This window comes from Rhineura floridana, chromosome 5 (assembly GCF_030035675.1).
Source record: "Rhineura floridana isolate rRhiFlo1 chromosome 5, rRhiFlo1.hap2, whole genome shotgun sequence".
Lineage (NCBI taxonomy): Eukaryota > Metazoa > Chordata > Lepidosauria > Squamata > Rhineuridae > Rhineura > Rhineura floridana.
This window is the reverse complement of record NC_084484.1, coordinates 181,120,944-181,265,122: the sequence shown is the minus strand read 5'-3', so window position 1 is coordinate 181,265,122 and position 144,179 is coordinate 181,120,944. Positions and strand designations below refer to the sequence as shown.

The following is a 144,179-nucleotide window of genomic DNA, read 5'->3' as shown; positions in this document are numbered from 1 at the left end:
GATTTCATGGCCAAGAAGTTGTCCGTTGATATCAAACCAGCTTCTGGAAACAGGCGATGAACCACAATTATGCACTGTTGTGAGGACACTGCAGCTATGATCACTCTCCTTCCCATTCATGAGATTGTTGTTTTATTTCATTTCAGGGGATTTTAAACCTGCAACAGCAACAAACATCAAATGCAAGAACAAATAAAATATACACAATAATCCCCTCCCCCTCAACATAAACTAGCATCCTAGAAACGCAAACAAACTAGCATCTTGGAAATATTAAAAGTAGTCACATTTTAACCTGCTGCTGGAATATCAACAATGGTGGCACAACCAGTGGATGGCATTCCACAATCGGGGCACCATCACCAAAAAGATCCTGTCACTTGTTACCAGCCTATATACTTGCCCTGGTGACTGGACAATGAAAAGGGCCTCCCCTCAGTTCTAAGGTCCTGGCAGACTGATACAGGAAGGGGCACTTCTCCAAAATATTGAGCCCTGTGTTAATACCTGCATAGCATCATACATCTCTGTAGGCCAACACACACAGCCAAGTTGCTTTGCAAATACTGATTTGGTGAACCTGGGCAGAGCATGTGACAATCTAGTTTCATGGATGCCTATATATGTCTATATGATATTAGATGAGGGCGCAGACCTGGCATGTATTACGGAAACCTGGCTGGATGCAGCTTCTGCTCCTACTCTGGCTGCCATGTGCCCAGCTGGGTTTTCGTATGCACAGCAGCCGAGGGTCGGGAGTCGGGGAGGGGGAGTGGCGGTTATCTATCGAAGGTCCTTGGTTCTCACCAGACCCCCACTCTATGAGACCAAGGTGGCAGATTGCATGAACTGGAGGTTGGGACTAAAGGGCAGTCTAGGGATTCTGCTCGTGTACCGCCCACCCCGCTGCACCACGGAATCCCTGGCCGAGGTGCTGGGGTGGTCTCGGATGTACGAGTGCAGTCCCCAAACCTTCTGGTATTGGGGGACTTCAACGTGCATTCAGAGGCCAGTCTCACTGAAGCACCTCGGGACTTCTTGGAAACCATGGCTTCCTGGGAGCTGCACCTTATTACAATGGGTCCCACCCATGTAGCTGGTCATGCACTCGACCTTGTGTTTGTCTCGGGAGAGGAGGGGAGTGGTCTGAAAATTGGGGATACATCCATCACCCCTTTGTCATGGTCAGATCACTACCTGGTGAGGATGGACCTTTCACTGCCGCAAACCCTCTGTGGGGTTGGAGGACCCATTAAGATGGTCTGCCCCAGGCGGTTGATGGAACCTGATGGATTCCTGAATGCACTTGGGGATACTTTGGAGCAAGCACACGGCCACTCGGCTGAAGTCCTGGTGGAGGGCTGGAATGCCGCGATCACAGGGGCATTAAACCGAGTGGCTCCAAAACGCCATCTCCCCCTGAATAGAACTCAGACGGTGCCGTGGTTTACCCCACGGTTACGTATTCTGAGGCAGGAGGTGAGACGGCTAGAGCGCCGATGGCGGAAGTCTCGCTCTGAGGACGATTGAACACTGGTTAGAGCTGCTGCTGCAGCCTATCACGTGGCAATAAGGGCAACAAAAAAGGATTTTTATGCTGCCTCTATTGCATCTGCAGAATGCTGTCCCAGGAGACTATTCCAAGTGGTCCGGAGCCTGGTCGGTCCAGTTGCTCTGGAACCGATGGAACATGATAAGGTCTCCTGTGACGAGTTTGCTAAACACTTCGCGGATAAAATCGATCGTATTAAAAGTGAGATTCCGTACACTGTGGATACAACGAGTGAGCCAGAGGTGAACAGTGTTGCTTCAGTGGCGTGGGATCGGTTCCAGCTTCTTCCTTCTGATGAAGTGGACAAGGTGCTTTCAACTCTAAGGCCAACCACCTGCTTACTTGATTCTTGCCCTTCGTGGCTCATTATGAGCTGCAAAGATAGACTGGGAGAGAGGATCAAGCTGATGATAAATGCATCGCTTGAAGAGGGAATAAAGCCATCAGTGCTCAAGGAAGCGATAATAAAACCAATTTTAAAAAAGCCCTCCTTGAACCCTCAAGATCTGAACAACTTTCGCCCAGTCTCAAATGTGCCATTCCTAGGCAAGGCAGTTGAGCGGGTGGTGGCTAAACAGTTGCAAGCACACTTGGAAGAAGCGGATTATCTGGATCCATTTCAGTCAGGCTTCAGACCGGGACATGGGACTGAAACAGCCTTGGTTGCCTTGGTAGATGATATGAGAAGGGCGTGGGATAGAGGCAAAGGCACCTTCCTTGTCCTCCTCGATCTCTCAGTGGCTTTTGATACCGTCGACCACGCTATCCTCTTGGACCGCCTGCAGAGGTTAGGTATTGGGGGCACTGTATTGCAGTGGTTCCATTCCTTCCTGTCTGGGAGATACCAAAGAGTAGCATTGGAGGAGGAGGTTTCAGATCCCTGGCCCCTCACTTGTGGGGTGCCACAGGGTTCTATCCTTTCTCCAATGCTCTTTAACATCTATATAAAGCCGCTGGGAGCAATCATCAGGAGATCTGGGCTGCAATGTCATCAGTATGCGGATGACACGCAGCTCTATCTCTCATTTAAATCTTCACCAAGGTTGGCTGTGGAAACCCTGTCCAAGTGTCTGGAGTCGGTGAGTGGCTGGATGGGAAGGAATAAGTTGAAGCTGAATCCTGACAAAACCGAGGTGCTGTTTGTGGGAGACAAGGGAAGGCTGGGAGATATAGACCTGGTGCTTAACGGGGTTCGTTTGCCCTTGACAGACCAGGTTCATAGCCTGGGGGTCATTCTTGACTCCCAGCTGTCTATGGAGGCTCAAGTTTCAGCTGTGAGCCGGGCAGCTCTGTATCAACTCCATCTGATATGGAGGCTACGCCCCTACCTTCCTAATCATCTGCTCCCACCAGTGGTACATGCCCTGATCACCACTTGCCTAGACTACTGCAATGCGCTCTACGTGGGGTTACCCTTGAAAATGGTTCGGAAGTTACAGCTGGTACAGAATGCAGCGGCACGTCTGATTGCAGGCAGCCGCTGTAGAGATCACATCACTGCTGTGTTGAAGGAGTTGCATTGGTTACCGGTTGTATAACGAACCCAATTCAAGGTGTTGGTTTTAACCTTTAAAACCCTATACGGTTGTGGCCCAGCCTATCTGAAGGAGTGCCTCCAGCATCGACAGGGATGCCGCTCAACAAGATCGACCTCAGAGGGCCTTCTCTGGATCCCACCAGTCAAAATAGCTAGGCTGGTGAGGACTCGAGAGAGGGCCTTCTCAATAGTGGCCCCCACCCTCTGGAACTCTCTCCCAGGTGATCTACACCATGCCCCATCTATAATGAGCTTCCGCAGGACCCTGAAGACTTGGCTTTTTAGGCGGGCGTTTGAGATGGGCTAGTTTTTTACTGTTTTTAAATTTTAATTGTTTTATATACTGTTTTATCTTGTACGTCGCCCAGAGTGGCTGGACAACCAGCCAGATGGGCGACTAACAAATTTAATAATAAAATAAAATAAATAAAATATATATGACACATTTGGTAATGTGGCCCTTGAGTAGAGATGGACGGATCTGTCATTGTCAGTTCTCTCCTTTCTCCTTTTCCCAGTCTTAAATCTGGTTCCCCACATCTCTGCAGCCATTTCTGATTTACTTTATTTCAAACAATGCTCTCCTGAAAATTCTTCAGCATTGTACTGTGAATTACTCTTTAAAAACACATTTTTGTATGCAGCTTTGACAACTCTACACATTTTTGCAACTAATTTATCCTAATATAATGCATGTTATGCTCAGTAATATATTGTTTTATGTGCACACTTTCCCCTAACATGTGCATTTTTGTAAACATTGCTTGGTCGAGAGCTGCATCACTAAATATGGAAATATGCGAAATATAAAAGGTGTCTGGGTTTCAGTTCTCACGAGTGCAAATTTGATCAATGCAGCTTGAAATACTGAATTGAATTTCTCCCCCACCCCTGCCCTTAAGTCCATGCACAAAATAGTGTCATCATCATTACACACAAAAAAAGTACCTATCAGCAAAATCCAGTATACCAGCAGCAGCAGGAGCGAAACCCAACTGGGGCACTTCTAGGAGAGGATGATTTAGCAGCATCCGATCCATGCTGTTCTTCTTTAAGATGAAAATAAATGAAACAGCAACTCTGCATCCAGACTTCTAATTATTTATTTATTTAATTTATTAGTCACCCATCTGGCTGGTTGTCCAGCCACTCTATAGTCCAGCGGGCAGTGCCCCTTTCTTCATTCCCAAATGTTGAAGGGGTGCATATTTTCATGGGAACCATTTAAGAGGGGAAAGGGTTAAAAACTCCCCCCTGCTGTAAATTCAGGATGGGGCAGAAAATAATAATAATAATAATAATAATAATAATAATAATAATAATAATAATAATAATAATAATAATAATAATAATAATAATAATAATAATAATATTTAATTTGTGTGTCGCCTATCTGGCAGATAGCCACTCTAGGCGACGTATAGCCACTCTAGAAATGGATAATAAAGTAATGCTGTTTTGAATGGGAAGTGTAAGAGTGAAAGAGTTGATTCCTAGCGAGGAGAGACAGACCACCGAGAAGGAAATTTATTTATTTATTTATTATTTGATTTATATCCCACCTTTCCTCCCAGCAGGAGCCCAAGGCGGCAATATTTATTTATTATTTGAAACAGTCATAAATGGGTGAAACAGTCTAAGCCTGCAGCCTTTCCCAACCAGTGTGCCACCAGATGTTGTTGGACCACAACTCCCATCAGCCTCAGCCAGCATTGCCAATGGTCAGGAAAGATGGGAATTGTGGTCCAACAACATCTGGAGGCACACTGGTTGGGAAAGGGTGGTCTAAGGAATGGCTAGGGAAATCTGTGCAGGCCATAACCGGCCAGAATAGCCCTATGATAGACCAGGCAGATCTGGGAAAACTGCGGACCTATTCCACAGATTTTTAAGAAGCTGGATTTTTCTGAACTTTGAAAAAGAAATGGAAATGGTACAGGGAAAACATGAAAGAGGGATACAGGCTTTAACGTTCACAATGGGACCGGAGAGTATACTTTAAGTGAAAATCTACTTTAAGTGAAGCAATTATCTTCACTTGTACTGCACACAATTACCACTAGATGGCAGCAGCGTCATGCCAATAAAATGTACATTATTGCGAAGCGTGCAAACGTTAAGTGGGGTATGGTGACGTATGGAGCATGTACATTATAGCGAGGCAACGTTAAGTGAAGCAACGTTAAGTGGGGTATGTCTGTATTTTTTTCAGTGTCATGCAGATACCCCATAAAAATTTCTTTATTTATTTTATTGAATTTATATCTCACGCTTCCTCCTGAAGGAGCAATGTCAATTAAAGACATTCTGAAACACAGCTAAAAACATTCTGTCACCATGATCTTCAGGTCACCAGGAACAGTCCTCTTCAGCCATCAAATGCCTGGGTAAACAGGAACATTTTCAAATTCCTCCTGAAAATTAATAGTGATGGAGACAGACACAGCTCACTGGGGAGGGCATTCCACAAACGAGGAGCCCCCACTGAAAAGGTCCTGTCAGGGGTTAGGCCCAATCCAACAGCGCCTGGCGGTGGCACCACCTCCAAGGCCTTGCCTGCTGATCATAGGGTCTGATACAGGTGATATACTGGGGAAGGCGCTCTTTTAGATAGTTGGGTTCCAAGCTATTAAAAAGAGAAAGAACACATAGCCCACAACTGCATCAGCAGACCAAAAGCAAGAATCCCTTTCTATCCATGTTAAAAGTGTGCTGCAAGGCAGAAATAGATACTCGGAGCAAACCTTTGAGAAGAACCTGTCACATATACACTCACCATATCTTAAAGGAACATAATAAGCTGTCTTATATAGAATCAGACGATCCATCTAGTTTATTTATTTATTTAAGCTATTTCTATACCGCTTTATAAATAAAAGAACAGCAAATATTATACAAATATACAATAAAACCACAATACAACACATACATAATACAAATTAACAAATAAGTATTAAGATAATTGCCTTGCACTTCTCCACTCAATATCTCTCTGTACTGCCTACACTGACTGGCAGCAGCTGTCCAAGGTTTCAGGCAGGAGCCTCTCCCAGACCTACCTGGAGATGCTGGGGATTGAACCAGGGACCTTCTGCATGCAAGGCAAAAGCTTTATCACCAAGTCCTCACCCAACACTGGGACATAGAAAGGACCTTTAAAAATCTAAGCACGGGCCGGTTCACATGGCGATTTAATGTGAGATGAGTTCTATTTGCATGCCCGTTTAATTCGCAGCAATCACATGACATAGGAGGCAAAGGGAAGGCATCCTGGTGCTTCCAGCTTTTAATCCGCAGCAAATAAATCCAAGTTTAATCCAAAAAGGGTAGGAAAAACCATCTGTACTTCGCATCTCTAGGGGCTTGTAGACGCTTGGCTCCGATGCTTTTGTGAGTCCCCGCCCACTCCCTCCTCCTCCCTTTGTTATATCATTTCCTGCTGGCTCCCGTTCTGCAAGCCTGCTGCAAACAGTGCTTTTTCTTTTTTTCTCCCCTAACTTGTACAATAAAGCATAACATTGTTCAAACAAATATTTGTATTTCTGCTGGATTCTGAAAATACAAATAATCAAACTGCTCGGTTGCCAACGTAACCAGAGGAAGTGATAGTTTGACCTTAAGAGGGCGTTGGTCATTAGGAAGGTGCGTGATTGACTCTTTCCCTGCAGTATGAACGGAAAACAGCGATTGGAAGGTAGGAAGTGTGATCTTTAAACTCCCATCGTGATGGAAAAAGCTTCGTCTTTAAAATGGAGTTCAACTCCTGTGTGAATGAGCCCATGGTGTCTGGATTCCTAGGACAGGAGGCAATTCTTAAGATATTCCTTTCGGCACCTGCTAACAAGTTTTCTGTTTCGGCAAGCCTTTGCAGAAACATAAACATCGATCTGTTGTAACCTTTTTAGTTAGTTGCTGTTTTAATGGTTTTAAAGGTGTTGTTAATGTATGCTTTTTGTAAACCGCTTAGAGGTCTTCACATTCAAGCGGGATATACATTTGGTTAAAGAAAAAATAAATAAATAAATAACGGTACCCAGACCCCAAACTATTTTGGTGGATCCTTCCTGCTTATGAGGAACATCCAAGAAAAAAAGAAGAGTTTTGACGAGACTTCCATTTCCCTTTTTTAGAGAGAGGCTTTGCACATCCCCAGTTTAAATTACAGCTCACTCTGCTGTTTTAGCAGATAAATGGCTCTTTCACCTCCCGTTATTGACTTGTATATGTTACACATCATCCCTCTGGCCTGGTAACCTCGCAGAATGCAATCCCTTACATGCTACATGGCACGTCCAGCAACAGACACCTCCTTCCCATGCCTTTTGCTGTTCTGTCTTTGTCATAAGCAACCCTACATCTTTTTTTAATATTACTCCACAGAGACCTTTGTTCCTGGAGCCAGCCCATAATATTACAATCGTTTGTCTCCAGCTCTTGCCAGGTATATCTTTATTAGTTTTGCTATATGCATGGGATCAAGGTTTGGATTATTACACAATCAATTCCTGGACAATAAGACATTTCCATCTACTAGTGAGCCTTTCCATATTTCCGCCCACATCACACAATCACTGCAAATTCCTGAGTCCAATAACAAAAAATAAAGTAGAATATTAACCCACTATAGCTCTTTAGCTTGCAAACGTCACCTCCCTGGCGGAAGAATGCCCTCAGCATCTGGTATCCGATCGCCCAAGCCAAAATTCAATATCTTGTTGGTTACCTTTGACAATATTTTATTGCCGTTTCCTTCAACACCCGCCAATACTTGCATAATAACGATAGCCAGGCCCGGCTCCCAGGCTTCGCCTCTTGGAATCAAGCCCTGGAGCTAACGAGAAAGCCACAGCAACAAGAGCAAACAATTCCTTTCATTCGTGCAAGGATTTCCCTTCTGGTAGCTTGGCTGGGTTGCGTCTTCCTTGACCGCCCAGGCCTTTCATTAAAACTCCCTCTCCTTTTTTACAGAAGGTCAAGGCTGTGCTGAAAGCAAGTGAAAAGCCAGCCATGTGTACTTGGAGACAGGACGAGAAGCAGTGGAACAAGAGAAAGAAGGCCCATATTGCAATAGGGCTGAGAAATCAGCTGAGACTCTAGCCCTAGTGTTGGGAGTAAAGCACCAATGCATGTTACAAGTGACCTGAACTAGTGGGGGGAATGATAGACACAAAGGCTATCTATTTGTCCCTCTGCTGATTCCTCCTCTAAGAGTTTGTTGTTTTTGCAGGCTTTCCTCCTCCTCTTCCTCCTTACTCCTCCTGTTTTTGTTCTTAGTTAGGAATGGCTCCCTGACTACAGGCCGCATGGCTGCTTTGGCATGGGTGACTTTAGCTCTTCACTGTAATAAACCTTAAGTGTCTTTATTCTTTCAACTGCCCGTCTTAACAGATATGATCATTTCTGTACTCTGTTGCAATATATATATATCTACCAAAAACTCTAACACCCAGAACAGTGGAGCTTAAGGGGTGATGGTTCATAGTTCAGGAGTGCAGCTGGAGAAGAAGAGGTGTGGCCTAGTGGAGAGGCATCTGGCTGGCCACTGCTGTTCTGACCACTGCCAGTCAGAGTAGACAATATTGAGCTAGATTAGGGGTGAGGAACCTCAGGACTGGGAACCAAATGTGGCCCTTCATATCCCTCTGTCTGGCCCTCAAGACTCTCACTAGGCCACGCCCCTCTTTAGTCGCACACTCCTTGCCGGCCCTGCTGCTCTGTGCCGTCCTTGAGTGCTTGGCTGGCGTACATCCTTGATCATGTCTCATGCTTGCCTGGATGGGTGGAGAAATGGGGGGGAGGTTTGTAACAAAACACTGACTTTTGCATGGCTGAAATTAGAGCTGTGCTCCGGATTCGGCTGAGTCCCGAGCCAAATTGGGCCCATCCTGACATATTTGGGCCTTGGCTTCTGACAGCCACAGATTGCAATGGGTTAGATTTGAGCATCAGAATCAGCTGTTCAGCAGAGGAGATCAGTTCTACAGGGTGTTGCAATGCCTCCCCCCAATCAATGCCTCAGCTGAGGCATTGATGGGGGGCGGGAGAAGGGATCACAGCATCCCGAAGAATCAACTCCCATCTTGATTGTGGGGGAACTCTCCTGTCTCTATGTTTAATTAGGGTTTTTAAACCCTAATTAAACATTAGTCCTGCCTCCAAACGTATTCAGGACCAGATCTGGGACAGGGGGGTGGTCCCCAGGACAACCCAGGGCGGGTTTGTCTGATGCCCCCTCGGATCAGAGCCATAGGTCAGGGAGAGGAGGCTAGCTGAAATGCAGGCTGCTACACAAAGGTAAGGATCACATCTGTTCCTCTACTTACTTTTGCCTCTGGCCTCCCACCCACCACTGGCATGCGGTCCCTGGAAGATTCCCCATAAAGGATTTTGGCCCTTTGGTAGATAAAGGGTCCGGACCTCTGAGGTCCATGGACCAATAGCTTGACTCAATTTAAGGCAGTTTCATATAGCGGTATGATTCTGGAAAGCAGTTTTTTCTGTCCTTGGGATCAGGGGAAAGCGTGGCTGTGCCTGGAAGCTCAGGGCGGGGCCTGGTAGACATAGGGGCGGAGTTAATAGCAAAGGCTCTCCCACTAAGCAACCTACCAGTGGCAAGTGGTGGCTCCATGTCAGTGGGGCAGTGGAATTTGCTATGGGTTTTAATCCACGCTGAACCTGGACAGCTCCTTGAAACTTCAGACTAAAACCCGGAGCAGATTCTACTGCCCCACTGACATGGAGCCACCCACCGCCGCCGCTTCTTACCCCAATATTTTACTCCTCTGTCTCCTAGAAGGCCCTGAGAAAGATCATGAAACACAGAAACAGACCCCAACACCTGATTACCCGATGCTTAGCTGGTGGTGGCTGGTGGGAATTGGGACGAGTAGGGTGGAAGGCAGGCAGCCCAAACAGTAGGTGGAGCCAGACTGGGAAGCAAAGATGGAGGCAATGTGATGACCGCCACACCACCCACAGTTATTTGGCATTTTCATTGCTCCTCCCTCCCTTCACACTCCAGGTTTCCCTTGGCATTAGAAATTAGAGTTGTACAATTTGTTGGTATTGAAGAGACAGAGTTAACCAACACAGCTCTTTGGGTGTTATGGAGGCTAATAGCTCCTTACAGCTGGTACAGCACAGTGGGGAGGAGAGCCTGGCTGGGAGTCCAGAGTCTGTGAGTTCAAATCCCCGCTCGTGTCTCCCGGGTGTCAGGGGCCAGCTAAAGATCCCCCCACAGGGAGTGGCTCAGGGGTGACGTGCCCTGCCACCTGTGCAGCCGTGGGCAAGCTGCAGAGTCCCAAGGAGCCCAATTGCCCCCCAGCTGGCAGTTGCGGACAAGGAAGAGGCTGGCTTGTGCAGCTGTGGCAAGCTGAGCAGGCCGTAGCCAGCTGGGGAGGACTAGCCTCAGAGGGAGGCAATGGGAAACCCCCTCTGAATACCACTTACCATGAAAACCCTATTCATAGGGTAGCCATAAGTCAGGATCGACTTGAAGGCAGTTCATTTTAATAGCTCCTTTCCAGCCTCCAAGGGCCTCTTGGATCATGGGGGCTGGGGCTCTATAGGGCTGGTGAGGTGGAATGCAGGGAGGCCAACAGCAGGTGGTGCCAGAGGAAATGAGAGGCAGAACCAACTCATGTAATTTTTGCCCCCATTCTCCTCCCTGCTGATTTCTGCCAAGGCAACGCTGGCACTAAGGAGGAAGAAACTCACAGCTGGTGCCATCCCCGGGCTGGCTGCAAGTAGGAAAGGTAGGCAGGTGCCGGGAGGTTGAGGGCAGATGGAGGTTGGTGGGGCAGCGTCCCACTCGCCCTCAAGGATCACCCTCTGCTGAGCTTAGGCCAAGCACCAACTTTCAGGAAGTCACATTCCAGAGGGGATTCCATCAGCGATGGGAGATTTGGATCTCTGCTGGGTTTGACCATTTTTCAGGGAGCGAACTGGGCCAAGACATCTAAGCCAGGGGTGAGGCAAGATCATGAGTAGCAAAGCCCAAGTTAGCTCACAAGAGGTGGTCCGGACAGGCAGCGCAGGTGCAGCGAGGGAAAAGGAAGTCAGTGGTGCTGTTGTGAGGGGGGGGGCTGAGGAAGTAGGGGATGGATTGTGGGGTCTGAAATAGGAGGGGGACAAACGTGGAGCAGACAGTGAGGTGCAGGCAGGAGAATCTCGGTTGCATTCCTGTCTAGTTACAAATCTGGCTGGAGCAACAACGGGACAGCTATTCTGGCCTGTGGGCCTTGGAGGCTAATTTCACACCCATCAGGCCAACTTGGAAACAAAGACCTACTGGGGATCTACCCTTGTTTGACTCTGTAACTGGTATTTGGAAGCAGGGGTGTAGTCTTCCAGGGTCACGGGGGGTCTTAGACACTATAGCATCCAGCATCCTGTCATCAGTATGAGTGTGTTAGTCACTAAGAAGAATCTTCTAACATGATTCCTTGTCCTTTCCTGCTGTTCGGAGCCAGAGTGAAAAGAGCCAAGTCGGCCACTGAGAAGACTCTTCTTAATAGCGAACACTCTCCCCTTTGATGCTTATTGGCTGCAAGGGATGCCTCTGGATGCGGGAGAAGGCATTAACAAGGATCTCATTTGCAACCCAGCAGCAAAAAAGGGGTAATGATGACTGTGACTATCATGAAGGGACCCTGCCCTTGTGAACTTGCCACTACACTACTGGGGCCCAGAACATAACATCTCTTTTGAGCCCTGCAGGCAGTTGTTAAAATGCCCGATGAGACTGACTGTCACATCTGGAGATGATGTCAGCGGCATCTTAATGACCGTAAAACAGATGGTGTCCTAAGGTGCACAGCAATTAAATTAAACGGCAAGTGGCAAATCCTTCTGGACCTGCCAAACTAGGGGTGAAATCTGTAGTTTGCCTGTTGCACAGTGTTTCAGGATTGTGGCATGGGGGACGGAGGCTTTAAGTTAACCGTTTGCCTCTGCCACGGTCCTGATTGAAACTGCCCTCCCCCGTGCAATGGGAGGAAGCTGGAATGACCTCCCCCTTTAAAGCCTGACTGTAGACTCTGAAAGGCTGCAGCTGATTTTTACAATCCTGCCAAAATAAGGTCTTTGCCAGGTGCCCAAAAAATAATAGGGTGGGCACTAGATGGATCTCTCTAGGGAGAGCATTTCCATAACTGGCGAAAAGGCTCTTCCGCTGGTAATCACCTGCTGCACATCAGCCGGTATATTGTGGAGTTGTATATTGTAGAGCTAGAAAAGGTTCAGAAAAGGGCAGCCAGAATGATCACAGAGGTGGACTCCCCTGTGAGGAAGGGTTGCAGCATTTCGGGCTTCTTATTTTAGAGAAAAGGCGGGTCAGAGGAGACATGATAGAAGTGTATAAAATTATGCATGGCCTTGAGAAAGTGGACAGAGAAAAGTTTTCTCCCTCTCTCATAACACTAGAACATGTGGACCTGCCACGAAGCTGAACGTTGGAAGATTGAAGGCAGACAGAATAAAGTCCTTCTTCACATAGCACTTGGTCCAACTATGGAATTCTCTCCCACAAGAGGCAGAGATGGCCACCAACTTGGATGGCTTTAAAAAAAGGATTGGACAAATGGCTATGTTCTCCCTCCCTCCATAGTCAGAGGCAGTATGCTTCGGAAAACCAGTTGCCGGAAGCCACAGGAAGGAAGAGTGCTCTTGCACTCAGGTTCTGATTGTGGGTTTCCCATGGGCATCTGATTGGCCACTGTGAGAACAGGTTGCTGGACTAGATGGGCCACTGACCTCATCCAGCAGGCTCTTCTTATGTTCTGATGCTCATACCTGAATGAGGACCTTTGAAGGACCATAGCTCAGTTGAAGTGCATCCGCCTTGCATGCAGAAGGTGCCAGGTTCAATCCCTGGTGTCTCCAGGTATGGCTGGGAAAGTCTGCCTGCCTGAAACCCTGGAGAGCTACTGCCAATCAGAGTAGACAACACTGAGCTAGATGGACCAATATGGTCTGACTTGGTATAAGGCATCTTCCTCTGTTTCTATGATCTCAAGGCCCAGGTCGGTATCTGGGATCCTTCAGGTACTCTGATTGAAGGAAGCCATGGAGGTACTTGAAAGCCATGCATGGTCTTAGAGGTCTTTGTCTTGAGTTCGGAGATGGCCTGGAAGCCAGCAGAGGCAAGTGCAAAATAGTGGCTCAGCCAGGCAGACATACACTAAAAAAAGGCCAGAGTGCCTCTGAGCACATGCTGACTCCAGGAACTTGTGTTCAGAACCGGAAGCACAAGCCCTTCCACACAAAAACCCACTCCTAGTTTTCCTCCAAGCAACCTAAGTTAGGGAAGAGAAAGGTTTTAGCGTTATTTCTGGGAATAAGAAACCTTTGCCCATCTATTGCTAATCACCCAGAGATCAACCAGTAGATCCCAATCGACCTTCTGCCCACCTCTAGTGTGGATGATGGCATAACAGTTTTGTATCACTCAGTCCCTGTTCCTAGGCTTAGAAGAGACATAGATGTCCCGTCATCCAGTCCTGGTGGCCTCCATCTGCCGAGAGATGCCAGAGTCACTCCAGCAATATGGAGCACCCCCTTTTTGATCCCCCACAAAAGGTGGGTGGATATGGCACTGGTGGGTTCCCTGCCAGTGACAGTCAGTGGAAAGCCTCCAAGTTGGGGTGTGCTGGGGCTGAGCCAGCCCAGTATCCATTGGGTACCACTGGCCATTATGTGACACCTTTGGGCCTGATTTGGGCTCCAGCTATGGACTAGGGCAGCGATCTTCCTTCCCCGCCCCTCTGGGCTGAAGCCGGAGATAGGGCAGCACTCCGATTGACGTTTATGGGCCATTTGTAAAGGCAGCCCCATGTGCAATGCTTTGCATGAATCACTAGTAACCCTGACACAGTCCAAGGAGAAGAGAAGATTGCTCAACCAAGTGTCCCTTCCAAGCCTGACAAGATATCACGTTCCAACGCAACATTACGCTAAGCAGATGCAGCCTATCAAGGACCTGAATCTGTACTTCCTCCTGTCAGGGCAGATCCTAGATGAAAAGTTTGGCCCTGAAAGAAATAGCGGTGAGAATATGTTTGCTCTTCAGTTCTATTACACTAATCTATTCTCCTGTCAGTCCCAGAGACACAGAGATGATAAACAGGGGATCTCTTCAAGCGCCAACTGGGGGCCGGTTTCTGATCATGGCCTGAAGAGGGGGTGACTTGTTCTCTCATCACGAAAGCCACCTGCTTCCACATGTCATCGCAGCTGAGCTGCACGATCAGCAGGATCTTGGGGTGAGGATCTTGCTGGCACTCTTTCATATTCCAAAGGGAGCACTCAGCAGCCAGCCACCTGCAACAGGGAGAGAACGGAGAAGAATTAGAGGCGGGCTGCACAGTCAACAGAAATCACATCCTACAGCAAGGGTGGGAGAACCTCAGGCCTTGGGGAGAAATGCAACCCTCCAAACCTCTCTCTTCGGCCCCCTGGACTTTTCCTAGGCCATGTCTCCTCCCCACGCTATGCCCCGTGGCTCGGCGGAAGAGCACTTGCTTTGCACACAGAAGGTTTCAGGTTCAATCCCCAGCAGCATCTCCAGTGGGAAAGGCCACTGCCTGAAACCCTAGAGAGCTGCTGCCAGTCCGTGTAGGCAATACTGAACTGGATGGACCAATACTCTGATCTGGGATTCCTGTTTTGCACATGCTGAAGCTGTGTTCTCTCTGTAAGGGGACATAGTGAGAGGCCTAAGGAGATATAAGGACCGCCTCTCCCGACACGAACCCACCCATACACCATGCTCAACATCCAAGGTCCTCCTCCGGGTGCCTACTCCGAGGGAAGCTGGGAGGCTGGCAACAAGGGAGAGGGCATTCTCAGTGGTGGCCCCCAAATTTTGGAATGATGTGTCTGACGAGGTGCGCCTGGCGCCAACACTGTTATCTTCTCGGTGCCAGGTCAAGAGTTTCCTCTTCTCCCGGGCATTTTAGCATGTGTTTTTAAATTGTTTTTAATTGTTTTTAAATTGTTTTTTGTGTTTTAAAATTTGTATATTTGTTTTTATTGTTTTTAATTGCTGTAAACCACCCAGAGAGCTTCGGCTATGGGGGGGTATATAAATGTAATAAATAAATAAATAAGAAGAGCCTGCGGGATCAGTGGCCCATCCGGTCCAGCAGCCTCTTCACACAGCGGCCAACCCTTTGCCCATGGGAAGTCCGCAAGCAGGGTGTTGAGGGCCGCAGCACAACACAATCAAATGGAATTCAGGAGCATTCAGCCTTCTGGGACAGAGCCAGGGCTGGGGCAGGCATGAGTGGACCTTTGGCATGCTGTTGCAATACCCCCAGGCTACACCCCCACCATGCAGCTGGCACAGGTTTAAATAGGCCGGACCGCCCCACCTCTTGTGCTTCTGCCTCAGCATGCCGCGCTGCAGTCACACACCTGCCATCACCTAAGATATTGGGTGTACAATGTTGGAATGTAACATATGGGGTGTTACCCCAGCCTGCAAATCACGCCCCATGACCCGATGCTGCCATGGATCGTGGAATGGGAGTTCCATCCTCCCAGCCCCCACCAATACATTTAGGAGGAGCCCTTCTGAGCTGCAGGGCCCCCCGGGCCCAGACCCGACCTGGCTGCCCACTGGCACCGAGCCTGCTGCCTTTGACTGTGGAGGCAGAGCCTAGCCATTGTGGCTAGCCGCCACTGCTAGCCTTATTATCTGTCTCTTTTTATGTAGCATGTGTACATATGTACATGTATTTTTATGTATATTCATGTACATGTATGATGAAAACTGAGTTTTCCAGCTCTTTTCCTTTCTTTTCCTTTACAGCTTGTAGAAGCGGACATTAGGGGGTTTTTTGTAAGCAAAGTTTGTAAGTTAATAAAAGTAACCAGTGTTATAGTAGTCAAGGCTCCAAGGACCATGCTTTTTGTTAAGATGAGCTTGGCTGTTGCAATAACCAAAGCGCTTTTTACTGGCTGGGATATGTCCTTTCACTGTGGCAGTGTCCTTTGCTTGCCAGGATGGAGGAGGGCAACTTTACCCTCTAAGCACCTTGCAAACAATTCACAGTGGGCCTCTGATGGGTCTAAAACTCCATTTCCTGGAGCTGAAGTCAACAGACCCCTGACAATATGGAAAAACTCCACTGGACAGCTTGTTGAGAATCCATTGGTGGCAGAGAAGTGGGTCTTCTTTGCTCCCCTCACCGCCGCACAGTAGGCATGGTTATGATGCTTTACTCGTGCCCGATCAGCCTCACAGCACATCTTTCGCCACTTGTGCTCTAGCCGTCGTCCAGCCTGTTTCATTGCCCTTAGTTCACTGGTGTACCAAGTGCAAAGCAGACTAGCATTGAATATGAGTGAAATTAATATGCATGGTTGGACATTGTCTTGGAATTGTAGGCTGTGAACACAAGATTCGTGTAAAGCGCATTTCAGTCACATGGTTATTTATTTTATTTTATTTATTTTATTCAGCTTATATCCCGCCCGACTAGCAAACAGCTCTCTGGGCGGCAAACATAGAAACATATACAATAATAAAATTACAGGATCAATATAACAAATATAAAAGTACACCATCTAAAATAAAAATTACAACATTTACATAAATAACTTAGATTAAAATGCCTCAGAGAAGAGAAAGCTTTTAACCTGGCGCCGAAAAGATAATAGTGTCGGCACCAGGCGTACCTCCTCGGGGACACTATTCCACAATTTGGGGGCCACCACGGAGAAGGCCCTAGATCTTGTTACTACCCTCCGGGCTCCTCTATGGGTCGGGACCCGGAGGAGGGCCTTCGTAGTAGACCATAGTGTACGAGCCGGTTCGTAACGGGAGAGGCGTTCCTGCAGGTATCGTGGTCCCGCACCGTATAAGGCTTTATAGGTTAGTACCAACACTTTGAATCTGGCCCGGTAGCATATTGGAAGCCAGTGCAAGCGAGCCAGAACAGGTGTTATATGCTCAGACCGCTTAGTTCTTGTTAGCAGTCTGGCCGCCATATTTTGCACTAGCTGTAGCTTCCGAACCGTCTTCAGAGGTAGCCCTATGTAGAGCGCGTTGCAGTAGTCCAAACGTGAGGTTACCAGAGCATGAACCACTGATGTAAGGTCCTCCTTACTCAGATAGGGACGTAGCTGGGCTACCAACCGAAGTTGGTAGAACGCATTCCGTGCCACCGAGGCTACATGGGCCTCAAGTGATAGGGAAGAGTCTAAAACGACTCCCAAACTACGAACCTGATCCTTTAGGGGGAGTGTAACCCCGTCCAGGACAGGGTATGTATCCACCATCTGACCAGAGAAACCATCCACCAGCAGCTTCTCAGTCTTATCAGGACTGAGTCTCAGTTTGTTAGTTCTCATCCAGTCCATTGTCGTGTCCAGACAACAGTTCAGCACATCGACCACCTCACCTGAAGAAGATGAGAAGGAGAAGTAGAGCTGCGTGTCATCAGCGTACTGATGACAACGCACTCCAAATCTCTGGATGACCGCACCCAACGGCTTCATATAGATGTTAAAAAGCATGGGAGACAAGACCGAACCCTGCGGGACCCCATATTGGAGAACCCACGGGGTCGAGCAATGTTCCCCAAGTATTATCTTCTGGAGACGGCCCGCCAAGTAGGAGCAGAACCACTGCCAAGCAGCGCCTCCAACACCCAACTCCGCAAGCCTCTCCAGAAGGATCCCATGGTCGATGGTATCAAAAGCCGCTGAGAGATCAAGGAGAATCAACAGAGTTACACTCCCTCTGTCTCTCTCCCGACATAGGTCATCACACAGGGCAACCAAGGCCATCTCAGTGCCAAAACCGGGTCTGAAACCCGACTGAAATGGATCTAGATAATCGGTTTCATCCAATAGCGCCTGGAGCTGGTCAGCAACCACTCGTTCCAAGACCTTGCCCAAGAATGGAACATTTGCCACTGGTCTATAGTTGTTAAAGTCCTCTGGGTCCAAGGAAGGTTTTTTCAGGAGTGGTCTCACCGCCGCTTCTTTCAAACAGCCAGAGACCACTCCCTCTCGTAAAGAGGCATTTATCACTTCCTTGGCCCAGCCAGCTGTTCCATCCTTGCTAGTTTTTATAAGCCAAGAGGGGCAAGGATCAAGTACCGAAGTGGTCGCACGTACCTGTCCAAGCACTTTGTCCACGTCCTCGAACTGAACCAACTGAAACTCATCCAACAAAACATGACTAGACTGTGCTCCAGACACCTCATTAGGACTAACTGTCATAATATGGGAATCTAGGTCCCGACGAATGCATAAGATCTTATGCTGGAAGTGCTCAGCAAACTCATTACAGCGGGCTACAGATGTATCTGCCATGTCCTGTGGGCCAGGATGGAGTAGCCCTCGGACAACTCTAAAAAGCTCCGCTGGGCGGGAGAGAGAGGACTTAATAGTGGCGGCGAAATGTTGTTTCTTCGCCGCCCTCACCGCTCCTACATACCGCTTGGTAGAAGCACAAACCAGCGTATAATTGCATTCGTCGGGAGTTCGTCTCCAACTCCGCTCAAGCCGTCTCCTATCTTGCTTCATCGCTCTTAGCTCCAGAGTATACCAAGGAGCTGTATGAGCTCTACAAAGGAGAGGGCGCGCAGGAGCGATCGTGTCCACTGCCCGGGTCATCTCTGCATTCCACAGATTAGCCAGGGCTTCGACAGGAGCACCAGTCCTATCAGCCGGAAAATCCCCCAGAGCCCTTTGAAAACCATCAGGATTCATTAGTCTCCGGGGGCGGACCATTTTAATAGGTCCCCCACCCTTGCAGAGGGAAAAGGCCACTGAAAGTCTAAACTTCAGCAAGCAGTGATCTGACCATGACAAAGGGAGAGATGTAAGACTCCCCACATCCAGATTACTATCCCCATGTCCAGTAGTAAAAACAAGGTCGAGAGTATGCCCCGATGTATGTGTTGGGCCACTAACACGTTGAGACAGCCCCATGATAGTCATGGCGTCCATGAAGTCCTGAGCTGCCCCAGACAAAGAAGCCTCGGCATGGATGTTGACATCCCCCAGTACTAATAGTCTGGGGGATCTCAACAATACCTCCGAGACCACTTCCGTCAGCTCAGTTAGGGAAGCCATTGGGCAGCAAGGTGGGCGGTACACCAAAAGAATTCCCAGTCTGTCCCTCTGGCCCAACACAAGGTGCAAACACTCCAGACCCGTAACTGCATGGACATGGTGCTTGGTGAGTGAGATGGAACTCTTATAGACCACAGCAACCCCACCTCCCCGACCCTCAGATCTACCATGGTGCTGAACTAAATACCCCGGTGGGCAGAGCTGGGAGAGACTAACTCCTCCCTGCTCGCCCACCCAGGTCTCGGTTATACATGCCAGATCGGCTGCCTCATCCATAATCAAATCATGGACGAGGGAGGTTTTATTTTGTACCGATCTGGCATTAAGAAGCAGCAACTGGAGATCTGAGGGTTGGCTGAGAGGACAACCAACAACCCTGCGGATATGAGAGGGACCGGAACAAGGCACAGCCAAAGAATCCTGGAAACTGTATTTCCCTTCACAGAACTACAATTCCCAGAATTCTTTGGGGAGAATCATGTTCTTTAAATACATGGTGTGATTGCATCCTTACATTCTGGTAATTCATAGATTACATTTTTCAATAAATATGTTTGGTGCACATCCTTCCATTTCTTCCTATATAAAGATTTGTAAGCATCACACTTACACAAGGGGGAATTTGGGTGACCTGTAGGGGCAGGCGGAGCAGTGGAGACCTGTGGGGAGGGTGGGAGGAGCTTTGGCAACCCCTGTTTGGAGAGGGGGAGTTCTCAAGACCCCTGTGGGGGGAGGTCTTTGGTGACCCATAGGGGAGGTGGGTAGCTTTGGCAATTTGTGGGGAGAGCTTTGGTGACCGGGGGGTCGGGGGAGCTTTGGCGACTGTAGGCAGAGTTGGCGAGCCAAGCTAGCAGGGGTGGCAGCCCCTAGTTTTTTAACAATATGTAAGTTTTGTCAACATAACAACAGTGTTTTTTGTACCATTGCAAGATGTCAGATGGCTTATCTGATCTCCAGTTCCTTGCTATGACTAGTCTGGCTCAACCTCTCCGCACCCCCTCTCATCACATTGTGGCTGACTGCTGAAAGTACTTCCTTAGGTTGCAGATGGTGGCCTCAAAGGTCATCTCGTCTCACATAATGCCAATGCAGTACATCTACTATTACAGCATCCCTGATAGGTAGTCATCACGCCTGCTTGAAAGGGTCTATCACAATCTCTCTGTTCCACTGCTGAATAGCTTGTACCACCCAGAAGTTCCTAATTAGTCAAAATCTCTTATCGTGCCTCTTTTCGTGCCACTATGTTTTTACCTATGTGTAGTTTTTATTTGTAAGCCGCCCTGAGTTCCAGTTTTGGAAAAAGGGTGGGGTAGAAATAAAGATTGATTGATTGATTGATTGACTTGAGCCCATTGGGTTATATGCAATGCTAGTCCTACCCAGAATAGACCCATTGAAATGAATGAACCTAAGTTAGTCATGTCCTTTAACTTCAATAGGTCTATTCTGAGTTGGATGAGCATTAGATACAATTCTTTGGTTCAGGTCCTCTGGAGCACCAGTAAACACAATTGCTCCGTCCATCTGCCAGCCCTTTAAATATATGAAGATGGCTTTCATGTTGCTTCTGAATCATCTCTTCTCAAGGCTAAACTGACCCAACTCCTTCAGCCTCTTTGGAGAATGTAGTCTCCAGATCCTTCACCACTTCTGTTGCTCTCCTCTAGACACCCTCCACCTTTGTCAATATCCTTAAAACTACAGTCCTCAGAACTGGGCTCCAGGTGAGGTCTGACCAAAGCAGAATAGAGCAGCACAATGGCTTGTGATCTGGATACTTTCATTAATGCAGCCTCATATTGCATTAGCCTTTTTAGATGCTGCATCACACTGCTGACTCATGTTTATTATGTTGTCTACTAAACCCCCTTAGATCCTTTGCATGTGTACTGCTGTCAAGCCAGGTGTCAACTATCTTGTGTTTGTGTATCTGACGTTTTCTACCTTAATGCCGAACTTGATACATATCTCTGCTGAAATTCATTTTCTTCTTCTTCTATGGCCCAGGTCTCCATCCTGTCAAGATCAGCTTAGAACTTGTTTCTGTCTCTGATGGTATTAATGACCCCTCCAAATTTTGCATCGTCTGCAAATCTGATGTGAACCTTCTCTATCCCTTTGTCCAAGTCATTTATAAAGATGTTATAAATGACCCTGCACCCCACGAAGCACTTGTCTCCAGGCTGACAAGGCAAAGGCGTCCGTGAGCTCTCTTTTAGGTCTGCTCCGTTCACCACTATCCATCCACCTATGAGTACTGTCCTCTGGCCTATGTTTTTCCAGCTTGCCAAAAAGACTATCATGGGGGAACCTTGTCAAAAGCCTTGCTGGATCCAAGATATACTGTCTCCGCATATAGCCAAGGCTCACTGCAGAGATGAAAGAGAGGCAACAATAAACCTTAAAAACAGAGGATTCCAGATGCAAACTGGTGAGAGGTCTGCTTCTGACCATGCAATAACACTGCTGCCAGAAGACTCTGCAAGAGCCATTTCCGAGGATCAGAGATGTGTGTTTTACCTCTCTGAAAAAGATATAAAGCATTCATTCTTTGGCAAGGTGGACTCGGAGCAAAATGCCCTGATGGAGACCTATTCAGGCGTTGAGCATCCATGGGTACCAGATATGTGAAGGAGGAGTGACAAATAATGCACAGGCTAGCAAGAGACTTATAAATTGGTAGCAAGAGACTTTTATTATTATCATACGGAAAGCAGGATTGGACCAAGAAGAAGGAGGTGTGAAAATTGGAGGGAGAAATATCAATAATTTAAGATATGCAGACAATACCATACTCTTAGCAGAAACCAGTAATGATTTGAAATGAATGCTGATGAAAGTTAAAGAGGAAAGCACAAAAGCAGGACTACAGCTGAACGTCAAAAAGACAAGTAATGACAACAGAAGATTTATGTAACTTTACAGTTGACAATGAGGACATTGAACTTGTCAAGGATTATCAATACCTTGGCACAGTCATTAACCAAAATGGAGACAATAGTCAAGAAATCAGAAGAAGGCTAGGACTGGAGAGGGCAGCTGTGAGAGAACTAGAAAAGGTCCTCAAATGCAAAGATGTATCACTGAACACTAAAGTCAGGATCATTCAGACCATGGTATTCCCGATCTCTATGTATGGATGTGAAAGTTGGACAGCGAAAAAAGCAGATAAGAGAAAAATCAACTCATTTGAAATGTGGTGTTGGAGGAGAGCTTTGCGCATACCATGGACTGTGAAAAAGACAAATAATTGGGTGTTAGAACAAATTAAACCAGAACTATCACTAGAAGCTAAAATGATGAAACTGAGGTTATCATACTTTGGACATATAATGAGAAGACCTGATTCACTAGAAGAGACAATAATGCTGGGAAAAACAGAATAGAAAAAGAGGAAGACCAAACAAGAGATGGATTGATTCCATAAAGGAAGCCACAGACCTGAATCTACAAGATCTGAATAGGGTGGTTTATAACAGATGCTCTTGGAGGTCACTGATTCATAGGGTCTCCATAAGTCGTAATCGACTTGAAGGCACATAACATTATTTATTTATTTATTTATTTATTTATTTATTTATTTATCTATTTATTATTATTATTATTATTATTATTATTATTATTATTATTATTATTATTATTATTATTATTATAGGCAGGACTGGTCTAAGACATTTTGCTACCTGAGGCAAAGGACAAGATGTCCCTCCCCCTCTCCATTCCACATACAGGATCCAGTTGCACTGGTAGTTGAAACTTAGGCTGTGTCACACACTGTGTGTTAATGTGCATTCAGTGCAGGATGCCAGTGCATTTTTGGGATGCTGTACACACGTCGTGTTGACCCCTGTGGGGGGAGGGGGAGCTTTGCCATCCCAATGTTGTCCCTGTCTCACACTATTCACTGATCTAAAGTGCTTTTTTGCTGGAATGGCTATAATCTGTGTTATTTATTAATTAATTAAAGTATTTAGAAGCCACGCTTTTCATAAAGGTACATCAAGGTGGCTTACAGCATACAGCTGTAATACTGTAATTACAGCTGTAATACATTATAAAATTAAAAACCAATGAAAATGTGGTTAAAAATGAAATCAAAAGCATCAACAAATACTGCATTGGTTGCAAGAGAATGTTCCAAGAATGCCCTTCTCAAGCGCTTGCTACCTGAATGGTTCCTCAGGTGACCTCCTATTGGGCCAGACCTTTCAAAGTTGCAGGGCTGTGCCATTCCTCCTCCTCCCTGTGCCCATTCGCCTGGGGACCTCCGTGCAGTTCAAAGGCTACTTGTGTACACACCCTTACTTGCACACTCACTTTGCCTAATCTCGGTGTACAACAACTCTGAAACGTACACTGGGAATTTCATGGAGGGAGGGCTCCTCTTGCTTTCCTGGCACATCATAATCCTCCCCTCCAAGCAGGAAGCACTGAGACATCATTCATGTCATCTGGGTATCAGCTCTGCAAGATAAAAATGTTGCTCCGGGCTTACAATTCAAACATTCACGCTGGCAGCTATAAATGCCCATGTATTCCCCACCCCTGCCAGTCGTCCATCTTCTCCAAAGGCTCTCGGCGTTCCCTATTTTTGCAAGGAAATGCAAGTGGCTACAGCATGCTCTAGAGTGTGCAAAGCAACCCAAGGAGGATGGGTGACCTGAGAGAGATGCCAAAAGGGGTGCATCAAGAGATAAAGGGATGAGCAGGAGATTAAAACGTTTCTGTTTATTTTTGCTGGCTGACAGACAGGAAACTGAAGCTCTGTCAGCCTTGTCAGAGATGCTCCCACGGAAAACAGCTGGAGACTCCATCGCTTGAGTATTTTGTAGACAGCCCGCGTTGGCTCAAGCATTGAGGGGAAATCGCACTGGGAGGTGGGATGGAGTGGGGTGAGGAGGGGAACTCTCATAACTGTTTGCACACATTTTGAGGCCCCTCCAAATTGTCATTTTCCACCCAGCTGAGGGATGGGATGACTATGCTAGGAAGACATGTTATCAGTTATGGTGCAACGTTCAAATCTACTGCATGCACATCAGTGTTGTGTGAGCCACATTAATATCAATAAAACTGGCACCATGTTCAGATGTTTGATCTGGGGGTGAGTGTCAAGGGTTGGCAGGGTTTGGGCACTTGCTAAGGACCCCACCCCGATAGGGGGCCCCCTAACAAGTCTTCTGGACTGGTTCCTACTCTTCACCACTGCAACCTGCTTAATCATGAGCATGCAAACATCAGTGGTGGCGAGGAGGAGGAGAAGGAGCCGCCACAGCTTGCGCATAGACTCCCTCTGGCAAGCAAGCTGGTGATAGCAATCATGAGGCAGAGGTGCAGCAGCAGCAGCTGCAGTAGGCTATGGTCTGAAGGCACATGAAGGCTAAGCAGGGTCAGGTCTGGTCAGTGCCTGGATGGGAGACCACCTGGGAACCTTATGGAAGCTGCCTTGGGTTTCTATGATGAAAAGAAAGGGGGTATAAATGTAATTATTATTATTAATAATAATACTAATAATAATGGCAATGAGGGTTGGGGTTGACTCACTAAGGGAAGGGGGGCTATTGAAGGTGCCTTACCCAAAGGTCTCCTGATCTCTGGAGCTAGCACTGGTGTGCTCTAACATGTCATGAAGGGGTTGGGGGTCATGTTCGTCTACCCTGTCCTCTCTGGCTTACTGCATGTTAGGTATCATGTTGCATATTAAAGAGACGTGTGGTGTAGTGGTTAGAGTGTTGGACTGGGACCTAGAAGGCCAGGGTTCAAATCCCCACTCGTCTATGAAGCTCACTGAGTGGGCCCGTCGCTGCCTCTCAGCCTAACCTACCTCACAGGGTTGTTGTGAGGATAAAATCAGGAAGGGGAGAACCATGTTTGTACGCCACCCTGAGCTCCTTGGAGAAAAGGTGGGATAGAAATAAAATAAATAAATGAAATAAATAAACCATGTTTGCATGTAGGAATATAAAAAGAGCCCTGCTGGGTCAGGCCAGTGGCCCATCTAGCCCAGTACTCTGTTCTTGCGACGGCCAACCAGGTGCCTCTTCTGGGAAGCCCGCAAGCAGGACTCGAGTGCAACAGCAACTCTCCCCTCCTGCCGTTTCCAGCAAATGGTATTCAGGATCATAGCGCCTCCAACAGTGGAGGTAGAACATAGACCTTGTGGCTAGTAGCCAGTGATAGCCTTTTCCTCCTCCGTGAATTGATCTGATTGTCTTTTAAAGAAATGATTCTTAACCTTTTTTGGGTCACAGACAGCTCTGAAAATCTGATGGATGGATGGATGGACTGCCTTCAAGTTGATCCTGACTTATGGCTACCCTATGAATAGGGTGTTCATGGTAAGAGGTATTCCAAGGGGGTTTCCCATTGCCTCCCTCTGAGGCTAGTCCTCCCCAGCTGGCTAGGGCCTGCTCAGCTTGCCACAGCTGCACAAGCCAGCCCCTTCTTTGTCTGCAACTGCCAGATGGGGGGCAACTGGGCTCCTTGGGACTGTGCAGCTTGCCCCCGGCTGCACAGGTGGCAGGGCACGTCACCCCTGAGCTGCTCCCTGTGGGGGTGATCTTTAGCTGGCCCTTAACACCCGGGAGACACAAGTGGGGACTGGAACTCGCAGACTCTGGACTCCCAGCCAGGCTCTCCTCCCCAGTGTGCTATAATAAATAAATAAATGCAACTCATTTTATTGCATTGGAAATTGAGTTTTTGTATGTTTTTTTGCACCCGGTTCACAGACCTCCTGAAAACCATCCATGGCCCCTGTAAGGGCCCATGGACCATAAGTTAAAAAATCTCTGTTTTAAAGCCATCCAGGTTGGTGGCCATCACTGGCAAATTCCATAGATTAACTATGCTCTGTGTGAAAAGAAGTCTTTCCTTTTGACTTAGGAACGTAACAACAGACAAAGGGGCCATTGTGTTGAGCATTCTGCTTCCCACAGTAGCCATCCAGATGCCTCTGGGAAGCCACTGATAGCCTTATCCTCTATGAATTTGTCTAATCCCCTTTTAAAAACATCTACACTAGTTACCATCCCCGCATCTTATGGGAGAGAATCCCATGCACTGTGCGACACACATTTCCTTATTGCCCCCCAGCTCCAACCTCTGTCCCTTGATGAGGGGATGGAGGGGGTGCTGACTAACAACTCAGTGGGAGACCTGAAGGATCATTGGGCAAGGGCAGGGAGAAGGGAGACATTCAATTCAGTTCACATTTCAAGGCCAAACTAATTCACACTTTCCAAAACAATTTGTGAACTGAAACACAGCCTTCCTTCGAAGTTCGCACCGCTCTGCATTTCACAGCGCAGTTCTCCAGTCAACTGGTGTGTACAAAAATGCATATACTAATGTAAAATGTACATAAATATGCATATATTCATGAAAAATAACATACGTATGCATTGTATCAGGGGAATAGAAGTATTAGGGAAAATACGCTTTGCACAAGTGTGTGTTCCATATTAAAATGTGTATACTTGGAGAAAGTCACATTAAAACGCTGATAGTTTTCATGAGTGTTTTTTTTTTAAACTGCGAACTGAGGTGGAAATGTGGAGAGCTGAACTTAAGACTGGAAAAATGAGCACCGAGATGGACTGATTTTGCCCATCCTTAATCCACTGAGCCCTGAGTTGAAAGGCTGAGCATGTTTTCACTAGGGTTGCCAAGCCCAGCCTCCAAGAGGTCTTCTGTATCTTTAAAAGTTGTGCAGGGGGAAGGGAGAATTCCACCTTGTGGTTTTTCCCATTACAATGTTGCAAGAACAACTGCACTTGGCTGGATTTTCTCTCCTCTTCTCTTTAACATAGAATCATTCTCAGGCCCTGAGCCTGGCAACCCTAGTGGACCTATTTCATTGTGGATTTTAACTATGTATGGATTTTATAACAGAATTTATATGTGTAAACTGCTTAAAGCCATTTTGGCATGTAAGCGGTATATAAATTAGATGATGATGTGGGGAGAGGTTTATTGTACTCAGGTTCTGCCTGTAGGCATCCCAAAAGAGGCATCTGATTGGCCACTGTGAGAAGAGGATGTTGGGTTAGATAGGTCTTTGGTCTGCTCCAGCAGCAGGGCTCTTCTTATATTCTTATGGAGCCTCCAGATCCAGAGGCAGTCTACCTAGATGCCTAGGTTCTCAGGGACATTTGGCCACAGTGAGAGCAGGATGTTGGGCTAGATGGGCCTTTGACCTGATCCAGCAGCAGGGCTCTTCTCTTAGGTTCTGATGTTCCTTTGCACTCTGTCGCTTTCAGTGTAGGGAGGGGGTTGAAGAGATTTTTGTTCCCCTTCTAAATAGCAACAGTTGCAGTAAAAATGGAACCTCGGGAAAGTTAGCACTAGCACCTGCAACGGGCAAAGAAGTCCTTTCTCGTGCCATTCGGAACTTTTTGAGAAGCTGCCGTCTGCCTCCTCCAAACGTCCTTGCCTTTTCTGCACAGAAGGCTGGGGAGACCATGCCCCAGGCAGCCGTGCATCCAGGCCTGCAAGCTGGTTTCTCCCATTCTGCAGACTAACCACACTGTTGCTTGAACAGCAAGACACTTTGAGTGGTTCTGTCTGCAGCGATCTGTTTTCTAACAGGAAACAAGACTGATCCCTCTGGGACCCATTTATCACTTTCCCGACAAAGCCATTGTTAATTGCATGCAGATTGCACTTTTCCTCTCCAGAAGCCTCATCTCTCTTCCCCAAATGTGTAGCTTCATGTAGAACACCATCCTTTGTCTGTTGCAGGGCAATTAGGCACTGACCTCTTTTGCCAGTGCATCCGCACCCCCCACCCCGACACACAAAGGAGGCAGCTGGGGGTTTCCTCAAAGGGACATCATTCCTGCAGATGAGCCATGGGACCCAACAGAGATGAGAATAGGACTGGAAAGAGACCAAAACACATGGCAGGGGACCTTTTTACCCCAAGGGCACCTCCCATCTGCATCGGGAGAGGCAGCTGAGATGCTGAACCAGTGCTTGGAGGCAGTGATGGACCTGATGTGGGCCAATAAATTGAGGCTGAATCCTGAAAAGACAGAAGTGTTATGTGTCTGGAGTTCTCATGTTCAGGAGGTGGGAAGACAGCCTGTTCTGGATGGGGTTGCTTTTTCCTTGAAGGAGCAGGTCCATAGCCTGGGGGTACTCCTTGATCCAACACTGTCACTGGAGGTTCAGGTGGCCTCTGTGGCTAGCAGTGCCTTTTTCCAGCTCTGGCCCCTTTTTGACAGAGAAGACTTGGCCACAGTGCTCCATGCTCTGGTAACTTCCAGACTACATTATTGCAACGCGCTCTATGTGGGGCTGCCCTTGGAGACAACTGGGAAACTTCAGTTGGTCCAATATGCAGTAGCCATATAACTGGTTGGGGTTCCTTTTAGAACTCATGAAACCACTGATTTAAAACAGCTGCATTGGTTGCCGGTTCACTTCCAGGCCTAGTTCAAGGTGCTCACAGTAGTCTTTAAAGCCCTGAACAACTTAGGTCCCAAATATCTGAAAGGCCGCTTCCTTCCCTACTGACCTTCTCAAGTGTTGAGATCAGCAGAGGGGCCCATTTGGTAATTCCACCACCCTTGGAGGTTCAGAGGGTGGTGGCCCAGCACAGGGCATTCTCTGTGGTGGCCCCTAAGCTGTGGAACTCCCTCCCCACCGAGGTGCTTCTGGCAACTTCATTGTACAACTTTCAGCGAATGCTGAAGACGCACCTCTCTACCCTGGCCTTCAACACCTGAGATGTATATTTTTAGGACCCATCCTGTTTTCTGTGATGTTGTTTAGGTTGTTTTAACTGCTTTAATTATGCATTTTAAAATGGTTTTAACCCGCCTTGGGGCCTCTGGGTAGAGGGCAGGTAATAAATTCTAGTTCTAATCCTAATCCTGATCCAAATCCCAATTCTAATCCAATCCCAATCCTAATCCCGATCCAATCCCAAAATAATAATAATAATAATAACAACAATAATAATTGCTTATAGCTTCTAGGCAACCTCCTGCAGTCCACATCCAGTGGCAGGTGGGTCCAGAAGCAAAAGTGGGTAGAGCAACAAAACTTAATGGCCTGACACACCCCTCCCTATCCTCCATTGAGACAAGCAACAAGCATTTTCAGAGCTCAAGCAGTAAGGGTCAGGGGGCAGCTGGCATTGCTCACCTGCCTTCCAAACGCCAAGTAACACTGCTGGTTCTTGAGAGGGAGAGAGAGGGAGGAATGGGGAGCCTGGTGTCATGTGGACACGGTGGCAACAGAACAAGAGACTTCTAAAAGTAGAGCATGGACACTTGTGAGGCGGTATTTGACCAACCTGAGTTAGCGCAACAGGGCTTCCCACTCCCCTCCCTCCGTGCATGCCCTGCGCCATCCCCAAATCTGCTCAGGAGGGCTGGGGAAATAACAGACCTAGAGGGTGTGTGGGAGGAGAAGAGATTTGGACTCATCATGCAAGGAGAGATCCCCGCACTGACAGAACCTTAGTGCCGCATTGAATGCCACTCTTGGGCCCCATCGGCACTACACAGTCGTGGCTTCCCTCAGAGGGCCCTAGCTCAGTGGAGAAGGTGACTCAGTGGCAGAGCATCCACTTTGCATACAGAAGGTCCCTGGTTCAATCCCTGGCATCTCCAGGTAGAGGTGTGGGAGATCCCTGAACGAAACCCCAGTGAGCCGCTGCCAGTCAGTGTAGACAGTACTAAGCTAGATGGACCAATGATCCGACTGGTATGAGGCAGCCTCTTATACGCCTACATCCTTCATGTACAGCGCCAGCTTCAGGAACCCACAGCATCTGCCAGAGGGTGCCGTTCCTGAATACACGAGCCTGTTCATGTACAAGGGCATTTATTTATTTATATTATTTATTTAGGATCCAGCTGGCCGTGCCTGCCCAACCCAAGCGGAGCTTCAATTTAATAATCATTCTCAAGACTCTTGTTTTGGACCTCTGTGTAATTCCAGCCTTTATTTCATACCATTGTTAAGCTTGCTTATAATATATATATATATATATATATATACATATATAATATATATATTTTATATATAAAGTAGAATGCAGGGAGGGGAGACCTTCAGATATATTTTTATAAATATTTCTGTATGTTCCGCATACAAAACAAAATATGTACATCCACAACAGATAGTGGTTCTGAGCTGGTATTGATCCTGGCAGGACCGTGCATCTTGCCCCCAGTGTTTCGAGGAGGCCTGCCGAAAACGGACAACTCTCTGTAGCATCTGGGATTTATACAGATCCCTCCGAGGGGTCTTGACTCTCAAGCCTGTAGCAAGCACACACACATATGCACACTCTTCTGGGACTGACTAGAGTTAGACTCAGGATATCAGCAGATAAGAATTAACACCCAAGAACATGGCAGACATTCATGAGCCAGCTTTCGATTTCATAGCTGTTCTCTGACTGCACACTCAACTTTGCAGGTCTGTCTCAAGGATAGGAAAGTTGTGGCCTTCCAGATGTTGTGGAACTCCCATCATCCCTGGCCATTGGCCGTACTGGCTAGGACAGTGGCAGCTAGTGGCTCCACCTCAGTAGGGCAGTGCAATCCGCTCTGGGTTTTAGTCTGAATTTTCAAGGAGCTGAACTTTCATAGATTCGTAGAATTGGAAGGGGCCTATAAGGCCATCAAGTCCAACCCCCTTGCTCAATGCAGGGATCCTTTCAGGAAATTGGAGTCCAAAACATCCTGAAAGCCACAGTTTTCCCATCCCTGACCTATGTAGGCCCTGCACCAGAGCGCATTCAATCCAAAATTCCCTCATCCTGATCATCATGTGGTTCTCTTCCACATAGCACTTGCTGTAGATCCCAACATCTGGTTATTTTCATGTCTGCAGTAGTCTATGTCCTAACAGTCCCCCCAAGGCTGAGGGAAAAGTTCCCAGAGAGGTTCGTGCAATCAGCAGTCGCGGTTGACAAGGCAGGCACTGCTTATCTGACTCCAGGTAAACTGCCATCGCTGGGGCACAAAGCATCATGCATGATGGGGTGGAGAACCTGACAGCACCCAGAGGTTACCAGATTACAAATCCCATCACGCCTGACTAGGGATGCCAGAGAATTTTGACAAAAATGGAAGCAGAGATTGCTGATGTTCGTTTATGCTTCCATATCTGGAATCAATTCGGCGGGGATGCAATGGGCATTCACTGTTGTTGTTGCTCTCAGTACACAAACATCATGCAATCTATTACATTTTCCCTCATTTGCATTGCTTTTCCTTTGTGTTGAAACAAATGGGGTAGAAAAATGTAAGGACAATGTAATTTACGTAAATAACATAGTTTTGGGTGGAAGATGAACTGCAGTGGAACGGAAACAGTGCTGCATGCAACAGGGCAGGACAGAAAACGAGGCCTTCTTACATCCCTGTGCCTGACCAAAGGTCCTGCTATCTGGAGCTAATGGGAGCTGGCATCCCACAACATCTCAAGGGCCACAGGTTCCTCACCTCTGATGTATGTACGGCACCTGTGTGGCTGTTTTATCCCCTCTTTTAATTCAATTTGCTCGCCTCTTCGGGGGTGGACAAAAGAATCCCATTATTGTCCCATTATTATTTTTTAATTCATGCATGTGAGAATTTATTTATTTATTATTTTATTTATTAAATTTATATACCGCCCGACTAGCGATAGCTCTCTGGGCGGTGAATACTCGAAACACATTTACCTTCATCTAGGGAAGTTTGAACAATAATGCTTGAGAGCTCCTGGTTGAGGGTCAGGGATGAGCAATTCCTTGAACGTCTGGTGTGGACATTTACCATCATTCTCGACTGACTGGGGTTGCCCACTGTGATATTCAGTGAACTCCTCTCCACCCCCTGCTCTGACGTGGGTTGCTTGTGACAAACAAATGCCATGTTGCAGACCAGTGGGAAGTGGTGGCTCCAATGTCAGTGGGGGGGGGGGTGAATCTTCTCCAGGTTTTCATCTGAACTTTCAAGGAAACTTTGCAGACTTTGCAGACTTTGCAGGCAGAATTACTGGGGGCAGGTGGGCTGCAGACATGGAATCTGTTTTAGACCCATGGATGGAAAAGGCTGCATGGAAGAACCACCAGGCTCAGGGTCACTGCCCTTAACAAAGATGGCGGCCGTGGTTTCCCTAAGGGGATGATGTCTCTGCCGCCATCTTTGTTGATGGCACGCGTGCGTGCTATGCGCACACGTCTCTGCCATCAACTAAGATGGCGGCAGGGGCTTCAGTACCTTAGGGAAACCGCAGCCGCCATCTTCGTTAAGGGCAATGGTAAAAGACAGCAGACAGGTAGGTGGGGGTGTGGGGGGGGGCTGCAGATCACGGAAGGGGAGCGGAAGGATGGCTGAGGGCCCCCCTGTAGCTCCAGGGGCTGTCGGGCCAGTGCCCCACCTGGCCGCCCTTTAAAACCGGCCTGCTCAGGGTCATAACAACAGAGCCCTAAGCACCAGCCCAAGATTGTACCAACCTAAGTACCAACCCAGAATTCCCTCCCTGCACATTCCATTTCGAGAAATACTACTCCTGAATCCGGAGGCTGCATTTGCGTATCATGGCTAATAACTGGTCCCTTGAGGGGTGAAGCCAGGCCTGGTGCCAGCATCCAGCATGATCAGGCAACTGTTTTGCCTTTCGTTCTCTTTCTTTCTGACATTTCACTAGGACAGTGCATGTGCTGCAAATGCCAAGGTTGCAGCAACCTGCCATCTTTAGGGCTCAGAGGCATTCTAGTGAAAAGAAGATGGCATGTGGCTGCACCCTCCACTGTTGCTTTGCTTTGCAATGTGCCTGCTGCCCTAGCAAAAGTATGGAAAGGAAAGAGCCTTCCAGGCTGGCAAGGGGAGCCCCCAGAGGGTGCCATGGGCAGGGCTCCTGGAAACCTGGGTGAAGGCTGTCCTTTCAAAAACCAAGCCCAAAATGCAAAGCAGGGGAGGGGAGGGGAGGCAACAGTGGGACTACCTGCTTATTAAGCATGCTTCCTGATTTGTTTGCAAGGAAGTTCCATGAGAAGCAAGTGTTATCCCAGACTCAGAGTGCATTTCCCTGTCACTTTCCTTTTCACAAAAAGTCAGACCGTTCGGGGAAATGTGCTTGTTGCACCAGACCACTACGTCAGCGGCAATTGCGCAACTTGAATTTGCTGGGCCGGGATTGAATCCCACCTGCGAAACAAGCAACAGTCTGGAAGTGCCCCAAGTCTCTCCAGTGAGGTTTTTGCCCTCCCGCCTCCCACCAATTAAGCCACAAGGTTTGGTGCCTCCTGCTGGACATGCGGTGCAACTGCAGGAGTCTCTGAGGAGGAACACAGCGGCGTGCAAGAGGACGCAAGAAACAAACGCGCAAGCAGTCATCCTGAAAATAGTGACAGCCTAGAAGTGCCCTCAGTGGGAGCTTATGTTGGGGAACAGGGCTCGGCCCTTGCCTACCACCACTTCCTGCTGCTTCATCAACTTCTCAGAGAAAAAATGCAAATGGACTGCCTTCAAGTCGATCCCCACTTATGGCGACCCCGTGAAGAGGGTTTTCATGGTAAGCGGTAGTCAGAGGGGGTTTCCCATTGCCTCCCTCTGAGGCTGAGAGGCAGTGACTGGCCCAAGGTCACCCAGTGAGCTTCGTGGCTGTGTGGGGATTCGAACCCTGGTCTCCCAGGTCGTAGTCCAGCACCTTAACCACTATGCCACGCTGGCTCTTTCTTAGAGTAACCATCTGTCAAAAGTAACCGCTTGCCCCAGGCCATTACAGTCAACCCTAGAAAGATGCAATGATATGGGGCAAAATACTGTGAGAACCTTTGTCAAAGAAGAAGTTAAATGTGATGGGGGTCGAAAGAAAGAAAGAAAGAAAGAAAGAAAGAAAGAAAGAAAGAAAGAAAGAAAGAAAGAAAGAAAGGAAGAAAGGAAGGAAGGAAGGAAGGAAGCATTTCCTTTGTCAGAGATCAAATGTCGTTTTCTCTGGGATGGCCGTCTCCTTTTCCTTACAACAGAGAAACAAAGGCTTTCCTGTGTTGACTTCCATCATTCTTACCCCACTCCTGGCAACACCAGTTCCCCACTTCCTATTCCCACCCATAGCACACACAGAAGGCATCAATGTAGCCAGGTATTGCAAAAAAAACAAAAAACAAATGGCGGCTGGCCACTGTAAGAATGGAGTTTGGCCTTCTGGGTTATTTTGGCAAGTGAGATCTCATCCATCAACCAACGCCGTCTGTTTGTTTAAGTCATGCCTTCTTGACCATTTCGGGGAGAGCCTTCCACTTGTTACCCAAAGGTGACAATGTTTAAAGGTCTGATCCTTCAGATGCTGCGATGGCTTTCTGATAACTGTTTATTTTTTAAAAAGCAAGGCAAACGTTGTCTAGGGCAGGGAAGATTTTTCCCCTGTCCGAAAAGTGTTTGGGGAAAAGTGGCGTGGGCTTCTCAGTCCGTCGGCCCGGCGAGGGGCAGAGCTGCGCAGAAAGGCCCTTCATTTGCACACGTATCTCTCGACAGTCCTCTCACACTTTTTGCAGGTGACGTAACAGCACCAGTGGTACTTGCAGTGGCACCTCTCCACCACCTTGTCCATGTAAGGGTTGTAGCCACGGCCGCAGCACATGAGATCACAGCTGTCGCTGCCATTGGAAGTTTTGTTGCATTGCCTGGAAGAAAGAAAATGGCGTGAGTTGGGATACCAAGGGCAAGTGAAGGTTGCCTGAAGAAGCCAGTCACAAAGCCCGTCAGGCACCTTGTGAGATCAGGAGCTGGAAGGGAACCAAAAGGTCACCCAGTTAAAAATAGGGCTCAGCCAAAACTACCTCCCCCTGGAAGGACTTTCCCTATTGGGCCATAGCTCAGTAGTAGAGCATCTGTTTTGCATGCAGAAGGCCCCAGGTTCAATCCCTGGCATCTCTAGGTACAGCTGGGGATGTCCTCTGCTTGAAACTGTGGAGAGCAGCTGCCATTACTGAATGGCCCAAACGCCTGACTCAGTAGAAGGAGGCTTCCAGAGCGTGGAAAAGTTACTTTTTTGAACTACAAGTCCCATCAGCCCAATCCAGTCGCCATGCTTGCTGGGGCTCCCATATGTTAATTGTCAAACCAAATGTGTGACATCCCCATGACCTGCAGACAGAGAATACATGATGCCTATAGAGGTGCCTCTGCTGAAGTTGCATCACTGATACAGGTCACAGAATCCTGCTTTCCCAGGCACAGGACGTGGACGCAGAAATTGGAGTTGGGCACCTTGTTGCAGATGCTCAAACCTCCAAACTGGATTAGAGTGATGGAGTCATCAGATCAAGGGTGCATTTAGAAAGGAAGGGGCAGGCAATTACTCCCCCCCCCACACACACACACTCACTGGCTCAATGTACTGAATGTCTATTGCTATAAACATGTTCCAATGTTTCAAAAATATTTCAGGGTCCATATGAAGAGGTGTGGAAATTTTTGCCTCCTTTCAAATGACATGTTTAAGGAAGCCATCCTTCAAGGTGATCCTTGCACCTTGGCAGCAGAAATTGTTTCTCTTTTCAGCCAGAAAAGTGCAATTCTGGGGGAGGGGATCACCCTTCAAAATGTTACATTTGCAGTGATTGTAGGAATATAAGGAGGTGTTTTATACTAGATCAGACCATTTGTCTATTGAGCTCAACATTGTTCATCTTAGGGGGAGCCAATGAGATGCCATCAAGTTGTTGTGGGTTACAACTCGCATCAGACCGAGCATGGTCAGGGGTCAGGGAGGATGGGAGTTGTACTCAGGGATGGGCAAATTCTGTCAATTTTGGATTCTCTCAGTTTCTCATTTTTCTGGCCTTAATTTCAGTTCTCCACATTTCCACAAAAATTTGCAATTTGTTTTTAAAAAAACACCCTAGGGGCTGCTACCCTGCTGGCTCTGCTCTGCTTCACAAAATCACCACCCATTCCCTTAGAGCTCACCAAAAGCCTTTTACAAGCCTCCCTCCACTTCCACCACTGCCCAAGCAATGAGGATGAGGAGCTGGTCCAGCAGTGCGGTAAAGCAGAATGAGGCCAGAAGTGGTGGCTGGCCTGAGGATCGGCGGCACCTGCAAGAGCAGATTACCAGGCCAGCCGGTCACTGCTTCTGGCCACCTTCCTGCACTGCTTCTCCTGCGGGACTGTCTTCATTATAATTGCCCAGGCAATGGCAGAAGCAGTGGATCCCCAAGCCAGCCAAAGAGGAGGAAAGTGTCCAGTGGCAGCACCTGCTCGTCTGGGGATCTGTATCCTGGAGGCAAGGCCTCCAAGGCTGGCAGGCCAAAGAGCCAGCGGAGCTGGGGGGGCTACTGTGGCTTCTCCTGGCTGTCACCCTCTGCAGCTCACCTGGGCCGCCCAACCACCACTTCTTGTCACACTGTAGTTCACAGTGCCACCTGCCTGGGCCCAAGCGAACTGCAGCTTGGCGACATTTTTACATGTTTAGGTATTATGGGCGAAAAATACTCATGCAAGTTCATCAGCATTTTTTGTGCAAATTTGCCCTGATATGGACATTTTTTTATGCCATTTTCCCTGCCCCGGGATGGTGGGAGTGGTAGTTCAGCAACATCAGGAGGGCTAAAGTTTCCCCATACGTGGGGTATTGTTTCAGAAAGTGCAAATTAGGCGCACACACGCTAACTTAATCAAATTTCTCCTTCATCCCTAGCTGTAGGCTAAATCAACTGGAGGGCACCATATTAGCTACCCTGGTCTGTGCTGAATGATCTCAGGGGGAGAAGAGCCCCTCCTACCTGATCCTTTTAGCTGGAGATGCCAGGGCTCAAATCTGGGACCTTTGGCAAAAAACTGGTGCTCTGCCACTGGGCTATTGCCCCACTTGTAAAACTTTGGCAAAGCCCTTAAACTCACCCCTGCACCGGCTCACCCAATTCCACATGCAGCAATGTGTTGCCCACTCTTGACCGCAGTCCAGACTGCAGCCCACCTCTGTCCTGGATGTACTTTCTGGCTGCAGTTCCATGGCTGCCTAGAATCAGCAATGGGTGTGGAAAAGCTGCGGGTCTTTGACATCACTGCCAGAAGAAGCCTGGCATGCTCAGTTGGTTTGGAGAAAGGAGTAATTTAACATCAGATCAGGCTGGTGAGGAGGAGGGGAGGGGAATGGGGAGGGGGGTTGGAGAGGGTCCTTGCCATGGACCACAGCATTAATGGATGGAAATGAATCCAAAGAGATTTATATGAAATTCCTCATGAGGTAATGCTTATGAGAAGTTATGGGATTAATGAAGTGCTGAGATCTCATTCTTGGTCTGTCCTTTTATTTATTTCTGACTCAGCCTGGCTGCCCGTCTGTTATTGCAGATTTCAGTTCCTATCCAGGTTCAGCTTTTTTCCCTCCTCCTGGCTCTCTTAAGCTGACCCTTCTCACTACCCACTTTTTTCACTGGGGCGTGGGTGGGTGGGAGAAGAGATGCATGTAAATATTTACAGATCTCTGGAAGGCTCGGCAAAGCTCATTCCTTGCAACGCACTCTGCAGCCTTAGAGCCAAAACCGAGGACTTGCGACCACAGGCTGTGTGTTTGTCTAGCGTCGGACCGAAGGCATCGTGAGATATACACCCGTGCGAGCCAGAACGGCCTCCAGCAGAAAAACCGCCGCACAATCCCTCCAACACAAATGAGTCAAGAAAGACAAATATTTGGAGCAAAGGTTCACAGGCTTAAATAGGTGCACAGGGGAAGGGAAGGATTCAGGAAGAACGTTTGTGATCTGCGCAACTTGCACTTTCACAAGTGTTATGTAATGTTTGTTCCGCATCTGCAAGGTGACAATCCCTTTTGTGTGCTTTGCAACTCCCTACCTATTGACATTAGCTGACCCTTGCTGTTATAGATACTTGCTAAGAATGTTTAAAAAAAAAAAAATTCAGCAAGCTTATCCAGACATATAATTCCGTTACCTATATTTGCTTTAAACGTTTTACCACTTTTACCTGTGTTGTACTAATAATTCGTTTGCATACATTTGGGTTTTTTAAATAGTTTTGTGGATTTTAGCTGTGTTTTATCTGCAGTCTTATGTTGCGAGCAAAACTTTGACATTTATTTATTTATTTATAAAATGTATACCCCACCCTTCTCCCACCGGAGCCCAGATTATATAAGCAGTTTCTCAATCTTTCTAAATAAAAAAAATAGAAATCCTCACTGCTACCTCCGCCACCACCCTAGCCAGAGTCCTGAGCCTTTCGCAGCCACACAACAGGCAGCCATTCTGGAGACAAAGCAATTCCCCATTCATTCCAAGAAACGGCCACCCAGTCAAATGTATGATTGCCATGCAGCTGTAAAAGACCAGTGAGGGAGCTATCCACCCTCATCACATGACAATCATAATGTTTAAACTAGGCCCAAGTCTAGACCAGGATCTGCTTCCTTTGCACACGTACAGACCTGACCGGGGCCGGAGCAAGGCATGACTGGGCCCTTGGGCACCAGCCTGCCCTGGGCACGCGGCTCCTGCCTGTTCCACCTACCTCTCTCTTGTCTCCTGCTGCTGCACGTGGTGCATGCACAGGGCTGATGGCAGTGGATGCTTCTCTAAAGGGCTGATATCCCTGCCACCGTCTTGGTTGATGGCACGCATGCACGGTACACTATGTCCACACATGCCTGCCATCAACCAAGATGGCAGTAGGAGCACCAGCCCCTTAAAGAAGCCTCCACCGCCATCTTGGTTGATCGCAACCCTGTGTGTGCAGTGCGCACAGTGCGCAGCAGCAGCAAAAGTCAGGAGAGACAGGTAGGTGGAGCGAGCGAACGGGCAGGCAGCCTGGAAGCTCTCTCCCGGCGATCTGTGGCAGGGACTCTGCTGTGGCTCGCGGAAGGGGAACGCTACTCCCCCACCCTAAGAAGGGGACTTTGTGGGCCATGGGGCCCTCAGCCAGGGCCCGACCTGGCCGCCCTTTGGCACCAGCCCTGGACCTGACACCCTTTCTGTGATCGGCTCCTGTGCTCTTTGTGTGCTTCCCATGGGCATCTGGTCAGCCACTGTGGGAAGCCAGATGCTGGACTGGATGGACCTTTGGCCTGATCCAGCAGCCAGGCTCTTCTGATGTCTGCATTCCAGATAAGAACCCCTCTCTCCCTTCTTCAGTTTGCAAACCCTTCTGCTCGATTCAGAACTTATTTCCTGCCCATTTCTTTTGCTTTCTCCAACTTCCAGATGGTTTAACAGGGGACCAAAGATCAGATCATGCTAAACAACAAAACAGCACAGATGAAGCTGCCACACCAAGTCCAAATATTTATCAATTTATGCCAGAGTAGTTTACTCTGACTGGCAGTGGCTCCCTAAGATCCCTGGTGGTGAGAAGTCCTCCATAGATACCGGAGATTCTCCTGGTCATCTGAAATTACCTGGAAATACAATCCACACAAAGCTGCCGTGTGCTGAGTCAGACCACTCCTCATCTAACCCAGTACTGTCGGCTCTGATTGGCAGCAGCTCTCCAGAGTCTGAGAGGGACATCTTTCTAGTCCTGCAGATTGAGGTACTATTAAGATGCCAGGACTGGACCTGGGACTGGGACCTTTTGCATGCAGAACAGGTATGTGATCTACCTCTAAGTTTGGGAAAAGTGACTTAATACAGCAATAATCTTCAGTTTAAAATCCAAAATGAAGTAACCCCCTCCTAAGTTCAATTTAAAAGGAAAAAAGATTGTGCCAAAAAAAGAAGACCCCCAAATAGAAACTACTTCATCTCATTTCCTTTTCTGACTGCTGGGGTTTGGGCACCAAATGTCCTGCACTGGCCCTGTGAACATCCTCCACACAAATGCATCCCCAAGGACAGTCTGGACCCATCATTTAGCTAAACTAGGGGCAGAGCCAAAACAGCCTACCCTGTTTCGCCTCCCTACTCAGGGGCAGAGAAAGAGGAGTGGCCAATTTATCTATGTATTTATTCATTTATCTTGAATAGGCATGGCGCCAGCAGGCGGACAGGTTGAGCCCTGGCCGGGGGGCCCTGAAGGGCCCCTCCTTAGGGCGGAGCTCCCACTCTGCGATCTATGCCAGCACTGCATTGTGGGACCCAGCAAACCGATGCTGATGCAGATCGCAGAGTGGGAATTCCTAAGTGCCCCCCAATACAGGTGGTGCAGGCTTAAATAAGCCTGCACACCCCACCTACCTGTTGCAGCATTGTGCGCGCCCTGCACACTGTGCATGCCTGCCTGCCATCACCTAAGAGGGCGATGGCGGTATCCCTAAGGGGTTGACAGCCCAGTCTCCATCTTGGGTGATGGCAGGCATGCGCGCACAGTGTGAGGGGCATGCGCACTGACGCGGGAGGTAGGTGGAGTGGGCAGGAGGTAGGTGGGGCGCACAGGTGGGCCTTTTTAATCCCTACACCATCTACTTTGGGAGGGGGTATCGCGGCATAGAGTGCTATGGGCCTGGGGCAGGCTGGCGCTTAAGGGCCCAGTAATGCCTGGCCCTGATCCTGAAGCACTGGGGAGGGCATACATAGCTTTTAACTTTCTTTTGTTTTCTTTCACAGCTTAATCAGTGGAGGCAGGTCTATTTGAGCAGATGAGAGCTAAGCTCATTCTGCCCCCAACCAGATTCCCACCGGCCTGCGCTCCTATTTGCTCCTGTTGGCTTCCTCCCTTTCCTTAGTCTCAGCGTTGTCCTTCCAGAACTTGAGCAGGCAAGAAGACATAACTAGAATTGGCTGGCTTTGCCTGCCGTCAGCTCTGGCTCCCCCTACTGTTGGCCTCCCAGGTTTCTGCCCTACCAGTCCCAATGGGCACCAGCCACCACTGAGTCTAATAAGTGTGATCTCTCTCTCTCTCTCTGCACAGTGAGTGGATAAGTGAATGAGTGAGCAAGCAAGAGCTCCTTGGGGTGGCTGCTAGCCAGCTGCCGGCAACCACTATTCTCAGAAGATGCGGTTACAGTGTTATGACTTTCATCAAAACACAGTGCCCTCCCAGCACATTTCGGAGAGGAAAATAATGGGGGCTGATCATCAGCTGGCCCAAGGAGGTCTCTCTCTGTGTCCAGACTGGTGTTGCTTGTTTATTCTTGCAGGGTGTATTTTGCAACATGTCATTGGCGCAATAATAGGGCATGAGTGGTGGATTTATACTAGACTCTCCACCCATCATTCTGCTTCATTAGCTGTCCTGCGATGCTTCCCCAATGCCACCTCATTATTGCTGTCTGGAGGGATGCCCTTGCACAACAGAAGCGGGACAGAAAAACAAGCCGGCAGATTTGTGGCATGACAAGCGACAGGATTTCAGCAGGAAGTTAACATGACATGCACCGAAAACAAAGCAGTATGTCCACCCTCACATCGTTTGAAGGCACAAACAGCATTGACAGCAGGATTGTATATAACTGCCCCGATACCATCGTGAGCACAAATCATCATGATGCACAATGAAAAGGATACCTGAAGGGGCCACCACTCTCTCACTGTTTGGAGAGGAAGAGAAAGAGAGAGGGGGTGTGCACTTGTTAAACTTGGGGCATGTTTAGCAGAGCCAGTGTGGTGTAGTGGTTGAGGTGTTGGACTACGAACTGGGAAACCAGGGTTCGAATCCCCACACAGCCATGAAGCTCACTGGGTGACCTTGGGCCAGCCACGGCCTCTCAGCCTCAGAGGAAGGCAAAGGTAAGCCAACTCTGAATACCACTTACCATGAAATCCCTATTCATAGGGTACCCTTGTCGGCCCCTTCCAACTCTACTATTCTATGATTCTGTGATTCTATGGCAGATTAACTTGGAAATGAATAAAATACCTAACTGGAAATAGACAGATTCTTTCATCCTGATAAAAATGTATTTAATAATTGCTAGAAGCTGAGGAAGAGAGCCAGTGTGGTATAGTGGTTAAGGTGTTGGACCATGACCTGGGAGACCAGGGTTCGAATCCCCACACAGCCATGAAGCTCCCTGGGTGACCTTGGGCCAGTCACTGCCTCTCAGCCTCAGAGGAAGGCAACGGTAAACCCCCTCTGAATACCGCTTACCATGAAAACCCTATTCGTAGGGTCGCCATAAGTCGGGATCGACTTGAAGGCAGTACATTTTAGCACGGAGAGAAGAAGCTATTAAAGGTAAGCCCCTCTCCAAAACTGTTCAGGGTAACCCCCCCAAAAAACCCTTTCGTTCAATTTGGTCCCATTTAGGCCATTAATACGATACCAGTTCTACATTACAGAAAGTTCAGCTCACCCTTACTCTGGCTTTGCCGGAGGGATCCCCAAACCTTAGCCTGTTTTTTATGGCAATCCTATGCACGCTTATTCATCATGAGTACACTAGCAGTGGCTCTCTGAGACTTCTTTCATGCAGAAGTCTTTCCCAACCCTCCCTGGAGGTGCTGGAGATTGAACCTGGGACCTTCTGCCACTGAGCTACAGCTAGAGATGTTGTAGTATTCCATCGGAAAGGAAACAGGATTGGAAATTGCCATGATACACATGTTTATCTGAGGTCAGGAACGGAAATCATGCCAGCGAATATTAGCAGTATTTCACTGACATTAATTATGTTACTTTTTTGCCATAGCAGATGGCAAGACGAGTCACACAGGTTAGCAAAAGCTGAACTGTTAGCAGAACGGAAGCAGCACTAATTGTGATGAACATAGGGTGGGATGGAAATCTCTGCCTCCTTACATCCCTGGCTATGGACCTTCCCCATAGCTGTCCCACAAGCCTATCCACTGTCTAACCTAAAAGGGATGCCAAAAGGTAGGCCTTTTATATTTCCAGATTGATTGCCCATTGAGCACTGAACCCACTGAACATGGTTGGACACAGAAACTGTTCCGCCCTTTCAGTTCCCTTATCCTTGCTTTGTCTTTTCTCTCCCCTGTTCTCTGTTCCATAAACTGCATTCTTATCTGGTATCAATTATTGCTTATTTGAAAAAACCAATGGAGGACGTTTTAGGAAAGCTGGGAGGATAGTGTAAGGAAACTTCAACAGTCTCATTTAAAAGATAAAGTTAAACAGGGTTTTCCCTACAAGGAAGTTCCATTCAAAAGCGGAATTGGAACCATCTTTCTCCCGGGTAAAACACATGCTCGTTATTGACGATCATAAATCGATGGAGCTGTTTCACGAATCAGTTCCTGTCAAGATTTATTTTCCTCTCCAGATCATTTTTCTTTTGCTTAACAAGACTGTGGCAGAGATAAAAGTAGTGTGTGTTTGCGGGGGGGGGGGCATCGATCTATGTGCTAGCAGTGGCCCAGCACAAACGTAATTCTCAAGACACAGACTTATTCACCAATTCTTTGTAATTAAAATCATCGGTTTCCATCTAGGCCTTGTACAGTTTGGCTGTTTACAGAATCTGGGCTATTTTGGGAAGTGTATAGCAGGCTAGGCGAACACATCATTTTAACAGATGGGAACAGCCAGTGTGTTTGGGAGGAATAGTTGGTAGAGCTATCATTGCTGCACTCCAGCATCTGAGCCTTAGGTGATTGCCTCACTCTGCCTAATAGAAGGGTTTATGCCAGAGAACATTCCATTGAAGTGCATCCACTATTTTTTGTCCTAGGGCACTTCCAGGCAACCAGTTTCTTGAGTGTTCATCCTGGTTTGTTTGCAGGGGAATTAGACAAAGCTGGTTATTTAATGAGCATTCACTCTTTGCAGGGAGGTTAGATGATGTTGCATCAAAGGAAATTTCCCCAACACTTCCCAGTCTTTCAGGGAGGCAGGCTTGTTGCACGAGACCTTGCAATCAACTATAATTGCACAACCTGAATTTAACAGTATGCAATCAAATCCAAATCACATCAAATGCAAAAAAGACAAATAAACTTACAAGATCTGAACAAGGTGGTTTATATCAGATGTTATTGGAGGTCGCTGATTCATAGGGTTGCCATAAGTCACAATGGACTTGAAGGCACATAACAACAACAACAACAATTAAACCCCACTCAAAAAGAGCAATAGCCTGGAAGTTAGGGTTGCCATATTCCATTTCCACAAATCCGGGCAGGCTAATTTGCATATTATGTAAATTATTTGCATATTATGCAGATTATTTGCATATTAATATTTGGATTGTCCAGTTTTGTTTTTGTGCCTAGGAATTACCACCAAAAACTGGGGAAAGATGTGAGAAATCTTTTTTTTAAAAGCAACATTTTCAGCCTTAAATGCCTAGACTCTAGTTTCCAACACTATTAATTGATTGATTAAGAGGATTTATATCCTGCCCTTCTGCTGTTAAAAACAGAGCTCAGCACAGCTTACAAAATATAATAAAAACAATAAAAATACACAATCAATATAAAAATATAATAAAAACACAAAATAGCAACAAACATAAAGTAAGTCAGGGCAGCAGTACAGTTAACCATATACGATATATTTCAAAGATGTGGTGGGTGGAAAAAAACAAGAAGCCAAAATGTTAGGAAAAGGAGTCTTTCACACCACATGCTCAGTTCTAAATACTGTTGCAGCAAGTTTTGCAAGTTCCTCCAGTATTCCACTGGTGCAGGCACTCAGACATTCAAAGTATCTGTATGTTTCTTAGGTTTTATAAAAGCAGAGCTTTGCTTAACTCAAAATTTCTTCTCCCTTTGATCAACCACATCTACACAGGTTCCACCTCTATACTCAAAATGAAACTGGGCTTGGAAGTGTGCAACAACCCCACACATACCTTGCTAATTAGATTACCAATGCCAGGATGTCTGTCTTATCGACTACTCTCCTGCTCCCCCCCCCCCACCGGGCATCATGAAAGACCCAGTCCTGGGCTCAGAAAGAAAATAAATATCTGGTCCTCTTCAAAGTACTGATAAGCCTCTTGTTTTAATTGAAATAATAATTATAAATTCTTGTTCTTATCACTAATGGGAGTTAATTATCTTGCATATGCTGCTGTTGCTTCTATGGCTGTGAGGTTAAAGATAAGTGAAATGCAAATAGGAAAAAAACAACACAAAAGGCAGTATCACTTTCCTAAATGTAATACCATACCAACCACAACAAGATTCCTATGAGTAAGGCAGAAAACTCAGCATCCCACAACCAGTCAGGATTCATAACCAAAACCCCAAACTAAAAACATCCTAGCAGCCAGTCAGCCAAGGTCACAGAAATCCCCATGCAGCACAACCTGACCTGGGGACTGCAGTTGATGCAGAATGCTGCAGCACAATTGCTGACATGAGTGAGATCCTATCAGCTCATAATACCCCTGCTCTGAAATCTGCATTGGTTGCTGATTTGCTACCAGGCCAAGTTCAAGCTGTGCTTTCCATGTTATGGGTGCCACATAGTACTTGTTCTGCTCTTGTAAGAAATCAGTCCTGTTAAGTGGCAGCACCTACACTTTGGAACTCCTTGCCTACTCACATTAGGCAGACGCCTCTTTTCAGCACCTGCTAAAATCAGTTTTCTTGAGGCAAGCCTCTCCAGGCATGTGGAAGCTGTTGTGTTTTTAAATCTGTTTTTAACTCATTGTTCGTTTTATTATTTTGAATGTTTTTAAGTATCTGTCCTTAACGCTTTTGCCAATAATTTTATTGTTTTAATTCTTTCTGTAAACCGCTTTGACATTTTTTACAATAAAGCGGTATATAAATGTTGTAAATAAAAATAAATAAATGTTGGAGTCACTGTGGCCCTTGAGTCTCTTCCCACTTTTAGGAACCAAGGAATCTGCCTTATACTGATTCAGGCCATTTCGTACCATGATTTCTTAAATGCAATACCATACCAACCACAACAAGATTCCTATGAGTAAGGCAGAAAACTAAGCATCTCACAACCAGTCAGGATTCCTAACGAAAAACCAAAAATATGATAAATGAAGAAATATTTATATAAGCATGACTATCAAATTATACAGCCACAAGAGTGGCTGTATACTATAGTCAGCGGGGATTTTTCGCATTCTGCAATGTTAAATGGCAAATAACCCCCCATGCCATTCTGATGCTTCCCATAAGCTCATTTCAAAACAAAACCTTACATAATTTATAGTCCTGAACTCAGAAACGCTTGCTTAACAACCCTGTCAATTTTCATGGCGATACACAAAACAGTCAGAGAGAATAGACAGTTCAAAGTGTAAAAAGAGAGAGAAAAACCTCAGAGCCCTTTTGGACTTTTCTCTCTGAGAGTTATAATCTGTTGTCATTCATTAAAAATCAACCATGTTCACAGAGTACCAGTAATCCTAATACTGACGTTGCCCCATACTCTGACCTTCATCTGCTGCAGTTTAAAAGTTTAAAAAATGCCTGGCTGATTTTTAATTAATTTAAGAAATTTTGGCTGGGACCCAATCATAGCGCAGAGCATGCTCAGTAAGGACCAACTGTCAGTGTTCTAAAAGCCTCATAGCTGCTGGGCTTGGCTAATAAGAGGGCCACACCCACACCAGACTTGATTTCACTTGAGACAGTCATGGCTTCCTTCAAAGACTCCTGGGAAGTGTAGTTTGTGAAGGGTGCTGAGAGGAGACTCCTATTCCCCTGAGAGAATGGTTTAACAGCCAGCCGCTCTGACTGAAGGTCTGTGAGAGAAACAGGGCGTCTCCTAGTAACTCTCAGCACCCTTCACTAACTACACGTCCCAGGATTCTTTGAGAGAAGCCATGATTGGCTTTGAGCCATGGCTTTGAGAGAAGCCATGATAAATTGTTTTAAAAAGATGTGTTTTTAAATTTGTATATTTGTTTTTAATGTTTTTAGTTATTGTAAACCGCCCAGAGAGCTTCGGCTATGGGGCGGTATATAAATACACTAAATAAATAGATAAATAATGATTGTCCAAAGTGTAATAGAGGCCTGGTGTGGATGTGGCCAGGGACAGCTTTGTTTTAAATTTGGGTAGGAGGTAGGGTTGCCAGGTTCAGGGCCTGAGACTGATCCTGTATTTTTAGGAGAAGAGAAAGTCAGCCAAGTGCAGGTGTTCTTGCAACCCTGTAATGGGAAAAACCACAAGGTAGAATTCTCCCTTCCCCCTGCCCAACTGTGAAAGATACAGAAGACGTCTTGGTTGGCAGGCCCAGCCTGGTCAGTTTTACCTATCCTAATCATGATTGCATAGGAGTATATCCTATACGGGTAGCACTGGGGGATGAGGTTTCAGACCCTTGGCCTCTCAATTGTGGAACGCCACAGGGTTCTATCCTCTCCCCCATGCTATTCAACATCTATGTGAAACCGCTGGGAGCCATCATCAGGAGTTTTGGGTTGCAGTGTCACCAATATGCGGATGACACTCAGCTCTATCTCTCATTTAAGTCCTCACCAGAGTTGGCTGTGAATGCCTTGTCCAAATGCCTGGAGTCCGTAAGTGGATGGATGGGAGAGAACAGGCTGAAGCTAAACCCCGACAAGACCGAGGTGTTACTCGTGGGTGATAAGAGAAGGTTGGGAAATTTAGACTTGGTGCTTAATGGGGTGAGATTACCCCTGAAGGACCAGGTCCACAGCCTAGGGGTCATTCTTGACTCCCAGCTGTCCATGGAGGCTCAGGTTTCCGCAGTGAGCCGGGCAGCTTGGTATCAATTACATCTGGTACAGAGGCTGCAACCCTACCTTCCTGTACATCTGCTCCCACGAGTGATACATGCCCTGGTCTCCTCTCACTTAGACTACTGTAATGTGCTCTACGTGGGGTTACCCTTGAAAACGTTCCAGAAATTACAGCTGGTACAGAATGTGGCGGCACGCTTGATAAAGCAGAGCTGTCGCCAGGATCATATCACCCCAGTGTTGGTAGATCTACACTGGTTACCAGTTGTTTACCGGGCCCAATTCAAGGTGTTGGTACTGACCTTTAAAACCCTATACGGTTTCGGCCCAGTTTATCTGAAGGAACGCCTCCAGTATCACCAATTATGCCGCCAAACAAGTTCAGCCTCACAAGACCTTCTCTCGGTCCCACCAGTGAAAACAGCCAGGCTGGTGCGGACCAGAGAGAGGGCATTTTCGATCGTGGCCCCCACCCTCTGGAACTTGCTTCCTTTTGACCTTCGACATGCCTCCTCCCTGATGGCTTTTCGCCGAGCCTTAAAGACCTGGCTATTCAGGCAGGCCTATGGGATTTTTGGGGTGGACTAGTTTTTATAGTATATTAATTGAAAGATGGTTTTAGATGAATTGATGTTGATGTTGTGATTTGTTGACTGTATATTGTTTTATATTGTATTTTATATTGTTGTACGTCGCCCAGAGTGTCCGTTAATTCGGACAGATGGGCGACTAACAAATAAAATTTTATTATTATTATTATTATTATCCGATTCAACTCAATAATCATACAAATGATCAGACCTGCCTTTTCCCTCCTTCCCCTTTCCTCCCTTTCTCCTTCTTCCGCTTCCCTGCCCACTCCAGCCCTCCGTCCCTCCCCCCCAGTCAGTTTTACCTATCCTAAGCATGATTGCACGGGAGTAAATCCCACTGAACTCAATAAGCAATAAACATGCAAACGACCACATCTGTCCTTCTTCAGTCATCTTCTAACCGCCCAGCGGAACTTATAAGGTTGTTCGGTGACTTTTACACTCTGGTCCTCAGAACGCAATAATACCATGAATAGCCCGCTGTAATGAGTTTGCGAGACACTTCCAAGATAAGATCACAAACATCCGCCGGGACCTTGACTTCAATATTGTAGCAGTTGAGCCTAATGAGGTGTCCGGAGCACAGTCCTGTCCTGTTTTATTGGATGAATTTCAGTTGGTTCAGCTCGAGGACGTGGACAAGGTGCTTGGACAGGTGCGGGCGACCACTTCTGCTCTGGAACCTTGCCCCTCATGGCTAATAAAAGCTAACAGGAACGGAACAGCCGGATGGGCCAAGGAGGTGATCAATGCCTCTTTACGAGAGGGAGTGGTACCACTCTGCCTGAAACAGGCGGTGGTGAGACCGCTCCTAAAGAAACCCTCCTTGGACCCTGAAAATCTTGACAACTATAGACCGGTAGCAAATGTTCCGTTCCTGGGCAAGGTTTTAGAGCGTGTGGTCGCTCACCAGCTCCAGGCTCTCTTGGATGAAACTGATTATCTGGATCCATGTCAATCGGGCTTTCGGCCGGGGTTTGGTACAGAAACAGCCTTGGTCGCCCTGTATGATGACCTCTGTCGGGAGAAAGACAGAGGGAGTGTAACTCTGTTGGTTCTCCTTGATCTCTCAGCGGCTTTTGATACCATCGACCATGGTATCCTTCTGGGACATCTTGCGGACTTAGGAGTTGGAGGCACTGCTTGGCGGTGGCTGTGCTCCTACCTCGAGAATCGTCTCCAGAAGTTGGTGCTTGGGGAGCATTACTCGAGTCCCTGGATACTCCAATTTGGGGTCCCACAGGGTTCAGTTCTGTCCCCCATGCTCTTTAATATCTATATGAAGCCGCTGGGCGAGGTCATTAGGAGATTTGGAGTGCGTTTCCAGCAATATGCTGATGATACGCAGCTCTACTTCTCCTTTTCATCTTCTTCAGGTGAGGCTGTTAATGTACTAAACCACTGCCTGGCCGCGATAATGGACTGGATGAGAGCTAATAAACTGAGACTCAATCCTGACAAGACTGAGATGCTGTTGGTGGGGGGGCTCTCTGCCCAGATGGTTGATGTCCGACCTGCCCTAGATGGGGTTACACTCCCCCTAAAGGAGCAGGTCCGTAGTTTGGGGGTCTTATTAGATCCGCTCCTGTCACTGGAGGCTCAAGTAGCCTCGGTGGCACGGAATGCGTTCTACCAGCTTCGGCTGGTAGCCCAACTACGACCCTATCTGGATAGGGAGAACCTTGCCACAGTTATCCATGCTCTGGTAACCTCTAGATTGGACTACTGTAATGCACTCTACGTAGGGTTACCTCTGAAGACGGTTCGGAAACTTCAGCTGGTGCAGAATGCTGCGGCCAGAGTTCTTACTGGGACAAAAAAAATTGATCATATAACACCTGTCCTGGCCCAGCTGCACTGGCTACCAATATGTTTCCGGGCCAGATTCAAAGTGTTGGTTCTTACCTATAAAGCCCTTAACGGCATTGGACCGCAATACCTGGCGGAATGCCTCTCCCGCTATGTACCTACCCGGTCGCTGCGCTCGACGTCGAAGGCCCTTCTCCGTGTCCCAACGCATAGGGAGGCACGGAGAACGATAACTAGAGCTAGGGCCTTTTCAGTGGTGGCCCCCGAACTATGGAACGCCCTCCCTGATGAGATACGCCTGGCGCCTTCTTTGTTATCTTTTCGGCGCCAGGTAAAGACCTACCTCTTCGCCCAGGCATTTTAAAAATTTAAAAATTTGAATTTAAAATTGAAAATTTTTAATTATGTTTTATTGTGTATTGTATTTACATCCACTTGTATTTTAACCTGTTTTATTATGCTGTACACCGCCCTGGGAGCTTATTGCTATAGGGCGGTCTAAAAATGTAATAAAATAAATAAATAAATAAATTATCCCCTCCCCCTCCTGCCTGCTCCCCTCCCAGTCCTCCCTCTGCCTTTCCACCCCTCCTGCCTCCCTCTCCTCCCTTCCCCATCCCCTGTGGTCATTTTCACCTATCCTAAGCATGATTGCCTGGTGTGTGTGTGTAAATCCCACTTAACTCAATAAGCATGCAAATGATCAATTCATTCTCAGCAAACTTGCACAGGATCCCATTTCTTACCTCCCGGATTAAAAAGCAGGGAAATTCACTAATAGGCAAAAAACCTTGCGGTTTAAGAATGTACCTATAGCCCACAGATATTTCTACCAAACTTTAAAAAGCAGGGAAATTGGGCAGCTATAGTTAATGCACCAGGGGAGCAGGAGACCTGAACTCCTCTCTGAGATATTGTACTGCCCTACAAAGTCGTCAAAATGCAAACACAATTTGGGTTGGTCTTTCACAGTCCAATCCACTTGCTGTGTAGCTTGGAAGAATTTGGTAACATGTGCCTCTGAGCATATGGTGAGTGGTGGCAACACCTGTAATCAGCCCAAATAATAGAAGATACGTCCTGTGCTGATCTTGTTTTAGCCGGGAGGAAGCAACATTATTAAGACAGTTGATATAATTCAGATGGTCACTTTAAATATGTCTGATTTACTTTGCAATTTTAGTGAAGTTTTCTATAGGAAATCATCTTCTTTTGCTTTTGTTTCTATGAATATGTGAAGTACAGCAACACTTTGCAAAATTTATACTAAAAAAACTCCAAACATAATTGTGGAATAATGGCACTGACGTCTGCAAAATAATCTCCAGTGGACTTCAGAAATGTCTCAATTTGCACAAGATAAAACAGTGGGAGGTGAAATATATTCTAGCAAAATGCTAGCTGTGCTCTATGTTTTTAATTGATTGTGAACACCTTGCCTTAAATAAAGTGGTTTAAACATAGCAGGTTGAAAACATGCATCCTCTTTTTTCCAACAACTAGGGCCATTGCTAAAGTAGCAGCATATTGGAATCAGTCTGATTTTACATTAAACTGCAGTTTCAGGTCCAACTGTTAATGCACCCAAAATAGAAATAGACCATAACCTCCAGTTTGAAACAAAAAAGGCTATCTTCACCATCATATTACACTGACCAATAAAAAGGCTTTGAAATTAATAAAAATAAATTTGACACAGATTTCTAGGATGAATAATGAGGGAAATAAAATTTTCTAGTTTAGATTCTCTGTAGAAACATTAGTAACACAGGAAAGAAGCAAAGTAAGAAGAACACCAACAAACATACAAAAATTTAATTCTCCATCTTTGGAGATGGCAGGTGTTGCCACCACCCACCATATGCTCAGAGGCACATGTTACCAAATTCTTCCAAGCTACACAGCAAGTGGATTGGACTGTGAAAGACCAACCCAAATTGTGTTTGCATTCTGACGACTTTGTAGGGCAGGACAATGTCTCAGAGAGGAGTTCAGGTCTCCTGCTCCCCTGGTGCATTCACTATAGCTGCCCAATTTCCCTGCTTTTTAAAGTTTGGTAGAAATATCTGTGGGCTATAGGTACATTCTTAAACTGCAAGGTTTTTTGCCTATTAGTGAATATATTTATTATTTATACAAACTGTAAAGATATTTATAGTGCAATCCTAGGTTTATTTATTCAGAAGCAAGTCCCAGCGTATTCAGTGGGGCTTACTCAAACTGGGACAGAAACGCAACCTCAAGTGATAAGCAACATATGGGATTAGCATTGCTTTTACAAAAAGCAAGTATTGGGAAGGTTTTCAAAATACTGCCCAAGATCTGACTCCTGCACACAAGAGGAAAAGAAACTGAAATGTATATACTTACCCAATTTATGAGATTTTCAGATAAATGAGAGGGGGGGGGGAAACCACCATTTTGTTTTCTAGACACTGCCTCAGGTCAATGAAACTGAAACAATCCTGGCTTCTCTGATTGGCTGCAATGCTGAACAGGCGGGGTTAAAGCTACAAAGTGCTATAGTACAGTACTGTTTAAAGAAAGATTTAACAGTCAGGGGGGCGGCTGACGTTTTTATGTATATCTCGAGAACCAGACCACCTAGAAACTTAATTTTTAAAAAAAATTAAAGGTGAGAATCCGGGTCACCTAAGGGGCTAGCCGGGCGCCGGGTGGCATGCAAAGAATCCGGGTAAAACCCAGCTAACCAGGCAATATGGCAACCCTACTGGAAGTGTCCTGTGCTCACTAGGCTCCTGAAGAAACAAAAGACTTCCCAGCACCAACACCAATGTGGGCCACACCAAGGCAGTCTCCAGGGCTGGTCCAAAGCCAGAATCCAAACAAGCAAAGTCCACAGTAAAGGGGTCAGGGAAGAGGCAAGGTCACAGCAGTCCAAAAGTCAGGGTCCAAGCAGTCCATGGGCAAAGGAGGTCAAGGGGTAGGTCCAGGCTAGTCCACAGTCAGGTCTGGAGTCAACAGGAGACCAGCAGCCAGGCTAGCTACAGGGCTGATACATAGACATTGTTCCAGCAACTCTTCCACCTAGCACTGGGGTTTTTGAGCTGGAGCTGCTGGAACCACATCCCAAATCTCATCTGACTCCTATCAACCACCTTAGGCCAGACCTTTGCACCCAAGAAGATCTTGGCTGCCATCGAGCACTCCTTCGGACGGGCCAGGTCTCCAGTTGGCGTTTGAGGCAACACCTCTCTCTTGGGCCTGGGACCCGTTCAGCCTCAGTGTCAGAGGAAGAACTCATCCTAGGTGCAGACATCCCTTCCTCAGCCTCGCTGAAGGACCCCTAGATGGACCCTGACCCAGGGTTGGGACTAAGGCCGGAGCCTCCGGATCTTCCTCCGATGAGGAGTCCCCAGCGGGGACCTGACAGGAAGCATCTTATTCTCACTAAACGGGATCAACCACTGTTGCTTATTTGTCGAGCATGGCTGCAGGAAGAAGAAAGCTACCGATTCTGCAAATCACAAGCAGACAGCCATTCCAGAGAATGAATATGTGGGGTCCCATTTCCACTAGTGACTGGGGAAAGTTTGAATCCGCTGGTAAAAGCCTTGGACAGATAGCTTATCAGCCCTTCCTGTATATATTAAGCATCTGAGGCACTCTGGACAGTAAGGCCTGCGTTATATATTCCTGGAAAATCCATTTCATAGAATCACAGAATGATAGAGTTGGAAGGGGCCTTGTAGGCCATCGAGTCCAACCCCCTGCTCACAGCAGGAAATCCACAGCTAGAGCATCTCCCGCAGACCCCCTACTCGTAACATGCTTCCTAGGGGTTCTGGGGAAAGCAACATTATTTTGTATGGCTCAAAACATGTTTAAATCCTATTTGTAGGGTCGCCATAATTCAGAGTCAACTTGAAGGCATTCCATTTCCATTTTTCAACAATAGAATCATGAACTACTTGCATCCCGCAATTTCACAATTAAGCAATATATAAATGAATGGATGCACGCAGAGGTTTGCTTTGTTCTGCATGCAAGACCTTGAGCTACAGCCCTTCTCTCGAGTATGTGTAGCGCAGAGCTTGGAAAAGTTACTTTTTTGAACTACAACTCCCATCAGCCCAATCCACTGGCCATGCTGGCTGGGGCTGATGGGAGTTGTAGTTCAAAAAAAGTAACTTTTCCAAGCTCTGGTGTAGCGTAGAGGTCTCAGTTTGGATACCAACATACAACCTTCAAGGGTTTCTTGGTTACGAAACTAGAAAGGGAATTCATGCTGATTAACTCACAGAGGCAGTACACACAGCAGCCTGTGAATCAACCAGTACATGCTCAGAGGCCTCCGGATGACTGTAGCAACAGCTGTTAGACCTGATAACTATAGGGTGTCAGAAAGTGCCCCCTTCCCACTCTTTCAACATTGCAACATGTACTTTGTTCATTCGGCCTTCAGTAGAGCTGACAGCAAAGGCAAGCACTGCTGGTTGGTGAATGAATGAGTGAGAGGGCTCTCACTGACAGTTGCTACGACAGTCACCTGGAGGCTTCTGGATGCGTGGAGGCTGGTTCAATCTCTAATGTGCAAACTGGTAGGCAGTTCACACTATATGTTTAAAAGCTCCCCCCATATGCTGATCCATTTATGTGCTTGTAGGTTTAATACACACATGAATCATGGATGAGTAGTCAGCAAACTCTGCATCCATATGGACTGATGCACATTTGGCCCGAGGGTCCTTTCAGTATAGGGAGCTACTTTATACTGAGTCACACCATGGGCCCATCTAGGTCAGTATTGTCTACACTGACTGGCAGTGGCTCTCTAGGCAGGATTCTTTCCCAGCCCAACCTGGAGATGCTGGGGACTGAATGTGCACGCAGAGCAAATGCTCTACCCCTGAGCTATGGCACTGCTTTAGGGTTGCCAGGTTCAAGGCCTGAGACTGATCCTGTATCTTTAGGAGAAGAGAAAGTCAGCCAAGTGCAGGTGTTCTTGCAACACGGTAATGGGAAGAACCGTAAGGTGGAATTCTCCCTCCCCTCTGCACAACTTTTAAAGATTCTCTTGGAGGCCTGGCCTGGCAACCAAGAGGTCTTCTGTATCTTTAAAAGTTCTGCAGGGGGAAGGAAGAATTCCACCTTGTGGTTTTTCTCATTACAGGGTTACAAGAACACCTGCACTTGGCTGACTTTCTCTTGTCCTAAAGATATAGGATCAGTCTCAGGCCAGGAACCTGGCAACCCTACACTGCTTCCCTACCATTAGGGGAAACTCAGGCCCACAGGTCTCCAAACCCCTCCATCAGGCCGTCAGGACTCTCCCCAGGCCATACCCCTCACCGGCCCAGCTCTTCACTCTTCCTGAGTGCTTTTGCCTGGCTGGGAAGTGTCCCTGAACTCTGATCATGCCTCTCGCTTGTCTGAATGGAGGAGAGAGAAGGGTGTGTGTAGAAACTAGCCTACTGTACAAAGGTAAAATTTACATCCATTGATCCGCCCTCTGGCCCCACACATCAGTGGCTGATGGCCCCCACAAGGTTGCCCAGAAGGGAATGAGGCCCCTCGACTGAAAAAGGTTCGCCATCCTTTGCTTCATCCTTGTCCCCACTTGCTGCTAGGAATAAGAGCAAATTTGGACTCAGGTTGCAGTTCAAGTCAGATGCGTCAAATATGAGAATGGAAACACAGCCACCCTTTGAAATGTGCACTTATCCAACTCTCGCAGTGCAGTTCGCCGACCAACCAATGTTTACAAACATGCATAGGGTAGGGGAAAGTGTGCATAAAAATGAATGCATCAGCGGAAATAACATACAAAAACACATTAATTAGGAGAAGATTGCTTGCAAAAATTACATTAGTCAAAACTGCATGCAAAACTGTGAGAATGAGGAGAAATCACACTGAAATGCTGGGGAATTTTCATTCCAATTTTTTTTTAAGAAAAATTGCAAATTGTTGCAGAAATAGGGAAAACTGAATTTAAGACTGGGAAACTGAGAAACTGAAAGGACCCAAATTGACAGATCTTTCCATTTCTACTCGCTGCTTCTGACATGCAGTTTCTTCCTCCAAAGATTACCTTCTCCAACATGGAGCAACATGTTTGGGGATCCAGGGTGCCAAACGGATGCTGAGAGAAGGAGCATCCTCCAGCTATTGATATTGGGGTACACTGCCCCTCAACATGGAGGTTTCATTTGACTGCCATGACTAATAGGCACTGATAGACTTGACTGAATAAAAAACCCCACAACTCTGGATGCATAACAGACCAGGGCTAATGCTTTCCAGTCCACAGCAGCACTAGCTGAAGTCTGTTCTCAAGCCATAAATCCACTAATAGCACCAGTTAATCCATTCATGTTCACAATGGGGGTGAGAGTGGGAAGATGAAGGTGAAGGAAGGGAAGGCATGTCCTGGCAACATCGCCGTTCCAACACCTCTCTTTTGCTGTTCCCTGGTCTGCCGTTTGCAGCCGGCTTGAAAGGAAAAACGTTTTTCGTTCTTACTCTGCCAGCCCAGAGTGGGTGGGTGAAACGTGAGGGCACTGTTGTTGGGACGGGGGCAGGAGGAAGAGGAGAGAGGAAGAATGCCTCAGGACGGAGCACTTTCAGCCAAATGGATCCATTTTCAAGGGCGATGGCGAAATCTTCCAAACGTGGACGTTTAAATAGCATAAAATATTAAAGAGGCCTCGGCGGCTATAAAGCTACTTGGAAAATGTCCATACGCACATTATGCTTTTTTATACATGGGAAGTGCGAACCATATTTTACACACATATATATATTCACACACCCACACACATATTCTATATATCTCCTTCGGCTCCTGCATAAAAGGTCTTTCCCAGCCTGCTCATATGAGCATTAGCATATAGCAAGCTGCCTTATACTGAATCAGGCCATTGGTCCCATCTAGCTCAATATTGCCTGTACTGGCTGGCAGTGGCCATCCAGGGTTTCCGATAAGAGGTCTCTCCCAGCCCTACCTGGATCTGCCAAAGATTGAACCTCGGGTCTTTCGCCTGCAAAGCAGATGCTCTGCCACTCAGCTATGGATTTTCCCTGGATGACAGCTCTAAACCGAGTGAAAACACTGGCCCGCCTAGCCAAGTCTTGCCTAGTGCGGCTGGCATCAACTCTCCAAGGTCTGTCCCAGCCCTACGACCCGGACTCTTTTTCTTTAAATGGGAGGTGCTAGGAGCTGAACCTGAGACCTGCCACATGCAAAGCAGAGGACCGGGGCTTTGGACGCTCAGTTCCTCTTGATCATGTCTTTCACTATTTGGTATCACACTTATTCGTAAAGAGAGAGAAGGAAGGGGCCCTGCTCACATTTTAGTGAGCCTCCCCTCAAACTGGGGCCCCTCCAGATGGTTTGGACCACAACTCCCATCAGCCCCAGCCAACATGGTCAAGGATGATGGGAGTTGTCATCCAAAACCTCTGAAAGGCCACGAGGTTGGGAAAAGGCTGTTGTAGTGAATCTAGAGAGCCTCCTCTCCATCCAGTGCTCTTTTCTGCAAGGTCCCTACAGCCAGGAACAGTAAGAAAGGGAGGCATGATGCTTCAAAGCACCAAACCAGGAAATGAAATGAAACGCGGATAATATGGAAGCCTTTCATCTCTGGGTTGTGACCCTGAGATAGTGACCCCAGGCGAGAATCCTCTACCAAAGACGAAGGGCTCATGGCGTCATAGAATCATAGAATAGTAGAGTTGGAAGGGGCCTACAAGGCCATCAAGTCCAACCCCCTGCGCAATGCAGGAATCTAAATCGAAGCATTCCCGACAGATGGCCTCATCTAGCATTGTGTTGTCTACTCTGGATGGCAGCAAGCAGCTCTTCAGGCTCTTGGCCAGTGCCACTAGCTGGGCTCTTTTTAACTGGAGATCCAACCAGGGACTGAACTTTCTGCATGAAAAGTGGCCACTATGCCACTGAGCAGGAATGGGTGAATTTGTCCCTTTCCATTTCTCTTGGTTTCTCCAAGTATATGTTCAGTTCGCTCCATTTCCACCATCATTTAAAAAAAAAAAAATCCTCATGAAACTTCCTCAGCATTTCCATCTGACTTTCTCCTAATAATATGCATTTTTGCCTAATGTACACATTTTGGCAAAGCAGTTTCCCCTAACATAATGCATTTTATATTATTTTTACCAATATGTGCATTTTAATGCACACTTTACTGTAGTATACGTGTTTTTGTACACATTACATGGCTGGAGAGCCACACAGCAAAATTTGAAGATGTGCGCATTTTGAAGGATGGGCTGCGTTGCCGTTCTCATATCATTTCAGAAAGCGCAAATTAGGGTAGGCTCACCCTTAAATGCAATCTGAACCAAATTTCTCCCCATCCCTAAAGCCCTCTTCTCCCCACTTGTGAGACCTTGCGTGACAAGCACCACATCTCTGACAAAAGCAGATTTCATCCTGAACAACCTCCAGTCCATGATTGCCAGGGTGAGAGGCATCCTTTCCTACCTCCTGAAAAATTAAAGGAATCTGCCGAGCCAAGAGTTTTAGAGAGGAGCGCGGCCACTGCTTAACTGAGCACAGCAGTATTGCCTGACTGTTTGAGGCAGAATGAGAGGGGAGGCAGACAAAGAAGATGGTGATTAAAAATGTGGTCGTGTCCAACTGGACAGTTCTGAAATGCAGAAATTCAACCCTTCAAGTGGGAATTCAACCAGGATACGACTTTTACAAAACAAATAAATGTGTGTCTAGGGATCTTGGATCACCTCCCTGCACACATCCAAGGTACTTTGGATGTCAGTGGTGTTGGGTCCTCTCCAGGCCAGTTGGAGGGCTGCCTTTCAGGTTCTTCGCTCCCTAAACACAAGCCCTTTTGTTTTGCCACGGACCCGGGTCATTCGTCTGACAACGGATCTTGCAGATGGAAGGAGGAGGATACCAAGACAACTCTGCGTGGCTGAAGAACGGGAACAAAGGGGCAGCAGCGATGGGGTAAGACAGGGAGCAGCCTTGCACCAAGTCACCTCCTTGGGCTATCTGGCTCAGTGCTGCCTACACTGACTGGTAGTGGCTCTCCAGGCTTTCAGACACGGATCCATGTAATCTGTTCTGGGGTTTAGTCTATCCTTTCAAGGAGCTGTCCAAGGTGCTTCAGACTAAAATCCGGAATGGACTCCACTGCCCCACTGACATGGAGCCAAAAGTCAAAGAAGTGATTGCCTGTAGGCCAGAGGCTAGCTCTTAAGAGCCATGGTCTTTAGGCCAAAGGAGCGGAACGTGAAGAGGTGAGCTGCAGAAGGGGCCTCAGTGGCTCACAGGGAGCTATCTGTGGTGCTGAAACTTCCAGGATGCCTCACCCCTCTGAGAACCTGCTGCAGAGGGGCACAACACTGGCTGGAGGTCTTTCATGTCGCATGCCACCAAATCTTTTTTAAGTGGAGATGCCAGGGGCTAAAGCGAAGGCATTCTGCAGGCAATGCAAGAAAAGGTCTGTAGCTCAGTGGATGAACACACGCCTTGTATGTCGAACAGTCCAAAGCCAACATCTCTAGGTAGGGCTCAGAAGGTCTCCTGTCTGAAGCCCCACAGAACCGCTGCCAGTCAGTGTAGACCTAGAGCGGCAAATCAGTGGCCCTCCAGATGTGGCTGGACCCCAATGCCCATCAGCCTCGTCAACACGGCCAATAGTCAGGGATGATGAAAGCTGTGGTCCGGTAACATCAGCCAAAGGGTTTGCCACCCCGAGTAGAAACGGCGCTAAGCTACGCACTGACGGTGAGAGGCAGCTTCCTGCCTTCTAAAGCAGGTGCCGCTCACCCTTTTCTGCCCGAAGGACACATTGAGGGGCCAATCCTCTGAGGGCTGCATGCCTTGTGCGCACACGCACGCACACACACACGTGTAAGCACAAATATTCACACTCACCACATACAACACACTCGTGGCAGGCCTCCCATAGGGGCATCTGGTTGGCTACTGTGAGAACAGGATGGTGGACTGGATGGGCCTTTGGCCTGATCCAACAGCGACACTCTTCTTCTGTTCTTATGGACACACATATAGACCATCCAGGCAGGCAGCTGCACATGCACACCCACACACATTCAGACATCCCCTCTTCTGCTAAGCAGCAGAGAAGGGTGTGTGTGTTTTGGGGGGTGATCTTCCCCATCATATTTGTGTAACTGGGTGGGAAAATGGGGGAAGAGAAGCCCTTTTCACGCTTTTACAAACGGTCTCTTCTTCTTCCTCTGCGTGAAAGTCTTAGATCTGAGGAAGCAGGGAGCAACCCTTCTTCTTGACTCCTGAGGTCTAAACCCTTCTTACCACCGAGCCCCGCCATTGCAAGAAGGCGCCCTCTTTCCTGGTTGCAGAGCTCTGAGAACGTCTTGCAATGGCAGGACCCACAGTGAGGGAAAAGGCCCCTTTTAAAGTAAGAAGAGGTGCCCAGTCTGGGGACAGGATGTGCTTTGAACACCCAAACCAGCTGACGAGGACCCCATGAATGAGGAGCAAGCAGAAAACAAAAAGGGATTGCGAAGAGCTCCAAAAAGATCTCTCCAAACTGAGTGAATGGGCGGAAAAATGGCAAATGCAATTCAATATAAACAAGTGTAAAATTATGCATATTGGAGCAAAAAATCTTAATTTCACATATACACTCATGGGGTCTGAACTGGCGGTGACCGACCAGGAGAGAGACCTCGGGGTTGTGGTGGACAGCACGATAAAAATGTCGACCCAGTGTGCGGCAGCTGTGAAAAAGGCAAATTCCATGCTAGCGATAATTAGGAAAGGTATTGAAAATAAAACAGCCGATATCATAATGCCGTTGTATAAATCTATGGTGCGGCTGCATTTGGAATACTGTGTACAGTTCTGGTCGCCTCATCTCAGAAAGGATATTATAGAGTTGGAAAAGGTTCAGAAGAGGGCAACCAGAATGATCAAGGGGATGGAGCGACTCCCTTACGAGGAAAGGTTGCAGCATTTGGGGCTTTTTAGTTTAGAGAAAAGGCGGGTCAGAGGAGACATGATAGAAGTGTATAAAATTATGCATGGCATTGAGAAAGTGGATAGAGAAAAGTTCTTCTCCCTCTCTCATAATACTAGAACTCGTGGACATTCAAAGAAGCTGAATGTTGGAAGATTCAGGACAGACAAAAGGAAGTACTTCTTTACTCAGCGCATAGTTAAACTATGGAATTTGCTCCCACAAGATGCAGTAATGGCCACCAGCTTGGATGGCTTTAAAAGAAGATTAGACAAATTCATGGAGGACAGGGCTATCAATGGCTACTAGCCATGATGGCTGTGCTCTGCCACCCTAGTCAGAGGCAGCATGCTTCTGAAAACCAGTTGCCGGAAGCCTCAGGAGGGGAGAGTGTTCTTGCACTCGGGTCCTGCTTGCGGGCTTCCCCCAGGCACCTGGTTGGCCACTGTGAGAACAGGATGCTGGACTAGATGGGCCACTGGCCTGATCCAGCAGGCTCTTCTTATGTTCTTATGTTCTTAAAATAGCGGTGGCAGATGGCTCCATGTCAGTGGGGCAGTGGAATCCGCCCTGGGGTTTAACCTGAACTTTCCAGGAGCTGCCCAAGGGGCTTTGGTTTGGATTAAAACCTGGAGCAGATTCCACTGCCCCACTGACATGGAGCTACCAGCTGCCCCTAGAAAATAAGTTGTTGTATTTTTAATAAACTTTCTTTTAAAGGCCAATGGGGGGTGTTTTGTGGGGCCGCACAAAAATACCTGGGAGGCCAGATATGGCCCACAGGTTGCAGGCGAGGTACTCCTGTTCTAAAGAATGTACTCTGCTACAGAGCTATGATCTTTTGTGAATGCATTTCTGACTCTGTTGAGCCCTGACTCTGAAGCCAAACTGATTTCCAAAACACAGATTCTTGAATCAACCACTGGACCGCAGGGCTTTCTGGATGTTGGCAGCAGGTCTCGTGTGCTGAGTATTTACTGCAGAAAGAAGGTGATTATAATGGCTTTTGTTGAGTGATGCTTATTTAAAGGGAGCTACTAAGTGAGGGGGATATTATTTATTTATTAATTATATTTCTACCCCGCCTTTCTTTTCATGCTAGAAACCCAAAGCGGCTTCCATACGGCTCCCACGCGGTCTCCCATCCAGGCACTGACCGAACCTGACCCTGCTTAGCTTCAGCAGGGAGCTGGCCTCATGTGCCTTCAGACCATAGCCAGGGTGTTAAATCAAACACACACAAGGCGTTTCACTTGGAGAGCATTTACCTGTCTTGAGTGCCATGCGAACCCACTTTCTCATTCTTCATGCAGAAATCAGGTGAGCTTTGCAGGTAAACCAGCTCCGACTCCTTTACTGGGCGGATGTCAAGATCCTTGGGGACTAGATGCTTGCGGGTGCCCATAGGCCGGTGCACCACCTTCGTAGCCGAAAGGTATTTGTTTTTTAAATCTAGGGCAATGTCTCTCAGTTCCTGAAGTCCCCTCCAGCAGGTCTTGATGGAGCAGGAACCAGATACCCCATGGCATTTGCATTTCATTTCCAGGGAAGCTTTCAGGGCCTGTAAAAAAAGAGCAACAGAAGAATGTTGAAGTGACCGCCCCTCTTCACTCAAACGCTCGCCACCATCACCGCCGCCTCCCCTCCTGAGGAATGCTGAAAGGAGTATGTATCCTTGCTGAGTTACAATGAAGGCTGTGTGTCTCTGCCTTGGTGCACCTTCTGTCTAGATGAATGGGAATAAGCAACTGAACTGCCTGAAGAGGGAACTTTGGCAGGGAGAAGAGCTCTATGCCTGCGTTTTGAGCCAGTCAGCAAAGGCCATCTCCCTGGCCCTTAAGATAAGGTTAATACACAAATAAAGACCTTCCTCAATTGAGGAAATGACCCCTGTTGTTTTTTTAATTAGCAATCAACCAGAACAAGAATGAAAGTCTGCAAGATTTCCATGCCCAGCATCTCTAGGTGCGGCTGGGAGAGACCCCAGTCTGAAAACCTGGAGAGCCCCTGCCAGTCAGCACAGACAACACTCAGCTAGATGGACCAGTGCTCTGACTCAGTATAAGGCAGCTTGCTATGTTCCTAACTGCATGTTACCACTCTTGGAAATACCAAACAATATGCCCTTATAATCGTAGCTTTAAAAAAAGGAAGAATGTACAGAAATAGAAAGTCACAGACATAACAAGTCATGCCTTCTGGAATCTACCACCTAAGGGAATTGCTTTGCATTGTGTCACCGTGAGGACGGTCCTGGTAAGGAGCTGACATAGCTGCGCAATGGATGGACAAAACTCCGGAAAAAATTGATTGCAGCCTTGGCTGAACATGTGTCACTTATGGCACTCAGAAGAAAATGGAAATGGCCTGCCTTCAAGTCGATCCTGACTTATGGCTACCCTATGAAGAGGGATTTCACGGTAAGCAGTATTCAGAGGGGGTTTCCCATTGCCTCCCTCTGAGGCTAGTCCTCCCCAGCTGGCTAGGACCTGCCCAGCTTGCCACAGCTGCACAAGCCAGCCCCTTCCTTGTCTGCAACTGCCAGCTGGGCGGCAACATGGCTCCTTGGGACTCTGCAGCTTGCCCACGGCTGCACAGGTGGCAGGGCACGCAACCCCTGAGCCACTCACTCTGGGGGTGATGTTTAGCTGGCCCTTTATACCCAGGAGGCACAAACGGGGATTGGAACTCACAGACTCTGGACTCCCAGCCAGGCCCTCCTCCCCACTGTGCTATACCAGCAGTATACTCAGAAGAAAATCCTGTTGAATTCAGTGGCACTTTCTCTCATGTAAGTAGGGTTAGGATTGCAGTCTTAAACCTCAGACAGAGACTGAGTTGACATTTTGTTTGCTGGCCAGAGGGGGTGGGAGTCAGGGAAACAACTAATGATGAGTGACAGTTCATACCTGAGTCTGTAAGGAATTCATGGAGACATTAATGGGTAATGGAGGAACCGAGTGGAAAATGGAAGAACTGTGGAATGAAAACTGCAGAGTTGTGATATTGGAGAGGGAGGGGACTCAATGTGACCATTGGTCCATCAAGCCCCATAAAGTCTACGCTGACTGGCAGCGGCTCAACAGGGTTTCAGGCAGGGGTCTTTCCTGGAGATTGAACCTGGGATCTTCTGCATGCAAAATAGATGCTCAGCCACTGAGCTACAGAGTGAGCACAGGAGAGGACTTACTGATGGCTTGTGCCTTGTGGGCCAGATCTGGCTGCCCTCCCATAGTTACCTTTAATGGTACCCACACTCTGCCACCTGAGACAGCCATCTCCATTTGCTTCTTGGCCTGACCAAAGCCCTCTTTGCACATAGGATCATCCCACTGTCGGTTGAGTCATGCCGAGTTTCAACTCTAGCGATCCCTTGTTAACCCCAGACGGCGCTTGCATAATGACAATAACTCTCTCGGATTGGTTACCTGTCTCCCTACTTCACTGTTGTGCAGATGCATCAGCTTATTGGCTTGTGATCCTGATTTTTTCATCTTCATGGGAGCATCTGAAAATTTGGACCCCATGACAAGACCATAGTTGAGGTTGTCAGCACATCCTCCCCAGCGATACCCAGGTCCAGGTGTCTCACCTGGGATGGGACCACAGGAGCAGCCAGGGAGGTCCCCGGTAGTGCAGGCTCTGGCGATGGTGTGGCTGATGGCTGCAGCAGAGAGGGCATGCACAAAAGCTGACTCCCTGGTGCCTGGAAAGACAGAAAGGTAAGTGCGCTAGCAATCAGTGGCCCTACTGGCTCAGAATCCACTTCTGCAAATGAGGCACATTAGACCCAATAAACAAGACTGTAGGCATAGTGATATTGCAGCTGGAAACTTCTCCATGCAAGGCAAATCCTTTACCACCGAACCACGGCTCGGGGATTATGAAATCATAGCACCGTAGCTGCCTAAGACTGAGTCAGATCACTGGTCCATCTAGTTCAACGTTGCCTACAGTGACTACAGTAACTGCATTGAGCAGGGGGTTGGGCTTGATGGCCTTATAGGCCCCTTCCAACTCTACTATTCTATGATTCTTCAGGGTTTCAGGCAGGGGCTTCCACCAGCTCTACTGGACATGGCAAGGACTGAACCTAGGACCTTTTGTGTGCAAAGCTACCCCTTCCCCTAACCTCAGAAGCTCTCTTGACAATCAAACTGTGAGCCTCTAAATATCACATCTAGCGGATGATGTCAGATGCAAAATACCACAGCCTGCCAAGAACTGTCAAATATTCACTCTTAAATCAAACAAAGAGTACTGAAATCAAGTATCAAGTATTTTAACCCTTTTTTAAAAAGAAAAAACGATGTTTTTAAAGCTTTTTAAAAATGTTTTTAACGTTTTATTTTAATGTATTTTAAGGTCTTTTTATGATGCTTTAAAGTGTTTTTAGCATTTCTGTTTGCCGCCCTGGGCTCCTGCTGGGAGGAAGGGCAGGATATAAATCAAATAATAAATAAATAATAAATAAGTATCCTCTTCGGATGAACACCTTAACGTGGTGAGGGGGTTTGAGAGTGTTGAAGAAGCTAAGAGCAATGCAGTCAGGAGTCTAGACCAAGAGGCTAGACTCCTAGCCGGGCCACCCAAGGCGGAATGGTCAAAGCTGAAACACCAGATAAGATGCATCCAAACTCAGAGGAAGGCAATGGTAAACCACCTCTGAATATCTCTTACCACGAAAACCCTATGAACAGAGCATCCAAGATGCAACACGAGATAGTGCTGGAAGATGAGACCCCCAGGTCAGAAGGCACTCACCGAGCTACTGGGGAAGAACAAAGGACAAGTACGAGTAGCGCTGTGACTAATGACGCAGCTGGGTCAAAGCCGAAAGGAAGCCCAGAGGGTGATGCGCACAGATGTGAAAGGAGAGTCCAGAGTTGTACAATGCACACAATAAGAACATGGAATGTGAGAAGCATGAACCAGGGAAAGTTAGAAATTGTCAAGAAAGAAATGGAACGCATCAACATTACAATACTTGGTGTGAGCGAACTAAAATGGACGGGAATGGGACTTTTCCAATCAGGCAACTACAAAATATTTTACGCAGGAAATGAGAAATTAAGAAGAAATGGGGTTGCTTTAATAGTGAGAAGTGATGTAGCAAGAGCAATTAGGAGCTACAACGCAAGGTCCTAGCGAGTGATATCAGTGAGATTAAATGGGAAACCTATCAACATAACCATCATCCAAGTCTATGCTCCGATGGCAAACGCAGAAGAAGGGGAATAGGAGAGATTTTACGCAGAAATACAGGAAGAAATTGATCACACACCAAACCAAGGTGTGCTGATAATCATGGGGAATTGGAATGCAAAAGTAGGGAACAGAGAAGAATTAGGAATTGTGGGGAAATGGGGCCTAGGAGACAGAAACGAAGCAGGAGAAAGACTTATTGAATTCTGTGAAGCCAATAATTTGTTTCTTGCGAACACATTTTTTGAACACCCGAAAAGACGACTGTACACGTGGACATCACCAAATGGTCAATATAGGAATCAAATTGATTATATAATTGGTAGCAGAAGATGGAGAAGTTCCATACTTTCTGCAAAAACAAGACCAGGAGCAGACAGCAGTACAGATCATGAACTGGTCGTATCGAAAATCAGAGTAAAGCTAAAGAAGACCAACAAAGCAATCATAATGCCAAAATACAATTTAAATAACATCCCAGAAGCATATAAAGATCAAATAAGGAACAGGTTTGAGGCTTTAAACTTAGTTTATAGAGAACCAGAAGAACTAGGGAATGAAGTCAGAGACGTTATCAGGGAAGAATGCAAAAAGACAATACCATCGGAAAGGGTGTGGGACGGGTGTATTTTATCACCCTATTTATTTAATCTGTACACAGAACATATCATACGGAAAGCAGGATTGGACCAAGATGAAGGAGGTGTGAAAATTGGAGGGAGAAATATCAATAATTTAAGATATGCAGATGATACCATACTACTAGAAGAAACCAGTAACGATTTGAAACAAATGCTGGTGAAAGTTAAAGAGGAAAGCGCAAAAGCAGGACTACAGCTGAACGTCAAGAAGACTAAAGTAATAACAACAGAAGATTTATGTAACTTTACAGTTGACAATGAGGACATTGAACTTGTCAAGGATTATCAATACCTTGGCACAATCATTAACCAAAATGGAGACAATAGTCAAGAAATCAGAAGAAGGCTAGGACTGGGGAGGGCAGCTGTGAGAGAACTAGAAAAGGTCCTCAAATGTAAAGATGTATCACTGAACACTAAAGTCAGGATCATTCAGACCATGGTATTCCCGATCTCTATGTATGGATGTGAAAGTTGGACAGTGAAAAAAGCGGAGAAGAGAAAAATCAATGCAATTGAAATGTGGTGTTGGAGAAGAGCTTTGCGGATACCATGGACTTCAAAAAAGACAAATAATTGGGTGTTAGAACAAATTAAACCAGAACTATCACTAGAAGCTAAAATGATGAAACTGAGGTTATCATACTTTGGACACATCATGAGAAGACATGATTCATTAGAAAAGATAATAATGCTTGGAAAAACAGAAGGGAGTAGAAAAAGAGGAAGGCCAGACAAGAGATGGATTGATTCCATCAAGGAAGCCACAGACCTGAACTTACAAGATCTGAACAGGGTGGTTCATGACAGATGCTCTTGGAGGTCACTGATTCATAAGTGACCAAGTCATAGTCAACTTGGAGGCACATAACAACAACAACATCGCAGGATGCCAAATATTTGGTGAAAATGCAGCCACTCTTCAAATATTCTGAATTCTAGTTTTCCACATTTGGGAAGCAAAGACCCTGCAGCGCCATCATAAACTAGACATATCAGAAGGGCCAGCCCTATCATTAGGCAGAATGAGGCAAGTGCCTCAGGCGGCAAATGTTGGAGGGCAGTCCCCCAGCTGCCCCTCTTCCTCCTGAGGAGCTATACTCCTCTCTTCTGTTGAGGAGTATAGCTAAGTGTGCTATAGGCCTGTAATGCATTCCTTAAACTAACCTGCTGGGCTCAGGTGTACCGGAGGACACTATCCTAATAAACTGAAACTCAATCCAGACAAGACTGAGACACTGTTGGTGAGCTCTTTCCCTGCCCAGATGGTGGATGTTTCTCCTGTTCTAGATGGGGTTACACTCCCCTTGAAGGAACAGGTTCGTAGTTTGGGGGTCCTTTTTGACCCTTCCTTGTCGCTTGAGGCTCAAGTGGCCTCGGTGGCACGGAATGCGTTCTACCATCTTCGCTTAGTAGCCCAACTACGCCCCTATCTGGACAGTGATGATCTCGCCTCAGTTGTTTACGCTCTGGTAACTTCTAGACTGGATTACTGTAATGTGCTCTACGTCGGGCTGCCCTTGAAGACTGTTCGGAAACTTCAGCTAGTGCAAAACGCGGCAGCCAGGTTGTTGACGAGGACCAATTGGTCCGCGCATATAACACCTGTCCTGGCTCACTTGCACTGGCTACCTATTTGTTTCCGAGCCAGATTCAAGGTGCTGGTTTTGACCTATAAAGCCTTATACGGTGTGGGACCGCAATACCTTGTGGAACGCCTCTCCCGCTATGAAACTACCCGTTCACTTCGTTCAGTATCTAAGGCCCTCCTCCGGGTACCAACTCACCAGGATGCCCGGAGGATTGTTACTAGATCTAGGGCCTTTTCTGTGGTGGCCCCCGAACTGTGGAACAGCTTACTGGAGGAGATACGCCTGGCACCTACGGTTCTTTCTTTTAGGTGCCAGGTTAAGACCTGGCTATACTCGCAGGCATTTTAATGTTCATGTTTTTATGTTTAACGTTTTAGTTTAATTCTGTTGCTCTTTGTTACTGATTTTATTCTAATATTGTATTTTAATCTTGTTTTGTACACCGCTCAGAGAGCTATTAGCTATGGGCGGTTTAGAAATGAAAATAAATAAATAAATAAATAAATCCTCTTCTAGTGTTGAAGTAAGATTCAGTTGTCAGTCCGTCAGCTCCTGTAGGGGAAGGGCCATAGCTCAGTGGCAGAGCATCTGCTTTGCATGCAGAAGGTCCTTGGTTCAGTCACCAGAAACTCCAGGTGGGGCTGGGTATGTCCCCTGCCTGAAGCCCTGGAGAGATGCTGCCAGTCAGTGTAGACAATACTGAGCTAGACAGATGAATGGTCCGACTTGGTATAAGGCGGCTTCCTATGTTATGTCATTCAGGAACATAAGAAGCTGCTTTATAGTGAGTCAGACCATTGGTCCATCTAGCTCAGTATTGTCTACACTGACTGGCAGCGACTCTCCAGGGTTTCAGGCAGGGAACATTCCAAACTCTACCTGGACATTGAACCTAGGGCCTTCTGCATGCAAAGCAGACGCTCTGCTACTGAGCTGCAGTCCTTCCACAGGCAGCAAAATGTTTGGGGATTGCCCTACATATCAGATGCATCAAGCATGCATCTCCCATTATTATTATTATTATTATTATTATTATTAAAAATATTTCTATCCCGCCCTTCTACCCTATAATAGGGCACTCAGGGTGGCTTACAAAAATGAAATCAAACACGTACATAATAAAATTGTAAACAGTAAAATCACAAAAACATTAAAATAAATTAAAATACATAAAATACTATATATACACTCACACATACACATATATATAAGGAGTGGTACTAAAGGGGACTACAAGGGTAAAATTTAATGCAGAAGGCATAGAATCAGTGTCAGGCTCTACCTTCAGTCCCTCCCAAAGGCTCTCCGAGGGAGCAGAGTGGACTTCTTGGGGTAGGGTATTCCAGAGCTTGGGGGCCACAGCTGAAAAGGCTCTCTCCCGCGTGCCTGTCAGTCTAACATCTTTCATTCCAGGCACGCGGAGGAGACCAGAGGCAGATGATCTTAAATCCCGGGCAGGTACATATGGGCGTAAGCGGTCCCTCAGGTACACTGGTCGAAGGCTGTTTAGGGTTTAAAGGTCAGAACCAGCACTTTGAATTGGGCCCAGAAATTGTGAGCCAGTGGAGTCAATAAAGCACAGGGGTGATATGCTCCCTGCACCGTGCTCCAGTTAACATTCTGGCTGCTGCATTTTGAACCAACTGTAGTTTCCGAAACATCACTGGTGGTGCTTTGCTGGGGCTGATGGGAGTTGTCGTTCAGCAACATCTGGAGGGCCAAAGGTTCCCCACACCTGGTATAGGTGACTCTAGGAACGTAGGACGCTGTTTTATATTGAGTCAGACCGTCGGCCCTCTAGCCCAGTATTGCTTACCCTGACTGGCAGCGACTCTAGGCCAGGATTTCAGACAGGGGATGTTCTTGGCTGTACCTGGAGATTCCAGGGATTGAACCAGATGGCCTTCTGCATGCAAAGCAGATGTGCTGCCTCTGAGCTACAGCCATCTAGCATGGCCCAGCTTCAAAAGGAATGCACTCAACTTGTGCGTTGTGCAAATGACGCCCGTCAGATTTCCCGGCATGAACTACTCCTGTTGCCTTTACCTCTTTCCAAATCTAGCAGGTAGTTGGGCGCCAGCTCAATGGAGGAACAATTCCACCGCATGTCTGAGAAGGCTTTGCGGCACGTCTTGATCACCTCCCGCGCCGCCTGGATGATGGTTTGCATCAGCTCCAGGTTGCTGCGGCACAGCTGCACTTGCGAAACCACCAGCCCTTCCAGCTGCTTGCAGTGCTGCGTCTGATTCAAGGCTAGGACCGTGGGAGTCTTGAACAAGGCTCTGAGGAGGAGAAGAGGAAGGAACACATACAATGACACAGGCCCAGCACCATTAGCAATCTTGGCAATCCTCGAACGTCCCACAGAAGTAGATTTGGCACTTGCAAGCTCTCTGGCAGTAATGATTTGAGCATGCTCGAATTAATTTCATAACTGAATGCACACGCACGGCATCTGATTTGATGAAAACCATTTCCTGTATTATAGTACACTTCCGTGTTTGCCTAATCCCTATCTGGAAAAGTCCTAAGCAGTTTGGGCAGCAGCCCTCGGACTGGACTGAAATAAAACTGTCTCATTTCATGTGTGTTTTCTGCAAGTAGCTCCCCATGTCGAACAAATTCACGCACCCACTGCGCACCAGTCCACACTGTGCTTTGATTTCTTCGCCTCCCCTCTCCAGACCTTCAGTTTCTTTTCTTTTTTACAGATCCTATCAGGGAAATGGGCATTTTGGAAAGCATTCTTTCTTAGCCCAGGTCGATCTGAAAACACAAAGAGCTACTTCCTTTGCAGCTTTTAATAAACTAGCTAGCATGGCCATAAACCATCCCGCTTTTGCTCATAAAAAGTCTTTTAAGGCTCACAGCTGGGGAATGACCTTCTTGACAGTTCAAGGAGGACCATGGCTTAAAAGCAAAAGTCCACATCTAGCTGTGTTAAAAGGATAGGTGCAGTTTCCTGGTGCGCCATCTCAAGACACCACGGTGAATATCCTTTGGTCATTAATGGCCACACTTTAATGGGTGTGATTTATTCCTTGACATGAGCAAATGGGTACTTTGCCGACTCTGTTAGAAAACTGGATTAGAGATGGGCTTAAAACCAGATGCTTTGACCAGGGGCTTCAGCCTCTGAGGGATTTGAACCCGTGCTACAAGAGACTCCTACCTCAACATTGCTCTAAGCCATTACCCATCCAACCCCTTCAAAGCCTTCTCTGGCTCTGAATTTTGACAGTTTGATTTGGCAACAAGACAGCTGAGGCCGCCAGACATAACGAAAAGACCAGAGGAAAGGAATCGTTCCACAATGTTCTTCTCGTTCGTTGGTTTGTTTGATTGATTTGAATCCTGCCCTTCCTCCCAGTAAGACCCCAGGGCAGCTCTTTGGGGCCAAACATGTATGTAGAGAGAATGAGGAAAGCCTGAGGCCTGCTTAGTTTGCTGATGGGATGGAGCAGGGGCCTATAATTTTACCTACGGCTGGGGGTGATGGGAGTTGGAATCCAGCAACATCTGGAGGTCCACACCCCTGGATGACAGTAAATAGGGTTGCTGTCCAGCTAGAATTGCCCACATATAAGAGAGAAGCTTTTCTCCCTCTCTCATAACACTGGAACTCATGGAAATCCCATGAAACTGAATGTTGGAAGATTCAGAAGAGACAAAATAACATATTTCTTCACACAGAGCACGCTTAAACTATGGGATTTGCTCTCACTAGAGCACTGTTCTTCAACCTTGGGTCCTCAGATGTTGTTGGACTACAACTCAGCTTTAAAAAAAATGTTTTAAAAGTTCTTTTGTTTTAATGTATTTTAAACTCTGTTTTTATGATGTTTTAAAGTGTTTTTAGTGCTTTTGTTTGCCGCCCTGGGCTCTTGCTGGGAGGAAGGGCGGGATAGAAATCAAATAATAAATGAATTATAAATAAACTCCCATCAGTGCCAGCCAGCTTAGCCAATGGCCAAGGATGATGGGAGTTGTAGTCCAACATCTGGGGGCCCAAGGTTGAAGAACAATGCACTAGAGGCAGTGATGGCCACCCACTTCTATTGTTAAAGAGAATTGGACAAATTCATGGAGGATAAGGCTTTCAATGGCTACAAGCCACAGTGGGGATGTTCACCCTCCAGTGTTGGAGGCAATAGGCCCCTGATTTACCAGGAAATTGTAAGTGCTTAAATTGTAAGCCCTGCTTTTGCACTCAGGACTTGCCTGTGGACTCCTCAAGTGCATTTATTTGGCCACTGTGGGAGCAGGGTGCTGGACTAGAGAGACCTTGGGCCTGATGCAGCAGGTGTCTTCTTATGCTTTATGAAGAGCAGGATGCAATAATGATTTTTTAAATATATATATATATCGGATACATCCCTGAAAAAATTACAAGAGAATGAAAGAGGACACCATTTTGCATAAAAATTGCATTTGCTAATTTTTATGTATAGATGCAAATGAAATAATAATGGGTTGTATTCAACTAAATCCTACTCAGTAGACCCATTGAAATTAATGAGCCTAAGTTCATCATGTCTATTAACTTGAATGGGTCTACTCTGAGTAGGTCTAGCACTGAATGCAACCCCTTGGTCCGGTGAAATTAAAAACCATTTCTGCCAAAAAGCATTCTGTGAAGGGGGGATTTTAATCCGCTTAAGGGTTTGGCTAAAGGACCTTATAAACCGGCGACCGGGTAACATTAGTGAAACGTGTTAAAGGACACCTGGATATTCTGGGTAACTTTTATGAGTAAAACTTTGTGCTTTAATATGATAGCACATTCCGGGGAAGAAAGGGAAGATTTGCAAGTCGACGGAAACAAAGACATCTTAAATGTGAAACCAAAGAGACGGATACAGTTAACTCTTCGGCATAGCTGTTTCTCATAGAGTCAGTCACACTCTAAGGAACCGGCCATGATGGATAAATATAGTTTCTGATCGTCTTTCACAGTTGAACTTCTCGCTTTAAAGCTTTGTAATTGAAAATATCTCCGTAGGTGAATAAGAAGAAAGAGAGAGAGAGAAATACGCACATACTAGCCGGCATTTGCAGCAGCACGACACATTATTAGATGGAACAGAAGTGACTGGCCTAACGTACGCCTTAGTGCTGCAGTCCAGGTATGCTTTCAAACATTTCCACATCTGGATTTTGTCCTGCATTTGGGAGTTCCAAAGCACCTGGTCTTCTTTTCGAATTGAACTGATACATTAGGGAACCTTCTACCATGCCATTTCTGATTTTGTCCATCATGGCTAGTAGCCATGATGGCTATGTCACGCCTCCAGTGTCAGAGGTGGGATGCCTCTGAATACCAGCCGCTGGGAGTTGCAGAAGGGGAGAGTGCTAATGCACTCAGATCCTGCTTGCAGGCTTCCCAGCAGGGCATCTGGTTGGCCACTGTGAGAGCAGGATGCTAGACTAGACAGGCCCTTGGCCTGATCAGCAGGACTCATGTTCTAGTAATCTTTTTTTTAAAAGATATACAGTATATATACATAGATATACATTACAGATATATACATATATATACATACATATATTGATATATACATACATAATATACACCATATTCAGTCCTTATTCCACTGTCCAGCTATTTGTGCAGCTTAGATCCCAGGCAGGCAGGTATGCTCATGTTCCACAGAGTTTAATGGAACCTACTCCCAAATAAGTAGATATGCCTACACAGGAACATTGAAAAGGGAAATGGACTGCCTTCAAGTCGATCCTGACTTATGGCGACCCTATGAATAGGATTTTCATGGTAAGTGGTATTCAGAGGTGGTTCACCATTGCCTTCCTCTGAGGCTGAGAGGCAGTGACTGGCCCAAGGTCACACAGCTGATCTTCATGGCTGCGTGGGGATTCGAACCCTGGTCTCCCAGGTCCTTGTCCAACACTCTAACCACTGCACCACACTGGCTCTCACATAGGAACATTGGAAGCTGCCTAATACTGAGTCAAATCATTGGTCCATCTTGCTCAGTACTGTCTACACTGACCGGCAGCAGATAGTCGGGGTTTCAGACAAGGGACATTCCTTCCTAGCCCTACTTGAAGTTGCTGGGAACTGAACATGAGACTTCTGCATGCAAAACAGATGCTCTAACCACTCAGCTATGGCCTTTCTCCAACCTAGAGTTACAGCAAGTTGTACCTGCCTATCCAGCTACAGTCCTTCCTGCCTGAGATCTTGACGAAGGCTGGTTTTTGTTCCTCCCTTTAAAAAAATTATTACCACTCTTCAGTCGTTCCCTTAATAATATAAACAAGAGTCAAATCAAATTTATAGCAAGAGTTGAGAAGGCTTTCAAATAATGTTACTGATACTGTCAAGTAAGCATAAACTTGATTGCCATGGACGCCCAATCCATGCACATATCATAGGACTGGTCAGCTTCCTTAATTTCCTTGGGCAGCTTGAATAAATTCACTTGGAAACAGGAATAGGCTACAGCAGGTAATTCAGGATGAGGCCCTCCCCAATTCTGGGGTTCTCTGGGTATTTGGACAGGAGAGCCAGTGCAGTGTAGTGGTTAGAGCCTTGGACTACAACCTGGGAGACCAGGGTTCGAATCCCCACACAGCCATGAAGCTCACTGAGTGACCTTGAGCCAGTCACTGCCTCTCAGCCTCAGAGGAAGGCAACGGTAAACCCTCTCTGAATACCGCTTACCATGAAAACCTGATTCATAGGGTCGCCGGAAGTCGCGATCGACTTGAAGGCAGTCCATTTCCATTCCTGATTCTAGAAAACTGAACACTCTGTTTGCATGAGTAAGTGCTGAACTATGCACTAAGAACAATTACATGGTACAGCCTTCATGGGACAACAATGACCAGGCCAAAGATTTGGAGGCTAGAGTGTTGCTGGCTTAATGGCCAGAGTAGGTCCCTGCCTCTAAGCCTGAAGCTAGTGATCAGGGGGACCCTGAACCTAAGTTTGATTAGCAGGATACTACTGAACCAGATGCTACAGGGCGTGGAGAACAAGAGCCTGGATCCTCAAGGGCACCTTTCCTTGGGGAAGGACTGTAGCCCAGTGGGAGAGGATCTGCTTTGCATGAAGGTCCTAGGTTCAGCCCCCAACATCTCCAGGGAGGGCTGGGAGAAACTCTCTCTCTGAAATCCTGGAGAGCCACTGTCAGAGTAAATAGCAGAGCTTGGAAAAGTTACTTTTTTAAACTACAACTCCCATCAGCCCCAGCCAGCATGGCCACTGGAGTGGGCTGATGGGAGTTGTAGTCCAAAAAAGTAACTTTTCCAAGCTCTGGAAATAGTACTCAGCTAGTTGGACAGACCCAGTATTAGGCAGCTTTCTATGTTACCCTGGGCTTGAAGAACCAAGTGCCAGTCCCGTGGTGCCAGGAGTGTACCAGGCGGGAGGTGATGGAGCGCAAAAGAAGTGCCCCTCTTGAGGCCAGGTTTTTTTTATTACAATTCTTTTTATTTTATTATTTATCAGATTTCTTACCTCCCCTTCACCATAAGGTTCCAGGGCGGGCTACAACAATAGAATATGCATTCCTCAACAAACAAATAAAGCTATTAAAATGAAAAAACCCATAAAACCTTTCCAAATGGAACAGAACAGCAGAAATTCAGCAAAAGGTCCCACAAGACAAAATAGCTCAGCTGTCAAAGAGGTGCATCTTCAGCACAGCACGAAAGGCGTACAGTGAGGATGCTAGACGCTCCTCTGTGGGAAGGGTTCCACCATGTAGGAGCTGCCACAAAAAAGTCACTCCCCTGAGCCATCATTCCCCACATTTCTGAGAGCTGCAGAACTACCAAGACAGCCCCCTCTGCAGAACTTAACGCCCAAGATGGTTGGTAGGGATGGAGGTGGCCCTTCAGATATTTGGGGCCTAAGTTGTTCACCCTTTAAGAGGCTCAAGTTCTCTCAAATGGGGTGCAGCCTGGGAGAGGTGAGCTGGAGGTAGAGGCTCAAAGGGCCTCTGTTCACTTCCAAACTGGTTGGAGCAAGTTGCTCAGTAGCAGCTCTCCATGGTACTGAACCAACCAACCTACTCTGTTCTGTGGGCTCCCCATGGTACCTGAGTACTCCATCATATACAACAAAACAAAATACCTCCTTATACATATAAAACTAATACATCAGGGAGAGGGCTAGCCTAGAATCTCTCTCTCTCTCTCTCTCTCTCTCTCATAGGTGTGTGCATTCATTTTGGGATGATTGAACTAGATGTGGCCTATTTGGTTCAATTTTTATGCATTCTGAAACAAATGCATTCAGGAATGAATGGGAATACTTTTCATTAATCCCATTATACCTATTCAGATATCATTCATACCATTCCAAGGAGGGTGGCTTACATTTCTCTGGCGATAGTAAGGGAGGTGATTGCCCTAGATATTGCATCACTCTGAGGCATTCAGGTGATACAACATCTGGGGCATTCTGCTTAAAAATGGTGGCTACCTGAGAGAGCTGCTGAAGCAAGCTCTGCTGACAGTGGCAAAAATTTAAAAAGGGAGGGGAGAGACCAAGGGAATCAAATGAAAGTTGACACAACAAATGCAAGTGTGAGAACTGAATAATGAAACAAATCTTATAACAAACCATAAGCAAAATGAAAGGTGGATTTCAGAACAAATTCTGTTAGCGAAATGCAAAACAAATTATTTCCCGTCCCTAGTTTCTGACCAAAATGAAGAAGGTGTGAAAACTGGAGGGAGAAATATCAATAATTTAAGATACGCAGATGATACCATACTACTAACAGAAACCTGTAATGATTTGAAACAAATGCTGATGAGTTAAAGAGGAAAGCACAAAAGCAGGACTACAGCTGAACATCAAGAAGAATGACAACAGATTTATGTAACTTTAAAGTTGACAATGAAGACATTGAACTTATCAGGGATTATCAATACCTTTGCACAGTCCTTAAGCAAAATGAAGACAATAGTCAAGAAATTAGAAGGCTAGGACTGGGGAGGGCAGCGATGAGAGAACTAGAAAAGGTCCTCAGATGCAAAGTTGTATCACTGAACATTAAAGTCAGGATCATTCATACCATGGTATTCCTGATCTCTATGTATGGATGTGAAAGTTGGACAGTGAAAAAAGCGGATAAGAGAAAAATCAACTCATTTGAAATGTGGTGTTGGAGGAGAGCTTTGCGCATACCATGGACTTCAAAAAAGACAAATAATTGGGTGTTAGAACAAATTAAACCAGAACTATCACTAGAAGCTAAAATGATGAAATTGAGGTTATCATACTTTGGACACATAATGAGAAGTATGATAACCTCAGTTTCATCATGTTAGTGTATAGTGACAGTTCTAGTTCTAACACCCAATTATTTGTCTTTTTCGCAGTCCATGGTATGCATAAAGCTCTCCTCCAACACCGCATTTGAAGAAGTGAGTAGAAAAAGAGGAAGGCCAAACAAGAGATGGATTGACTCTGTAAAGGAAGCCACAGACCTGAACTTACAAGATCTGAACAGGGTGATTCACGACAGATGCTCTTGGAGGTCACTGATTCATAAGGTCATCATCAGTCGTAATCAACTTAATCAACTTAAGGGGGCATTTACACATATCCTGTTGCCAAGCCCTCATGCAGTCTCACATTCAAAGAAGCCAAAGGGGTGTGGGATACCTAACCCAAACCAAAATGTGTGAGAACAAGGTCTAAATAAACAATATTCACTGCCCCAATCTCACTCTCCTCTTGGCACACAGCTAAGACTTTTCAACAAAAAATATTAGAAGGGCAGCCAGCCTTTAACTAACGACGACTATGTTTGTCCGCTGGATGAGGAAGAAAGGAACAGAGTTGGATGCCCTCGCCTTGTCGACTTGCAAAGAGAATGTATATAGCAAGACAATGACCTTTGTTCAATGAGCCAACACTGCAAGCTTCCCACCCATTACTCCAGAGTAACTTCATTGAAGGGAGGTAGAGCTTGTTCTGGAGCACAATGACCTGAAGACTGCAGGCTAAACAAGTCAAATGTAAAATCTTAAGTGCTGCCAAATGAGGCTGAGCCAAGTTCTCTCCGGGCACTGGCAGGCACTGCTTTGTTGAATTCAAATAGAAAGTCCTCCTTGAAGTTCATGCCAGCTGCAAGAGTTTGGCTTGGCCAACGCACAGAGAGGCCAGCATGTTCGTGGACATTTGTCAGCTTTTCTTTAGTGCAGTCAGCCCCAAAGGCCATGTGAAGCTGCCTCCAGAAGGTCAGATCATTGGTCCATCCATGCCAGGATTGACTGACAAAATCTCTCCAAGGTCTCAAGAAGAGAGAGGTCTTCCTGAGCTTTGCGACCTGAGATTCCTTGGTCCCTCATTGGTCCCTCTAGGATCATTGGTCCATCAGGGGTTCCACGGCATGCCCAGAATTCCCCAGCATACAGCTTTGTCCTAAGGCAATTGCTCTACTTGAATTCACACAAAATCATTGGTGTAGTGGAGGGGAACCTAGGCGAGTGCATGTCAGGACATTCTTTTTTCCAGAGCAGGAGCTCTGGCATCATCTGATGGAGCACCAGGATAATTCAGGCCTTCCTAGTTCTGACAGGTGAATGAAGTGATAATAAGGTGTGGAAGAAACAGAGCTCCACGTTGCGTTTGAATCAGATACACTAGAGGCACATCATTAAAATATAATAAGCAGCTGCTTGGAGAGAAATTCAGACAGATGAGGAGGTTCCCTGCAAGCCTAAAAGTTCTCTGTTCCAAGCAATTTTCAGCACACATTTATAGCATTTTTCCAGAAGCCCAAAGAAAGCTGCTTTCCTATAGTCACACAAGCATCTTAGCTACTAGGGGTTGAGACATTAGCACTACGCACACCTGTTTATGTGTTTTGTGATTAGAAGGTCGGGCATCAATGTTTCTCAGAACATCCTGTAACATATCCTCGTAACATTTCCTAACAGCACTTTTCAGTGTTATTCTTCCCATCACCCTTTTTTGTACTTACATAGTCTTAACCAAAGTTTGAGACCTACAAGTTTTGATTCTACAAAGGTTTTTCAGTTTATTTATGACTGATCAGCATAGAGGAAGTCCGAGGAAGTCAGAGAATAAGGAAATAATGAAGCAGAGGCTGGATACTTCCTCCTTTTTCTTCATCAGGGTTCCTACTTGAGGCTAGCACTTTAAAATGGCAACATTTCTTTGCAAGACCGATTTGCATTCCTAATGAAAAGCTAACCATTGCATTTCAGCTCGCTGAAGATCTCTTGATAAAGCTCAATGGATTCTACAAGTTGAACCTATGCTGTCAAAAAGGAAATACAACTGAGGGCAATGGAGCTTAACTCCTGGGAAATTATGCATAGGATTGCTGGATATTTGGATCTCCTTGGGGGCGTAGCTGTGATGAGGAGCTCCCACACATCAAAATTGACCACTACACTACCGCACGAAATACCATTGACATCATTCTTAAAAATAAGACTATGCCTGTGATAGAAACCTGGTGGTAGAATATGATCTATATGTATTTTTCATCATTTTTCTTTTAGATGTCCCTTGCTTGGTACCCAAACCCTTCATGTCTGCATGCAATAAGTGCTGCTGCAGAAAGCTCCCCCTAGTGGCCAAGACAGCCAGAGTGGTGTAGTGGTTAAGGTGCTGGACTATGATCTGGGAGACCAGGGTTCAAATCCTCACACAGCCATGAAGCTCACTGGGTGACCTGGGGCCAGTCACTGCCTCTCAGCCTCAGAGGAAGGCAACGGTGAACCCCCTCTGAATACCGCTTACCATGAAAACCCTATTCATAGGGTCGCCATAAGTCGGGATCGACTTGAAGACAGTCCATTTTCCATTTTATTGGCCAAAGCCATTTCCCAACTCCTCCTAACACAGCAGAACGGAGGCCTTGATCCTAAGTATGCAAACTTAGAAGCAAGTCAAATGAATTTCAGTGGTGCTACTCCCCAAACAAGGGTGGGGGCTGCAACTTGAGAGTTAAATCAGATCAGAAGAAAGCAGACTTCTCTATCCTCTGTGATAACTCACAGCTTGTTTCTTACACCAAGGATCACTGCCTTGATTTCTTCTCCAAATACATACACGCTTTTTAGTTTAGAGAAAAGGAGAGTAAGGTAGGGGCCACAACAGAGGTGCATGAAATGATGCAGTGTGTGACAAAAATGGATAGAGAGTTTTCCTCCTTCTCTCATTACTAGAATTCAAGGGCATTTGAGAAAACTGAACGTTGGAAGATTTGGGGCAGACAAAAGAAAATCCTCCTTTACACAGCACATAGTTAAACTGTGGAATTCGCTCCCACAGGAAGCAGTAATGGCCACCAACTTGGATGGCTTTAAAAGAGGGTTCGACAAATTCACGGAGGATAAGTTGGACAGTGAAAAAAGCAGATAAGAGAAAAATCAACTCATTTGAAATGTGGTGCTGGAGGAGAGCTTTGCGCATACCATGGACTGCGAAACAGACAAATAATTGGGGGTTAGAACAAATTAAACCAGAACTGTCACTAGAAGCTAAAATGATGAAACTGAGGCTATCCTACTTTGGACACATCATGAGAAGAGAGGATTCACTAGAAAAGACAATAATGCTGGGGAAAACATCTCATAAGAAAAACATCTTCATAAGAGAGATGGTTTATTTTATTATTTATTGCATTTATGTCCCGCTTTCCCTTCAAGGAGCTCAAGGTGGCGTACGTGGTTCTCCCCCTCCTAATTTAAACCCCACGACAACCCTGGGAGGTAGGTTGGGCTGAGAGACGGCGACTGGCCCAAGCTCACCCAGTGTGTTTCATGGCTGAATGAGGATTTGAACCCTGGTCTCCCAGGTCCCAGTCCAACACTCTAACCACCACCACCGCACTGATGGGGGGGGGCTTTATGAACTTTTGAGTCGCGGTATAAAAATTGGGGGATTTCTAAACACTAATATAATCGGCTACTTTGGGATGTGGAAGTTGGATTATTTTCAGTGGAGGCTGGTCGGTTAGGGCAAGTGCCTCACTAATTCTGTCTGCCCTCAGCCAACCCCTACCGTCTGGCCTTCCTATTTACAACCAGGCCAGAGGATGGCCCGGTCTGCAGGCTTCTTCCTGCTTAGTCTCAGTGTTGCCCATTGCAGAGTTGAGCAGGGAGGAAAAGGATGGGGACAGAGACGGAATTAGTTGGCTTTGCCTCTCATTGGCCCTGGCGCCACCTACTGTTGGCCTCTGTGCCTTCCGCCATACCAGCCCCAGTGGGCACCACCCACTGCTGATTATTCTGAATCACCCTATTGATAAGCTTGACACTCACTTTTTGACAGATTTGACGTATTGCATATGATGGTTATTGTACTACTGTCAGCACTTATTTTCCACCAAGCCACTTTGATCACAAATGCATTTGTGGGAAATGCGGTATATAAGGAAACTTTGGCTGCAGAGGGAAAAATGAAATATCGGGAGTGAGAAGGCGAAACGGAATGGAGCGGTGGGGATCTTGGAACAGCTGCACTCCCCGTCGCACCATTTTGTTGCAGGGCTTCACTTGTCCGTGCTGGAACGTTTAAACTTGAAAAATGTTCCTGTTTACCCAGGCATGCGAGGGCTGAAGGGGCCCGCTCCTGGCAACCTAAAGATCAGCGGCGAAAGAATGGTTTGAACTGCACTTTTGAATGTTTTTCTTTGTAATTGTGTTTTGGTATGTTTTTAATTGTTTTTCGTAGACTCTCCTTTTTCTTCTTAAATTTTTTTGTTTATGTTTGCCACCCTGGGCTCTTTCGGGAGCAAGGGGAAATTATAAATGTAATAAATAGATAAATAAACGTTTGATCTCACAATGAATTTGGTTGTTTTCATTCTAGCATAGCAGGAACTCGACAAAACACATTTGAAAACAGATTCCCTCTGGACGGGGGGGGGATGGAAGAGAGCAGGGTACTGGCATTTGGTGGCCATGTGTGAGAACTATTCACATCTGTGTCCATTACAGACAAGACATACGCGCCTCTCCATCCCAACTCAGTGGTTTAACCTTTAATGATCCCACGGAAAGGAGAGGCCTGAAACCAGACTGAGGCCCTATCTCCTTTTAAAGCAGTACCATACCACTTTAAAGCAGTGGAGGCTGGTGGCTCCATGTCAGTGCGGCAGTAGAATCCACTCCAGGTTTTAGTCCAAACCTTCAAGGAAAGTTTGGACTAACACCCAAAGTGGATCCCACTGTCCCACTGGCTTGGAGCCACCACCTACTATTGGGTTAAGCAATCATGGCTTGCCACAAAGAATGCTCGGAACTGTAATTTGTGAAGGGTGCTGAGAGTTGTTAGGAAACCTCTATTCCCTTCACAGAGCTACCATTCCCAGAGTGGTTTAACAATCAGTCCCTCTTCCCGGAACGATTGTTTTAAAAAGAGTGGCCATGCATCTTGCTTCACAAAGGACTCACCTGCATTTTGAAGGTGTCCTCTGTTTGAGGGCTGTCCAGTCCAAGTCTGGTTTAGAGATGAATGGAATGGACTGCCTTCAAGTCAATCCCGACTCATGGCGACCCTATGGTTTTCATGGTAAGCAGTATTCAGAGGGGGTTTACCATTGCTTCCCTCTGAGGCTAGTCCTCCCCAGCTGGCTAGGGCCTGCTCAGCTTGCCACAGCTGCACAAGCCAGCCGGGGGGCAACTGGGCTCCTTGGGACTGTGCCGCTTGCCCCCGGCTGCACAGGTGCCAGGGCACGTAACCCCTGAGCAACTCATTGTGGGGGTGAGCTTCAGCTGGCCCTTGACACCAGGAGACACGAGTGGGGATTTGAACTCACAGACTCTGGACTCCCAGCCAGGCTCTCCTCCCCACTGTGCTATACCAGCTGTGGTTTAGAGATACAGGTCCATAAAAAGGGAGACATCAGGAGCCGTAATGTTGGCTGTCGGCAGTCAGCCACCTCTGGTCAGCAAACTGAGCAGGTATACATTATCTGGGGTCTTCCCCACCGTGGTGAGATACATTTGTATTTCCATTTAAATTGTAGCAATTAATTCTATATTTGCATCTAAACATGTACATTACCATATGCAAATGTTATGAAAATTTGCATCTTCTTTCAGCCTCTTTTTTTGGCAATGCAAATCTTCTTTCAGGACAATGAACTGGCCTCCCTAGATCAAATGCTCGTCTTCCAGGCTGATGCCACTGGCTAGAGTTGGGTCAACCAAAATCAGCATAGTAATCAGGGAACAATTTGCAACAAAATGGAATGAGCTGTAGAGAAAGCCAGAGTGTAAACTGCTGGGAGTAATATTACTTGACAGTTGCTGGCTAACAGGAAGGTCCATCTTTCAAAAGACTGGGCCAATTTTCCTTACCCAAAAGTGGCTGGGGGAGAAATCTGACATATACGTAAACGTATTCATGGGTGGTACATTTAAAGAAATAGCATAGCATGGAGTTGAACAGATGGTAGATTGAGATCTACTGCCAGATCTCTCCATGATTCGCAGAAGCTTGGCAGGAGGTCTTGACTCCTAATTGTTTAACAGCAGCAACAACACAACTACTTTCTCCACTAAAATTAAATGCTGAAATGAAGGAAGATAACCAGGGGTGGAGTTTTGTGTAAACAGAGTGTGAACTCAGAGCGCACTCAGAGGCACCCTGTTCGTTAAGGCCAACTATCTATGTTTTGCTAGTACTGGTTGATAGAACTTGGGGATCTGGTAAAAGACAAAGGAGATTGACAAGCTTGAAATCTGCCCACCCTTGAGGTACAAAATCCACCTCCCCTCCCGTCCTGACCCCCTTTCAAATTAAAACAACACACACAGAGCACTATACACACAAATAGGACAGATATGCAAATAACAAAGGGCACTGCCCCCATCAGGCCTAGGCTGGTCTCGAAATGGTTGGATTTTCACCCATCTCCCTGACACATGGTTTAAAACAGGCGGCAACATTACAAATTTGTTTTCCCCAAAGTTATGCATATACAATGCCTAGATAGATTTTTTAATAAAACACTTACAACCACTTGATTCCGTTGCAGGTCCCATTCTGCAAGACGAAAGCCAGGAAAAAGGCGACCAAAAATTGCCGCTTCATCTTCATTCCTTTCCTCCTCTCTCTTTAGCCACCAATTCTCTTCTGGAGGGGAAAAAATTAAAATTGGTTTTGGGAAACAAAACTCCCTCGCTTTCTCTTGGGAGGGGCAGGGAAGAGAGATTTCCTCCAGTGCCAACCTGGAATTGAGGATGGAAAAAAAAAAATATCCAGGTTAACACCAAGCATTTCAGTCCTATGCCAAAGGGAAATGGAAAGGAGTGGTTTATGAATCACAAACAAAATTCAGGATTCCCACCCCCCACTACCATCATTACATTCCCCTGTTCTCGATAGAATCTTTATAGTCACAGAGACAGACAAAGCACATGGCTTGAATTATAGCCAGGCACTCAAGTCTGATTGTATGTTTTTGGTTAACTCTGCATATGGCAAGATTTCATTCTTTATCCAGGCATTATCCCCCCTCCTCCCCTTTTAAAAACATAAATATTCGCTCGAGAAGGGAAAAGGTGGGGGGGATGTATGGACATCAAATCTCAACCCTCTCTAGAGGTTTTAATCTTTATCCTTTTTTCATTTACAAATATATTGAAAGTGGAGCGTGCAGGAAAAGAGCACTTTTTAAGGAGACAAATTGCAGGAACGGATGTCGGCTAATGGAGATGCCCCCTCTTTGCAGATGTTGGGGGCTGCCTGGTCTGGCTTGCAAGGGATGCTTTAGACTGCTTTCTGCCTCTCGGTTTCTTTCACACCTCATTAGGTTAGGATCTCACCTCTCCCACATACTCAAACACCTGGACCCCAAGGAAAAATTCGAACTGGGGAATAAACATACAATTGCAAACAGCATCTCTGCAGGATCACTGAGCAGGGTTTGTTTTGGGGGGGAGAGGGGAATAATAATAGAATCATAGAATCATAGAACAGTAGAGTTGGAAGGGGCCTATAAGGCCATCGAGTCCAACCCCCTGCTCAATGCAGGAATCCAAATCAAAGCATTCCCGACAGATGGCTGTCCAGCTGCCTCTTGAACGCCTCCAGTGTCGGAGAGCCCACCACCTCTCTAGGTAATTGGTTCCATTGTCGCATGTCCAGTCGAAATCTGGCTTCCTGCAACTTGAGCCCATTGTTCCGTGCCCTGCACTACTAAGCCAGGATCCCTTTGCTGTTACACCTAAATGCATTTATTATGTTTGTATCCTTCCCTTCCTTTAATGACCTCAGGGGAGCACATGTGGTTTCTTACACACAACACACAGGCACGCCACACCGAGGTTATCCTCACAACATCCCTGTGAGGCAGATCAAGCAGAGAGAAGGCAACAAGGCGAAAGCCATCTAGTGAGCTGAAACTGAGCCCAGGCCTCCTAGCAAGGCAATATCCAGCAATTCTGCCTGAGCACAGAATACATTTTCAGCATCTTTAGAGTCTATTCACACATGACATGTTTAGGTGTACACCAAAGGGCATCTCCAGACGGTCAGTATTTTGTGGGAGCAACGCAGTTGCATACCAAAACAAATCCACTTTTTTAAAAACACACAGAGAGACTTTTCATGGTTTGGCAAACAACAGGGAAACGCATTGAAAAGCGTAGGCTGAACAAATAACTATCAGGAAGACGTAAAAACAGGCAACAAGCAAATCAGGATGACTGCAGGATGAGTGCTCAGTACGGAGCTGTCAGCCAGTTCTGCCATCCCCTGGACTCCTTGTAAGGGCTTATCCACATGGGAGCCTTACTTCATACTAAAGAGGCTGTTTTTACCTCTGTTTTCCATTTGCACCATGCACAGTAAGGGATCAATGCAAGCTGCAGACAGTGTTTTTGGTGAGGCAGCGCTCCATTCGCCCTAATGGAGCAGCCTCCATTAGAAAGGACGTAGGCCCCTACCACCGCAAGGGTGTGGACAGAACATTATGGCACAGAAACTCCCCATTTATGAGCCAGTAAGCATGCACTGGGCTGGCATACTAAAAGTTTAAATCCCTTGGCTTGAAAAAAAATGGGTGTACGTGCACATGTGTGTGTGTGTGTGTGTGTGTAGAGACAGAGTCTGTTTGATATATCAGTAATGCTACTGTTAGCTTCATTAACATTATCTTGTTGCTAGTCTTACAGCACCCCTGTAAGGTAGGTGAGTTGTGTTACCCCCATATTGCAGGTAGGAATCAGAGACTGAGAAGCCTCCTTCAGGGCACCTAATGTGTTGACAGCAGAGGCAAGATTTGAACTAAAGACTTGCTACAGTCTGTTGCTGGTTGTTGTCTGTGTCAGCTTTATAGTTTTGCCGCCCTGGGCTCCTGCTGGAAGGGCAGGATATAAATCAAATAAATAAAATAGTTTTAGTTGTATATTTAATCATTCTAACCTGTTATTGTAAGCAACCCAGGAAACTTTTTTTTTTTTTTTGCAATTGGGTGGCCTTAAAATGCAAATAAATGCACGGACTGATGTGCAGCTCAGCCTCTTTATCACAACAGGCATGCCAAAGAAAATAGCCATAACAACTGCTCTTTAAAAATGTGCTGCTGTTTTGCAATTTAATCTTGAATATATAATACAGCGGACCTTTAAACTGTGCAGTGAGTCTTACGTCTGTGTATGTGCATGCACAAAGGCGCACGCCGTCAATGTTCTTTTATCTAATGGTTCTTATTTTGAAAGATAAGCACTTTGGACAGCTCCTTGAAAGTTTGGACTAGAACCCAGAGTGGATTCCACTGCCCCACTGACATGGAGCCACCAGTCGGCACTGTTAAACAGGGATGGTGACAGTCCTCAGATAGCTGTCAGGACCTGAAGGTCTTCCCCTCCCCCGGAACTGGTTTTAAAGGCACAGATCTACCATCACACATAACTGGCCCTTCACAGCATATCCAGATATATATGAAAGACTCTTTCTCCCCATGCACCTGATTCTATGCACTGGAAGTAAGCCTTGCTCATTTCAATAGTACACACAGTCTGATCCATTCCTAATCACTTTTCATGGGAAGCAAATTTTTATTGACCACAATCAGAATTTATTTCTAAGTAAGGCTGCAATCCTGTGAGCCCTTCCTTGGGGATTATTAATATTACTCATTTGCTGTGGCTTCAAACACACCATACATTTAAAGTGCATTTAAAACACATTGTTTCCTCCAAAGAACTCTGGGTACTCTAGTTTACCCCTTACAAAGCTCCAGTTCCCAGCGCCCTTAGCAAACTAGAGTTCCCAGGACTCTTTGGGGGAAGCCATGTGTTTTAAATGTGCTTTAAATGTATGACATGTATGCAGGCTTCCTCTCGTGTGAGCTCGGGATGGTTTCCAACACAGTCAAATAACCAATTTTACAACCACCATTTTTTTTTAAAAAAATAAAAGCAGATACGAAAAAGCTTCAGCCAAATAACTTCCATGACCCAGATAAAAAAACAACTAAAATCACTTTCAACACAGAGTCCCTTTCAACAGAATCAAGTTTCAACCAAGCCCAAGTGAACAGATGTGGCTTCAGATGATGCCAAAAGAGGGAAACAAGCTTAATTTTACATGAAGGAATTCCACAAACGGAGCACCACTGCAGAGAAGCCCCCATCTCACATTGCTGCACAACAGGCCATGCTCAGCAGTGTAGTTGTCCAGGTTCTCGGGGGGGGCCTAGACCCTTTACCTTTTTGGGGAGCATGGTCCCAGCAGGGTCCCAATGTCTCCAGCATCCTGTGAGCCAATCAGAATTCAATGAAAGGGGTGTGTTAGTCTTCTAACATGCTTCCTTGACCTTTCCTGCTGATCGGAGCCAATCAGACTGAAAGGAGGTGAGTCGGCCACTGAGAAGACTCTTCTCAGTAGCTAACACACGTCCCTTTCATGCTGATTGGTGCCTAGGGATGTCTGTTGTTGTGGGAGAAGGCATGAACAAGGATCTCATTCTCAACCCAGCAACAAAAAAGAGGGAGGGGCATGGCTGTGACTATCATGAAGGGATCCTGCACTTCCGAATTTGCCACTACACTAGGGTTTCAGAGAGGGTACATTCCCAGCCTTCTCCATGCAAAGCAGATGTTCTACCACTGAGCTATGGCCCTTCCCTTCATTTGAACCCCAAGCCATTCAGTGATATATACCATTGTGAAATGGAGCTCATGCCTGAACTCATGCAGGATTGCACTGCCTGTCTACAATCCTAAATGAAGGAATCCCAAGAAATGGGATGGCAGATATAGAGAAATTTTGCTGCTGATTAAACTTGGTTTAGGATCCAGTAGTGTAGTGGCAAATCCAGAAGTGCAGAGTCCCTTCATGATAGTCACGCCACACCCCCTCACTCATTTGCTCTCTGTCATAATCTCCACACTCCCCAGTCCTTCCCACATGTGCCTTCTCCCAAAACAACAGACATTCCTAGAAGCCAATCAGCATGGAAGGGGAGTGTGTTAGCTACTGAGAAGAGTCTTCTCGGTGACTCTCTCACCTCCTTTTACTCTGATTGGCTCCAATCAGCAGGAAAGGACAAGGAAGCATGTTAGAAAGTTCTTCTCAGTGGCTGACACACTTCCCTTTCCTGCTGATTGGCTTGTAGGATGCTGGAGACAGAGGGACCCTGCTGGGACCCTGCTCTCAAAAAAGACCCCCCAGACCCTGTCCAACTACGCCTGTGTTAGGATCAGACGGCAAGCCTCTGAAATTAAGTCTAGGCCTGGCCCTTTTTGAAACAGCACAGCATTCCATTCCCTGCCCTGCCCCCTCCAATCTGGCTTTCAATAGACACTGTAAGGTGGCAAATGCATTCCCCTTCCCTGCTGCTGTCCGTATGCTAGAGAGAGGTTCTGCTCCCTCTCTCATAACACTTGAACCCGGAGACATCCTGTGAAGCCGAATGTTGGAAGATTCGGGACAGGCAAAAGGAGCTGCTTTTCTACACAGCACAGATCAACTTGGATGGGTTGAAGAGAGAATGAGACAAATTTATGGAGGATAAGGCTTATCTGTGGCTATCAACTGTGACGGCTGTGCTCTGCCTCCATAGTTTATTATTTATTTATTCATTTATGTATTACATTTGTATACCGCCCCACAGCCGAAGCTCTCTTGGCGGTTTACAACAATTAATAGTTATATTATCCATAGTTGGAGGCAGCATACTTCTGAATACCAGTTTGCTGGAAACCACAGGAGGTGAGAGTGTTCTTGCACTCAGGTCCTGAGGCATCCGGATGGCCACCGTGAGACCAGGGTGCTGGACTAGATGGGCCTTTGGTCTGATTCAGAAGGGCTGCACTCATATTCTTACGGGCCCTCCTTGTTATGAGTGTGTTTGAACCACTTGGGAAAGTCAGGGAAATTTGGATCAACCCCTAAAGCATGCCTCAGAGGAGAAAGTTACACTTGGCAATGGGTTCAATGGACCGCTTGTCCTCGGGGGTGTATTTGCTGTGCTCTGCTGTGCGCATTAAAGTTTTCATCCAAAGTGTCTCCCACTGGCCTAAGAATCCAGTCGCTGAAAACGCCATTCCTGGAAAAATGCCATCAGAAAAAACAGACTTGCCTTGGCAGTCTTCCTCCTCTCGCTTTTTTTTTAATTTAAAAACCCAGTCACTGCAAGTGGAGATAAGTTGAGGCCACTGCTAGCCATTTTTATCTCAGCTTCTGCTGCTCCTGCAACTGGAGTGTTTCAATGCTTTTTTTTATCTCTGCTCTCAAGAAGCCCACTTCAAAACTTCACTCCTTAATCCCCCAGCATTTACTGCACTGCCTGAGATGGGCTATTTTGGAGCCTCTCGTTATCCCTCCACTGGATTTGAGCTTCTTAACAACACAGACTACTGGGTTGTTGTTGTTTTCGCAGAAGTTGCTATATTCCAGAGGCGGAACTCAAAAGACCAATTTGCAGCACAGAAATCCTGAGAAAAACCAGCCTCATCACAGAGAAACGATACCAAGTTTCTTCAAATAAATAAAAAGAGCTTCTCTAGCTTCCTTCAATGAAGGCGCCAGGCGGACCTCACTGGAAGGCATATTCCACAGCCGGGGAGGCACAACTGAAAACCCATCTTTGTTACTGGTTTTTGAACAATGAACTAATTAAGATGAAGTGTTTGGACTAAAATGGGCTGAATTTGTATTTCCATTGCACTGGGTGACGGGTTTTATTTCTGATGGCTCTAAAGACGTAATGACTCAGCCAAAGTCCATTCTCTCCTTAAAATCGATGCTTCATTTCGGTTGCATTGCATCCTAAATTTTAACTGAATTATCCTTGGTAAGAACACAAAGAGTCACCCAGTCCATCTGTGCATGTTCACACAATTTGCTCAGTAGAGGTTGATCCACTAGGGCAAATGGGGCTCTGCCCCACTAACCTCCATCTGCCCTTGGCCAGCCCCCATCTACCTGCCTTCTTACAAACAACCAATCACGGGGTACCACTGCCTGTCACTGCCTCTGACTCTTCCTACTGCTGGTCTCCCTGACATCTGCCCTACCAGTCCCAATGGGCACCGGCCCCCACTGACTGGGTTGCAGCCCAACTTCAGTTGCTGCTTTAACCCTTTAAAATCTTAAACTGGGGTGAGGAATCACCCTCCAGATGCTGTACTCCCATAATCCCCTGCCAGCATGGCCAATGGTCACGGATGATGGGAGTTGCTTCCACAAAAACAGGAGGGTCACAGATTCTCCACCAGGGTTCTATCCAGGTAAGGGCCACGTTACCTGAAAGCCCACCTTCATCCATGTGTACCTAGCCAAACCTTTAAGATCCTCTTCACAGGTTCTGCTCCGGGTTCCCCTGCCAAATGACGTTAGGCAGGAAGCCACCAGAAAGGAGGCCTTTTCAGCAGTGGCACCCCAGATATGAAACTGTCTTCCCTGAGAGGTTCACCAGGCACCATTTTTGTGCTCTGCCACATGAGGCAGCGATGGCCACCAACTTGGATGGCTTTAAAAGATCAAGACAAGCGCATGGAGGATAAAGCTATCAATGGCTATTAGCCACAAATGGCTATGTTCTCCCTCCGACTACCAGCTGCTGGGAATCACATGTGGGGTGAGCTGCTGTTGTGCTCAGGTCCTGCTTGCAGGCTTCCCATCAGGGCATCTGGTCCAGCCTTTCCCAACCAATGGGCCACCAGATGTTGTTGGACCACAATTCTCATCTTTCCTGACCATTGGCAATGCTGGCTGAGGCTGATGGGAGTTGTGGTCCAACAACATCTGGAGGCCCACTAGTTGGGAAAGGCTGGGTTAGCCAATGTGAGAACAAGATTCTGGACTAGATGGGCCACTGGCTTGATCCAATAGCCAGGCTCTTCTTAGGTTCTTTTAAACACCAGATGAAGACCTTTTTTTATTCACACAAGCTTTTAAATAACTTCAGCAGTCTGGGCCTCTCGGTTTATTAAATCTGAGCTTGACCGTTGGAGGCGCAGTGAGTTCCCATTTGTGCAACTTTTGATTCAATGGTTTGCTTTTATTTAATTTGGGGGTCTTTTTACTTATTTACTCTATGCTGCCCACAAAACTTTACATTATGGGATGGCATGCCGTCAGTCAATAAAATAAAAAACCAAAATTCTGCCAGAACAGTTATCCTCAGGATGAAACATCAGCAGGTGGGAAAACGGTGGTATTGTGGTTCTTTCAAAATGTGCCACATATTTTGCAACCTCTTTGCACACCCCACGGTCACAGGGAGCTAAATGTGCATCTTGCAGAGGAATTTCTAAGGGGAGAAGAAGAGAAGGGTTAAATCCTCCAGCCTTTGGATGTGTGCAAAGGTGAAAAGTCAGGTCGTAAGTCAAGGCAGGAACAAGTGGCTTGTTATCTCTGCTACTAACCCAACCCTGCTTGTCTTTAACTGAGGTTATTATTATTGTTACCCATCTGTGCAAGTGTCTTTTAAAAAGACACCTTCATTCTTTGGCTGCTGTTGACATGCATGTTGGCTTTAAAAAGAGGACTGGGCAAATTTATGGCCAGTGGTGATAAACATCGATGTGCAGGACAACACTGTTAGCCACACTGTCACCAAGATTGCAAAAATGCAGAGAGCTGTACTGATCCATTTTGTATACATAGGGATGGAAAGATCTGTCAATTTCGGTTCTCTCAGTTTGTCACTTTTCTAATGTTAAATTCAGTCCTCTACAATTTTACAGCAATCTTTGAATTATTTTTTTAAAATCCTCATGAAAATTCTCTACCATTTTAGTGCGAATTTCTCCAAAATGCATTTTGTAAGCAGTTTTGACAATGTTTTGCAAGACTTTTCTCATCATATCATGCCTTTTTGCATGTAATTTTCACTCCTGTATTCATTTTTATGCACTTTCCCCCAATATATGCATTTTTATAAATATTGTTTAGTTGGCGAACTGCACCCCAAAATTCTAACAAATGTGATTTTAGAAGGATGGCTGGGTTTCGGTTCTCATATTGTTTTGGGAATGGCGCATTTGATCCATTCTGCTTGAAATGCAAACTGAATCGAAATTCTCACCCATCCTTACACATAATATGCTCCCTCTCCCCGCCCTGCCCCAGCAGCAGAATACATAAGGAGCATAAGAAGATGCCTGGCCCATCCAGCTCAGCGCTGCCTACACTGACAGGCAGCAGCGGCTCTCCAGAGTTTCAGGCAGGGAATTTTCCCAAACTCTACCTGGGGTCACCAGGGTTCGAACCTACGACTTTCTTCATGCAAAACATGTGCTCTGCCACTGAGTTATGGCCCTTCCCCATAACTATAATGCATACATAGCTAGCTCAGTGGGAGAGCATCTGATCTGCATCCACAAAAGGCCCTGAGGTCATTCCCTGGCATCTCCAGGTAAGGCTGGGAGAGACCCCTGTCTGAAGCCCTGGAGAGCTGCTGCCAGTCAGTGCAGACAATACTGAACTAGAGGGACCAATGGTCACACTGGCTAGAAGGCAGTTCCCTATGTGCTGATGTACCCAGATTTTGTAAGGTCAGCTGACAGTCATATACAAGTGAGCTGACAAAGGCTGGTGCAGGGTGGTGGTGGTGGTGGTTGTGTGCTTTCAAGTCGATTACGACTTATGGCGACCCTATGAATCAGTGACCTCCAAGAGCATCTGTCATGAACCACCCTGTTCAGATCTTGGAAGTTCAGGTCTGTGGCTTCCTTGATGGAATCAATCCATCTCTCGTTTGGCCTTCCTCTTTTTTTACTGTTTTTCCCAGTATTATTGTATTTTCTAGTGAATCATGTCTTCTCATGATGTGTCCAAAGTATGATAACCTCAGTTTCATCATTTTAGCTTCTAGTGATAAAAAGGTAAAGGTGTCCCCACACTTATAGTGCAAGTAGTTTCCGACTCTTAGGGTGACGTCTTGCAACGTTTACTAGGCAGACCGTTTATATGGGGTGGGATTACCAGTTCCTTCCCGGGTCTTTCTTTACCCCCCAGCATATGCCGGGTACTCATTTTACCGACCACGGATGGATGGAAAGCTGAGTGGACCTCGACCCCTTTTACCGGAGATTTGACTTCCTCCTTTCGTTGGAATCGAACTCCGGCCGTGAGCAGAGCTTTGGCTGCGTTACCACCACTTACCACTCTGCGCCACGGAGGATCTTCTAGTGACAGTTCTGGTTTAATTTGTTCTAACACCCAACTATTTGTCTTTTTCGCAGTCCATGGTATGCGCAAAGCTCTCCTCCAGCACCACATTCCAAATGAGTTGATTTTTCTCTTATCCACTTTTTTATTTATTTATTTATTATACTTGTATACCTCCCCATAGCCGAAGCTCTCTGGGCGGTTTACAGTAACTAAAAACAAATACAATTTAAAATACATCTTTTTAAAAAACAATTTAAAACACAATTTAAAAATTTAAAACAATATACTGTCCAACTTTCCCATCCAACACCATGGTCTGAATGATCCTGACTTTAGTATTCAGTGATACATCTTTGCATTTGAGGACCTTTTCTAGTTCTCTCATAACTGCCCTCCCCAGTCCTAGCCGTCTTTCGATTTCTTGACTATTGTCTCCAGACTGTGCTGAGGTATTGATAATCCTTGACAAGTTCAATGTCCTCGTTGTCAACTTTAAAGTTACATAAATGCAGGGGTTAGACTGTTGGAATCTGGCTGAAGAAACCTGGCCTCTCTTGTCCCTGATCAGCCATGAGGCATGACTGCAAACCTATGCCTAGTTACCTGAAAGTAAGCTTCATCAAACTCAGTGATGCTTACCTCTGCCTGCATATGTTGAACTCATAAAGCCCTGGGCTCCTTTGGGAGGATATACATTTAATAAATAATAATTGGCTGTCAGTTCATTTCCGAGTCTGTTTTAAGGTACTTCTGCTAGTGTTTAAGCCCTGCATGATTTAGGTCCCAAATATCTGAAAGACCCTCTTAGGTGTTGAGATCAGCAGAGGGGGCCTGTTTGGTAATTCTACCACCCTCAGAAATTTGGAGTGCTGGTGGCTTGGGAGAGGGCCTTCTCTGTGGCAGCCCCTAAGTTGTGAAACTCCCTCCCCACTGAGATGCATCTGGCAACCTCACTGTATAGCATTAGGTGAGTGCTGAAGATGCACCTCTTTACCCTGGCCTTTGACACCTGAGACATCTGTTTTTAGGACCCACCCTATTTTGTGATTCTGGTTGTTTCTAATTGTTTTTAACACTGTATTGTCAGGTTGTTGTAACCCAGGCTAGGTGAAGGGTGGGCAATAAATGATCATGATGAGACACAGTGAGCTTTTCCAAAAGATTTACGGCCAGCTGAAATGCAACCTGCAGCTCTCAATCAGAAACAAAAAGCAAACAATCTTGCAAATAAGTGTTACCATTTAAACTGCGAGCATGAAGTAGGAACCTCATCAAAGGAAGAAGTATCCAGCCTTTGCTTCATGATTTTTCTCTTTCTCTGCTTTCCTCTAGGATAATCTGTCGCAGACAATGATAAAACTTGAAAGCCTCGTTATCGCCTCATTCACTTGCCAGAGAGAGGAGACTCCATCAGTCTCTCTCTGGCACTACTACAGATGATGGCATTGCTTCTGCTCTGAAAAAAAAAAGTTCTGGAGCTGTGTTCCTCACTCCCTTTCCTACAACCCATCACCAACAATCATGGAGGAGAAGTCCAGCAATACCTATGAGAAATGATAGCTCAATAGCGCTTCCAAGTTCAGAGGCAGTATACCTCTGAATACCAACTACAAGGAAGTAGGCAAGCAATAAGGAAGAGCTATGGTCTTCACACACTGCTCATGGCCTTCCCAGAAAATTCTGGCCAGCCGTTGTGGGAGAGCGAATGTTAGACTAGATGGACCCGTAACCTGATCCAACAGGGCTATTCTTACATTAAACCATTCAGATCAGAAATCTCCTATCTCCTGGAGAGGTTTATGTAAATCCCTATTCACTGTCTCTACTGAAGACTGAGAAAGAAGGAATTGGCTTAACTATGGGAAGCTCAAGGCCAAACCAAAGCTTTTTCCTAGACTGCACCACTGACTGATAAGTGTGGGCTGCAGGTTTGAATGCTCCCCTCCACACAGAAAATGAGCCTACCAGGGAAAAGTTTAACCTGACCCCTTCTCCTTGACCCACTCATTTTCTGGGTGCAGAGCGCTTATGTTCATCTATGTTTAGATAACAACCGGATGTCATTTTGAATCAAGGTGGTTGACTGAATCTTCCAAAAGCGCACTGATGTTTGTTAGTTTGTTTCTAGAATTCCTGAACCGCATTGGGCACGAGGCTGTTAGCTGTTTATGTTTAGGAGGAAAATTAAAACTTTTCTTTTTTTAATCAGGCTTTTGAGCCTGCAAAACATTTTGGCTGCTGTGTTAGCCTGCTACTGTTTTCTATTGTCTCCTTTGTATATATATCCATATATTAAGTTTTTTTATGTATGCTGATCTCCTTAGGGAGGAAGAGCAGGATATAAATTATTCTAAATTAATGATTTAAAAAAAACTATTTAATTAATTCTCATGTCATTTCTCACTAAATTTTATGTAAGAGAGGTGAAGAACGAGAGAGAAAGGCATACTATTTTCAGCCAAACAATCATGTGCCTCTTGCTCAACATCTAGTTCCAAGTCACAGACATAGACTGCTGGACAGAGATCTGCTAGGGCCAGATGTTTTGGAGTTCAGGAGAGTTTCTGTCTTTGGCAACTTGCCTTTGGCAAAATGTTGGACTTGTGGTCTAATGTATATATTCAGCAAAAAAAAAAAAATCATATGGCAAAGCGTTTCCTGGACTGTACCATTTCAGGCTTTTGGAGTGGGGAGGGTTGAATGTTCAGTCTCTCTCTCTCTCTCTCACACACACACACATATTCCCTGCACATGAACTAGCATATCAGGAAGAAGACTAAGCTGAACTTTTCTCCCTGACGTGCTAGTTTCCCTGTTGCATGGAGATGTGCCCCCATCCTCCCTCGTGGGAATACAGTCAATAAACATGGGACACCCCTCTACGCAGCCTGGAGTGGAAGGTTTTGTCGCTCTATGCTACTGATTGCATATAAATGGCCGATAGATGTCCCATTTGAGTCACGCCACCTCTGCGGTTCATAATTTGGGTTTTATGAAACTGAGGATGCCTCCGCACTGTCGCTCTTTTGTGGGAGGGCTTCAAGCACATGCCAGAAATTTAGGTTTGCACAATTAAAATGGCTTCAAGTGCTCTGTTGCCCTCGTGAAACAAATCCACTTTAAAAGAAATGTTGTGCAGCCAGGAAAGTGATGGGGAAATGAGGGATGAACAAATTATTAACAGGAAGGTGTATAAACACCCTGCAACCCAATCGGAACAAATGCTCAATAAAGACAGGGTATAATCTAACCTCCATGAAAGCAAATCAGGAGGAACGCTCAGTAAAAAAGGTTGCCTGGAGGAGCCCTGACTTCTTCCTTGCTGCAGATATCTCTGTGTGATGTTCCTTAGTTATAGCTTCAGCATTCAGGAAAGGCCATAGCTCATTGGTAGAGCATCAGCCTTGCATGTAGAAAGTTCCAGGTTCAATCCCTGGCATATGCAGGTAGGGCTGGGAGAGACTCCCTGGCTGAATCTTTGGAGAGCCTCAGATGGACCAACTGACTCAGAATTAGGTAGCTTCAGGTATTGCTATCCAGTTCTTTAGGACTACAATCTGGATATCATTGGAGGGGGTCATGTTTTGACTGTGATGGATCATCATGCCCAGGGCCAGGGGACACCTGCACTTTGATTCTCAGAGGCCACTATTCTCCAGACAGCGTTATCTGGGGACCACAAATGTATTTTGCCTCTCCACCAAAATTCTCTGAAAATGGCCGGGGGCAACCAGACAATGTTCTTAAATTCCTGCTAAATGATGAAACTGAGGTTATCATACTTTGGACACATCACGAGAAGACATGATTCATTAGGAAAGACAATAATGCTGGGAAAAACAGAAGGGAGGAGAAAAAGAGGAAGGCCAAACAAGAGATGGATTGATTCCATAAAGGAAGCCATAGACCTGAACTTCCAAGATCTGAACAGGGTGGTTCATGACAGATGCTATTGGAGGTCGCTGATTCATAGGGTCGCCATAAGTCGTAATTGACTTGAAGGCACATAACAACAACAAAGAGATGCCACCGGGGATTGAACCTGTGCCCTTTTGCATGTAAACAGATGCTCAACCCCTGCGCTATGGCCCTTCCCATAGATTTCTTTCCCCCCCCCATACACTTCAAACCATAAGAGTATCAGAAGAGTTCTGCTGGCTCAGATCACCGGTCCATCTAAATCCTGCATCCTGCTTCCCACAGTTTCCCATCCACATGCTTCTTGGAAACCCACAAGCAGGGCACAAGGGTGACAGTCCTCCTCTCCCCTCTTCCTCCTCCTTGCTTCCAGCAACTAGTATTCAAAGGCAAAACATATTTTGCCGCACCTTGATTTAAATTCTAGTGCAGCCAGCTGGGAGCAGAAAAGCTTGTTTTGTGAGCCTGGTCTTGCCTGTGAAAAATCAGTTGGCTCTCCTTGAACACACGAGCAGCGGTTGTGTAGTGGCAAATTCAGAAGTGCAAGGTCCCTTCATGATAGTCATGCTGGATTAAGAATGTGAACCTTGTTAATGCCTTCTCCCACAACAACAGATGTCCCTAGGAGTCAATAAGCATGAAAGGGGAGAGTGTTAGCTACTGAGAACAGTCTTCTCAGGGATTGGCTCCAGTCAGCAGGAAAGGACAAGGAAGCATGTTAGAAGACTCTTCTCACTGGCTAACACTCTCTCCTTTCATGCTTGTTGGTTTGTGGGATGCTGGAGACATAGGGACCTTGCTCCCAAAAAAGTAAGGGGTCTAGGACCCTCTGAGACCCCGGAAGACTACAGCCAGAAAGCATCTAAAGTCTCTCCCAGGGTATGTTCTGAAGGCACAGGAGGCTACCATTTGCTGATGCCGCTAAGCCAGTCTAGGTCTGGCCACTGCCTGGAAGGCAGGTGGTCTGGGAACCACATGTATGCCATCTTAGATTCCAAGGTGGCATCCACTCTACATTAAGAGCTCTATGATCCCACTCTAAACAATCGTGGCTTCCCTCAAAGAATCCTGGGAAGTGTATTTTGGGGAGGGTGCTGAGAGTTGTTAGGAAACTTTTATTCTCCTCACAGAGCTACAATTCCTGGAGTAGTTTATCGGCGAGTCCCTCTTCCCAGAGAACTCTGAGAATTGTGGCTCTGTGAGGGAGGTCTCCTAACAACTCTCAGGACCCGTAACAAAGTTCTTTTGGGGAAGCCAGGCCTGTTGAAAGTGGTGGTTGAAATGCACAGTGAACTGATGGGAAAGGCAGGATATGGATGTGTATTTGCGGAGGGGGGAGAGTCTCATCTTCTGCTTCCAGGCCCTTGATGGGGATTCATAGCTGTCAGGAGCCTGACTGGGGTCAGTCCGTGTGCATTTTCCCCTCAGTGACGTTCATAACAGCACAGAGGGAAGTGTCTGCCAGCAATGATCTCTGGCTTCTTCTGATCACAGGTTTGGATTCACAATTCAACTTGTTTCTGAAACCACATCTGTGGAGGAGTGGCCGGAGAAAGAAAGCAAACATTTTGCAGCAGAACCAAGTCTGCATCTATACGGGTTCTCTTTACTGGATTCACTGTGTTTGTCTGGAACTCAGCAGAATATATTCCGTTGCCAGGTCATAGTAGCCCACCCGCCTGCGCCTCCCTCCGTGCCACCCAGAGCTTTCTCCAGCAGGGCCGTCTTCCAAGCACATTCTCTCCATCTAGCTTGAATTGCAGCCATTTGTCTTGAACAGTCAGAACAAAATTAACCTACATTTGCAGCTATTCTCATTTTAAAGTGACATCTAAAAGCAACTTTGTGTGTTTTTGACTGCATACACACCATACATGTAAAGCACATTGTCTCCACCCGTCCCAGAATCCTAGGAACTCTAGTTCATGAAGGAAGCCAGGAATTGTAGTTCTGTGAAGGGTAAACTACAGTTCTCAGGATTCAGGTAGGGGGCAGAGCCATTTGCTTTAAGCATGCTTTACATGCATGCTTTGTAAAAAGACGGGGCATAAACTAAATTATTATAAATAAATAAATAAGATATTTATTGTAATATTGACTATATCTTACTTGGAAGAAGTTCAGCTGAGTTCAATGGGGCTTATACACCCAATAAAGTCTTGTACAGGTGTGGAGCCCCACGGTCAGTTACCTACCCAATAGGCAGCCCAATCCCATGCATATTTAAGAACATAAGAACATAAGAAGAGCCTGCTGGATCAGGCCAGTGGCCCATCTAGTCCAGCATCCTGTTCTCACAGTGGCCAACCAGGTGCCTGGGGGAAGCCCGCAAGCAGGACCCGAGTGCAAGAACACTCTCCCCTCCTGAGGCTTCCGGCAACTGGTTTTCAGAAGCATGCTGCCTCTGACTAGGGTGGCACAGCACAGCCATCATGGCTAGTAGCCATTGATAGCCCTGTCCTCCATGAATTTGTCTAATCTTCTTTTAAAGCCGTCCAAGCTGGTGGCCATGACTGCATCTTGTGGGAGCAAATTCCATAGTTTAACTATGCGCTGAGTAAAGAAGTACTTCCTTTTGTCTGTCCTGAATCTTCCAACATTCAGCTTCTTTGAATGTCCACGAGTTCTAGTATTATGAGAGAGGGAGAAGAACTTTTCTCTATCCACTTTCTCAATGCCATGCATAATTTTATACACTTCTATCATGTCTCCTCTGACCCGCCTTTTCTCTAAACTAAAAAGCCCCAAATGCTGCAACCTTTCCTTGTAAGGGAGTCGCTCCATCCCCTTGATCATTCTGGTTGCCCTCTTCTGAACCTTTTCCAACTCTATAATATCCTTTTTGAGATGAAGCGACCAGAACTGTACACAGTATTCCAAATGCGGCCGCACCATAGATTTATACAATGGCATTATGATATCGGCTGTTTTATTTTCAATACCTTTCCTAATTATCGCTAGCATGGAATTTGCCTTTTTCACAGCTGCCGCACACTGGGTCGACATTTTCATCGTGCTGTCCACTACAACCCGAGGTCTCTCTCCTGGTCGGTCACCGCCAGTTCAGACCCCATGAGCGTATATGTGAAATTAAGATTTTTTGCTCCAATATGCATAATTTTACACTTGTTTATATTGAATTGCATTTGCCATTTTTCTGCCCATTCACTCAGTTTGGAGAGGTCTTTTTGGAGCTCTTCGCAATCCCTTTTTGTTTTAACAACCCTGAACAATTTAGTGTCATCAGCAAACTTGGCCACTTCACTGCTCACTCCTAATTCTAGGTCATTAATGAACAAGTTGAAAAGTACAGGTCCCAATACCGATCCATGAGTAAGATTTTTTTGTTAACCCCCCCCCATGAATAGTGTAGCAATTCAGTCCTACCTATGGTTACTAAGAATTAATTCCCACTAAGAATTAATTCCCACTAAGTTCAGTGGGATATTTTCCAGTAAGGGAGGTTTGAAGGAATCGATCCCTTGGCTACAGTCCAACGAACATTTATCAGACAGCCCCATTGGATGCAATCGGACTGCCTTTGGAGTAGAAATGGTCCAAATTAAACCTCAGCAAGCATGCCCCCTGCTTGTCTATAGCCCCTATATTTCTCCCAGAATTTTATCTTGGACCGTTAATGCTTGTTCGTTCTGATTTTCCAAGCCTTTTAAAATTCCTCTGAGATAGATAATTTTGCAGAAGGCTTGGAGAACAGGAGGAGACAACATAAGACTCTTAGGATTTAAAGCATTTACGTTGCCAGGATGTCAGAGAAAATAATAGAAGGAAAGGTCACAGATGTCTCCAGTGCAATTCACATCGAGGTGAATAGGAATCAATAGGCCTTGCACAGCAGGCTTCTTTGAAGGCTTGTGGTCCAAGTTTCTAGACCTCATGGTGTATACAAATAAAAGGACACTCTCGAGTTCTGGTTCTGTCTTCTATAGAGTTCTCTTTTGGTCTAATGGGTCCGTAATCCGGGATAAGAGGCAACCCTTAAAGCAAGGAGTCTATGCCGTGGCAACCGTACGTATGCTTGGAGCCACAGGTGCATTTAACAGCAAGGCACGTCTCTTTCTCGAGGGAGACGCACGCACACACAACATGCATCCGGAGATGGTTTTCCAGCATGATAGCGAAGAGCAGCTTCTCCAGAGAGGAGCCTGGCTGGCAGGCAGCTTGTGCATCTGCTCCTACCCAGAGCTTGGAAAAGTTACTTTTTTGAACTACAACTCCCATCAGCCACAGCCAGCACCATGCTGGCTGGGGCTGATGGGAGTTGTAGTTCAAAAAAAGCAACTTTTCCATGCTCTGCTTACAACCACATCGAGTCGCATTTCCCGCTCTCACGAGTCAGCCCTCGTCCAAAATACCGATTCTTCAACCATCTCCTTGGACACTTTTAAACGTGGGGTTTTACAGCAACACAAGCACGCCGCTTCGCCGAAGCACGAAACGCTCGCTTATAATTTTGCTCACACATGCAGGGTCCACTTTTTTGTGTGGAAAACTTCCTATTTCACTCAGGCTTTTCTGCCATCCCTCTTTTGCAAAATGGGGAAACTCCCGCCAAGGAAGGTATATGTGTGCGTGCGTGTGTGAAGCCTCCCCTCTCCTCCCCAAAGCTCTGGCATAAGACACACCACACACACCTTCCCCCACTTGTATTTCTGCCCCAAACCACCCAGACTGCGCTTTCTTGTCAATTTCACCGAAACAGACAACCGCACAGAGCTGAAGCGCGCTCAGACCCCGAAGGCATCCACTTTTAAACAAACGAATAAATCCCAAACTTTCGGCGGAAAGCGAACCCAGCCGATCCCCACCACCAGCCCTCCCTCGGATCAATCAGCCAGGAATTACTGGGTCTTAACACCCCACCACACAAACACACATACCTCCCAAAACCGCAAAGGGTCGCAGTATTTCTTGACCCGTGAAAAACAGCCCGATCACACTCATCACTTGCCCTTACCTTTCGGCAGGAGAAAGAAAGAGGCTCTGTCTTGTTTCCCCCACCCCTTCCAAAATTGTATTTCAAAAAAGGAAAGGAGGGTGGGTGGGAGATCGCTTCAACAGCCCTTCTTGGTCTCTCCCATAAACATCTGAAGAGCCCGGAGAGGAGGCGTCGGTGACAGACGTTCGCAGGCAAAAATATTGTTCCCAAACACGGATCCCAAACGGAGGAAGATCAGGAGAAGATAAAACACCCAGCCAGGGATGGGCGAGGGGTTTAAAAGAAAGAAAGAAAAATTAAGGAGGAGGAGGCGGCAACAGGGGAGCGGGAGAGGAGTCAATCAGACCCCCTCCCCAAAAAATGATTTTCAGAAACTAAAATGTCGCAGAGGCTCTGGGAAGATGCTGCAAAGTGGGCGCGCGCGCGCGTGCGGCTCCTGCGTCCCCGGCAGCGGCCCTCGCTCGCCCCCCGGCCCGCTCCAACAGCTGCAAAACTCCTTTCTGCCGCCTCTGAGGCTGGAGGAACCTGCTTATATGCTCTCCTCGGGGCTTTGATGCGAGTGGTGATGTCAGCCCGTATTAGCATAACAAAAACGGGCCGGATTTGTTGCCTTTTTTAAAAAAAAAACACAGCACAAATAAACGTGTTTGATCTATTCAGAGGGGAGGGGAGCGAAAAGGAAAAGGACGAAGAAAGGACATGTTTGCCAATGATCCCTCCACCACCGTCCTCCAGCCGCTACACCCCCCCCAACGCCTTCCCAGCCCCAGAGTCGTTTGCCCTCCTTGCGCAAAGAGTAACGCCAGAGGGCAGGCCCTCCAGTGCCTGGAACATGCGGCCCTCCACTTGGCCAGGAACATGAGCCGCCTTGCTCCATCTAGCTCAGTATTGCCTACACAGACTGGCAGCGGCTCCCTGGGTTGCAGGCAGGGGTCTCTCCCAGCCCTCCCTGAAGATGCCCTTGGGGACTGAACATGGGACCTTCTTCATGCAAAGCAGGTGCTCCACCACTGAGCCTTGGCCCTTCCCCAAGGCCCCTCCCACAGCCCAATCCTCCGTGGGTTTACTCAAAAGAACCGGAGAACGTGGGAAGAGCCTGGCTGCTGAACCAGGCCAAAGGGGGCCCCTCTAGGCCAGCATCCTGGGCTCACCATAGCCAGCCAGATACTTCAATGCGAAGTCCGCAAGCAGGGCTTTCCCCTCTATTCAGCACTGGTTAGGCCTCATCTTGAGTGCTGCATCCAGTTCTGGGCTCCGCACTTCAAGAAGGATGTGGACAAACTGGAACGGGTTCAGAGGAGGGCAACGAGGATGATCAGGGGACTGGAAACAAAGCCCTATGAGGAGAGACTGAAAGAACTGGGCATGTTTAGCCTGGAGAAGAGAGGCCCAAGGGGAGATATGATAGCACTCTTCAAGTACATGAAAGGTTGTCACATAGAGGGCCAGGATCTCTTCTCGATCATTCCAGAGTGCAGGACACGGAATAATGGGCTCAACTTACAGGAAGCCAGATTTCAGCTGAACTTCAGGAAAAACTTCCCAACTGTTAGAGCTGTATGACAATGGAACCAATGACCTCAGGAGGTGGTGGGCTCTCCAACACTGGAGGCCTTCAAGAGGCAGCTGGACAGCCACCTGTTGGGGATGCTTTATGTTGGATCCCTACATTGCGCAGGGGGTTTGGACTTGATGGCCTTATAGGCTCTTCGCAACTCTATGATTCTATGATTCTAGGACCTGAGCGTAAGAGCACACTCCCCTCCTGCGGTTTCCAGCAACTGGGATTCTGGAGCAGACGGATCCTAAATTAGGGTCAGTCAGTTCCCAGAGTTCCCTGGGAAGAAGAATTGGTTGTTAAACCATTGGAGGAATTGTGTGAGGGGAACAGGGGTCTCCTAACAACTCTGAGCACCCTTGACAGATGACAGTTCCCAGGATTCTTTAGGGGAAACCATAGGATAATGTACCTACAGTACAGGTAGGGTCTAAGGGTGTTCAGGTAGCAGTGTTGTTTGTTTAACAGCTCCAACCTAAAAACAGCTCAACCCAGAAGTGAGCCCTGTTTGCTTCAATTGGAATAACTAGTCTTCAGTAAATTTCGTACTTGCGGGAGTTAAATCCCACTTTCCAGCAAATCATTGGACTATAATAAATAAATGGACTTTCCAGCAAATTATTTATTTTTTGTGGCAATTATATCCTAGCTTACCTCTTCCTCCTCTCCATTTTATCTTCACAACCATCCTGCGAGGTAGGTTACGCTGGCAGTGGTATTATTTTATTTATTGATTTGTTACATTTATACCCCGCCTTTCTTTCACCAGGGAACCGCAGGCAGCATACATGTGGTTCACAGGCAGTCTCCCATCCAGGCACTGACCAGAGCTAGACCTGCTTAGCTTCACAAGGTGGCGGCCTCATGTGCCTTCAGACCATAGCCTGGGACCAGTAGCCACTATCATGACAGTGGTCGGCCCAGGGTCACCCAGTGAGCATAATGGCTGAGCAAGTGGGGATTTGAACCCGGGTCTCTGACTTCCTAGCCCAGCCTTCCCCAACTAGTGGGCCACCAGATGTTGTTGGACCACAACTCCCATCTTTCCTGACCATTGGCAATGCTGGCTGAGGCTGATGGGAGTTGTGGTCCAACAATATCTGGTGGCCCACTAGTTGGGAAAGGCTGTCCAAGCCCCTTGGAAAAGTTACTTTTTTCAACTACTACTCCCATCAGCCCAATCCACTGGCCATGCTGGCTGGGGCTGATGGGAGTTGTAGTTCAAAACAGTAACTTGCCCAAGCTCTGAATGAAGCATGCATAAGATCCCAATTGTAACTATGCCCAGTTGCAGCTGGAATTCTGCACCTGCTCAATGCATTTCCTCCTCTCCTCCTGCTTTCTAGTCTCCCTCAAAATTCCAGATTGTAAACTCTATTTCTTGTATAGCTCTATTTCTCTGTAACATCTGAATCGGGAGAGGCCATGCAGGCCTAGATGGTGGGCTGGATGAGGGCCAATAAACTGACTCTGAATCCTAGCAAGATGGAGATGCTGTAGGTTGGTGGTTCCCGCGTTCAGATAATTGGTCAGTTGCCTGCTCTCCATGGAGTTGCACTCCCTCTGAAAGAGCAGGTCCGTAGTCTAGGGGTGCTCCTGGATCCATCTTTGGTGACCTCAGTGGCTACGAGTACCTTTTACCAGTTTCATCTGGTTAGACAGCTGGGGCTGTTTCTGGACTGGGACAACCTGACCACTGTTGTCCATGCACTGGTAACCTCCAGGCTGGATTACTGTAATGCACTCTATGTGGGGCTACCCTTGAGGTTGGTCCGAAAGCTGCAGCTGGTGCAAAATGCGGCGGCGAGACTGCTCACTGGGGCAGGGTATCGCCAACATGTCACCCCGCTGCGGAAGGAACTGCACTGGCTGCCCATTTGCTATCGGGCCAAGTTCAAGGTTCTGGTTTTGGTGTACAAAGCCCTATACAGCTCGAGACTAGGACCCCTTATATGCCCAGTCGATCACTGCACTCTGCAGGTGAGGGCCTCCTGCAGATACCATCTTATCGGGAGGTCCATCCTGCACAACAGGAAATGGACCTTTACTGGGGTGGCACCGACCCTGTGGAATTCCCTCCCCTTGAATATTAGACAGGCGCCATCTCTGTTATCTTTTCGGCGCCTGTGATGCGTCCTTCCCTGGCTCTCCCTGTCAGGTTCCTACCTGCTCGTGGTTACTGCCTGTCTCTAGGCACCACCAGGGACTCCACCAGTCCGGACCGCACTCTCTTATGGTTTACCTATCCGCTCTAGCACAGATCTCAACAGATCCCCCTGCTAGGCAACCACCAGTAACGTCCCAATACTAGTATTCCCAGAGACTCTGAATACTGGTATTGTTATTCTCTTTACCGCTGCCACCATTTGTTACAGTTCCCCTTCAGCCTTGGTCATTACCTTACCCTCCCTTCTGGTCTGTGAAACCCCAGCCAAGGATCAGGCCTTTGGTAAACCAAATTAAGTATTTATTAAAGATAACAAAGCTAACAAGATTAACAAGATTTCTTCTTAAGGCACATAAGCATATGGTTTTACTCAATACTAATCCGAACTCCACCTCCCTCCTGGTAAACAACTCTCTAAACCCCACCAAGCAATCCACTCTTTCTCTTCTCCCCCCAGATTCCACAATTCACCACCTCACATTCACCCAGATTTACCTGTCATCCTTTCATTTATACTGTCAGCCATTTTAAACATTCAGCCAATCATCAAGCATTCTATTGCCTATTCACTCCCCCTCCTCTTTCACTACTTACCATGTATACTCTAAACAACCAGCACTTACCATATATACACTAATATATAGGAACATCACAGCGCCCACTGAAGACCTTCCTCTTTCAACAAGCCTTTTAAGTAGACCCAGTCTGCATCTGTGTTGGAATTGCTTTTTAATATGTTTTTAAAATGTTTTTAAAGACATTTTGTTTTGATTTTGAAGTCTGTTTTTATGATGTTTTGAAGTGTTTTTGGTGCTTTTGTTTGCCATCCTAGGCTCTTACTGGGAGGAACGGCAGGATATAAATCAAATAATAAATAAATAAACTCTTTGGGACAGAGGCCTTCTTCTTCTGTAGCAATTCTGATGTGCAGCACAGCCCCAGGGGGTGTTCATGGGGAAGCAAGTCCTGCTGTCTCTTCAACGGAGCTGACTCCCTGCAAAGCTAGGCAGGGAAGGGGCTGCAGCTCAGTGGGTAGAGCATCTGCTTTGCGTGCCGAAGGTCCCAAGTTCAATCCCCAATGACATCTCCAGGTAGGGCTGGGAGAGAACCCTGGAGAGCTGCTGCCAGTCAGTGTAGACAGTACTAAGCTAGATGGACCAACATAAGGCAGTTTCCTCTGTTCCAATGCTTTGTTTGTTCCTAATTCCATCCCTCTTTCATGTTTTATCTCGGCTGGTAGTTGTCCTCAACCAGATATTAGAAGAAGAAGAAGAAGAAGAACTTGTCACCCATCTAGGTTCGGGGCCCAGTTTGCTTATGAAAGCATTTGTTGAAAAGGTCGACAACCCTCAAACATTTTAAATATGTTTGTATTTCATTTTTAATTGAATTATTTTACTACTTTGTTATATAGGATGCCTTTTGCTCCATATCAAGGAAGAGCAGGATAGAAATTTAATTAAAAAAAAAAAAGCACTATCACAAATGAATTCTTCTACACTCCTGTCATTGAGAATGACTTCAGATCAAAGGTCAAGTAAAAAACTTTAAAATCCAGAAACGCAGAGAGCAGGTGCAGCTGGCGGCTCCATGCCAAGTGGGCAGTGGCATTCGCCCCAGATTTTAGTCCATGCTTTCAAGTAGCTGTCCAAGGTGCTGAAACTGAAGCATCTTGACAGCGCCTTGGAAGTTGAGACTGAAACCCAGAGTGGATTCCACTGCTCTACTGACATTGGAGCTACCAGCCACCACTGGCACAGAGGCAAAAAGATTTTTTGCACCAAATTCAGCCAATTTTCAGAATTCCAGTTTTGAATATTTATCTATTTGCATCCTATGACAAAAGTTCACTGGCTAGCTTACCACATAAACAGAACCATACAATACATTAAAAGCCATAATTAGCAGCACAACAGTAACATTAAAAAGGTCAATTCAAAGCTAGGAAGCAAGAAATAAAGCCACAGTGCCAGATCAATTTAAAAACAAGAGACGAGAGGGATAAAAATCCACAGGTGTAGTGGTTAGTGTGCTGGACTGATACCTGGGAGACAAGGGCTCAAATCCTCACTCACCCATGCAACCCACTGGGTGACCCTAGACTGTCTCTCAGTCTAGCCTATCTCACAGGGCTGTAGTATGAGGATAACATTGGGAGGAAAAGCTGGATGTAATGTAACAATAAATACATGACATCACATATTTAATATTTCAGATTTCACTTTTGAGAGTTGCTTCTAAGGTAGGGGCTCCCAAACTATGATCTGTGGACCACCAGTGGTCTGTGAGCTTTATTGAGGTGGTGCATGACATGTCTGCAAATAAAATAAAATGCAACATAAAAAATAAAAGAAACATTATTATTATTATTATTATTATTATTATTACATACAACCCTTCCTCCCAGCAGGAGCCCAGGGCGGCAAACAAAAGCACTAAAAACACTTTAAAACATCATAAAAACAGAGTTTAAAATACATTAAAACAAAACAAGTTTAAAAACTTTTTTTTAAAAAAGCTTTGAAGACATCTTTTTAAAAAAGGTTAAAAAGCATATTGTTTTTTTAAAAAAAAGGTTTAAAGATATATTAAAAAGCAGTTCCAACACAGACGCAGACTGGGATAAGGTCTCTACTTAAAAGGCTTGTTGAAAGAGGAAGGTCTTCAGTAGGCACCAGAAAGTTAACAGAGATGGTGCCTGTCTAACATTTAAGGGGAGGGAGTTCCACAGGGTAGGTGCCGCCACACTAAACAATAAAATGCAACAAAAAACTCATACAGCACAGCACATTACAAATGGTACAACAGACAGAAAAATCACTACGGGGTCTGCCAAGACCATCAGCAATTTTCAAGAAGTCTGTAGGAATTTAAAAAAAAACCCATTTGGGAACCACTGCTCTTAGGGATGCTCTTATCTCTCCCGCCCACCCCACCCCCATCAAACCTATAGTCTGCCCAGACATGTGTATTTAGTGTCAGGTAGCTCATTCTCATCTTAACTCATTATATGAAATCACTTTCTGCTCCTTCAGTGTTCAGATAAGATTTCCAATCCGCCTTGTTAAGTGTCTGGAAGCCTTTGTTCCCAAGGGCCTCTCCACATGGCAGAAATACATTGCTACTGTGTTGTTATTGTTTTTTTCAGATTTCTTGCCCACCATTCAGTCCCAGGGAGTGTTTTAACAATGTATATAACTATATAACTATAACTATAATTATTATATATTCACTAATAGGCAAAAAACCTTGCGGTTTAAGAATGTACCAATTTCTATCAAACTTTAAAAAGCAGGGAAATTGGGCAGCTATAGTGAATGCACCAGGGGAGCAGGAGACCTGACCTCCTCTCTGAGATATTGAACTGCCCTACAAAGTTGTCAAAATGCAAACACCATTTGGGTTGGTCTTTCACAGTCCAATCCACTTCCTGTGTGGCTTGGAAGAATTTGGCAACATACAGCTGCCCAATTTCCCTGCTTTTTAAAGTTTGATAGAAATAGCTGTGGGCTATAGGTACATTCTTAAACCTCAAGGTTTTTTGCCTATTAGTGAATAGATAGATAGATAGATAGATAGATAGATAGATAGATAGATAGATAGATAGATAGATAGATAGATAGATAGATAGATAGATAGATAGATAGATAGATAGATAGATAGATAGATAGATAGATAGATAGATAGATAGATAGATAGATAGACAGATGTAATTGTGATTAACCAAACAGAGGTGTTTATTGTATTACCAAAACGTTTCAGCTTCCACCTTCATCAGCTGCCAACATACAAATGCTGTTCCCAAGGGGGCAGTTATAGAGCTTTGAGGATGGAATGCTCAGAGGGGCTTCATTGGCAGAAGCTAAGTAGTGGTGGTTCTGTCCTCCAGGTTCAGGCCATGTGGGGCCAATGTGTCCAGAGAGTAAATCCAAAAGTTCTCCCTTTGGGTCAATGCTGCTGGATCTGCTGGCATCTCTATCGCTGTAATGGAAAAGTCCAACAGGCTGTGACCCTCGATGTTAATATGCTTTGCAACTGGTTGCTCCACTTTTTTTGTCAAGATTGCCGACTTGTGGTTCCTGAAGCGCGTGCGTAGGTAATATAATAAAAACCTCTGTTTGGTTAATCACAATTACGCTTATATATATATATATATATTAGGTGATTAATGGAATCCTTATAGGAATCCAGAGCAAGCTTGAGTGAAGTTCTGTTTGTTGCTTTCAAAACTGTCTTATAGTATATATATATATATATATATATATATATATATATATATATATATATATATATATATATATATATATATATATATATATATATAGTTATATATATATATATAGTTATATATATATATAGTTATATATACATAGTTATATATATATAGTTATATAGTTATATACATTGTTAAAACACTCCCTGGGACTGAATGGTGGGCAAGAAATCTGGGAAAAAACAATACCAACACAGTAGCAATGTATTTCTACCATGTGGAGCCACACACACTGGAAGTATTTGAGCTTTTGTCATTTATAAACCCATTTAAGGACAGGGGGTGGCAGGGCAACTGAGCCAGCGGAAAGAGCAGGCTGCGGGAGACAGTGGGGGTGGGTAGAACATACACACACATCGCCGTCACTCACCTCCATTCTGCTGCTGCCTTCTCCGTCATCCTTGCCCTCTGGCTTTCTCCCTCCACCATCCATTTCTCTCTCTTTCTCTCTCCTGACCGTCTGGCTCTCCATTTCCTCCCTCATGCTTCCTCACACAGAGCACGAGGGAAGAGCAATGCCGGCAGAAGGCCAGTGTGAGTCACATGTCTGTTGCCCACCAATCACAGGAGCAGAAGACTTCCCCTGCTTCCTCCAAGTAACTGGAGGGGAGGGAGGAGGGAGAGTGAAACGAAAAAACTCCTGGTTTCTACTGCGCATGCGGTATGTTATCACCCACGGTAATGCATTTTTTTATCTATTAATTAAAAACAAACCATGCTGGTTTTTTACTTTAAACCTACTGAAGATGAAGCTCTGTGTTTGGGGCAAGCTCAGGGATTTGATTAAGAGATACCTTACAGTCATCTCTGACTTTTAATGAATGACAACAGATTATGAGAACTTCTCAAGAAAAAAGTCCAAACAGCTTCTTGTTTTTCTCTCTCCCGTTTTTCACTTTAACTTGTGAATTCTCCGTGGGGGGGGGGGGGTTATGTATCACCAAGAAAACTTTCAGAGTTGTAGAGCAAGCGATTCTGAATCCAACAGTATGACTTGTAAGTTTTTGTTTTGAATTGGGACTATAGAAAGCACCAGAAAGGTGTGTGTGTGGGTATTTTCATTTAACATGGTAGAACGCGAAAAATCCCTACTGACTATAGTATACAGCCACTCTTGTGGCTGTATAATAACTGAGGTTATCATACCTTGGACACATAATGAGAAGACATGATTCACCAGAAAAGATAATCATGCTGGGGAAAACAGAAGGGAGTAGAAAAAGAAGAAGGCCAAACAAGAGATGGATTGATTCCACAAAGGAAGCCACAGAGTTGAACTTACAAGATCTGAACACGGTGGTTCATGCCAGATGCTCTTGGAGGTCACTGATTCATAGGGTCGCCATAAGTCATAATTCACTTGAAGTCATATAACAACAACAAAGTGTGGCTTGGATATTGCCTACCAAACAAAAGCTAAGAACCATGCCAATTACTCTGCCCACTTTTTGCCTCTGGCTCTGCCCGCCACTGGCATGCAGCAGCCCTCAGAAGTGTGTCCATAAGGGAATGTGGCCCTCAGGCTGAAAAAGGCTCCCTACTTCCCCTGGCTGGTGCCCATTGAGAGTGGTGGGGGCGAAAAGCCGGGAGAACAACATCAGGTGGAGCCAGAGGCAGGAGTGTAGTGTCAAATTCAGAAGCACAGGGTCCCTTCATGATAGTCACAGCCATCACCACCCCTTGTTTTGCTGCTGGGTTGAGAATGAGATCCTTGTTAATGCCTTCTCCCACAACAACAGGCATCCCTAGCAGCCAATAATTGTTGCGCTGTGTGTAGTTGTGTTGCTTAATTTCGTTTAAAAGCAGTACCACAGCAGCAGAGAGTAACAGCAGATGTTGAAATGCGAGTGTGCCAGCGTGTGCATGCGTTTTGCCTAAGAAAGCAGGCTTTTACCCTGCGTCAGCATCACTGAGACTTGAGACTTAGTAAAATAAGAAAAGCTACTTTATTTAGAGAAATACATAGTAGATAGAAAAGGCATACCTAGTTCTAACTAACTAGCTAAGTTGGAGGCATAACTCCCAGGTGTAGGAGTCAGCCCCATGCTCAGAGACAAAGCAGAGACAAAGGGAGTTTCCTCTCTCCTGGTCAGCTGGAGGAGAATGGAATGGAAAGGGCGGAAGGAGGAGGGGCAGGTAAGCTTTCCTAAAGGTGTCACAGTCTAGCGACAGAAGGAAGTCAGTCAGAGCATCACAGGTAAAAGGTAAACAAGCCTATCCATCTGGAGAACCCAAGCTCTATCTTCCTTCTGCAGCACAAACAAAAGAACAAAACAGGAGTTGCTCTTGCCCCACTTCCAACAATAAGCATGAAATGGGAGAGTGTTAGCGACTGAGAAGACTCTTCTCAGTGGTTGACTCACCTCCTTTCATTCTGATTGGCTCCAAACAGCACAAAAGGACAAAGAAGCATGTTAAAAGATACTTCTCAGTGGCTAACACACTCGCGTTTCATACTGATTGGCTCATAGGATGCTGGAGACAAAGGGACCCTGCCGGGACCCAGCTCCCAAAAAAGTAAGTGGTCTAAGACCCCCTGAGACCCTGAACGACTACACCACTGGCCAGAGGTAATGACATGCTAATTCTGGTTTTGTCCCTGCTAGGGATGGAAAGATCTGTCTCTTTCAGTTCTCTCTGTTTCTCATTTTTCCAATGTTAAATTCAGTTCTCTACATCTCTACAGCGATCTGCAAATTGTTTTTTAAAAATTCCTCATGAAAATTCTCCACCATTTTAGCACGAATTTCTCCAAATAAACACCATTTTGTAGGCAGTTTTGACAAAGGCACACATTTTTGCAAGCCATTCCTCATCATTTCATGCCTTTTGCATGTTATTTTCACTGATATACTCATTTTTATGCACACCTTCCCCTAATATATGCATTTTTGTAAATGTTGTTTGGTTGGCGAACTGCATCCCAAAATTCTAATAAATGAGAATTTCGAAGGATGGCTTTGTGTTAATTCTCATATTGTTTTGGAAATGGCAAATTTAATAAATCCTGTTTGAAATGCAAACTGAATCGGAATTCTCCCCCATCCCTAGTCCCTGCCTTCTTATCTGTTGAGTTCTACAAGGGCAATGGAGGAAGATGAAGGTGACAGCCAGCCCAGCCAGCCCCGGCCTGGTTCTCAGTCAGAAGACAGGCAGGTGACAGGCAGGCTGAGGTTCGTGGGCCTAATAGAGCTACCTCCACTGCCCTGATGTGGACAACACTGGGCTAGACAGAGCAACAGCCTCCCTTGGCACAAAGCCGCTTCCTCTTTTCCTCTCTAGCCCAAAAGAGTCCCTGCTTTGCTGTTCAGTTTTGGACCACTAGGTTGAGAAGGGTCCCTTTTTTGGTTCTTGTTCTTTTTTGGAGCTCTCAAAGGAATTGGAGCATAACCTGCCAGTGAATAAACAAAAGCTACACCTCACTGTTGTTAGCAGGAAAGGCAGCCTTTAATCATTCATTTTTCATTCTCTGCCAAAAGCAGCTTCACAAATAATAAAAGAGGTGAGCCCTTCTTAACTTACAGCCTCGGCAATTAAAATTTGCCTTCCCCAATTACAGGGTAGCCCTAGAAAAAGAAATATGGTGCGTAAATTAAATTTTCTGCATGCAAAAGTAGCAGCAGGAGATGAAATGACGAAGACCATTTTAAGGACTTAAGATGCATGAGCATTTAAGTAGGTTACTCTTTCCCCCCAAAATGGCTTAGGCATCCATATTTTCTGCTCTATAGGAAATCTTCACGGTAGAATTGTCCTTAACATGATTCCAGGGGACGGTTAATGATTACCAAGAAAAATAAGCAAGTTAACATTTCAGCCGGAAATCTTTCATGTTACTTTTCCAAAGGCCGGCTGGTATTGACTGATTCCAAGGGTTGATTTCATAAGTAAACCCAAACAATACTGAACTTCTTTTTTTCTTACAAAAATAATAATATTCCTATACAGAGTATTCTTTTGTTAGATTTCTCCTCCATCTGATAAAGAGCATGAAAGTGCAGAGTTGGAATGTCAAAGGAAACGTGTGGAAGACTGTAGGGAGAGGGAGGTTGCGCTGACACAAAACTCCTGGCTGAGTCTTAATCGCTAAACCTTAAGATGATATCTTCCAAATGTGTGGTAGCTCTTAGGAATGGGTGAGAATTTTTATTCAGTTTGCATTTCAAGCAGAATTTATCAAATTCGCAATTTCCGAAACGCTACCATCCTTCGAAATTCGCATTTATTAGAATTTTGGGATGCAGTTCACCAACTAAACAACATTTACAAAAATGCATATATTAGGGGGAAATGTGCATAAAAAGGAATACATGAGTGAAAATAACAGGCAAAATGATGAGAAATGGCTTGCAAAAAATATGTACTTTTGTCAAACCTGCCTACAAAAATGTGTTTATTTGGAGAAATTCACACTAAAATGGTGGAAAATTTTCATGAGGAATTTTCTTTAAAAAAAATTGCAGATCACTATAGAAACCGAGAGACCCGAAACAGACAGATCTTTTCATCCCTAGTGGAATAGGTGAGGAATACTTTTTTACTCATTAAAACTAGAAGCGCCCTCAGAGATATAGCAGAGATGAGGAACCTCGGGCCCAGGAACCAAACGCCTAACCTACCTGACAGGGTTGTTGTGGGGATTAAATGGGGAGGGAGAGAACCATGCATGCCAACTTGAGCTCTTTGTAGAAAAAGAGGGATATGAATGCAATGCAATCAATCAATAAGTGGCCCTCCAGGCCTCTCTATTTGGTCCTTGGGAATCTTCCCATATTACACTTCCTCCTCAGCCACACCCCTTCTCCCCAGGCCATGCCCCCTCACTGGCCTTGCTTTGCACCCTCCTGGAGGGCTTGTGCCCGGCTGAAATGTGCCCTTGAACTCTTGCTTCCCTGGATGGAAGATAGAGACCCATGGGTGAATGAGTGTAGACAGTAGCCGACTGTACAAAGGTAAAAATTACATTTCCTGTCCCGCCTACTTTTGCCTTTGGCTCCACCCCCCACCAGAATGCGGCTCTCAGAAGGTTTCCGAGAAGAGAATGTGGCCCCTGGGTCATAGAATCATAGAATAGTAGAATTGGAAGGGGCCTATAAGGCCATCAAGTCCAACCCCCTGCTTAATGCAGGAATCCAAATCAAAGCATTCCCGACAGATGGCTGTCCAGTGTCGGAGAACCCACTACCTCTCTAGGTAATTGATTCCATTGTCGTATGGCTCTAACAGGAAGTTTTTCCTGATGTCCAGCCGAAATCTGGCTTCCTGCAACTTGAGCCCATGATTCCGTGTCCTGCACTCTGGAACGATCGAGATCCCAGCCTTCCTCCGTGTGGCAACCTTTCATGTACTTGAAGAGTTCTATCTTATCTCCCCTCAGTCTTCTCTTCTCCAAGCTACACATGCCCAGTTCTTTCCATGTCTCCTCATAGGGCTTTGTTTCTAGTCCCCTGATCATCCTTGTTGCCCTCCTCTGAACCCTCGGGATGTAGTAGGAAGCTGCCTTATACTAGGGGCATCTGGTTGAGTACTTTCTACCCCAGGGATGGGAAGCCTCTGGCCCATAGCGCTCCCCACCCACCGTCAGCTGTGGTCCTGCCCACCACTGGCAGGTGGCTCCTGAATGGTTCCACACACACACACACACACACACACACACACACACACACAAGGGAGTGTAGAACAGGAAGAAAAGATCCCCCACCCCCTGGACTGCACTTCCTAGCAGCAAGTTTCCAGGGTCTCTGGGAGGGGTTCCTTTTCCTAACCATACTACCTGAGATCAGCACCAGTGAGGTACTGGAGGTACAGGCGTATCAGGCTACACAGTCAGAGAGGCTGCTGTTGCTAAAGACGCTTAATCACTTAATTACTGCTGCTAATTGCTGATCATCCCTACTTGGTACGGATCCTCCCAAAGTAGCAGAAAAAGCAGGAGAAGCTTGCTGTTGCTGCTCCTGCTTCCTTTCTCCTGAGGAAAAAAAAGGCTCATAATGCAATGTCACACCCTCCACCTGGATTTTCAGCCACTACTGGCCGGCTTGTCATCGCTGGGCTATTATTTATTAATATACAGTCACGATGAAACAAAATTGTAAAACACAAAACGAATCAGCAAATGTAACCATAAAATGATCAGCCACCTTACGGCTGCAACAAGTTCAGACTGTACTTTAACCCAAGGATACTTCTTTTGCTTGTTAAAGGTAGCAAAATGTTTGTGTGTGTGTGGTGTAGTGGTTAAGGTGTTGGACTAGACCTGGGAGACCTGGGTTCGAATCCCCATATAGCCACGAAGCTCACTGGGTGACCTTGGGCCAGTCACTGCCTCTCAGCCTCATGAAAGCCCTATTCCTAGGGTTGCCATAAGTCGGAATCAACTTGAAGGCAGTATACATATGTGTCTTGGTGAATTGTGAAACTGCACATACTTAGAGCACTTGTTGTATATGTGTGTCTTACTTTTCATCCCAGGAGGTCAAGGTCATTTATTTATTTTTGTATTTATTTAAAATATTTCTATCCCGCCTTTCTACCCTACAATATGGCACTCAGGGTGGCTTACAATAAAATCGCACACATACATAATACTATAATACACAATAAAAACACAAAACATTACAGTGAATTAAAATACATAAAGTACAATTAAAATACATAAAATACAATATGCATATTTATACAGACATATAGGTTATGTACGTTGTCTTCCTCTCCCCCTTTTTACTTTCACAACAGCCCTATGAGGTAGGCTAGGCTGAACTGCTGCCAGTCAGTGGAGACAGTACTGAGCTTAATGGACCAATGGTCTGACTCAATATAATGCAGCGTCCTCTGTTTCTGTGTGAGTAGTTCAGACACCAAACTTATGAAACTGCACCTACTTAGAGTATTTTTTGATTCTCATTTACCAGGGCTGGCAAACTTTTTTTTAGCATTTTGCTGTAAATACCAGGACTGTGAAATATTGCAATTAAAGCCGGGGGGGGGTACTTTGCTGGCTTTGTGAATATTTATTTTTCCTTACATGATCTGTGAATGACATTATATATTTTGTATCTTGCTTTTCCTCCCAGGGGCTCAAGGTTGCATACATTATCCTCCCTCCCCCCTTTTAATCTCTGCAACAGCCCTGTGAGGTAGGATAGGCTAAGTTAATATATGCACATAACCAGCAGTTCTTGCCAATAGATTGTGGGAGGAGTGGGCAGACGAAAATGCAAGGGGGGCAATCTACATACAGTGTGCTGAGCCCAGGAATTCATGTTAGCATCCCTGCCTGAGATTCTTTTTAGTGGAGTTGTTAAAGATGGGACTCAGGCCTTTCTGCATGTACAACATGCCCTCTGCTCCATAAAACATGGTCCCTCCCGGGCTTAGAGCCCTAAAAACAGGCAAGTGCAGAGTGTCAGAGTAAAGATTCTGAGGAGGCAGCCTCAGAATGCTTCTGTGCAAGTGGCTGTTCTGGGCATGCCTCCTGATCAGGAGGAGGAAACCTCAGAGCAACATCTCATACAACAGGGAGCACAGTCTCCTTGGAGGCCAGGCAATGCCACTCTCATCCCTGTGTTGAGATTTGATGAAATAATTCAGTTGCACCCAATGCAGAGGCATGGCAGAATGACCTGCAGAGTTTGAGAAGGGAGGGACTGTAGAGTTTAGGGGCAAAGCAGTTGCTCTGTACACAGAAGGTCCCAGAGTTGATTCCAAGCACCTCCTGTGAAAAGGATCAGGCAGCTTGTGAACAGAAAGACATTTCTCTGCTTCAGATCCTGAAGAATATAGGAGGCTGGGTCCAGTAACCTATAGGATGTTGGGCCCCATGTCCTGTAGGACCCTGCAGAGTTGTGTAGAGGAACGGAGAGTTTTGAGCGAGCTTATGTGTGTGTGTTTGAATCTTTGCTAAGATTCTACCTTCCCTGCAAATTAGTCAGACAGAGACTTTAAGCTTTAAAATAAGAAATAACTACTTTATTCTGGAAGTACATGCTTGATAGGAAAGAGTTCTCTATCTAGCTAACTAGCTAGGTGAAGCAACGAGCACTGAGCCCAGTACTCGCCCTCATGCTGGATGAGAGGGAGAGACAAAGGAAAGATGTCTGCTCCCCTCTCGAAAAAGAAGAAGAGGACTGGAAGGAGGGAAGGAACTGAGATCAACATCATTTGCATATCAGTCTAGCAAGAAGGAAGAGACAGCAGGAGATCAAAGGACAGGTATAGCCTAGCAACCAAGAGGTCTCCTCTATAGCTACGCCTTTAGCCCCATGCAGCCTCAACCCACGTTGGAGTTGAACCCCATATATTCCAACAGAGAACAGGTGCAATTCAGATCAGATTAGCAGCTCCCCTATGCGGAAAGGTTGCAACATTTGGGGCTGTTTAGTTTAGAGAAAAGGAAAGCAAGAGGTGACATGACAGAAGTGTATAAAATTATGCACAGCATGGAGAAAGTGGATACAGAAAAGCTTTTCTCCCTCTCTCCTAACACCAGAACTTGCGGACATCTACTGAAGCTGAATATTGGAAGATTCAGGGCAGACAAAAGAAAGGACTTCCTCACGCAATGTACAGCTGAATTATGAAATTCTCTCTCACAGGAGGCAGTGATGGGCACCGACTTGGATGGCTTTAAAACAGGATTAGACAAAGTCATGGAGGAAAAGGCTATCATCGACTACTATGGTCCTCTATGGTCAGAAGCCTCATGCTTCTGAATATCAGTTGCTGGAAAACGCAGGAGGGGAGAGCGCTCTCATGTTCAGGTCCTGCTTGCGGGCTTCCCATAGGCATCTGGTTGGCCACTGTGAGAACAGGATGCTGGACTAGATGGACCATTGAGGCCAGATCCAGTAGGCTATTCTTAATATTTTGTTAAATGGACAAAGAGCTTGACCTCATAGAATCAGAGAATCGTAGAGTTGGAAGGGGCCTATAAGGCCATTGAGTCCAACCCTCTGCTCAATGCAGGAATCCAGATTAAAGTATACCCAACCTGCTCAGAAGCAGCTTCCTACTTCTCGAGAATTAGTGGACAGCAAGGCCCTAGCGATGAATCACACAGTGTGCAGCCTCCTTCGTGAGTTGGGTATATTTGGGGGCTCACAGGCCCATTTTATTTATTTCTCATGGCACCCTAGCAGTTAGTCTTGCAGCACGCCATCTGGGAATCACTGTCTTAAGACATCAGGATGTTTGGGTTTACTCGCCTTATGGAAACCCTCCTCCCAATTCTCTCTCTCTATCCCCCCTTTTCTGCAGAAAGGTCCATCTGTATCTTCTTAGTTGGATAATTCAGATGTTTACAGGAAGGACTACACAATCTAATTAGATTTCATTGCAAGTAAACAGAAACACCAGCCCAAACATTCAAATTGAAGTCAGATTGCAAACCAGACTCTATTCCATTCCATTTTTCTTTCGTTCTTTTTTATTTATTTATTTTAGAGGGGGGACTTAGCACTATAAGAGGAGGTTTCTCAAATTGGAGAGTACAGCTGCTTCCATCTTCACATGGAGATTGCCATCTTTTGTAACACCAAATTCAAAAGCATGCGACCATTATTCACTGCTAGGGATGGATGTAGCCGTCAACTTCCGTTCCCTCCATTTCTCATTTTCCCAATCTTAAATTCAGTTGTCCACATTTATGCAAGTTTTATTTTTTAAAAATCCTCATGCAAATTCTTCAGCATTCTAGTGCGAATTTCTCCTAATAAACATGTTTTTGTATGTTGTTTTGAGTCACGTACACATTTTTGCAAGCACTTTCTCCTAAGAATGCATTTTTATATGTTAGTTTCACTAACATATTGTGCACATTTCCCACTATTATATGGATTTCTGTAAACACTGCAGAATGTTTGGTTGCAGAACTGCATCGCAACATTTGGATAAGTGCGAATTTTGAAGGATGGCCATGTTTCAGCTTTCATGTTGTTTCGGAAAGTGCAAATTTGATAGATTTGGCTTTAATTGTGATCCGAATCTAATTTCTACAAAGAGATTTATGGAAAGATATATTGTGTGTATCATGTGTGTGTCCTACATGCACTGGGGGAAATTGTGGCATTTCCCAAACATGCTACACACTATAATCACTTCACCACACCCGTTCTCTTTGGACCCATATCCTATATAAGACAGATGGGTGGGGATGGGTGGAGTAGGAAAATGCCATGCCTTTCATAGAGGGAGTTGCGTGGGGGAGGGGAGAGCATACCCTCATACATAGCAGGAGCATTTCCAGCACATTGGCTCCACGTCAGTATGATGGGAACACCAAACAGAGAGGAAAAACAGTGGCAGCAATAGGTTTGAAGCATGCACAAAGTTGCCCCAAGGGCCATTTAGTGTATTATAGATTTCCACATAGGCAACAGTATGAAATGATGTGGATTGTTCCATGTGTATTTCACTGCGTGTAGCACATTTGGGAAACTGGCCACAACTTTTCCCCAGTGTATGTGGGACACACACCATACACGCAATATATCCTTTCCATAAATCTCTGTAGGGACCTTGGGCAAGTCAGTCTCTCAGCCTAACCTACCTCCCATTGTTGTTGTGAGGATGAAATGGAGAGGGAGGAGAGCCGTGTATGCCACCGTGAACATTTTGGAGGAAAGGCGGGATATAAAGGTAATAATAAAACAAATAAATAAAGGGACACACAAGGCCACCATCGTGAAGAAGCCAAGTGTCGGAAGGCAGAGCTGGGGTCCCAATCCCGGGGAGCTGGATCCCGGAGAGTTGGGAGAAGAGTATTCGGATGGATGGCAGAGGGAAGGGGGAGGAACTTCCCCCCTTTGGAGCGAAGACGAAACAGAGGAACTGCCAGTGATAAGGTCGCTTAGCGACGGGGAGCCTGAGCCCTCCCTGGACATTCTCACGCCTCCCCCTCTTTCAGGCTCAGAGCAAGAGGGGGAAGAGGGAGGGCTGCTCACAGCCGAAAAGCGGGGAGGCAGTTTACCATCAGCCCCTCCCCTATCCCCCATCCTGGAATCGGAAACTTCAGAAGAGGAGGGGGTGATGCTTCCCCCCTCACCGCGCACACGCAGACAGCTGAAAAGACAGGAGAGAAGGGGGGGAAGGCGGGCAGTACCTGAGGGGCAGTTAAGGAGGAGCGAAAGATTGCGCGCCCGTTTGGCCCCTTCTTAAAGAACAGGCGGGAAGAAGTCCCTTGCTCTGTCAACTTTCTCCCAATGCAGCAGGACCTGTATCCCTGTATTGATTCATGAGAAAACGCAGTCTTTGTTTGGACATTACCCTAATAAAACACGAATTAACTACAATCGTTGGTCTGGTTCCTGAGTCACATCCTGGGCCTGACAGCTTGACAGAGCCACCTAAATCACCCTCAACGCTCTCTTCACTTGACTGGGACAAGATGTCAAAGGGAGCAGTGTGGGGAACGAACCCCACTTCTGAGACGGAAGAAGTGGAACTCCTGAGGACTAAGGTAGCTGATTTGCAGACGGATGTTCAAGCCCTGCTAGCAGCAGTCAAGGCGCTGAAGACGGATAATCAAACCTTGAAGGCCACGATAGACCTGATGCGAACAGCCCCTCCAGCTGCCGTAGTAAAGGTTCCCATTGGATTGCCCCCAAAATACGTGGGACAAAGTGATCAGTTGGCAACCTTCGTGGCTCAATGTGAGTTATATCTGGATGTCAGGCACACGGAATTTCCAGACGATGGGGCTAAAGTAGCTTTCGTGATTAGCCTCCTGGAGGGAGAAGCTGCAAAATGGGTGACTCCGTATCTCGTGAGAAAGGATACTGTCTTAGGAAGGTACAGAGGATTTATACAGGAGATGACCGAGATGTTTCAAGACCCGCAAAGGGCTGAAACAGTAGCGCGGCAAGTAGGCGCTCTGAAGCAAGCTAAAGGGACTGTTTCCGAGTACACTAACGCTTTTAAAATTCTGTCCCAGGAAACTGGTTACAATGACGCCGCCCTGATGTTTATGTACCGGAGTGGATTAAATGCTGAAATCCTGGATGAGTTGGCCAGGACCTCCCCCCCCGCTGACCTACCAGGGCTCATCCGGCTATGCCTACAGATAGATCACCGGATGGAAAGAAGGCGCCTGGAAAGGAAGCAGGAGGTCCCGAGATACTCAGCCTCGGCATCCCGCAACAAGACCCTTCCCACTACAGGGATGGCAGGTAATGCAACTGAGGGACAGGGAGGGGCTAGGCCAAGACTGTCGGAAGAAGAAAAGGAAAGACGACGCCGGGAACGTTTATGCTTTTATTGTTCAAAGCCGGGCCATGTGGCCAGAGACTGTGGACTGAAAGGGGGGAAAGCCGAGCCGTCGGGAAACTAGAACACCCAGTCCACGTGCAGGCCGGTGGACTGGCGGCAGCGTTGTATAAAGGCCCCCCAACGATCCAACCTCCCTCAAAGGGGGTGTTGGTCTTGCCTATTCGGATTACAACTTCCAGAGGAGTGGTGTTTAATTCCACTGCCTTAATTGACAGTGGAGCCTCCACAAATTTTATTGATGCAAAGTTAGTGAAGCATCATGGAATTTCCCGGTGGAAACTGGACGCTCCCCTAGCTGTGGAGACTATCGATGGGAGACCCCTGAAGTCAGGAGGGGTGACACAAGCCACGGAGGAAGTGAAACTTCAAATCCCTGGGCACGAAGAGTTCATTTCGCTATACGTGTCAGATCTCTCGAACTTTGAGGTGATTCTGGGAATGCCCTGGCTAGCAAAGCATGAACCCAAAATAAGTTGGAAGGAGGCGGTGGTGTGGTTCACCTCACAGTATTGCCAGGAGAACTGTCAACCTGAAGGAATCAAGAACACCTTAGCGGGGGCAGTGCAAGAGATCGAGCAAGTGACCCTGCCGCCAAAGTATGAAGAATTCAAAGATGTGTTTGATGAAAAAGAGGCAGAGACTTTACCCCCCCACCGCCCTTACGACTGTGCGATTGATCTAGTGCCAGGAGCCAGCATCCCATCAGGGAGAATCTACTCTCTCACAAAGAATGAGAGGGAGGCCCTGAAGGAATTCCTGGATAAAAACCTGAGGCGAGGATTCATACGCCCCTCACAATCCCCTGCTGGAGCGCCACTATTGTTTGTGAAAAAGAAGGGGGGATCTCAGACCCTGTAACGACTATCGCGCATTGAACCAGATCACCATCCCCAACAGCTACCCGCTGCCCCTGATCTCAGAGTTGCTGGACCGACTGCGCTCTGCAAAAATCTTCACAAAGTTGGATTTGAGAGGAGCGTACAATCTGATCAGAATGAAGGAGGGAGATGAATGAAAAACAGGATTCTTGACCGCTTACGGACAGTATGAATACCTGGTCATGCCGTTCGGGCTTTGTGGAAGTCCAGGAATTTTTCAAAAATTCATGAACGACGTGTTTAGAGACTTGTTGGACACGTATGTAATCTGTTACTTAGATTATATCCTGGTGTTCTCAAAGAACCAGGAAGACCACGACCAGCATGTGAAGACGGTGTTGAAGAGACTGAGAGAAAATCACCTGTATGCTAAATTAGAGAAATGTGGATTTGACCTCAAGTCTCTAGACTTCCTTGGATATCGAATCTCAGTGGAAGGCGTGGAGATGGACCCAGGGAAAGTAAGCTGCATATTGGACTGGGGCCAACCTGTCACCAAAAAGGATGTACAACGGGTTTTGGGGTTTGCCAATTATTACAGAAAGTTCATTCCAGGGTTTTCCAAATTAGCAGCTCCTCTGACTGACTGTTTAAGGGGGAAGAAGAAGTTTCAATGGACAGAGAACGCCACCGAGGCCTTTGAGGAGCTGAAGAGAAGGTTTGCTACTGAGCCCATTCTGCGCTTTGCTGATCCGAACCGCCCTTTCGTAGTGGAAGCAGATGCTTCAGATTTTGCCATCGGGGGGGTCCTGCTACAATTAGACCAAGAAGGGAAGGAGCTGCACCCCTGTGCGTACTTCTCTCGGAAGTTAAAGCCTGCACAGAAGAACTACACAGTTTGGGAGAAGGAGCTGCTGGCCATCAAGGACTCTTTTGAAAACTGGAGACAATACCTAGAGGGGACCTCTCATTGAATTGAAGTGCGCTCCGACCACAAGAATCTTGAAAGCCTCCAAACAGCCAGAAAGCTGAACCAGAGACAGATAAGATGGTCCCAGTTCTTCACTAGGTTTAACTTCCAGATTACTTACCATGCCCAAGCCAAAAACCAGAGAGCGGATGCCTTATCCAGACAGCCACAATACAAAGAAAGTGAATCCGAGGACCAGCCTCAGTACGTAATTCCGCCAGAGAAATTAAAGTTGGGAGTATGCCAGCCTTCATGGGAAGAGGAACTCAAAAAGGCACAACAAGAAGATGCAGACATGCTAAAATATCAGCAGGAGACGGGACAAGGTCAAGACTCAGAAGTAACCTTTCACTGGAGAAATGGACTGTTATGGTTCAAAACCGCCAGATATGTGCCAGAAGGAGAATTAAGGCTCAGAATCCTACGCCAGTGTCATGATTCCATCACAGCGGGACACTTTGGGATTTACAAGACCATTCAGAACGTGGCCAAGGACTTCTGGTGGCCTAAAATGCGTCGGGATATTGACAGTTATGTAAAGTCCTGCTCTGTCTGTCTGCAAACAAAAACACAAACAGGGACACCAGCAGGACTGTTACAACCGTTGCCTGTCCCACACGAACCCTGGAAGGACCTCTCCATGGATTTTATAACTGATCTACCCAAGTCCCAAGGAATGACAGCCATCTTAGTAGTGGTGGATCTACTTACCAAAATGGCACACTTTCTTCCTTGTGCAGGGGCCTTAGAGGCTAAAGAAACGGCCAAGTTATTCATAAAAGAAGTCTACCGGCTGCATGGATTGCCAAACAGCGTAGTCTCAGACCGAGGAACTCAGTTCACAGCCAAATTTTGGAGAGCAATGTGGAAACAGTTGCAGACGGAATTAAAACTCTCCTCCGCCCATCACCCCCAGACAGATGGGCAGACGGAACGCTTGAACGCCGTTTTGGAAAGATATTTACGAAGTTATGTGTCCTATCAACAGACTGACTGGGTATCATATTTGCATTTTGCAGAGTTCGCCTACAACAATTCTCTGCACTCCAGCACTCAACAAGCCCCGTTCTTCGCTAATTATGGATTCCATCCTAAAGTCTTTCCAAGCAGCTCAGAAGGAATGCTGGTACCGGCAGCTGAGAACTTCCTTAAGGAATTGCAAGCGGCGCAACAGACACTGAAACAGCAGTTAAACGAAGCCAAAACAGAGTACAAGCGAGTTGCTGACCTGCACAGGAAGGAGGGCCCCCCCCTTCAACCGGGAGACCAGGTATGGCTGTCCACCCGCTTCCTCCAGATGCCGGGCAAATGTAGAAAATTACAAGACAAGAGGGTGGGTCCTTTCGAAATAGAAACTCAAATCAATCCCGTGGCGTCGTACCGACTGAAGCTGCCTGACACGTTTAAAATACATCCTGTGATCCATCGATCCCTCTTAACGAAAGCCGCCCCTCCCAGTGAGTTACGGCCGGAGGAACCTCCCGGAGCTCCTCTCCTGGTAAATGAGCAGCTTGAGTTTGAAGTTGAGGAGATCTTAGATTCCAGGATCAGACGCCACAAGCTGCAGTACTTGATTCACTGGAAAGGCTATGGGGTGGCTGACAGATCATGGGAAGATGCAGCTGATGTGCATGCTCCAGAATTGGTAAAACTTTTCCATCAACGTTTTCCCCACTGTCCCAAGCCAGACAAGGGGAGGGGGGCACAGCCTGGGAGGGGGGATGGTGTCGGAAGGCAGAGCTGGGGTCCCAATCCCGGGGAGCTGGATCCCGGAGAGTTGGGAGAAGAGTATTCGGATGGATGGCAGAGGGAAGGGGGAGGAACTTCCCCCCTTTGGAGCGAAGATGAAACAGAGGAACTGCCAGTGATAAGGTCGCTTAGCAACGGGGAGCCTGAGCCCTCCCTGGACATTCTCACGCCTCCCCCTCTTTCAGGCTCAGAGCAAGAGGGGGAAGAGGGAGGGCTGCTCACAGCCGAAAAGCGGGGAGGCAGTTTACCATCAGCCCCTCCCCTATCCCCCATCCTGGAATCGGAAACTTCAGAAGAGGAGGGGGTGATGCTTCCCCCCTCACCGCGCACACGCAGACAGCTGAAAAGACAGGAGAGAAGGGGGGAAGGCGGGCAGTACCTGAGGGGCAGTTAAGGAGGAGCGAAAGATTGCGCGCCCGTTTGGCCCCTTCTTAAAGAACAGGCGGGAAGAAGTCCCTTGCTCTGTCAACTTTCTCCCAATGCCGCAGGACCTGTATCCCTGTATTGATTCATGAGAAAACACAGTCTTTGTTTGGACATTACCCTAATAAAACACGAATTAACTACAATCGTTGGTCTGGTTCCTGAGTCACATCCTGGGCCTGACACCAAGTAGGTCTGAGTCTGGTCAGGGCTTGCATGGATAATTGCCTGGAATACACTGCTATAGGTTCCATGATGGAAGAAAGGTGTGATATAAATGGGAAGGAAGGAAGGAAGGAAGGAAGGAAGGAAGGAAGGAAGGAAGGAAGGAAGGAAGGAAGGAAGGAAGGAAGGAAGGAAGGAAGGAAGGAAGGAAGGAAGGAGACTTGTCACCACCAGCCACACCCAACACCTGGCTGGTAGCTCCTCTTTCAAGTTGCCCTCAGAGTTGGCTCCTCTGCAGCTTCTAAGAACATCAGAAGAGCCCTGCTGGATCAGACCAAAAGCCTATCAAGTCCAGCTAGGGATGGGAGAGAAATTGGATTCCGTTTGCATGCAAAGGCCAGCCTACCAAATTCACATTTTCCAAAGCAACCCATGGAACAAAACACAGCCTTCATTCAAAATACGCACATGTCCGGATTTTGCAATGCAAAATCTCCAGCCGAGTAGTGTGACAAAAATGCATTGTATTACGCAAAATTATATTATGCAAAACTGCATTACATCAGGAAAAAACACTTGGCCAAAAAAGTATGTAATAGGCAAAATTGCATACAAAAATGTATGTTAGGAGAAATTGGTTCGAAAACGCTGGTGAATTTTCATGAGGATTTTTGGAATAAAAATTTGCAAACTGATGTAAAAATGTGGAGAACTTACGCTTGGAGAAGTGAGAAACTGAAATGTAGAGATTTGCTCACCCTGAAGTCCATCCTCCTGTGTCCCGTAAAGGTCAACCGGATGCCCCAGGGAAGCCCACACGCAGAATATGAGCACAAGAGCCCTCTCTCATTGTTGTTCCCCAGCAACACATACCCAGAGACATAGTGCCTCTGATAGGAGAGGTAGGAGAGTATAGTAGCCATCGATACCTTTAGTGTTGATGAAATTTTAATCCCTTTACAAAGCTGTCCAAGCGACAGTCCATCTCATCTTGTGGTAGCTGTTATAGGATTGGGGGGGCTGGTCTGAATGATGTTTTTGGGGGCCCCTTCCAGCCTGTGATTTTGTTATCTGCAGAGTTGCAGTTTGTATTAGAGAAACCTGCTGAACTGGTCAAACCAGTTCCATTAATAGTTCTGGTCAAGCCAGTTTCTTTGTTCGGTTGATGGGCCTGATTTATATGTCTAAAGATTTGGTCCAGGACGGTCCTGTTGCTATAAGAACTCTTGTAGGAGAGTAATTCCCCCTCCCCAAGGAAAGAGTTTTCCCCACACCATACACTGAAAGCACATCCAACACACATTTAAAGCTCATGGCTTTCCCCAAAGAACCATGGGATCTGTAGTTTGTTAAGGGTGCTGGGAATTTGTAGGTCTGTGAAGGGAAAACCAGAGTTCCCAGAATTCTTTGGGAGAAGTCATGTGCTTTAAATGTGCATTGGATATGCTTTAAATGTATGGTGTAGATCTATCACTAGTCTGTTGTAGAGCTGGGAAGACACAGAGCTTATCTACATGGGAGCATTCCTTCATACTAAAGATGCTGTTTGAACCTCTGTTTTCTATTTGCACAGTCTGCAGTGAGTGCTAAATCCTAGCTGCAAACACAGTCACAGTGAGGCTTGTCTTTTTCTCTGTGCTGAATCCACAGCTATGGTTTTGGAAAACCTCCCCTAGAAGGCTAATGGGAAAGCAAGATCCATTGGGCTGTTAATGTTGTGAGCCTTTCCATCTGATGCTCAGGTTATATATATGTGTAAATAAAACTGTATATCCTAAAGACACCAAGGAAACTGAACCCTGGGTAAGGGCGGGAACCCCTGGAAGTCACTCACCGCTCAGAGACTGGGGTGCGCACAATATAATTAATTCTAGGCTTTAACTATATGCTGTATGAAGAAGCACTTCCTTCTGTCTGTCTGCTCTCACCGATGGACCCCATTGAGTTTCAGCATAATTAGGTAAGACCAAGCCTCCACCAACTTTGTGACACTGAGGTCGCCTCCAGCTTGTCAGTATTTTGCGGGAGGGATTCAAATGCATACCAGAGCTACAGGTGAATTAAAGTGCTCTGACACTTTTATTTTTTAAAGGACATCTTGCAATTAGGGAAGTGATGGGAAAATGCACAGGAAAGTGTGGGATGATCAATGATGAGACATATGAACACACGGCAAGCAAATTAGGATGAATGCAGGATGAACACTCATTGCCATACGACCTTCCCATAAACGAGTTAGAACAAACGCTCAGTGAAGTCCAGATATAGTCTAACCTCTATGTAAGTTTTGTGCAAGCAAACCAAAATTGCTGATCTGCTAACTAAAATATGTAACTTGTCCCTCGGGTCCTCCTCCGTGCCTGAGGACTGGAAAGTGGCAAATGTAACGCCAATCTTCAAAAAGGGATCCAGAGGGGATCCCGGAAATTACAGGCCAGTTAGCTTAACTTCTGTCCCTGGAAAACTGGTAGAAAGTATTATTAAAGCTAGATTAACTAAGCACATAGAAGAACAAGCTTTGCTGAAGCAGAGCCAGCATGGCTTCTGCAAGGGAAAGTCCTGTCTCAGTAACCTATTAGAATTCTTTGAGAGTGTCAACAAGCATATAGATAGAGGTGATCCAGTGGACATAGTGTACTTAGACTTTCAAAAAGCGTTTGACAAGGTACCTCACCAAAGGCTTCTGAGGAAGCTTAGCAGTCATGGAATAAGAGGAGAGGTCCTCTTGTGGATAAGGAATTGGTTAAGAAGCAGAAAGCAGAGAGTAGGAATAAACGGACAGTTCTCCCAATGGAGGGCTGTAGAAAGTGGAGTCCCTCAAGGATCGGTATTGGGACCTGTACTTTTCAACTTGTTCATTAATGACCTAGAATTAGGAGTGAGCAGTGAAGTGGCCAAGTTTGCTGACGACACTAAATTGTTCAGGGTTGTTAAAACAAAAAGGGATTGTGAAGAGCTCCAAAAAGACCTCTCCAAACTGAGTGAATGGGCGGAAAAATGGCAAATGCAATTCAATATAAACAAGTGTAAAATTATGCATATTGGAGCAAAAAATCTTAATTTCACATATACGCTCATGGGATCTGAACTGGCGGTGACCGACCAGGAGAGAGACCTCGGGGTTGTAGTGGACAGCACGATGAAAATGTCGACCCAGTGTGCGGCAGCTGTGAAAAAGGCAAATTCCATGCTAGCAATAATTAGGAAAGGTATTGAAAATAAAACAGCCGATATCATAATGCCGTTGTATAAATCTATGGTGCGGCCGCATTTGGAATACTGTGTACAGTTCTGGTTGCCTCATCTCAAAAAGGATATTCTAGAGTTGGAAAAGGTTCAGAAGAGGGCAACCAGAATGATCAAGGGGATGGAGCGACTCCCTTACGAGGAAAGGTTGCAGCATTTGGGGCTTTTTAGTTTAGAGAAAAGGCGGGTCAGAGGAGACATGATAGAAGTGTATAAAATTATGCATGGCATTGAGAAAGTGGATAGAGAAAAGTTCTTCTCCCTCTCTCATAATACTAGAACTCGTGGACATTCAAAGAAGCTGAATGTTGGAAGATTCAGGACAGACAAAAGGAAGTACTTCTTTACTCAGCGCATAGTTAAACTATGGAATTTGCTCCCACAAGATGCAGTAATGGCCACCAGCTTGGATGGCTTTAAAAGAAGATTAGACAAATTCATGGAGGACAGGGCTATCAATGGCTACTAGCCATGATGGCTGTGCTCTGCCACCCTAGTCAGAGGCAGCATGCTTCTGAAAACCAGTTGCCGGAAGCCTCAGGAGGGGAGAGTGTTCTTGCACTCGGGTCCTGCTTGCGGGCTTCCCCCAGGCACCTGGTTGGCCACTGTGAGAACAGGATGCTGGACTAGATGGGCCACTGGCCTGATCCAGCAGGCTCTTCTTATGTTCTTATGTTCTTAATGACTATTCAATAAATAGGTCGTCTGGAGGATGACTCTTCCCAGAAGCATCCAGCATGCTTGGATGGATGTTGGATAGCTGGTTATTATTATTTATTATTGTTATTAAATTTTATTTATACCCCGCCTTTCGGCCAAAGGCCCTCAAGGCGGCTTACAAGGAAAAATAAACACAGGTATAAGAATACAATAAAAATACAATAAAAACAATACGATTTACAAAAATTAAATTAAATAACAAATAACATTATCATTATCAGCACTGGCAAGAAAGAGGAGGTAGTGTTAGCGGGGGCGGCAGCTCCCAAGAGGCAGAAGGGCGACAGGCGTTTGTTACAGCGAAGCTGTTTGTTGTTTCAATGGTGTCTTTCACTTCATGTCCTCGGGCTCGCTCAGCTGCTGTTCCTCGGGCTTCTGCTGCTGGTGGTGGTGATCGTTTATGTCGGGGGGGGGCTGCGGGAGCTCGGGCTCGGGGACCTGGGCCTTGCCTGAAGCAGCAGGAGGAGAAGGACGTGATGGCGGTGGCTGTTGTTGAGCAGGAGGCCCCACGCCGGGAGGCCCCACGCCAGGAGGCCCCACGCCAGGCTGTTGTCAAGCAAGAGGCCCCGTGCTGAGAAGCTATTAGTGCAATCTTGCAAATAATAAACCACAAAACGTACTCGTCCATGAACGTTTTTAGTGGCCTGCTTTCCCTAGCACAGACGTTGAGGTGAGCCCTTCTCCTGCCCCATTTCAATGTTTCTTAGTGCACACATGAATCTTAGCTTTTCTCTTAAAAACATTTCTTAGCCACGGATGGGAGTCCTGTAGCCTTCCAGATGTTGCTGGACATTGCTCCCATTATTCCTCACCATTGGCCCTGCTGGCTGGGGGCCGACGGGAGATGGAGTCCACCAGTATCTGGAGGGCCATGGGCTCCCCGTTCTTGTTTAACCCTACCATTCTCCTAACCAAACCACGTAAAAATCACCCTAAACTTTGTATTACAGATTTGAAGAAAAAAAGAAAAGACTTGAAATGACTAAGCCATCTTAATGTTTTTCAGGGCAACACCCTTGTTTTTGCAGTTAGCAGTGTTTGCTTTACCCTATTCCATGTGATCTTATTCTCCCAGGTATGGAAATATGTAATTGTTCTCTTGTACACATTCATTTTCACTCTCTCTTTTTGAGGCACCTGGGAGGGGAATAGGGTGTTGATCCAAATCTTTGTCTGAGCAAAAGAATTCATTGGAGGCAGACGTGAGAATGAATGACAAGCCAGACATTCTCAAAGCACATGTGGGAGAATGCATCTTTAAAGGAAGTTTCGGAGGTGGGGGGTAAAGTTTGGGGATAATCAAACAATTCTTTTCATCACTCCAGGCCAAAAACACAGATCTGCCAAAGAAGCGATGTGAGAGAAGAAGGGAAAAAAGCATCTGAAGTTCTGGGAGAAGGCCGCCACAGCATCTTGCGAAGAAGCCAAGGAGACGCTTGGCCGTAAACGAGGCATAATCCATTTTGCAAAAAATGCTTTCGCAAGGAGTTATTCAGATCACAGAGAGATGGGATGCAGAATTCTGGAAAGAAATGGGGGACTTGGGGCGTGGGATTTCAGGGAGGCAGTGTTCACAGACCCTTAACCGCCTCCTGCAGACCTGTTTTCGAACGGGCTGGAAATTATTTTCATTCTTTGAGAAAAAATGGGAATTCTAGTTTTTTTTTTCCAGCCTCGAGTTTTCCATACACTGTGAAATCCCTTTAAATCCCTAAAACTGGCTTCTCTTCTGTCCGTGTCTTTATCTGTCACAAACCTCTTGTCCTTAGAACGTAATTCTGAAATTCCATAGACCTATATTAAATGGTCTGGAAATTATTTTCATTCTTTTGAGAAACAACAGAAATTCTGTTTTCTTTTCCTGCCTGGAGTTCTCCATACACTGTGAAATCCTGTGAAATCCCTGCAACTGGCTTCTGTTCTGTCCGGTTCTGTATCCATCACAAACTCTTTATCCATAGAAGGCAATTTCTAAATGCTGTCCTCATAGTCAATGGGGGACTGCCTTCAAGTCTATCCCGACTTATGGCGACCCTATGAATAGGGATTTCATGGTGAGCAGTATTCAGAAGGGGTTTACCATTGCCTCCCTCTGAGGCTAGTCCTCCCCAGCTGGCTACGGCCTGCTCAGCTTGCCACAGCTGCACAAGCCAGCCCCTTCCTTGTCCGCCACTGCCAGCTGGGGGGCAACTAGGCTCCTTGGGACTCTGCAGCTTGCCCACGGCTGCACAGGTGGCAGGGCACGTCACTCCTGAGCCACTCCCTGTGGGGTGATCTTTAGCTGGCCCTTGATAGAGCAAATTTGACAGACAGGAGATCTTTCTGTGGTTCTGCTCTCAAGTTAAAAAAAAAAGAAATCACAGGGACCCAGGGCTGTGGCCTATCTTCAGCCTATGAAAAGATGTAGGAAGCTGCCTTATATACTAAGACTATTAAGAACATAAGAGCCTGGTGAAACAGGCCAGTGGCCCATCTAGTCCAGCATCCTGTTCTCCCAGTGGCCAACCAGATATCCATGGGAAGCCTGCAAGCAGGACCTGAGTAAAAGAGCAACCCCCCCTCCTATGGTTTCCAGCACACAGATAAACCAAACTTGACAGAATTGCTGTCTCTACTTAGAGGACAAGAGAAGGTGGCTACACTGAATCTGAACTTTCTCCTCTCCCTCCGCCCTCTGAAAGCACCTTGGACAGCTCCTTGACAGTTTGGACTAAAACCCGGAGCAAATTCACTTCCCCACTGATGTCAGAGCCACCAATCTTCAATATATACATAACAAAATTCACACACACACAACACACACCCCTATGTCTCTTCCAAAGTGTATGACTTGGTTCTATTGGGAATGGCTGTCGTAAAACATCAAAAGCCAATCTCCTCTTGTCTCTCTCTTCCCCCCCCCTCTGTTTTTGTATGTAATAGATTCCCCAGAGTACACCATAAAAGCTTGAAAAGGTTTGCTCAGAAAATGAACACCGTCAGGAGGAGAACATGCTTAGATTGAATGCTGCTTGGCAGGTTAATGTATTTCAAGAGGGTTGGGTCTGTCATCACATTATCATCAGCATCAGTCTCAACACTGCCCAGTGTTAATCACAACACTGAGGAGGCTGCGTCATACAGAGTCAGACCACTGGTCCATCTGGTTCATTACTGCCTACACTGACTGGCGGAAGCTCTGCAGGAAAGACTAGTCGTACCTGGAGATGCTGGGGACCAAAGCACAGGCTCTACCCACGGAGCCATAGTCCTTCCCCATGAGATGCAATATAGGAAGCTGCTTTATACCTAACGATAGAAGGATTTGTCAGCTTCAGTTTTCTCCGTTTCTCATAATTTATTTATTTATTATTTATTTATTAATTAAATTTATATCCCGCCCCATAGCCAAAGCTCTCTGGGCGGTTCACAACAGATAAACGTCCAATATACAATTAAAACATATATTGAACAAATTAAAAACTAAACATAATTAAACACATAAGCAACTACAAAACTCAATACTAAATATTAAATGTTAAAAAAGTATTAAATTGATTGAAATATTAAGATGTTAAGAAGTTAAAATATCAAATATTAAATGTTAAAATATGAAATTTTACAATCTTAAATTTAGTTCTCCACATTTCTGAAGCAATTTGTGGGTTTTTTTTCATAGAATCATAGAATAGTAGAGTTGGAAGGGGCCTACAAGGCCATCAGGCGAAGGGATCAGGGCGGTGGTAAATGCATCCTTGAAGGAGGGTGTTTTGCCACCAGCCCTCAAGGAGGCAATTATAAAACCTATTTTGAAAAAGGCCTCCTTGGATCCCAAAGTCTTGAACAACTTTCGCCCCGTTTCAAATCTGCCATTTTGGGGGAAGATCATTGAGCGAGTGGTGGCTGGCCAGTTGGCAGCACACTTGGATGAAACGGATTATTTGGATCCATACCAATCGGGTTTCAGGACTGGACATAGTACTGAAACAGCCTTGGTCGCTCTGGTGGATGATATGAGGAGGGCATTAGACGGGGGAGAATCCACCTTTCTTGTCCTCCTGGATCTCTCGGCAGCTTTTGATACCGTCGACCACGGTATCTTGTTGGATCGCCTGGAAGGATTGGGAATAGGAGGCACTGTTTTGCAGTGGTTCCGTTCCTTTCTCTCTGACAGGCATCAACAGGTAGCATTGGGAGATGAGGTTTCAGACCCTTGGCCCCTCACATGCGGAGTGCCACAGGGTTCTATCCTCTCTCCTATGCTATTTAACATCTATGTAAAGCCGCTGGGAGCTATCATCAGGGGTTTGGGGCTGCGATGTCATCAATATGCAGATGACACGCAGCTCTATCTCTTCTTTAAATCTTCACCAGAGATGGCTGTGGAGACCTTGTCCAAGTGCCTGGAATCCGTGAGTGGATGGATGGGAAGGAACAGACTGAAGCTCAATCCTGATAAGACCGAGGTGCTACTTGTGGGTGACAGGGGGAGGTTGGGTGCTGTTGACCTACAGTTTAATGGGGTGAGTTTACCCCTGAAAGATCAGGTCCGCAGCCTCGGGGTGGTTCTTGATTCCAAGCTGTCCATGGAGGCTCAGATTTCGGCAGTGAGCCGGGCAGCTTGGTACCAATTACATCTCATACGGAGGCTGCAACCCTACCTCCCTATTCATCAGCTCCCACTGGTGGTACACGCCCTGGTCACCTCTCGATTAGACTACTGCAATGCGCTCTACGTGGGGTTACCCTTGAAAACGGTCCGGAAACTACAACTGGTGCAGAATGCGGCGGCTCGGTTGCTTACAAACAGCCGCCGCCGTGATCACATCACGCCAGTATTATTTCACCTACATTGGCTGCCAGTTGTTTTCCGGGCCCAATTCAAGGTGTTGGTATTAACGTTTAAATCCCTATACCGTCTCGGCCCAGTTTATCTGAAGGAGCGCCTCCAGTACCACAAATTAAGCCGCCCAACCAGATCAGCCACACAGGGCCTTCTCTCAGTCCCACCGACGAAAACAGCTAGGTTGGTAGGGACTAGAGAGAGGGCATTTTCAGTGGCGGCCCCCACTCTCTGGAACTCCCTCCCATTCGATCTTCGCCATGCCCCTTCCCTGAATATATTTCGCCGGGCATTAAAAACTTGGCTTTTTGGACAGGCCTTCAGGAATTCCGGGGAGGGCTAACTTTTTTGGGATATTTTATTATCTATTGATCGCCCTAACTGATTTCATGCTGCTGTGATTAATGATCGTTCTGATTTTATTGTATTTTATCTGTATTGTATTGTAATTTACTGAATTTTAGTGTGTACGTCGCCTAGAGTGGCTTCGGCCAGATAGGCGACACAAAAATTAAATTTATTATTATTATTATTATCAAGTCCAACCCCCTGCTGAAATCCTCATGAAAATTCTTTAGCATTTTAGTGTGAATTTCTCCTGTGTTTCATTTTTCTATGCAGCGATGACTGATGTACGCATTTTTGCAATCAATTTCTCCTAATGAAAAGCATTTGAATGTTATCTTCACAAATATATTCATTTTTATGCACACTGTCACTTAACATTTGCGTTTTTGTAAACACTGCTTGGTTGGAGAACGGCATCGCAAAATTCAGGTAAGTGCAAATTTCGAAGGATGGCTGTGTTTCAGTTCCCATATTGCTTCAGAACAGGTGGATTTGATATATAAATGAGGCTTTAAATGCAAACTGAATCAATTTTCTCCCCCATCCTTACGTATACCAAGTCAGGCCATTTGTCCGTGTAGCTCAATACTGCCATACTGTGTGGCAATTTGACAACGGTCCCCATGGCTGGTGTTTGGCTGTGCCGATCAAACGACACTCGTTTAGGGAGCAATTGGCAAATAGGTGAGAGTCCAGTGTGGGAGCCCTGAGAGACAAGCAAACTGGGTCATGCAAACATCTAAAGCTGCCTCGTACATAGGCTACGTACACACTAGCACTGTGCTCCATATTCGGCCAAGGCCCGAGGCCCAAGCTGAATTGAGACTCTTCAGAGATATTTGGGCCTGGGGTGAGTTGGGCTGAGATAGCCCCAAATTGCTAGGGGGCGGGTATGGTGGCTTAGAGTGATCTGGGGCTATCAGGAGGTGGGTGTAGGGCCGCAAGAAGAGGCAGGTGTAGCAGAAAGGGGAAAGGCACATCTTTGCAGGAGAAGGCAGGTGCCTGTCTTTTCTGCCCAATCTCTCCTCCTTCATAGAATCATAGAATTGGAAGGGGCCTCTAAGGCCATCAAGTCCAGCCCCCTGTGCAATGCAGGAATCCAAATTAAAGCATCCCCGACAAGTGGCTGTCCAGCTGCCTCTGAAATGCCTCCAGTGTTGGAGAGCCCACCACCTCCCTAGGTAACTGGTTCCATTGTCGCATGGCTCTAACAGTTACGACGTTTTTCCTGATGTTCAGCTGAAATCTGGCTCCCTCTAACTTGAGCCCATTGTTCCATGTCCTGCACCCTGGGATGATTGAGAAGAGATCCTGGCCCTCCTCTGTGTGGCAACCTTTCAAGTATTTGAAAAGTGCTATCCTATCTCCCCTCAGTCTTTTCTTCTCAAGAAATAAAACATAACATAACAAGGCTGAACATGCCCAGTTCCTTCAGTCTCTCCTCGTAGGGCTTTGTTTCCAGTTTCTTGATCATCTTCCTTAAAGTGTGGTGTCCAGAACTGGATGCAGTACTCAAGTTGAGGCCTTCCTGCCAGGCCTCCCCGTGTCCCACCTACCAAGTCCCCTTTGTGAGAGGGAAGCCGCTCACAAAGCATCAGCACCCCACAGTAGGGAACCCTCTTCCTTACCAGCTGATAAGCGGGAGGATTCATTCTGCATGATGTCAGTTGCTGCTCCTTCGCCGGTGCCTCCTCTACATGCAGCAATGCTCAGGACAGCACTGTCCTGCTTACCAGCTGGTAAGCAAAATGATTCCATCCTGCTCTGGCTGTACTCACCTGCTCTCAGTCAAGGTGGGGTGAGGATCATCTCCTCCCCTTCCCAGCCACTTTTTAATTTTTTAAAAAAACCTTATCCCTGCACCCAAATAACTCTGGGGATGTATTCAGAGTAGGATGGATGGTCCCATCTTTAGGACAGGGTGGACTGGCCCTCCTCAGGGTCCACAAATCAGAGCCATGGGGTGGATAAGGGAGGGCTGTGCACAGCCCGAGTACACCCACATGATATTTAAAGCACATCTAAACCACAGGACGTCCTCCAAAGAATCCTGGGAACTGTAGTTTGTTGAGGGTGCTGGGAATTGTTGCTCTGTGAGGCATAAACTACATTTCCCAGTATTCTTTGGGGGAAGCCATGTGTTTGGCATGTGCTTTAAATGTGTGTTGTGTGCGCACGCCTAGTCACACCACTAGTCCATCTTCTAGCCCAACACTGTTGACTCTCAATGGCAGAAGCTCTCCAAGGATTCAGGCAATGGAGCAGTCTAGGAACTTATATTCGCCCTGGACCCTACCCCATCCCATACCCCTTTTGGGGTCAAAAAAGGTCCAGAGAACTTTCATCTCAGTTCCAATACCAGGTGACGTTGGGTGAAATGGACATTCTGTCTGTGTCAACTATTTGGGATGGCCAAATATCTCCTTCCTTGGAGGGATTTAAGCCATCTGTGAGGGATGCTGTAGCTGCAAGATTCCTGCACTGTAGATCTTGCACTGAACAGGGGGTTCAAAGTCCCTTCCAAGTTCCAATCCTACAATTCTAAAACCTCTTGATATTGCAGTCATAACAAGAGCAGTAGACATGCATGTGTGAACCACCTCTGTGCCTGGAGTCGGTTAACACATTGCTACATGGGGAATGTTTATATTCTCTTAACATCTGTTCACCGTCAAATTGGCACCATCATGCAGCCAGTCACTGCAGACAATTGTCTCTTCATCTCATTGTGGCAACCATGGAGAAATGTTACCTATTCATTAAATTTATATCCCACCATTCCATCAAGGAGCTCAATACTAATCCTTTTTATTATCTTATATTTTGTTTAATTGTATTTTCTTTTCATTGTGTCTTATATGTTTTGTGATTTTATTATTACGATGTATGTATTTTATCCTATTCTGTTTACCGCCCTGAGAGCTACTTGCTATGGGCGGTATATAAATGTAACAAAATAAATAAATAAATAAAGGCGGTGTACAAACATGGCTCCCCGCTCCTGATTATATCCTCACAACAACCCTGTGAGGCAGGTTAGGCTGAGAGACAGCACTGGCCCCAGGTCACCCAGTGAGCTTCATGGCCAAACGGGAATTTGAACCCTGGTCTCACAGGTCCCAGTCTGATATTCTAACCAGTACACCACACTGGCTCTCAGGCATCTGAATCTGTCAGTATTTAAACAGAAGCCAGACAGCCATCTTTCAGAGATGGTGAAGATGCACCATAGGTCTTGTACTGAGCTGGGGGGCAGGAGCAGATGACTTCCAAAGTCCCTTCCAGCCCCAATGATTCTGTAATCTCTTGATAGTGCAGACATGCCTATGTGAGCCAGCTCTATGTCTGGATTCAGTCAATGCATGGCCACCAGAGGAGTGTGTATATCCTCTAACATCTGTGCATGATCAAGTTGGCAACACCATGCAGCCGGTCATTGGAGACAATGGTCTCTTCACCTCACTGTGGCAACCATGGAGAAATGAGGCATCACCGGACTTCTGAACCCTTCCTCTGAGGGCTGGAGTTCTGCTCGCTGCAGAAATCCTGCCACTTCTACTGTCACCCTCCGTGGGCCTCCAGATAATTTTGTATCCAAGCGGAGTTTGCACAATTTCATAGACCAATTTGCGGCTGATAGCTTAGAACAGTGATCCAAAAGAGGAAGAGATGTCAGAGAATTCTGACAAAAACATCGACGAGAGCAGAAATTGCTGGTGTCTGCTTATTTGTCCCATGTCTGGAACAGAAATCAGGATAGTGAATATGATTGGTATTTGCTGTTGTTGTTGCTTTCAGTCAGGCTGTGGGCACACTAGTTGCTTCAAAAGCAGCCAGAATGGTTTTTCTGGCTGCGTTTTGAAGTGACTCTGCCCTTGGCTGACCACACACCCCTTCCCCACTGCTGGCTGCAGACCTTTAAGGACCGCCCACAGCAAAGTGTTGGGCCAATCACTGTCTCTGCCTGAGCCTGCAGCAATGTGTTTCCATTGGCCACACCTGGAAGACAAACTGGTTGACCTACCAATCAGTTGCAAAATCTGCCTAAAGCTGATTTTTTTAAAAATGCACTCAAACTGTTCCAACCAAGGTTTTAGAGTAAAAAGGGGCAGAGTTTAGCTAACGCCATGTGCTCCCGTTTTCAGAAAAGAGAGGTGGAGACGCACTGGAACTGGGACTGCATTTCCACCGCACTGAAACAAATGGGGTGGAATAACGCAATGCAATGTAACTTACATATTCTATGTAATTATGTAAGTTACATAATTTTCCCATAGCAGACAGTGAGACAAATAATATGATTTTTGGCAGAAGGCGAACTGCAGCGGAACGGAAACAGAGCTGCATGTGAAGAACACAGGGCAGGACGGAGAGTAATGCCTTCTTACATGAATGGCAGATCCCTTTCCTCTGAGATCTGTAAAGCTGAAACTGTTAAAAAGGAGTAAAATTCACAGATGACTTACAGGTAATAGCAAAGCCAGTTCTTTCATGCTGAACAATCACCACTAAAAAGCATATCAAGGGGAAGGTGTTTATGTGTTTCAGTGACATCATTGCAACATTTGCTCGGTTTACCAATAAAAAGTGACGGGAATTCACAGACACACACACCCTTGCTTCTCTCTACAACTGCCAGCCCTGGAAAATCAACCTGGGACCTTGGAATCCAGATGTCTTAGTTCCGTATCATGACACCCTGTACAGTTATTCCTTGCATGAAATTATTCCCCACCCACCCCCACTTGAGCAACTCTGCCTAGGATGGACTGTAACAAGCAGAAAGCTTTGGATGAAGTGATGCCCCAAGCACATGGAGCCACATTTAAACCAAAACAAAACATGGAAGCCACACGACGTGGCTCAGATTGTTAAAAGGGAATTCGGCTGCCTCCAGCTCACTTGAAAATCTAACACAAAGCTAACGGGTTTAGAAAAATCCCAATCTTCTTTGAATACTGTAGACCAGCTTTTCCCAACTTGGTGCTCTCCGGATTTTCTAGGATGCATGCATTTAAAGCGTATATAAAGCACACAGCTTCCCCCAAAGAATCTGGGGAACTGTAGTTTACCCCCATAGAGCTACAATTCCCAGCAGTATTAGCAAACTACCGTTCCCAGTATTCTTTGGGGGAAGCCAAGTGCTTTTAATGGATGGTGTGTACTCAGTCTGAGACTACAGTTCCCATTGGCCCCAGTCTGCAAAGCTGAACGCAGCCCATTCCCTGTTCCACTACACCCCCTGTTCACAAAAGCAGTGGAGGCTGATGACTCCGATGTCAGTGGGGCAGTGAATCCACTCTGGGTCTTAGTCCAAACTTTCAAGCAGCTTTAGTTCAGACTAAAACCAAGAGCGGACGGCATCGGAGCCAGAAGCCTCCACTGCAGAAAAGGCTTCTGATGATTCACTTTTGGAAAGCTCCCAACAATTATTTCACATTACAATTATTTCACCGCTTTCATGCTGCATTTATTCATGCCACGCCAGACTGTCTCCCGCCAGTTTAGAAACCGAAAAGGTGTTTGTTTATTTATTAGATTTATATCCCGCCCTTCCACCCAGTAGGAGCCCAGAGTGGCAAAAGCACTAAAAACACTTTAAAACGCCATAAAACAGACTTTAAAATATATTACAACAAAACAACCATTGAAAACATATTAAAACAAAACACCTTTAAAAATATTTTTTTAAAGCTTTAAAAACATCTTTAAAAAAAGGTTTAAAATATATTAAAAAGAAACTCCAACACAGATGCAGACTGGGATAAGGTCTCTACTTAAAAGGCTTGTTGAAAGAGGAAGGTCTTCAGTAGGCACCGAAAAGATAACAAAGATGGCGCCTATTTACTCTTGTAGTTAAATGACCAACCTCATAGGGTTGCTGTGAGCATAAAATGGGAAAGGGGAGCACATGGGTGACAATGTATGACACCACACTTAAAACATCTGCACTGGCTACCAATCCACTACCAAGCCAGGTTCAAGGTCTTTGTACTAATTTACAAAACCCTGAACAACTAGGTCTAGAGTATCTTAGGGACCATCTGAACCTTTACATCCCAGCTCCATCACTGAGATCATCTGCAGGAGTAGCCTTGGTTGTCCCCTGAGGTGGCGAGGGTCATTTAACATCGACACAAAATCGACCCTTCAGTGTCATCAGCCCAGTTCTCTGAAACACTCTGCCAACAGAGATTCAGCAGGCGCCTTCTGTTTTAACCTTGAAATGCCTGCTGAAAACCTTTCTGTTCTGCCAGGCTTATGCAGGCAATTGAGGAGATGTCTTTTCGCAACAGTTGACCTTTGTTCTCATTGTATATTTCACGCTTTGATTGTATAATTGTTGTTGTTTTAACTTCTTGTAAATCACTTTGATGTTTTAAACAAAATAGTGGTACACAAATATATTTATAAATAAATAAATAAACAAATAAAGTAAACCATGTATGCCACCTTAAGCTCCTTGGAGGAAAGACGAGTCAGAAAGGTCATAATAAATAGATATAATAAAAAAAGATAACTAAAGCCATCCTTAAAAAATGTAATTGTGCTACAATAATGTCACAGCCTAACTGAGCTAACCAGTGAATGTGAGGTTTTCAGCACCGCCTCCAGACAAATGCAGTCTCGGGGGCCCTGGTCTAAATAAGAACATAATAAGAGCCCTGATGGATCAGGCCAATGGCCCTTCTAGTCCATCATCCTGTTCTCCCAGTGGCCAACTACATGCCTCTTCTGGGAAATCAGCAAGCAGGACCTGAGTTCAAGAACACTCTCTCCTCCCGTGGTTTCTAGCAACTGGTATTCAGAAGGATGCTGCCTCTTGACAGTGGAGGCAGAGCAGAGCCATTGTGGCTAGCAGCCTTGATAACCTTGGAATGGATGGACTGCCTTCAAGTCGATCCCGACTTATGGCGACCCTATGAATAGGGATTTCATGGTCAGCGGTATTCAGAGGAGATTTCCCATTGCCTCCCTTTGAGGCTAGTCCTCCCCAGCTGGCTAGGGCCTGCTCAGCATGCCACAGCTGCACAAGCCAGCCCCTTCTTTGTCCGCAACTGGGCGGTAACTGGGCTCCTTGGGACTCTGCAGCTTGCCCACGGCTGCACAGGCGGCAGGGCACGTAACCCCTGAGCTGCTCCCTGTGGGGTGATTTTTAGCTGGCCCTTTATACCCAGGAGACACGAGTGGGGATTTGAACTCACAGACTCTGAACTCCCAGCCAGGCTCTCCTCCCCACTGTGCTAACCTTATCCTCCATGGATTTGTCTAATCTTCTTTTAGAGCCATCCAAGTTGGTGGCCACGACTATCACTTGTAAGAGTGAATTCCAAAGTTGAACTTCAGGGCCACAGTGGGGGACAAAGGACTATAGCTTCCAATCTCCCCATGCTGGGGGGCAGGGGACATTTGCCGCTTTTGCAAGAAAAATCCTACACTCATGGGCAAATTGACGTGATTACCATCAACACACAGTCTGACCCAGAGCTGCGGATCAATGAAAACAAATTCACAGCAAAGTGAAGTCCTGGAGGAATAGCATTGTTCTCCTAAACCAGTGATTATTAACTCACTCTACAAACAATGGGGCATATACTCTACTATGATGGCACCCGAGACGGCGCACATGAACACGTAATACACATAATTAAAATAATAGCCCTGATCAAATAAAAACAAACAGTTAGCTGGGCACAGCCCAGTCTCACC

The 144,179-nt window shown here is 46.2% G+C and overlaps 1 protein-coding gene across 3 annotated transcripts; it reads right to left on the bottom strand.

Annotated features, from left to right (window-relative positions):
* Positions 1-30,150: 30,150 nt before the first annotated feature.
* On the bottom strand, positions 30,151-103,418 carry WNT11 (Wnt family member 11). 3 transcript variants are annotated; one of them, XM_061629049.1, is made up of 7 exons: positions 102,965-103,418; positions 84,458-84,671; positions 70,521-70,756; positions 64,629-64,742; positions 64,465-64,544; positions 62,305-62,597; positions 30,151-34,818 (listed from the first exon to the last, which is right to left on the bottom strand). In XM_061629049.1, the coding sequence occupies exons 2-7, from the start codon at positions 84,538-84,540 to the stop codon at positions 34,644-34,646; spliced, it is 981 nt and encodes a 326-aa protein (XP_061485033.1). In that variant the 5' UTR covers positions 84,541-84,671; positions 102,965-103,418; the 3' UTR covers positions 30,151-34,643. The 3 variants fall into 3 exon arrangements, with proteins under 3 accessions (XP_061485033.1, XP_061485031.1, XP_061485032.1); XM_061629047.1 differs by having other exon boundaries at positions 64,465-64,742; XM_061629048.1 differs by having other exon boundaries at positions 64,465-64,742; positions 84,458-84,576.
* Positions 103,419-144,179: the final 40,761 nt, after the last annotated feature.

Excerpts from the sequence above, each read along its gene's own strand:
- WNT11 (XM_061629047.1), bottom strand. The coding sequence starts at position 84,540 with ATGAAGATGAAGCGGCAATTTTTGGTCGCCTTTTTCCTGGCTTTCGTC. Across the intron at positions 70,757-84,457 it reads TGCAACGGAATCAAGTGGTT|AGCCTTGTTCAAGACTCCCA; the intron begins GTAAGTGTTTTA and ends TCTCCTCCTCAG. Across the intron at positions 34,819-62,304 it reads TCGCATGGCACTCAAGACAG|GCAATGCAACAAAACTTCCA; the intron begins GTAAATGCTCTC and ends TCTTTCTTCCAG.